We start from the raw sequence: 124258 nt of genomic DNA, 5'->3' as shown, positions 1-124258 counted from the left end.
CTGACCCAAATTGAGCCTTCATAATGGAATTTACAGACATGCAGAACAGTGGCAATAACTAGGAATTAATTTGTTGAAATCTTGGCTTCCCAGGTGCTGTGACAAATGTTGAGATGTTTTAAACAAAATAATCCCCCCTCAAGGCAAGAATCATAACCACTGAGTGGAAGGAGTTTTAAATCTAGAGTGCTGTCTTTACCAAACAATTGGTGTCTTTTGTAAATTGAATCTGTTGAGAAATGATCAGTGCTGGACACTGGGTCTCAGTGGGATCCTTATGCAGATGTAGTGCTTAGAGTACAGTGCTTGAAGAAATAATTCTTTGGAATTTTGGACAATGAGAGTTTTACACACATATAACTAGCAAAATTTATTATTCTGTCCCTGCCCAACCCCCCAAGGATAATTTTGATGCCGTTTCCATTTGTTTCTCATTTAGATCTTTACAGCTGCCAGTGTGCTCTACCCTCACACCACCTGCTATCACTCTCCAAATTACATCGAACTTCTTTTTTTTTTTTTTTTTTGGCAATACATCTACAAGGAATGAACCTTAACTTGTGAAAGTTCATAGGCATTATGGAACATTTTAAGGCATTCTGAGTGATAAGTGAGTAATGCCAAGTAAGATGATGGAAATTGCTCCTACTGGTTGCCAAAAGCTAGCAGGGTGTAGCCTCTAGTGCCTGTGAGGTGGTTTCTTTTTAAAATCTATTTTCTTCAATTTAGATATTAAAAGATGAAGTGTTGTTTTCCTCTCTTCCCAGGAAAGTTTGATTCCTAACATCTGTAGAGCAATTACTTGCACAACAGACTGTACCCAAGTTAGTCTTCTTTGTTAAAGTCAACATACCCTTTGGTTGTATTCTTCCCTACCCCTTTTTTCAGTGTTGCACTTGTCTGTTTCTTTCCTTTGCCCTGCAGCTCCTTTAACCTCACTGAAGCTACACTGTGTGGGTTAGACCCGGTGAAATCCAAGTGCTTTCCAGGATTTGCCCAGCGAGGATGTGCTCCTGGCAGTCAGCTTTGGCTCTGGAAAATGCTAAGGTTAAGGAGATGCAATAAAACAAGCCTACAGGGAAGTGCTTTGCTGAATCAGGGTTAAGAGGGAGATTTGCTGCCTCAGCCTTCTTCAGACTCATCATTTTTCACAGCTTCATTTACCTTGTTGAACTGGTTTTTGTGTGTGCTTGCCTGGATGGGTTTTTGAGCTTTGCTCACTTTCCAACTCAACTTTGGAGGCAGGAGTTTGAGGATGAGATTATCCAACTCCTCAAAATACATGGAATTCTCAAAACCGTGTGCATTATGGTTGTAGCCCTTGCTTTACAGCACCAACACACGCATTTGTAGTGTGGCTGGCTCCTTGCCTACCAGGGGGGAAAGACACAAGAGAATCAAGCCCTTGGCAGGTTTGTGTAGGGTTTGGGATTGCCAAAACACAAGCAATTCTGCAGGTGTGCAGCCTCTGGCTCTCTGTAGAGATAGCAGAGAGATGCAAGGCAGAAGGGAGCTGACAGCTAGAAGGGCTCAGGGGTCAGGGATTGTTCTACCGGGCTGGGGCAGCAAAGCCTTTATGGAGCACGGTTCTTGCCTCCTGACCCAGTGCAGAAGTGCCCTTTGCAAATAATAGGCCACCCACAGCTCCCTCAGGCCGGGAAACACAATATCCATTGGACCCTTTTCACCTCCAGATGTGAAGGACTCATCAGTGGCAATAAATGGCAGAAGTAAGATGGATTTCTTGTCAACAGGGCTGGGAGAGCATGTTAATTAAAGGACAGCAGTGACTCTTGAAGAGTGAAGGTAAGGGGGTGTGTCTGTTTAAAAACCTGACGCAGTGCAGTGCAATGAAATGTTTTGAACAGCGTGGTAAGGGCATGAATTTGACCTATTTCTGTGTATAAACAAATACATGTTTTACTTTACTGCAAATGTATTTCAGGAAAGCCTGACTATGTCTTTATTCTAATGATTTTACTATTGCTTGGTATGTGTTCCTTCTTCATCGGTATTCTATGCTTGATTAATTGTTTCGCAATGCCACAAGCTTCTGGCACTTGTCCCACAAACTTAATAAATTATTATACCTTTATTAGTGTAATGTCATATTCTATTTTTTTCTGGAGTTAAGGGATGCTGCATTCCCCTTCCTGGACCAACACTTGGGTGTGGCCAGCACTGTTAGTGGTGAGCAAAGAGATAACCATCTTTCTTCTACAGGCTCTGCTGTAGATGCTGTAAGTAATTTTTGTGGCAATGTATCATTATCTCTGCCTTATCTGGAAATGATGTTGCACTATGCTTGAAACTTCTCAGTCCTTTTTTGTTTGTTGGTTGGTTTGGGGTTTTTGTTGTTGCTGTTGTTGAAATATCCTTCTGGTCAACATGCCCAGATACAGGTAGGTCTACAGGCAGTGAGAGGGGACTGAAAAGAAACATAATGTACCCACAGCCTGTGCTTTATCACTGATGGTAAAGGTTGGTAGTCTGGCCTTTTCAGGAGTTCACAATTAAGTAGCAATGGCATCCAGGCTGCCTGCACAGCCTGTTTGATTGTTTTTTTGGTTAGACTTACATTTCTGTGAAGTGTTTAAATCACAAGCTTCCTCTCTGGAGAATTCCATTCTCATCCAATGCATAGATAGCTACGAATGAATAGATCTTGAAATATTATATGCAGCTTAAATACCATTTGGAATGATGATCATCTATAGGAAGCTTTTCCTGATAGGTTTTTAAGACAGACAGCTCAGTAGTACATTTCTGAGCTTATGATGAGCTGAAGAGTGCAAAGAGTTTATTTTATTGATTTGTTTTGTTTGCACTTTACTTAGGCGAGACATTTTCCTTCATTTTGCAAGACATCTTACAAAAAGGGAGAAAAGAAGAAAATTATATCCTTCATCAGTGAATAGAAACAGCTGAGAAAAGCTTCAGTCTGCTGATTTTGGAGGAGAAGAGAGAGGAGTCAACAGGTAACAGGACATATTCTGACAGAAAGCTTTCTTTGGAGAAACACTGATCTGTTGGATGCACTTAATTAAGTGCTTTTTAAGGGGGGCAGGTGGAAAACTGCTAGAAATTTTAGGTGAGAGCAAACAAATTTTCTTTCATGGAGAAAGCTCAGCTGTTGTGGAAAATCCAGAGAATGTTTTTTTTTTTTTTCCCATTATCTTTTGTTCTGCCTGAAAGAGCTGATATGAATTTTATTTAATCTTTGTGGAGATAGCTCAGACGCGAGATTCCCATAAAGGTTATCTGAAATAGGAAAACAATCAAGCATAAATTCTTCTCCTGGTATCTGCCAAGTACTTTGACACAAGCTGTGCTTTAAACCAGAAAAGTAGGAGGAACATAAGGTTGTTGCAGTGTTGGTAGAAATCTCAGCCATACACAGTTGCGGAGAAAAGTTGAAGGGATCTTGGATACATGTCTTTTTTTGCCTGCTGAATGCTTGGTTAATTCCTGGTTGAAAGCAGTTGCAAGAGTAGTTTGTTTCTACACTTGTGCCAAGAAACACCCAGAGCAAAGGACAGGTATTCCTGCTTTCCGAGTGTGTCTGCAAACCACGGCCAGGACCAGAGCCCAGCAGAAATTGCATAACCAGCTCCACGTGTGCACAACAAACCTTTTCCCAAAGGTTTCTTAGCCTGCAATTCCAGCTCTGGCTTTAGCAGCGCTCTCAGGACTTCCTTTGCCACATCTGTGCGGACACCAGGGACGCCTGTCTGCAGCTGGGCAGCGTGCTCCTTTCGAAGGATTTCAAACTTCCGAAATTTGGAAAAAATTTTGAAAGAGTTGTTCAGTCTGTTCTTCTAAAAACAAAAAAAAACTCCCATAGAAATAATAATAGTATAAAACAAACAAACAAAAAAACCCCCACCCACACACAAGAAACCCCCCCCAAACAAAACAGCAACTAACTCAAGCAGACGCCGCAGGAGCACCCTCGGGGCCGTGGTGGAGGGCAGGGGCCGGCTGGCGGTGCAGCCCCGCTCGGCTCGGCCCGTGCCGTGCCCTTTGGCCCCGCTGGCTGCAGGCAGCGCCTCAGGCGAGCTCCGGGGCAGGGCACGGCCCTCCCGCCGCCCGCCCGGGCAGAGGCCGGGCCGTACCACGAGCGCTCGGCCGGGCAGGGGGGGGCGGGCGCGGGGCTGGCGCGGGGCCCGCGCTGCCTCAGCTCCCGCCGCCCCGGGCACCGCGCCGACAGCCAGCGAGGCCGCGGCCCCGGCGGACAGCGGCACCCGGCCCCGCCGGCTGCGCGCCGGAGCGGGGCCGTCCCCCAGGGCCGGGGCCGGGCTGGCCCCCCTCCCTGCCGGCGGCCGGGGGAGGGCCGGGCGCCCGGATGTCGATCAAAATGAGCGAGCCCCAGCCCTACGCCGGCCGCCCGGGCGGGGGGAGCCGCGGCGCGGCGGTACCGGGCAGCGGCGGGGAGGCGGCCGGCGCATGGGACGGCGGGCTTTAGCAGCGGGGTAGAGAGAGCCTGGGCGGCTGCGGACGGAGCTCATGGATAGAGGACGCTTGGCAGGATAACCCCGCGATGGCTGCCCAGTCGAGGTACGGCACTAAATAACTTTGGTCGCGCCCGATGCATCGCGCCGAGGGCTGGGTTTGTGATGCCCTGGCTCCTGCTCAGGCTCAGTTGGCTGTGGGGTTTTACCCTGAGCCCCGGGTCGGTTTTGTCCGCGTGTTTTGCTCACCGATGTGCCCACTCTCTCTTCTCGGCGTAAACTTTCTTCCAGCAGGAAAAACAAAGTGTTAATTGCTCCCCGTCAAACCTCTCCCAGTCCGACAAGTTAAAAGCTCCCTGAAACTGGTTTCCTTCTCCCCCCGTGGACTTGTCTGTGTAAAAGCTCTTGGAAATTGATTCTCTTTTCTCCTCCAGACTTGTCTCGCGTGTGTTTCTGTTCGCCTGTAAGCAGCCCGGCGTGAGCAGGTTTCTGTCATTGCTTACAGCAGTGTTTCCAAAGGTGGGGAATGGTTTCTGCTCGGCCGGGCTGCGGAGCTCGCTGTGCGCAGGTTGTGTCTGCTGGAGAGCTGCGGGGATAGAAAATGGTTACAGCAGAGAAGAGTACGGAAATGTGTTACTTAGTTGCTGTCGGGGAGCAAAATTCAAGCGAAAACACTGATCTTGGTTAAATACTTTTCAGCCGTGGTTTTAAAGAAGCAGCATTTTGCCTGGTCTCGGAGGAGTGGGGGAGTGTCCTGCCTAAAGTAAATTTCACACTCAGCATGGGGGAGGCAGCTTTTCTTAAGCAGTAGTACTTGATGGAGCAGTGCTATTTAAGGTACCTGTTAAATGCCTTTCAGCGTTTACGATGCCTTAATGGGCATTTCAGAAATGCCAAAGAGGGAAATTCCTTTTTGCTCTTTAGTCCCACACCATACAGCCACCCTGTTCCCCTTTCCTGCAGGCAGGAAAAAAAAGATAAAATTAAAATGGTGGTATATCCTACACGTAAGTTTGGCACGGTGCATTTTCACATGGTGCTTTTCTGCAGGTTTGAAGCCAAGGGTTGGCTTTAAATTACAAACTGGAGAAGGACAGAGCCCTGAGGTTTGTGGAAGAAGCAGGGGAAGATTGATTGCTTGGTTAACAGCTGAGCTCTTCTCCAGCTTCCACGGCCTACTCTCCCAATACTGGGAGTATTTTGCATAAAGAGTACTTAACAAAAAGGTAAAGATTGAGTTTCTAGCATCTTTTTTTTTCCTTTGCATGATTTACTGGCCTGCATTATCAGCGTTGCTGTAATAGGACCGCATGCTGGATGCAGCATAAATCCTAGGGATGCTGGCTGGCCCTGGAGCTTGGCTTGGCTCCAAGGCCAGGGACATGCCTGATGTCTCAGAGGTCGCATAGCCATTCTGCTGGGTGGCAGGAGGCTACGCGGGAGCCGGGCCCCAGCAGGAGCCCCCAGCTTCAGCCAGCTGGCCGAGAAAGGGCAGAGCTGGCACTGGGGCCAGTGAGCCACATCCCTGACCCCTAAGGTGAATGGCGCGGAGAATCAAGTGTTACACACCGAGTGGCTCAGACTGAAGGGAGGAAAATGGTCCAAGGGCTGGGACCGTGAGGCTGAATTCTGCAGGGCAAGTGGAAGGATCATGCCCCACACCTGCCATTTGAGACAGATGTGGGGACAAGACATGCACCTGCCATTCTGTACCCTCCTTCCTTCTCCGTGCTGTGCCTTGGCGTTTGCTTTTGTCAGGCTGCTGTGAGGTGCTCAAGCTGTAAAACTGCGTCAGAGCATTTCAGCACAGTGAGTGCAGAGGTTACTCTGTATGCCTGAAGATCAGTGTTAAGATCTCTCATTATTGCTCGATTTAAGACATTTAAAGAGAGTAGGAGCACATACGAGCAGCAGAAATGAGTCTGTAGGAGAGAAGTTGCATCTGCCAGAGAGCCTGTGGTATTCCTGTTTAAGTGGCATAGATCTGCAGGGGTATCTATCCCATTTAAAAAAAAAATAAAAATAAAAAATTGTGCATTGTGGGTGTGTAGAAGCTTTTATTCAACAGTGAAGGATGAATTAATATTCACAATAAGTAATTAGAACTCTACTGCATGGGACTGAGAAGCCACATGTCTCCAGAATTCATTTTGCCAAAACATGTCAGGGAGTTTACTCTGCAAGGTAGCTGACAAAAGAAATGGGTGAGCTTTCTGTGTTTATTTGTGCTTTGCAAAAAATACAGGCAATTTTTGCAAGCTCAGTAAATTACCGATGAGGTGGTGTGATACCAAGTGCGGTAGTGGTTTCTGTATCACTCTGTACAAGGCCTTCAGGCACTCCTCCATCTGCTCACGTTTTCTATTTCTCACATGCTGTTTGCTTTAGTTAGTGAAAGTGATGTGACATAGGGGAGGATGCTTGTTTGGAAATAAGGAAATCCAGCATCCTTTCTTCAGTTTCAGTGCTGTGATCCTCAGCAGTTCACCTAGCATTTGGGCTTAACAGTCTTGAAGGATGGAAGGGTAAGGAAAAGGTGATGAAACCTGCCTGTTGCTGCTCCTTAGCCTTTTAAAAACTGCAGTAGTGGTAACTGAGGAGCTGGTGTCTTAATGGATGCCACGGCATTCTTTAAAATCATGATCCTAAGAAATGGTTACAGGGCGAGTTGGGCATGGTTTGGTTTCAGCTTTTGAGAATGACCAGCTTTTCCCATTTGCTGCTGCAAATAGCTTACATCTGGAGCTATTAGGTGGAGGAACCATCCTCCAGTTATCGTTGTTTTGTGTATAATGTGGGCTTGTGGGGGTTTTTTAAGTTGCTCGCTGAGCCGTAGGTTTGCAGCTGTAGCTTTTTATGCGCTCGCTTCTGGAGTGCACGGATGATCTGATGCCTGTGGTGTCCCCAGGCAACAGGGCTTGTGTCAGGTTTATATGGCATATTCAGGAACTTGTGAGCAGAAGCAGAACTGATCTGAATAAGGACAAATTTAGTTTCTTGTCGAGTGTGGTGTGATGTTCATCATGTGCTGCTCAGCTGCTCTGGGAATACAGCAGGACCCTTGGGAGGAGTGTGGGACAGACTGACAGAGCCCATCTCATTTCTGCTTCTTTCTTCATTAAAATATCTGCTCTACTGCAGCAATTGCAAGCTGAGGATCTTTAGATGAACATCTGCCTCTTTTTTTTTTTAAGATGCAGGCCACTTTTCTCAGGCTGCTTGAGTCCATTTTAAATTGTCTGCAGACACTGTTGGTTGCACTTATTTACAGTAGGAGGATAAACAAAATACTTTGTTGTTTTGGATGCGAAGAATTTCGTGTTGTTTTATATGTAACTTGCTTTTCAGTGTGGTCATGGTTAGGATTATTTCTGGTGTTCAGAATGAATGCAATTTCCTAATCTTTATACATAGGTGAATACAGTCCACAGTCAGAGAGCAACATGAAACCTGAGTGTTGTGCTGTCATCCCTGCTGGGCTCATCTTGCTCTTTCTCCTGAGTCAGCCCTGCAGGGAAGGGTAATAATGGACAGCAGTCTGGGAAACCCTCTGTTTCTACCCCCTAAAGCCAAGTTGTACCAGCTAAACCCAGAAGTCTTGAGAGGAGGCTGTACTGCCCATTTTGGTAGAAAAAGGTGATGTTGTGCAGGAATAAAATGTGGCCTTATTTATACTTAAAACAGTAGATTCTGAAGGGAGTAACACTGAGGTTTTTCTCAGGACTCTCCTGAGGCTTTTCCCTGAGGAGAAGCTGCATTGAAAGATGCAGCTTTAGTTCATTCCATGTCATTTCACAGCTTTCCAGGCCAGATGTAAGGACACTTACCATAACTTGTTTGTTTCATGGGTCCTGTTGATAGAGGCAAATGCCAGTATTGGTGATGCTGGGTTCCAGTCAGCTGATGGAGGTCAAGAAGGGCTGAAATAGCATCTTGTTGGAGTTTTCTTGTCTATTGAAAGCTAAAGCTTCCCATGAAGCCCTGTTGGTTTTGCTTGCTACTAGCTCTGCCTAGAAATACAAATCTGTTTTCTCTAGAACCAGATGTCTGGATGATCTATGACATGTTTTGTGGGCTGCTGGGGATTTTCAGTTTGCAGTTCCTTATTGCCTGGACTTTCTGAGCATGGAGTTGCTCTGAGGCAGACCTGCAGTTGAAATGCTCCCACACAGAAAAAGGAGATGCTCACAGGGAAGTGGATTTTTCTGGTTGGTTTGGTTTTTTTTAGCAGTGGGTATTCCAATTCTCAATAGGCCATTGAAAACTTTGAAGAACAACTCTCATGGCATACTTGAGCTGATGTACAAGGGAATGTTTCCTCAGGTCATGTAATTTTCCTGTGTCTGAATCTGTGTTATAAAGAGAGGCCTCTTCTCACAGCTTTTTACGAGAAAATCATTTGCTAGTACAACTGCAAGATGCAGCATGAAGAGCAGGAAACAAGATTTTAATGAGGTGCGTAAATTCTCTTCAGCACTTTTCTTCTGAGAGGAGCCATACTGAATGATGCATGAAGCTTTTAAATGCCTTTAAAATATAATAGAAAAGGTGTCTCCTTTTCTATTATAGAAAGGTTATGTGGTAATGCTACAATGACATTGTTTTCCATGAGGTAGAGGGCAGTGAAGTGAGGAAAAGTTTTCCACAGAGGGCAGGCTATCATCCCAGGGCCTGGGTTTGGTGCTGGGTGTTTGGGAGTGCAGAGGCTGGTTTGCTTACCTGGCATGACAAAAGAGTAACTGTAGAGATGCATGAGCCTCAAAGGAAAGAGAAAGTCCTTTTCCTGTTTGGTCTTGAACACAGCCTGGAATTTTTTTTTTTTCCCTGTGGTATGTTAATAGTGGAAAATGTACTGGCTATTTTATGTTTTGCAATTTTGGCTGCTGCAGTTCATCTGTGTCCATGATAAAAAAGAGAAGAGTGTGGGGCTGGCTGGGGCTATTATCACCCCCAAAACAAGGTGTTACCATACATAGATTAAGACAGAGCTGCCTCTTCAGCAGAATGCTTTTGTGGGGAACAGACAAGAGCTACTGCAGGTACTAGGAGATTTTCCCCTGTTGCCTAATCATAGCCAGTTCAGGGAAGAGAAGGTGAATTCTAGATCAGTACAGAATCAAGCAGCTGTGGAAAATGGTGAGAGGTAGGATTCTTGCAGCCCATCTTCCCTCTCAGCTGTGGCAGCTGCTGTGGGTAGAGCCAGCCCCCAGCTCTTTTGCTGCTGAGGTGCAGAAGTTGTTGCTCACCTAATTGAACAGCACGTCTTTTTAAAAAGTGCATTTATTTTGCTGCCTTATTCTTGTATTGGAAGGGGGAGGTGGCAAATGGGGGAGAAAGAGCAGGTGTGTGGGCACAAAACTACATTTGGGAAGTTATTCTGCCCCTGTTAATGCTTCAGAATTGTCAAGCTGAGGTATCTGGGTACACTTGGTTAGGCAACCTTTGTCAATAATGCTTCATGAAGATGTTTGTCTTCCGGATTAGTTTAGGCTTAGGTATTGTTTGTAGAATTGTCATTTTCAGCTGTTCTGAGTGTTTATTGTACTAGCAACCTGAAGTTTTCCTTTACTGTTGTTTTTGCAATGTTGCCATCAGGTTAAGAGAAAATAATATCCCTGCTGTAATTTTTAGAGAAAGTTCAACAAGCAGTTGTTAATGTTTAACCTCAGAGACAACAGTAAAACTCATTTTCAGAACTGCAAGAACCAGGATTTCATTTTTGTGTTTGTAAATAAAAAAAAGAGCGACAAAAATCAACCACAAAAACTCATCAAAGCATAACAAACAAAAACACCTCTATCATCAACCAAAACATAAGAACTAGCCCTTTTTAAAAAGAAACAAAAAGAGGAAATTCTTGAAGTATATGGTAGCATTTTTATTCCATACATCTTTGCTTCTTAGAATCTTTGCAAGGGATGTATTCAGTGGTGTATCATCAGGTCCTTCATGGCACAGTGGTATTGAGCAGGTGGTGTGTGCATGTGAGGTGTGTGACAGAGCTCCAATGCACGTGCCTTCTCCCTGAGCTGAGCTGTGCGCACTGCATTTTGAAATACAGGTGTCTGCTGGCATCTGAAATGGAAAGGGATTATTAAAATGTGGAGCAGTAAAGGCATATTTGCTGAATCTCTGGAGAATTGGAGACGTGATAAGAAATTGCTTTTGGGTTTTTTGTTCTTCTGTAGTTTGTAAGGTTTTGCTTAAAAAGATATTACTGGGATAATTCATCTTTTCAAGCACAGCTCAGAAACTCTCCCTCGTAATGGGTATGCAGCTATTTCTCAATAATCCTCTCCCCCCCGTAGGCTATTTTGGAAAAATCATCCTAATCTGAAGGCAGGGATACTGGCAGTTTAGAAGTGCTTTGGTGACATGCTTCTCTTTTCCCTGTCCCCACAGCTCTTGCCAGAACAAGCTGTTCTAGGAAAATTTGTTTTCCTGATGTCAGTAAACCTGTGGCTCTGTTGAGAACAGGCTGTCTGTCTAGAGACCTATTTCTTCATAGCTTTACTAAAATAACATGGGCTAACAGAAAGAGAGCCTGGCCTATCCCTCTGTGCTGCAGTGGATTTTTAGAAGACTCCCTTAGAATTGCCACTGCTTGGAAGCTGCCATGTCTGTCTGTCTGTCACTGCAGGCCTTTTTTACTGTGAAAAGTGCTGGCATAGCTAAAAGGCAACAAATACACTGCAGAGGTGAGATAACTGTGTTGGCCCAAGTGTGAACTCCAAGATACTGGTGAAGAAGTCTGCTCTTTCTGGCATAAGGTTTCTGGGAGGATGGCTGTGGAGTGGTGGGTGTAAGCTGTGTTGGCCAAAGAGCTCTTTTGGACTGCTGTGTCTCCCTTCTTTGCTGAGACCCTGCAGCTCCCTTGTAGCAGAGTGGTCAGCTTTACCCAGCAGTTGACTTTTAATTGGTCATTGGTTTGATTTTGGGTTTCTGATTTAATGCATGATATTCTGTAACTTTCATTCTGGAAGCAAGATGAACAAGTGCCTGAATATTTAAAGGGAATGTGATCACTTTGCCGAGGTTTTGGAACACTGTAGGTGATCTTTATCTGTTTGCAAACCCCTATCCATTTTACATGGACTGGCTTCAGCAAAGTAATAATAGGCTCTCTTTGCTTAGCTGGGTTTGTGGCCCTCTGTAGGGGGAATGCCTGGTTCTGTGTAATGCCCTACAGGGGTAAAAAAACTACTGGTCTAGAGCATAAGAAAATTCTCTGTAACCACCCATACTGGGGAGAGAGAAAAATAGGTAAAATCATGTGCTGCTCTTTGAGGAGCAGCTTCTTTAAAAAAAGCATCTGCTTTTAGAAACACTGTAATAATGAGATCTATTATTCGGAGACATGGGGTACTTTTGCCATTGCGTCCTGCAGGAAAAGAAGTTGACTTGTACGATGAGGAATTGAGAACAATAGACCAAAATAGCTTCCTAAATTGGCTGACTTGGAAAAATTCAGTAACATAGTGTTTTACATATGAAAAAAGGCTTGGTCATTTAGTCAATGAAGTAGCACAAAGCTTTCCCTCACAGTTGTGTATTTATTTGTAATAAAAATGAAGAGTTTGGCCTGGGATGGGAGAAAAAAACAACACATTAACAGCTTCAGTCTAGAATTTCCCTCTGAAGATGCCTTTAACTTTTTGCTGTTGTTCCTTCCTCCTTCCAAACCAGTTCCAAACTCTTAGTGGGCAGATGGGATGACTTCAGCCTTGGTTTTGGTTCCAAGTGAGCCAGCCCCAAAGTGGAGTTTCTGTACCTACCTGAGCATGTCACTGATGAGTGGTGCTGTTGTTCGGTGCCATGGTGCACTGACAGTGTGGCTCTACACAAGTAGGACCACAGTGGAGTAAAACAGATGGACAAAATTGTCAGTCTGCAGAAATTGATAACATTAAAACTTGGCTCCCAAGCTGATTCTTCCATTACTTAAGCATGTGAATCAGTCTGGTTCCTAATGATTTGGAAAGGGTGTTTTCTTTCCAAGTCAGTTAAACTGGATGAACAGTAAATAGGTTTCTCTCATTACACATCCCTTTTTCCTGCATGTTGGGAAGGACAGACTGAATTTATGTGCAGGGAACTTACTGCTGTTTGTTCTTCTTGCAATATAGAGGAACATTGACAGCTGATGTAGTGTGGCACTGTGTTACACAGCCAGAACCTCCTTTCTGTAATTTTTGAATAAATGAAAGCAGTTTGAAATTATTGCATAATCTGGTAGTTGCAACCAAAACCTTCTTGGGATCTGGTTTGGCAACTGTTTTGGTGTGTGCTGATGTTGTTTTGCTATTTGAACAACTTGTGAGAGAATTTATTGTGAAAACTGAGAAACTGCATGCTAAACAAACCCCACCAAAGCACCCCAAATCAAAGAAAAACATACACACACAATTACATCCTGTAATGCTTATAAAGCAAGATGTTGTCTGGGTTAATTTTTAAATCTAATGGACATTTAGTTGACATTCTGTCCTTTAGGCTGAACATTGGCCAAATGCAGTGGTTTCAGTTCCCTTCGTAGAACTGACTTCAGTATCTGCACTGTACCTTTTTATAAAGAGATATATGGAGCTCATGGTGTCTCAGCCAAGGGTCCTGTGTTCAGTACTGTTTCCACTCAGCTCTCTTAGCTGTGCTTATTCCTGTAACTTTCTGATTTGGCAGTTGTTTGTGCTAGTCAAAACAGTATAAAATAAGAGAAAAGGTCCTATTTTCAACTGTAGCGGGACAAAACATTGAAATAATATTTGAAAATATTCCCCCTTGAAAAAGTCTGATAGAAATGCCATATAAAAGATGGTATTGTGAAGAAAACTCTCTTCTTGCTGTGTCCCAATCCCATCTTCTGAGCAATTTCTTCTTCACTTCCCTGTTCCTTTGTGCATTGATTAAATATCAAGTTAATGGTTTCCTTTTGTAAAAATTGCTTCCTTGAAAATGAGCCATCCTTCTCCCTCGCAGCCTAATGACGGAAAAGTACAGATGATATTGATATAAGCTGTGTTTACTTGAATGTAACAACTTGAAAGGCTGTTTGTGTACAGTAATCTGCCAAGTGAATAATGATTTGGTTTTACTTGTTCAATATTTCTTTCTTTCCCCTAGAGAGGGGGAGGTCTGAACAACCTAGTAGCAGTTCCTGAGGTTAATAAGATACATTTAAAAGGTCTTTAATTAAGCCATGCAGTTTTCTTAGAAGGCCCTTGAACTATTCTTTCACCCCTTCCTCTTCTGTTTCGCGTGGGTGAGTGCAAATAAGATGGGAGTGTAAAGGAGGTGCAGGCACTGACTAGATACAGATCTAGGAGCCTGCTTATACACAGCGAAGCCTCAATGGAAAGTAGGAAACCAGAGGAGGATTGAAATGGTTTGTGTGAGTTCAGCTGGCCAAGGGTGTGCTGAAAGCTGAGGCAGTGGTGAGAACTGACGTGCCGGGGCTCAGCAGGATGAACACGCAAGGTGTTGTTACAGCTGCTGCTCCAAATTTTATTGGTTCCTCTGGGTTTTTCTATGCTGTCCTCACTTGGGGCCAAACTGTAGCCTTCAGCTTGTACACTGAGTTCCAGCTGGTCTACCCCTTCCATATCTTTTGAGAGACTTAAACTGTGTATTATAAGGCAATGCTGTACTTCAGTGAAAAGGGGAGTTTATGCCAGTATATAACTTTCTAGTTTCCTTTGGCTTTTAGGTTTTTAGGTCCACTTCAAAAGGGTGTTCCTGGTAAAGAGTTCTGCTTGAGCTTGTGCCCAAAAAAAGAATTCTTGACCTGGAGCTTTTACACAGAGAATAGGTTTTGCATGTGTATAAGCAAGTGCTCAAAATGGATTCCTGATTCACAGCTTGAAACTGAGGAATGACAGAAAAAGAGATGTAGAAAAGGGAGGGATATTAACCTTAAAATTTCTTGTGTTCTTTCTCTGTTGTATGCATTACTAGAAGCATCACATTTCTAAGCAGGGCTATTAAGTGAAAAAATGGGGAGTTAAGGCACAATTTGCTAGTTGGAAAGGATTCTAAGAGCTGTTCTGAGGATTAATGAAAGTTTCAAGAGGAATAGAAAAATGCATAAATAAAGAGACTCTTTCTTTACTCCCTTTTTTCAAGTGGCTTCCAGAAAGACTTATGGCAAGTTTTGCTTTGCAGAATTTTACTCTTTTGCAGCCTCTGTTTAGTCACTGCAGTAGCCAAGCAATTGAGCAAGATGGAAAAGTTACAGAATGTGTTAAAAAGTGTATGCAGAGAATGTTATCCTGTGGTTCCAAATTACTATGATCAATTTGCGTTTCCTTGAAAATACCTAGGTTTCTACATGTGACTTGGCTGGATGTTACCTGTGTTATGTGAGGTGTTAGCTGCTGTTGAGGTTGTTATTCATTCTGTTTGTGGATGTTTCATTAATGAATTTTGGGGCCAGCGAGAGAGTACAGAGAGATGAAGCAATCCTGAGTCAGCGCATCCCTGTGATGATGCAGGAAGTTTTCTGTTTGGATGCAGGTTGTTCAAGGGGCTTTCTGTGCTTGGCACTGGATGTAGCTCTGGGCAGACAGGGGGTGAGGAAAAGTCCAGCAGCCTGCATGTAAGAATACAAAACCTTCCGCAGGAGCTCGGTGCAGTGGTTACTGTAGGGCATCTGCTCTGTCCCTTGGCGAGTAAAGCGCAGACCTCCTGCCTCATCCTGAGGGCAGGGAGTGAGTATTGTTGGGAACATGCGTGGGAGGGCAGGGATGAGGAACCCCGAGGAGAGGCAGCACTGATTCATTCTCCTTCCAAGTCTGTTGCCACCATGGCGTTGAGGACAGAAACTCATTGGCCGTTGCCGTGAAAATACTCGTAAGGGCAGAGGCTGGGAAAGGCATTATCAGGGAAGGTGATGTATTCCCTGGAAGTGCCCTGAGTCACCACAGAGTGGACAGAATGCTGGTTACGCTGGTGAAACTCCTTGCGTGTAGTTCTGCGGCACCTTGGTGTGATTTTCCAGCCTTGGTCACAAGTTCAGTGTGAAATCACCACAGTCATTGCCTGGGCAGATGTGATTTCCTTTGGCTGTCAGGTTTTGTTCCTTGAAGAGGTCGTCAGTTTTTGATGGACGTAGAACTTCCTTGACATTTTTTGCTCTGCTCTTAGAGGCACAAGATGCGATGCTGTGTTTACAGAGGAATGCACCACTCACACGTGTCAGGCCAGTGAGTCTTGCCCAGTTTCACCCAGTCTCTTGGCAGCAGTCACTCACTGATTGCTTACACCACACTGGCCCATCTGCAGTCTGTCCTCTCCCTGGTTTGGGATCCTGCCTGAAAGGAGGGTCTCTCTGTGGACCCATGAGCACCTCCTGCCCATCGTGGGCCGCTTCACCGGGGCTCTGCCTGACAGGCATCAGTTCATGAGGCTCCTGCTGTTGCATTAAGTTGTTTGCTCAATTGTTTAACAAAGTGCTTTTAATGGAAACATAAAACCGGATAGAAATACAAAGCCTAATGGAATAATCTCTTAATTGCAGTGCTGTAAATGACTATTCAGCACATGATTACTGTACTTCCAGGGGGAACATCGAGGAGGAAAGAATATTGAATGAAAGACACTAAACACTTCAGCTGCTAAGAATGATGATTTATTGTCAATCTGAGCATCGGGCTAAGCAGGGCAAATGAACTGACAATAGTAAGTGCTTTTGGAGGTAGAAATTGCCTCATTCAGGGTATTCACTGTGTGCAACATGTAAATTCTACCAGGATAAAAGCACAAAGAGTGATTAATTAATAGTGGCAAGATACTCATGCATGCAGTGTCCTTAGGCAACCCAGAAAAAGTATTAATCAGCACATTGCCCAATTATTGGCAGAAAACTCCTGGTACGTAGTAGTTTGCTATTTCAGCTAGAAAATGCATTGTCCCTTTGCCTCCCTGTAAAAATCATGGGGTTTGCTGTGTTAGTGGTTCACAAAAAACGCCTCGTGTTTTTAAGCAGCCAAGGAAATGTGCTCAGAGGCGCATGGACATTATCATTTTTTGGTATTGCTGTAGCCTTAAAAGATACATTAGTCCTTAGAGAAACTGTGTCCATCCTTCAGATATCTCACCTAGGTTAGGCAGCAGCAGGTGAAACAACAATTAGCTGGGTATTGAGCTGGCTGTTGGTTTGGGGTGCAGCTGTGTGCTCTCCAGAACATGGCATGGTTAGCAGGGGAGATATTCTCCAGGAGCACATGCCGTTCCAGGGAGGTGAGCTAAGTGTTTCAGAGTTGGCCTTGCTGCTTCCCACCAGCACTCCCCTTCCCCAAGATTTAGTGCCTGGATTCCTGGTGCTGCCTTAGGCAAGGACGTCTGACTTCACCTGCCTGCAGAATCCCCTGCACTGCTCAAGCCTTTCTTGGCAGGGCTGGGACGTGCCCGGTGCCTGCTGGGCGCTGCCCGGTGCACACGAATGCAGACCCAGCACCAGGCTTGTACCGGGCAGCTCAGAGATTTCCAGTGTTTGCCGTGGCCTCGGCACTGCCAAAGCCGTGCTGCTGTCCCGTGGGAACGGGGGCTGGCTGTTGCTTTTGGTCCGAGCCAGAGGGTGATGTTCCCACTGCCTGCACGCACGTGTGGCTAATGTAATGGTGGTGGAGCTGAGCTCTTGCAGATGATGTGGTGAAAATGTATTTTGTGTTTGTTTTGGTTTGTGAGGTGTTTTTTGTTTGTTTGGTTTGGTGGTTTTTTAGTTTTTAATTGGAATATCAGAAAGATGTTGAATAATTGTGTACAGAATTGAAGGGGGAAAGTATTCATATGCATTTTATTATTATTCTTTAAAGGGATAGTTTTTTCTAGTTGCTAAAGGTAACAGCTTATGTAAATATTCTTAAAAAGCAGGAAAAAGGAAAGATAAGATACTTCACAGTGTGTTTTGGAGGAGTATATGCTTTGCAGTGTGCATTAGGCATGCATCACTACCTGCCTAATGCACCCTGTCATGGATTATTGCTCTTGCTTAGATTGAACACTTGCCAAGTTCTTTCAAATGACAATGAGATGCTTTGTTCAGGCTGATGATTCGATTGCAGTTTGAAACTCCAGCACAGAGAGGTAGTCGGCTACAGAGCATGTGCACCTCTTAATAAAATTGAAAAACAGATGCAAACCATAGGAAAGTTAGCAGGCCCTTCTGTGTATGATGAAAAAAAAATAGAATATACTTCTGGAATAATTAGAGTCTGGCAGGGAATGCAGGAAAGGTTTTTAAATAGGCTTTTCAGCATATAAACAGATCCTTTCAACAAACATTGCTAATCTTGTTATGCTTCTACGTAGTCCTTGCTATGCAGATAAGACTTGTCCAACCTGTTACTTGGTACATGCTGTTATGTAAGTGAAAAACTCACAAGGATAGTAAGCCTTTTTTTCATGCATGATCTCTTTGCTGCTAATTCCTATGAAAGTATGAAAGAATTAATCTCTTTCGTATTTTTAAATTTTTCTTAATCACAATTTTGTTACAGTACTATCCTGTTCATGTTAGATTTGATTTACTCAGTTGTCTGGGAAGGATTTACAGTGAGAATGTTTCACAAGAAATGTTAAAAGTTGCTCTTGTGTTTAATAGGTTGCAGGGAATTAAAGATTCAGGAGGCAGAGTTGCACATATCCATCTTTCTGAGACAGTTTCAAATGCTCATATTTGCAGGTTTTGCTTTTGACATGCCTCACAGATAGCAATTGATGTGGAGTTAATTCTTTAAATCGCTTCAGGTTTGCAGTCAGGAAAGGAGCAAATTCTCAGGCTGATGTTACATTTTACACACTGGGCTTTGAGCTGCATTGAGCTGTCAGCTCCAGAAGCCTGTGTTGGCCCTCAGCTGGGATGATCACAGAGGGAAGAAAGGAGGACCCTCCAGACTGTGCAGGAGATCTGAGGTGAAAGGCTCTTGGGCTCTGCAGAGGTCTCCCTTCCAGCCCTTTCAAGCTGTCTGACAGCATTTACGACAAGCTGGGTGAAGTCAGATCTTTAAAAAACAGGATTTTGGGGATGGCTGAAGGGAACCAAGCTAAGCTGAGCTGCGTGTGAAGTGAGATTGTGGCAATAGGTGTATGTTGTGGCACCTGTGGACTGCGTGGCAGAGTGACTGATGGAACAGGAGCTGCTTGGCAGAGCATGGACAAGGTCAGCTGATAGCAGGCTCCTGGGGAAAAACCAGTGGCATGTTCACTTGGCCAGATGTGCAGGGATGGTAGCTGTATGAGGAGAAGTGTTACGTGAGAAGGGATTTAAAATGCACACCCATGAAGCAGCTGCTCACTAAACATTTTGGGTTTTCTTCTACTAACTGTGTATCTTGTTGAAATTCCTTTTTTACTGTAGTGGAGAACAATGATGTTGGGGTTTGTTTAGTGGCATTTAGGGGATTCTATAAAATCAATGAACACAAGGCACTGAATACTTCTGTGCTACATCAGGAATAAAATGTTTGGATATTGGGTGGGAAGAAACAGTAGGTCTAAGCAAGCGTGGTTTAATCTTCTATACCCACTAAGGTGAAAATGTGTTTGAATCAAAAGTTGCAGTTGTCTGAAAAAAAATAATTAAAATAGGCCTGGGAAATTAATATTAAAGGTAAAAATGCCTTTTCTTAATCCCTTAATTATTTGGCTCCCTTTCAAATAGTACAAGTTTGCAACAGTCTTTTTACCTAATCTCTCCATGTTTTGCCAGTAAAGGACATTGTTTTAGAACATACTTTAAATAAATAGAAACCTGATTTCATTTTTACATTACATTTTTACATTCTGCCTTTTATGCTACTGCAAGCGCACAGTTCTCTTTCTGCCTTTAAACCTATCGTTTTTACTGAACAAGAACAGCAAAAAAGGTATTTCAAGGCAAAAGCAAATGAACAGGTGGGATATATTTTATAGAAGGTGGAATGTAGGTTGTACCCTATGTGTTTTCCCAGGCAAGCCTACAACAGTTCATCCCAGGTGCTGGATTTCTGCCACTGAGATGAGGAATTCAGAGGCAGATGGGTACAGTGGGAGATTTCATGCACCACTTCACTGAAGAAAGCCTTCAGACTGCTTGGGCAGCAGCTGATAACCACTTCTGACTATTCAAGTATGCCTTGTCAGTGTTAGGGACACTGATATTTCGCTAGTGGTGGGGGAGTTAATAAAATATCACCGTCCTGCCTCTGTGTTTCCACTGGGGAACACCTTCTGCCCATGCTGGGCAGTTGTGCACACATGTGCGTGCTCTGAGAGGGTTGCTGCTCACCACATGTTGATTACTCTGCTCTTGTGCTCATGCAGCTGATTTAAAGAGCCTTGCCAGAAAGATTTGGCTTAGGGATAACATCTGAAGCCAGGCACTGAGGTGCAGAGTGCTGAAGGATCTGGCCAGGCTTAACAAAATTTGAGATTTGGCACTCTTCCACTGATTTTACTTCAGTTGCATAATTTTCCTGAGCTGGGGTTTGTAAGACAATGAGTTAAATTTGTTTACGTATCTCAGGCTGACTTAAACAATCGGGAGAAATGCATGATGTTTTTTATTGTAAATGACATGTAGATAATCAAGAGGAAGAACACTGTGGGAGAGAGTAATGCTGCAGGGCGCAGTCCATTCCCAAGTAGTGAGAGGTGTTCCAGGTGCTGTCAATGCTGGTGGCTGGTGGAAAGCAGAACGTGTCAAGCTGAGTCTCTAATGGGTCTACTCACCTTAATTTTTCTTGCTGCCTGCATACTGCCTGAACACTGACTTAGTCCAAATTGCTGCTGTGCTGCTCTGACATGGCCACATGTGAGTTCAAGTCTACATGCTCAGTTTGTGGCAGTTGCCAAGTGCTTTCCCTCTGTTTTCATCAAGGGGAAAAATCCAGCTTGCAGCTAGCTCCAGGTGCTGCAGGGGCAGGGAAGGTGCTGCTGGAACAGTTGCTGTGGCGGGGTCTGGGGCACAGGGCTGGTGAGCCTGCTGTGCCAGCATCCCTGCGCTTGCCCTCTGGCAAGTCGGGAATAATGCCAGCTTCTGTTTTGTGGATGAGAGACTTCGTGACTGCAGCTGACTTTTAAATCCATAAAAAAGGGAAAAGGTCACTGCTGAGACAATCGTGGGTGAGTCAAAGTCCCCTCTCTGTTGGAGCAGGATCTGCTCAGCAGGGAATGCCGCTTCTCCATAGAAGCGGATTCTCAGACAAAGCCAGGATGTAGCACGCTGTCAGAGGGATCTGGGTGTACCAGCTGAGCCTGACCAGATTGGCCCTGGGTCTGAGAGCTCTCTGTGGGAGGAGGCACTTGGGGCTGTGTGAAAATGTTTGCTCAGCTGTGCACGGAGCAATGTAGATGGGTTAGAGGCAAACTGAAGCCTCCCATTTTGCTACGGAGGGTGAGGTTTAGAGTAACTTATTTTTCACTGTCACCTCTGCAAAGTAAACCCATTTGGGCTACTGTCTATCTGTATCCTGACAAAGGTAAGTTTTCTGATCCTTGCTGAGAAGAGACATGGATGGGCTTCTCTTGCCCGGAAAAGCTGCTCACATGGAAGCTCAGTCTTGTCACGGTTTGGGTCACCGCAATCAAGGCTGCCTGGTGTGCAGCTATGAGAGGGTCCTTAAAATCTGGGGGAGCTCATCCTGGGCTCAGGTCCCATCCATTCTAGAGCTGCTCCATCAGCTGCAGCCAAGGCGCCAGCAGCTTTGACTCTTTCTTGCATACCCGGTCACTGAAATAGCTCTCGAGTTGCAGATCTTTACTCACCTACCCACAAAGACACGCATGCCTTCGGGGCTGAATGGCAGTCAGACCACTCACGTGGCTTGGGGAAATCCTGGGAAGTGTGCCTGGGACTGCTGTCTACAGAACGCCTTGCAGAGGAGAAGTGGTCAGGATTTTTCATTGCACATACCCGGTGATTTAAATTTTTCACATTTCCTGCTTTGCCTGCCACATCCAGAACAAACAAAGCCTTAAATTCATCAACTCCTTGTCTGCTTTCCTTGTAATTACACTTCACACAATCACACCTTCTTAAAAGCCCTTCTAGTATATTTGCATTTAGATGGAGAATGACAGCTTTCGTGTTCCGTCTAACTTATAATTAACGCCTTTTCTGACGGTTCTATTAACGTCACCTACATGGGGAGAGGCTGAAAGCCTGGGTTACTTTAGGGACTTCATTTCTGCAGCATCAAAAGTGCAGATGCTGCCTCTTGGTTTGTTCAGTTCTTTAGCTATAGCACCATAGTTACATGCTCTATAATTGTCACGTTTTTCCAGATGTCCTAAGTTGCTGTTGTACGTGGCAGTTTCTGACTAAATAATAGTTGGATTTCAAACATTCCAGGGTGTGAGGGAAAGTCCAAGTCATAAACTTTTCACTTGTTTGCCTTTCTTGAGTAGGCACAAAAGAGGTTGTTGCTGTCAGTTATTTGCATCTTTTGACAAATCTGCTTTTTCCTCTTTTGAGACTTCAGTGGTTTGTGGACCACAGGCTGAGAAATCTTGGGGTGTGTTTTTAAGTGCATAGCCATTTGCACTGGGGTTTAAGCTCAGTCTATGAAGGATCTGTCATGTTTGAAGAACATCTGAGAGTTCCCAGTTCCTGCTAAAGTTGCTGGGCGCTGCAGGGGCTCAGTTCTTCTCAGGAAAAGATCAGACTTACTCCTGGGAACTGCTTGATGATCAAAGGCCTATTGATGCTGAAAGGAAGCAAAAGCCTTTTAATGGCTGAGTAATGAATATAATTTTAAACTTGGCAACAGTGGGAAGAAACAAATAACTAAGAATTTGAACCCAAAGATTATCATAGGAGAGGCTGAGTGAGAAGATGATTAATGTTACAAAAGTAGAGCTGCTTTTTTTTTTTTTTCTAGCAAAAACCAACTTAGCTTCTACTTAAGCGAAGTGGCAGTTCCCTTCTGCCTGTTAAAACATCCCAGCCTTCTCTCCTTCATTTTACTTTTTTTTGTGTAACCTAGAGGGGTCTATATTTAAAACATAAAAAGAGGTGTATTCAGGATCATTTTTCCATATTCTTTGAAGGAAAGGTTGCAGCACTGCTGCATTTTCCTGGAACTTTTTTTTTTTTTTGTTCAAAAATATTTGACAGGAGATTTCTTGTAGTCATTGTAGATAAGCAGGTGGGCTGTGAGGCCTCAGTCTCTTGCTCAGTGGGTCTGATGGCTTGATCATGCAGTCAGAGGGCTGTATGGATGTGATTAGTTGAAGGAGATAGAGGAAATAAAACCTTGAAAAGCTAATTCCAATTCATATCACTGAGAAGATTAGTATTTTTGGGAAGCATGTACCAAAGCTGATTGATGATGATGCAGAAAATTATTGAGTAACTGTACCATCTGTTGTACTTCTGCCCTATGTTTTTCTCTTAACATTTGTGTATGTTCAAACTGTATATTTTCTGAGAAATAGTGTTTGATGTGAAGCAGACCTTAAAAGATTCAGCAAGTCACAACTTGTTGATGTTTCCATAAAGGAGAGGAAGCAAAGGTTGGGACGAGGAGTTTTTGATACTTTTTGGTATTAACAAATTTTTTTTGTCAATTTTGTTAGCAGTATTGTAGTGTTGTCCCTTCGTCCGCTTGTGTTGCAGTCACTGTCAGGCTGCGTAGGTGATACCAGTGTGAGAGCTGAGCCCAGCTGTGATACTCAGGAACTTTCTGTGCCATGCCTTTATCCACGTTTCTTTTCAAGCTAATGGGCTGATGAATTAAAATGCATATTTAATCTCTGCAGATTTGATCTTGGCTCTATAAATTGGTGGCAATTCTTTTGTGGAGATTTTAATAGGAACAGAGCTGGGGTGCTGCAGCAAGGCTGTTGTGATGCATCCTTGTTATCTCTGTTTAATTGGTTTTGGGGATGATGTGTCTTGCCTTAAGCAAAAATACGGCTCTCAATCATGATCAGCAGTTTCTCACATTAAAAAAAGAATCGATTTTAATGACAAAACAGCTTCAATAAATTTGTATTTTCCTGCAGTTATACTAAAATGAAATATTGTATCTTGGTGTTTCAGAGGAAGAGGTTCTGTGGGTTGAGAAGGAAACAAGTGTTTTTTGTGTTTGCTTTTTAGCCTTTCTCCACACCCCTTCCCTGCTCCTGGATAATTCCTTTTGGGCACTAGATCAGCACTAGATCTTATTACTATTAAAGCAGATTTTTATTTTCATTTCATTTTCGTTTGGAGAACACATGGGACAGAAGAGGCAGAATCTCTTCCTGCACTAGTCTATTTTTTGAAAATGTTGTCATGGTCTGGATTGTCACATATCAACATTTGAAACTCTGTAGTAAGGGTTGGCATGTCACTGAGAGCAGCTTCAGAGCACGTCGGTATTTTATGGCTTCTGTTACAGACCCTAGTTTGGATGATGTTGCAGGTCAGGGTGTGTGCTTTGCTGAACTTCCTGAACCAAATCCCTTATTATGGGAGCCAGTGCAGTGCCTTCACCTTGGGCTGCTTTGAAGCCAGCAGAATCCTCCTGTTTCAGTCTTATCAAAGCACAATTTGGGGTTTTTTTGGGGGATGGGGGTGATTTGTGCATGTATCCCCCAACTCCCAGGCTCCTGTGTGTTTGGTGTGTTGGTGCCAAGCCTCGAGGTCCAGTTTCCCAAAGCATTTCCACAAACCAGTAAGGAAGAGCTTGGCAGTAGTTTTGAGGTTTTTCTCAAGTTCTCATTCTAGGAAAATCTGAATATCAAAGCTATGAGTCTGAAGAGGTTCCTGAAGAGCAGGAATTGAGGTTCTCCCTGCATCTTTGTCAGTAGCAGGGTTGGGGCTGTGTGTGTACGAGGGACGCTGGAGCCTGGCAGACGGCTTCTCCGCTTGGGTTTCCTTGCTGGCGCCTGGCAGGACATGGAGACCTCCTCTCCTCTTGGCACGGGGCCACACAGGGCCTGAGCTGACCGTAGTTCTCAGAGACTTTCTGCCTGGCTTCCTGACACTTGACCTTAGGGTAGCTGCCATGTGAGTTACAGCATAGCCCGGATTTCAAAAGGTTTTCATGACACCTATATGATAAAATAGGATTGGAAGGGCTTTAGCTCTTCGGGTAGTTTAAGGTATTGTCTGCAACTTAGAGAAGGGAAGGCTGTTACTATCAACTGCATCATTAAATACTATTATTATTATTAAATGAGTAGCTACTTAGTGTTTTTTCCCTTACCCTTCTGCTTTTGAAACTGTAGCTCTTTCTGTTCAACGAAGTTGGAGGAAATCTCGGAATGAAAATTACATTGACCCGATTCAGAGATGGAGGTGGGGGGTGACTGGCCATCCTGGGCAGCAAAGGGGAGGGGAATGACCCCTAGCCTGGCCTGGCTGCAGAGGCTGTCGGCTGTGCATGGCCAGGAGCCCCCCCAGGGCACTGTACCCCGTGAGGGTATGAAGATGGACCTCACTGAGCACTGTCCGATAATCCCGTACGTGTGCCTGCACCCGTGTCCACTGGGATGTTCCCGAGCAAGCACCTTTGTCTCCTCTTAAACCTCCAGGAACTGGCACTATGGCAAATAGGCGGTGTCCCTGCCCTTCCCCTCTGCCCCCCTCCACACTCTTTAGAAAGAATTTATTGCTGGGAAGAGAGCTTGGGGTCAAGGAAGGTTCAGGGAAAGAAGAGGCCTTTAGAGGTATTACAGCTTCTGTCTTTGCAGCAAGCTGCACGTAAGTTGTTTTACATTCACTGTCAGAGCACATGTAGGAAACATAGCTACTTCTCATCATAAATATTATTGTTGTGAGAGACTCAAGTGGTTTAGGTTTTTCCTTTTGTTTGAACATGATCAGAACCTCTGAGCAAAACAACTTGATTACTCTGAGTTTGGGTGCTTGCCAGCCTAGAAATAGAAGGACATCCGTAATCCACAAGGATGTAAGCACAGTGTTTTAGTAAAAAGCAATTTTCAGGGTCATAATATGTGGCCTGCCTTTTTGTGAAACACAATCATTTAAAAAAATCATTTGCAAGCATACAATTTCAGATAGTAGATATAGCCAACATTGCTTCTAGTTTGCCTTATAGTTTTTCCGAAGTTTTTGTGTTTTGCAGTTGGTGTTTCCCACACCTGACTGCACAAAGCTTTTCCGGAACACACAGTGCAACTGCCCAGCTGACTGCTTATAGATAGGAAATTGCTGACATGCAAAATGACATCAGATGCACAGGGGAAATGGTCCTATTATACAGTTTATTACAGAAGGATTGTATGTATTTACTGAAGCAGTAGTCTGTGATTCCTGCTTTCTTCTTTTTTTTTATGAACGTTTAAAATTGTTTGGAGAAGTAGGGTACATAGATACTGTTCACTTCAGTATTGCTATATTTGGAAACAGATCAGCACTGGCAAAGTTGGAAACTATGCTACATGTGCACAGTCTAACCCCTGAATATGTTTTTCTGCCTTAGTGGTACAAGTACATCCTTACTGCAGTTCCATATATAGAAATTTGCCATCTGTCAGTATCATTTTCCAGAGCTCCCATTGAACCAGGAAACCCCCTCTGCAGCAGTCAGACCTCTTAGTTAACTGCTACAACAAAGCCAGTCCTCTGCCTCTCCTCTAGGGATGATTAAACTTTCAGTAGGTGGCTATTGGTGTAGGAAGATGTCACTGGTGGGGAGGACAAGGCTCTTCCCTTGCAAAGCAGACACTTGAGAATTTGCAAGTATGAAGAAGAAGAATATAGGAATTGTATGTATACAGTAGACTGTGCAGTAGGGTAGAAATAGGAGAGGAGAGAGATGCCTGCATGATTTTTCTTCTCCAATGTCTATTAAGATTAGAGCAAGAGATTCCCTTGTTTTGCAGTAGTATTTCACAGGCAAGGTGTAGTTTAAAGGATCTGGTTTCCCGTGAAGTCTTTCTGCTGGGCATGTTTACTGGTTTACTGGTGCTTTGGTGTGGGGCTGGTGGAGTTGAGTGCATGCAGATGAGTGGTTGAGGAGGAACAGGGGGATTTGACCTGGTGTTTTCTGAGTTTCTGAGACCTTTCTGAAAACATTTGGGTGATTGCTTTAAATGCAACATGGGTTTCCTGGTAAGCAGATTTCAAGCCTGTTTATTGCCAAGTGGCGTTGCTTTGTTTTTTGCCAAGTAGGCAAAATTCATTCTTTTCAAGTGGCAACACCTTCAAAATAATGCATTCTCATTTACTCCTGAAGAATGATGAAGAGTTGGGGTGGAAGTCTGAAGAGCAAGAATGGTAGTTTTTCACACTTATTGTTGCAAATGTATTTGCCAGCTGGTGTGCTTGTCACCCCACTGACTGCTCTTGAATTTGTTTCACAATGAAATGGATGGATAGCTTTTTCCTTCCCACTGTTCTTGAAGGATGTTATCTGGAGTAGGAATCGCTGAAAAGGATGCATGTACCTTGTGTGCCACATTACTGTGTTGTGCAGCATATCCTTGCTGTGACTGATTTGTCAGCTGTAACCATCTCATGGATTTCAAATTACTTTCATTCTGGATCTATGCCGTTGTCTGAAACCAGGGTTTCTGTGCAAAGTAGATACTTTTGATAACACTGGTGTACAGTGTTAATCTTCCTTCCTTTCTCTCCTTCCTAAAGCTTGTGCAATGAGGACAGAAACTTGCTGCGTATTCGAGAGAAAGAGAGACGGAGTCAGGAGGCTCTGGAAGACAAAAAACAGTTCTCTGAGAAGACTCCCCTCTTTGCAGAGCCCTACAAGGTAATGGCACAGGGTGTGGGAGAGGGAGGAAAGAGGGCTGGGGTGGAAGAAGAGAGCTGTGGCTCTGCATAGGGTGTAGCAGACTTGAGCACGATAAATACAAATTTATTTATATGCTTAATTTCAATTCCTCAGAGTACGTGTTTGAGTCTCTGTTGGTTGTGCAAGAGCAGTATGGACCTTGGGGTGGCCTCCTGTAGTTTGAGGGAGAGTGCTCAGGAGCAGCTTGGCTACCTGTCTGCCTGCATCTGTGGGTGTAACAAATGAATCTGATGTTAGCACTCCTGGAGGCTGCAGGTGCACCAGGCTTGGCTTGGAATAGCTGATAGTGGCTCGAGTGGTCCCGTCTGCTTTGGAGAGATTCGCAGGATCAAGATGAGCTTGCCTAACTTCACTCATAGTAGTATGTGGTGATTAAGTTAAGATCCTGAAGAATGTCTCTTCCTGAGCTGGATCTCTGGGGGGGCTTTTGAAGTGTTCACCTCTTTGTTCTTCTGTTGCAGACTAATAAAGAAGATGAGTTGTCAAGCCGAATTCAGAACATGCTGGGCAATTATGAGGAGGTCAAGGAGTTCATGAGCAACAAATCTTGTCAAAACCTTATAGGGATTCCAAAGAGTGTTGCCCCTCTGTTTCCCCCCAGACAGCCTGATCGCCCATACTTCCCTGAGAAGGCCATCCGTACATTGCCGTCTTCATTCCAGCATCCGACCCGCCGTCCACCCGTGGGACCCATGGTTGTACCCCCTCGTCCTCCAAGCCACTCCAGTCACTGCCAAAAGGCACAGTCAGGAACAGAACCAGCTTCAGGTTTGCACTGCAAGAGCCGCAGCTTAGCCAGCGCTCGGAGCCACGGTCAGGAACACGGCCGTGATAGCCAGGACACTCAGGCAGGTTTTCCCCATAGCCAAAATGACAAGCCTGGGAGTGGGGAAGGTCACGCTCGTGGCCTGCAGGCCTCCCCTCTGGCGCTTTCCCCGTTCCTGCCGTGTTTGTTGTCTTCTCCCGTGGCACCCCTGTCACCTCTACATTCCAGCCAGCACATCAATTCCAGGTCACAGAACAGCAGCAAAAGTCATGGGTCAACCTATAGTCAAACCAAATCATTGCAGGACTTAGTGACAGGATCGCAGGAGAAGGAAAGTCGGGACAGCCCAGCCGTTACCTTGACCAGCACCACTCAGCCTTCCTCTCAGACTTTTCCCCCTTCTTTGACATCAAAAGCCAGTGCAATGCAGCAGAAACCAACTGCCTATGTCAGACCCATGGATGGCCAAGATCAGGCACCATTTGAATCCCTGGAGCTCAAACCTCTCCTGGAGGAATACCATGAAGGACCCAATGAAGATGTCTCAGATTTGAAGGCAAAAGTTAAAGCTGAGCTATCCAAGTTGGAAACCTCTTCTGAGCCCAAGGAAGAGACGGATGAAGATCTCTCAGATTTGAAGGCGAAAGCCAAGGCAGAACTATCCAAATTTGAAACCTCTTCTGAGCCCATAGAGGTGAGTGCAACATTTTGGGATGTCTGTTGGAGCAGGGTAAGTTTGGCTGCGGGAGAACTGGTCATCAAACAGCAGTGACTGCCAGAAGCAGTGATGACTCTGTGTGTGTTACCCTGTTCAGAAGGTGCATTTTGAGGTTGACGTGGGTGTGAGAGAGCTGTTTGAATGGTGAGGTTGTGACACATTTGTGATTTTTCTGTTGTTTTCTCAGTGAGGCTGGAGTAGGTTCTGTGGTTCAAGCCTGCCTCTGTGCCCATAATTTTTGTTTTCTTCTAAGGCTTGTTGAAAATAAGGGGGAAATGATATAATGAGATCAAGTGTTGTTGCAGTGTCAGGACACAAAGTGGTAGTGGGTGGAGGCCCCAAATCCTCACTGAATACTGCTGGACAGCCAGCAGTGCAATGGATTCTGTGGTCACCTGGGCTTTGTGATAAGGGACTGTGAACACAACAGGATTCTCCTCTCTACGTTTGTTAAATCTCACTGTAGATCCACAGGAAAGCATGACTTGATACTGCAAGTTTCCTTGTTGTACTCCATCTGTTTTTGCTGACCCATCTACCTCTCTGATTTGTCATGTGGGATGGAGGCAGAAGCCCTGACTGGTAAAGCAGTGGTAGAGGAGGAGCAGCATTGTACATGTGTTGTTCAGCAAATGCAGCTCTTTTTCCTGTGCTCTTTGAAGCCCAGGTTCAGCTGTGCCAAAGGACCAGCATGCTGACTCTGCTTGCCTCCTGGCTTGGCCTCCTGTGAGCTCAAAGGCACTTGATCCCCTGGTACATTTCGGAGATTTACTGTGCTCATCCTTCAGCCCTGAGGTTATTGCTATGCCCTATGGGATGTAGAATCCCATGGTCCTAAGGCAGCTGGGCAAGGGGAGCTATGAAGATTGTTCCAAATTGTATTTTGCCACCTTTGTAATGAAAAGGAAGAGTGTGGGTGCAGTCTGTTTTCCATGGAAAAGGGTGTGGATCAGCTGCAAATGGCTGTAGGCAGTATCTTGTGGGAAATGAGAGGAAACTGTCAAAATGACATTGTTGAGAAGTTGTGAAATTACTTTCATGCTGAGAGACTTTATTTGCTACCAAGTAGGTTTAGCATTGCACATCACACCTGAAAACAGGAAGTTCACTGAGGTCCACATTACCTTATTTGCTTAACCAGATTTTACTCCTGGGAGAGAAATAAAACATTGCAGGGCATCACCTTCTGCATTATCTTATTGTCTCATCTGCATTATTGTCTTATCTCTTTTCCCATCCCCGTACTTTTTCTGTCATCTCATGTAACTTGGTTTAGTATGACTTTTGATAGGGCAGCATTAGCTATGATGCTGTGTGCTGAATGAAACATTTTTCTCACTTTCTGTTGAGCACGTGAGTCTGAGTGCAAATGCCCATGAAAATCCTACAGTTGCCAGTGCAGGAGTAGCATTGCTCATGCTCCTTCTGTTTCATCTGTAGCAAAGAACACAATAAAAAGGGAATTGAAGATAATAATAGTAAATTTCTGTACAAGTCATGCTTACTCCATTTTGAAGCTGATAGAGGAAACTTTTTGGTGAATAGACTGAATGATACTGCTTTGCAGTAGGGGTCTTTATGCTGTGGCCCCTGATTGTTTTCTATGTATAGGCAGGGAGGAATACAGGCATTTTGGATAATGGCTCTGTAAGTTCTAGTGAAAAATACATTACTTTGATTTCTGCTTTTTTTATTCTTGTCATGGTCACATTTGCTTACTTCTATTTGGTCTCAGTGATGAGCATCTGTTTGATAGTAGAGCTCTCCAGGGCTGGAGCCTGGAGGGAGAAGAAGAAGAAACAGTGAGGTGACACCCTTGGATATATGTGCTGGATGTACTGTACAGAGAGGCTGACTGGGGGTCTATTGGCTGAAATGTTGTCCCTCTCTTTAGTTCTTGGTGGAACAGTAGCTACAGGGGGGGCTCCTGCCTTGTAATGACCCTGCCAGTGAGTAGGTCTAGACTAGCAGAAACTGCTGTTTTTCCCTCTTCTTCCCTGAACTCTTTGGCCCCAGTTTACTGAACAGCCACATGCAAAATACAGTTTTTCCTGTGATCTCCCTTGACATAACTTAGGAAAGCCATTTCCTCAACATGTGTTTTGGTTAATTGAATTTCTAAGGCGTGTTTCACCTGCAGCTGTGAATTCATTATTGACAGCTTCTGCTTATGGCAACACTGAAAAGTTCAGCCTTTCAGGCCAGATAGGCACACAGTTTCACTGCAGAGTAAATGAATCCACAGTGGATAACAGTGCAATGACTCACTTTGCATTCACAGAGACACTGAACAGCTCTTTCCCCTCTTCCCCAAATCAAAGCCTGCACTTTCAAATGTCATCACTGTCCCTTTAAGGCATCTTTCCAAATTTGTTGTGAGAAGGCTTAAAAATATAGCACACATGAAGAAGCTTGGATGTATCCCTTCTCTTTATATGCCAGGTTTTACCTCTTCCCCAGCACCTAAACAAAGATGCTTTTAATGCCATTCTCTCTCCATGTCCTTAGGAGAGCTGCAGCACCAACAAAGACCCTTGTATTGCCTCCATTGACACAGACAGTGATGTGTGAAAGGGAATCAGTTTGACAGCAGGGGAAGAAGCAGTCAGGCTGTTTTGAAGGGAGAGTGTTTATAAATCCTCAAGCATTATTAAGGGCATAGTGTATGGAGGAATGTACGGCCCTTGATGCCCACTGATGATTTGGCTTTGTTTTCCAAAAAAATTTTGGGTGTGTTAGGGCATAGCTCCTTTGACCTTGTGTAATGCAGCTTCATCGGACTCTCCTGCCTGTGAACTGGGAAGCAAATAGGGAAGCAGCCAGTTTAGAGCCCCTGAACAACAAGCAACAATGGAGCAGCCCAGATGTGTTAAGTGTGTTTTCCTCAGTAAACATTTATCAGTGGTCACCAATTAAAACACGGTTGTTATATAGTAAATAGTAATTAATAAGATGTTTGGATGGCAAATATAAAAAGTCAGTTCTAGATAGATAACTTTTCACTGGGCTTCTCTTCATGGCACCTGAGTTTTTTGTACTGGTAGGAATTGTCAGGCAGGTGAACCCTGTAAAGTAGAAATAAATCTATTGTTTTAATTCTGCATCCTTTCAAAAATGAAAATCTTTACAGACATATGTAACACTATTGGCCTTAAGTAATGAGTACACAGTAGTTAGCATTAAGCTATTGTCATCTTTCTACCAATCTTTTATGTATTTCTCATTTATTGAATAGAAGGGAGATTGTGTTTTGTTTGGGATTTTTTTCCCTCGCCCCTTGTATTCCTTTTTTTTTGACCATTTTATTTTCTTTGCACCAAGACTGGTAACAAGGTGTTACTTCTCTGCTGCCCTTTTTATAATCAGAAGTACCTTAGGTGATTGGAGAAGGGTTTACATGCTTCCCCACAGGCATTGTGTCTATTTGTCTTGTTGCTGGTGACTGCTAAAGAAGCAGATCAAACATGAATGAGAATTGTTACTTTTTCTGACTGTTTTGAGTAAGGAAATTTTTAAAGGCAAAAAAAGTAAACTCCAACCTAACCATAAGAGCTGAAACTGAGCTATCTCATTTTTGAGATACACCTTGCATGTGAGAACTAACAACTTTGCATGTAGATATCCAAAGCTGTGCCATCCAAGGCCTTTCTCACAACTCTTGGGCACTGTGGTGTGAGCAGAAATTAATTGCAGCCAGAGGAAGTTTTACTGTGGGATTCTCTGCTGCTTATTGTAATACCAAGTGCCCAAAGACAAAGCCTTTCACTTGGGTCTTCTCCATATTCCCTTTTGGCTCTAAGAAGTGAAAACAATTGGTACTTTTTATGCTCTTACATTATTTTAATTTCTTCTTCCCCTCATTCACTGGATTGCAGGTACATCCAGAGGCAATGACCTTGATCACTTCTCCTTGGGATGGTTGCATGTATCACAGGCAGGTTGGGGGTTTGGCTACTGGTTATGAGGTCAGGATTGCACACCACTTTTGCATTTTTAAATGCATAAACACATCTTGGCTTCTCTTATTTTCTCTCACTTGATGAGCATGCAGTATCTTAGGAGAAGTCACAGTTGCAGTTCCCACAATCCCAGTTGACAGGAAAGAATTATATGTCAGTGCTGTATTTTGTTTGGGTTTTTTCAGCTAAACCAAGCCAGAGCATGCGGGTGTAGTTATGTAAACAAAAAAAGCTACTTGTATTTGATTTAGTAGGAGAGTCCCACCGGATGCAAAAGAGGATTTTCCCTTGTGTGCATCTCCTTTGGAAAAAGCCACATTTTCTATCCAGGCTGGAAATAAACCAGCAATAAAATGCCAAAGCAGCTCTGATGGCTCACATGAATCATTCTCCACCAACCTCTCTGTAGATTTCTGAAACTCTCCGCACCGTTTCTTGCACAAGTGGAAAGTGCCAAAGGGACAGATGTTGCCAATTTGAACCGTACAGGGGGAAGGCAAATATTGCTAAGCAACCGAGTGCTTGAGAGAATTTTTCGGAGAGGAGCCAAGGGAGTTATGCCTGGGAGTGCCTGCAGCTTCTCATGGCTCGGTGTGAGGGAAGAGATTAAAAGTTCTTTCCTGTCAGGGTTGACGCCGCCAGCACAAAAGACACCATAACCTATTGACACTGATTAGGGCTGACAAGGCAATGTATGAAAACAGGAAATCTGCCCTGCCATGTGGGAAGGCAGTAAGACATGTTCACAGAGGTAAGTGCAGCACACAGCCGGTGCCAGGGTGGGGTCAGCAGTTGGCTGCAGTGGGACGAGGTGGAACCCAGGCAGACACCCAGCCCCGTGAAGTCCGGCGGAGGCTGTGTCTGGGTCTGCCTTTCCTATCTGACTGGGAGCAGGTTGCTGAAGGATGGGCTGGCAGGGAGAGGGGGGTGTTTTCAGTGAGTCTTGTAATAATTGCGGGCTGCCTCATGTGGATGGAGTTAACTTCTCTAGTTACTGAAAGATAAAAAAGCTTATAAATGAGGCAAGTCTTGAAACACTGTGTGTGGTTGTGCTCCTCCCTGGCCAAGCAGTACTTCATAGGTAAGTGCCAGCCTGGAGGTCTTTGCTTTGGTGGTCTCAAATGCCACTGGAGGTATTTCCTCAGAGAGTGAATCTGCCTGTTTCAAGCCTCTGAATTATTTTGGCTGTAGACTCCTCGTGCCTTGTTCAAGAGATGTGTTTTCAGGAATGAAACACAAGATTTATCTTCCTACGTCGGTCATCACATTAACACTCTCCTAAAGCTACTTTGAGCACCTCCTGGACTTTGATCCAGGAAAAAAAAAGTTTCTTTGCTTTGTTTGAGTGCAGGGAAATGTTTAGCATGTGCTTTGTGTAGTGTTTCTTACTTCATGGGATATTTTTTTTTAATGACTACCAGTGAGCCTCGTTGGAAATGGCATTTTGCAGCTTAAGAGTGCTCCATAGGAACATGGATCAGCACAGTGATGTGGGTTAGGACAAGTCTGGTGGTACTGCTTTTGCTTCCTGGGCACTGATTGCAGTGCTCTTGCCCCATGTGGGTGCTGCAGCAGGAAGGTGCCTCACTGAGGCATTGCTCAGCTCTCTGGCTTTCAGTGAGCAGCAGCATCAAGGGGAGAAGAGTTTGCCTGCTGTTTGTATGAGCTGGAACAGTCCTGCATGGAGAAGGGCTTCCCGATGGTCCTGGGTAGGGCATGAGATTGCCAGAGCTCACCAAAGTCTGACTACAGCAATTGATAATTTCTGAAATGAGTGATGTTCCTGCCCCAGCATGCTGGGGGCACAGACAGTGTAGTCCGTTTTTACAGCAGTTATGCCTCTCTTGTTTCCTTGTGTCATTATTCTGTGCTTTGAAGTTTGAGGTGTCATTTTTCATTTGCTCTGATGTCTAACAATGTTGCTGTCTGAATTATCTTTAACATCCTTCTCCCTCCCAAGCTTTAGATGCCAGTTTTTATCTTCATAATGATGAGCATTTATTACTTAGGCAATAAAATAGTGCTTTATTGTTTTAAGCCAGCAGAATATTTTAATTCCCCGTTGCAAAAGGTGATACTCCTAACTTTTTGATCTCCTCCAATTTCTCCTCCAAACTGCTTTAGCAGTGTTACATTTTCCTGCCAATTTGTTCCATTGACCAAATGGTTCATAAATGTCATTAGATATTGAGATGCTTTTTTTGCATTCAGCCAAGGGTAGCAAATAGTAGGAGATGTGATCTTGGCAGTCCATTGTGCTCCAAGCAAAAAGTCCGGGCGCATTCCCGGAGAGGCTCTGCCGTCAGTCCAGCTTCCTTTGCATGTACCCAACCACGGAGATACGAACTGCAGCTGACATCACTCTGTGCTTGTTTCAGACCCAGCAAGGGCTGGATGCTGGGAAGTGTCCTCTGTCCCCTCCCTTCCCCACAGCCGCCTTCATCTAATAAAAGACTCTACAGCCTTCTATGAGTCCCCCCTTTCCAGGATACTGAATTCAACTGCTTTGGCCTTTATGCCTATTCTTCACATGGAGCTTTTCTGGAGTCAAAGGAGGAAGGAACAAGGGTGATGTTTGCTTTGGCTGCTAAGGAAATACAGCTCAATAGTACTTGGCTTGCAGACTAATTTTTAACCAATTATGAAACTTGACCTAAACTCATATTACTTACAGAAACTCCAGTTTGGGTGACTGTTCAAGTGTGCGCTTTCCTTTGAAGACAAATAATAACTTTTGCTATTCAAGAGACTACCGTGTAGCTTAGGTTATGCCACAGTCAGAAATGTTATCTTGGCTGGCTTAAGTCAAAAGGAAAAACTGACCATTGGAAAAACTCCAGAAAACCTACTTAAAGTTTTCAGATCTTTTCCACTGCTTGAAGTTAAAAAGAATAGCAACAGCATAGCAATATTTTTTTTTTCCTTTTCTTGTAAGATGAAAGAATTCAGTCTCTGTATTAGCATAATTTGAAGAGAATTTGTCTTGAATTAGAGCCTAAATTCAAGTATTTGTTTTAATACACTATTGAATTGAAAGCACCCCCAAGGGGAGAAGTGAGTTAGCGCTTCTCCATGATTTTTAAGGTTAACTGCTGTATGTGTTTACAAGTATGTTTCTGTGTCTGTGGAACGAGCACACTGGCAGAGTGACTGGGCGTTTTACAAGTTTGTTGTAAAATAAACAATGTGTGGAATGATCCCTTATTAACACTGTGGTATCTATTTCTTCTAAAGCTTATATTTTTTTAACTTGATTTAAGAACATTAGTTTGTTTAAACATGACTTATGCATGTTGTGTTTTGAATAGCAGTGGCTTATGACAAATGGTAAAGGTTTGGGAAGATGTAGGGTGAATTCATGTAACAGGAGATGAAGTTATGTTAGATTCAGAACCTACCAACTTACTCCTCATACAAGGAGTACTTTGGTTTCTTTCATCAGCCTGTCAGCTCACTGCTGTTCAGACCAAGTTGTAATTCAGACTTGGCTGGACACCATCTGTTCTCTAAAGGTGAAAGGTGTGGTATATTCAGCCTGAATATTTTCACTTGAAGCGGGCATTTTACTGAAGGTGCTCTTGTGCTGTCACGTTGCTTGTCTCTTTGCAGCTTTACTTTGCTAATCCTTGTCTGGGTGTGCTGAAGGAATGCTGTCTGTGCTTTACCAGTGCAGGAGACATCCCTTGCCTCCTTGGTGCAGGTCAGCTCCACTCCTGCCCCTCTTTGCCGATACAGTATTGATGTTACCGCAATAATATTGCACATTTTTCCACAATGAAAACGAGGAGAAGCAGTGTGGTACTTATTTTTCTCTTTGCTGTGGTAGCAGTAACCCCTTGGGTATGTCGTACCCTTCCCTTAGACATTTCCTCGGAGCCTTCTGTGGTGCACATGTAGGGAAATGCTTGTCCAGCTTTCAGGAGTCTAAGGATTGCATGTGAAACTATTACAATGTAGATACATTGTCTGAGAGGATGTAAAGTCACAGTATGTAAAGGTGTTGAGCCTATCCATCATGGCTACAAATTAGGAACTTGCCTGCTCACATCCCTGATGATGATTTGAGTATTTTGCCATTGGTTCTTGGGAACTTTTTACACAAACATTGGCATCATTTGATCAGTTATGTATGAAGGAAATTATGGGCAGTGAAATGGTGATAGAGAAAATCTGTAAATGTCTGTAGTCTTCTCCAGTTTGCTGTCCCTAGGATGCATCAGATGGAGAAAGCTTTTCCTTAGGCAGAGGTTCGTTGGAGTCTTGATATTTCTTGTAGTCATCTCTCCTTGTTTGGGTTTTAATTACAAGCCATTCAGACAGAATGTTAAATAATCAAAAAAGCCATTTCTTCCCTCTAGATTATACAGAAAAGGAAAGAAACAATGAAGTGACCCTCTCCCATCCTCTGAGCATTGCTTTGTTTTCTGATAGCTGTTTTGAGCCTGGGAGGCTCATGGCCTGTAGCCTTCCTATTACACCTGACTGACAAGGATCACTTCTCAAATGCCAGCCAGGTACGTTAGCTCAGCACCTTCTGCTTAGCTTGGCTGCAGATAAAAATTGCGTGTGACAGCTCTGCAGTGTGTAAGCCTGGCCATAAAGAATTTCTGGGACTTTGGGAACACCGTCTGCAGACTTTAAGGCAGAGTTTAGGGAATGATAGAAATGTCTTTAAGGAACCTTATCTTTTGAGTCATGACAAAGGCAAGTGTCTTCTATACACAGATTTTAAATATTGTGGACTGTTTATTCTAGGCACAGCATAAGCAAAGAAGGTTCTAGAAGGCTTTGTCCAGGCCTGGCCTCTGTTCTCACCTGGCAAACAAACTCAGGGTGCTGTAAGCTTTTTGCTGAGTGCACAGAGCTGTTTGCTGAGGAGAGGATGAAAGTGTCTGCATATGCTCAGATGAGTAATAATAAACATCTCCTGGGAGCAGACCATGTCAACCTCCGAGACTGCTTTTTCAGCTGAAAGTATAAGTTAAGCTGCTTTCAAGTTAGGCTGCTTTCAGTTACCTAGTCACTTTGTTTAGCATACAAGAGTGGCCAGGTAACTGGTGGACAGGACTTGCTTTGGTTTCCCATTGTCTCTAGCAAGATAGGGAGCTTCCAAAAGTCTTGTCCAATATTTGTCTTGAAGAGGATAACTTTTATCTGTGTAGACATGATACTGGTGATAATAATAAGGCACCTTGCTGTTCCAACCACAAAACATAAAATCTAGAAATAGGTATTTTTGCATTTAGTTCAGTTATAAAACAATAGTGATAGTTGCCTTTGCAAGCAAAAGGATATCCTGCTATTTTTGTCCCTGCAGGTTAAGTTCCTTGGTTTGGAAGAATTTAGAGATATTTCTTGCATTTCCATTAAGGTTTAAAAATAGCATGTAGGTTCTTTCTGAGTTAAGAACTTCATTTTCTCAGTGAGAGAGATACAGTTCCTATCCTTTCAACACATGTGTTCTTTTTTTCCTTTGGGAATACTATCCTTAGATAAAGCATCCCTTTGTGTCCCTCCCACTTGCCTTCTCCTTTGATGCCCTGGAGACTGATGCCTTTTAGCTCCCCTCCAGGTTGTGTGGTCTGTCCGAAGCAGCAGCACAGAGCTGTGCTGGGAGCTGGTGTGGGACTGGTGATGTTGCTCCAGGCTTCAGCCTGCCTCTTCAATTTGCTTTGTTTCCCAAACTTTTATTGGCAGTGTGGGTAATGTATGGAGGGTGCCAAGGGTGATTTCAAACAGCTGGGAGAGCCTGCATCTCTAAGTCTCACTTACTGAGTCATTAAGAGGAGGTGCACCAAGTGCCACCACTGCCATCATATATCTAACTTGACTTGCTTTCCAAAGGGAAAGTGGTCTTTGGAAAAGGAAACCATTTCTGAGAGATAGGAGCAGTTGATTATCTGAGGTGATCTCTAGAACCACAGGATGCCTCTCACCACCAAAGCCCCCGTTGCCTTGATGGTCTTAACAAACATAGTTACTGTTTTCTTTTGTTGTTTCAGCTGCAGTGACCAGCTTTTTTCTGGAGCAGGCTAGAGTCAGGCTACTCAAAATACTGTAAAAATATGTCTATGAGCATAAATTGCAATGAGTTGGTACTGAAAATGAGAAAATACCTGAAACAGTGGCTTGCTGCTCCCACTCAAAGGCTTACGTTGAAAGACAATCATGTTTTCATTTTGCAGGGAACAAGGGGACACAGCCTCAGCCTTTTATGAGCAAAAATACTTACAGATTCACCTTAAGCAGCATTAAAAAATATTTACTGGAGAGACTTTAAGGGGACAGTAGGTAAGAAAGTTTTGTGGAATCAAGGGATCAGAACTAGATTTTTGAGAGCTGCTGTACAGATGGTCATTGCAGTGGAGAGCTGCTCTTGTGTGGAGGTTCTTTATGCAGAGCAATTTACTAGAGAGGTAATCATCTGTGGCTGGAGTCCTGGTCTGCATGGCAGTGCTACACTTAAGTTCCATGCTTACTCTGTTTGGATTTCAGTTATATTATTATTAGATGGAGGCTAACAAGGGAGGCACAAATTTTTTTTCAGCAGCTCAGGATTTGTAAGGAATCCTTCATTAAAACATATCAACAGTCTGTTCCCCCAGGACACAAACCCCTTGGCTACTTTAGTCAAAGAAAGACAAAACAGCAATTTGTTTTTCTTACACGTTTGAACACAAGGAGGCCCGTGTATTTATTTTTAGATTGAGCAAAATAATCCATCTCAGGGTTAGAAAAGCGTGTAAAATCTTTAAAGAATGTTTTATTTCCTGCAGGCACCCACGCAGGAACAGGACAGTACAACCATTGTTTGCTGAGTATTTTGATGTAAAATGCTTAAATTGCCAGGATCATCCAGTGTCAGCTGAAGAAAGCTCATGAGAATGGTTTGGTTTGTTTTCAAACCTATGATGAGGGCGGTGACAGGCTGAAGCTGCTGTCTTCACTTGGAGCTGGGCTGCTTAGTTGAGGTGTGGGCAGAAACAGAAGAGAAGGTGGTGTGGCATTTTTTTTAGTGGAATGACTTTGGTGTTGCCTTGGAAAAGAGAGGAGTGGAGTCAAATGAGTTAAGTGTGCGTGTGGAACTGTCCACGGGGAGCTTGGCTATAGGCGCTGGTTTTGGCTGGAACTGGGCTGTTGGCTATAGGTGCTGGTGAAACCCTGGTACCCACAGAGGACCTGAAATAGCACCCAGAGTAATTATTTTAGAAGGTTCCTGTGGACTCTGAGACTGTAGATGTAGCTACAATGAAGTCTTGTGACTTCAAGCAAGCAGCATAAACAGAAATGAGAAAACAAATGCATTTATGGTGTAATTTTGAAGACTTTGTCTGGCTGGATAAGTCAGATTCCTTCTGTACATTTCTGTGATGTCTTAGTATTATTTTAGTGTGCATATAGCAAAAATCATAAATAGGTTTATTTTTAATGAACTAGAGGAGTGAAACTTAACACTGGAAGCAGTGTCAAGCAGATCTACTTTAGCTGTGCTTTGGAATTATTCCAGTCTCACTTGATTAGGTTGAAGAACTAGGTTGGTGAGAGGGGAGATCCAGGATGTTTTGCTTGTTTCTGCTCATTCTCCATAGCTTAACTCACCCATCTGGCTACCTGAAGCTGGCACAAAACTCAGACAAGTGCATCCCCAAACATGTATTTCTGCTGCAGTGTGTGCTACCTTGTTACTGCTTTCCACAAAGAGAATCTGATATAAGGCTTTTATAAAATTTCAGCTATTTCAGTTTTCTTTGTGTTTAATTTTCTTTTTTTTCCCTTTTGTATTATACCTTATGTTTGAGTGGGGGGGAGTTGTTGTGGTTGTCATGTTTTTGTTGAAATGGAGCGAGCTTTCTTCTTCTGTGCCAAAAGTGATGTGTCCTATGGTAATTTCTCCTGTGAAAATTAGTCCTAGTCTTGGGCAATCTGCTGAGAAAATTGCCTTCCCTTCTCATGGATTTGTAGTTTTGTGACAGCAGCTTCCTGAATTTCCTGGAACAGCTCAAGCTGCTGTTAGATGGACTCTGCTGCCAAATAGTACCTCTATGTTATTTTACAGTAGTAATGAAACCTCAAACAATATTCCCTGTAATAAAATTTCCTTTAAAGTCTGTAGCCATAGTTTATGAAGTCAGTCATTAAGGGACATACTGAGCTCCATATGATTTGAAATTTTTAAACAAATGTCTATAAAGGTTTCATGACACTAATGAAAGTCCCGTGTTGCTGTGTATTTCTGAAATGTTTTTGAGCTTAATAGAAAAATAGCACCAAGGAAAATCTAAATATATGCAAGTATTCCCACACTTCCATATGAGGGAAGTGTGAAGTCAAGGAAGGGATGGTCTCGTCCTTAAAGTACAGTTTGATTTGTAGCGTTTGCACACACTTTAGCACACTTTAGCCTGATTTGTTATTGACTTAATCCAAAGCTCACAGGCAGCAGCGCAGGGTTGCACTTGTAGGCTTTAGCTCAAACTCCACCTTTTTCCTTTTAAAAACACTAATACTTTTTGCCTGAACTTTAAAAAGGAAACAAACGAATACCCAAATCCCTACAATTTCTTAACATGAAAGAAATCAGAAGAAAATCTTGTGTTTACTATCTGCCTGCATCTCTCTTACTTGACACAACTTTGATGGTTTTGTTTGCTTTTCATTCCCGTTTCCCCTGTGTAGTCACTTCTCAAGTGGTTTGCAGGGTGTTTTTTATTGCAGCAGCTGCAACAGCGATGTTTTCCCAGGTTCACCCAAGTGGCTCAGCCAGAGCTGAGAAAGTTGTGTTTTGTTGTAAGAGTTGGGTGCTGATAGAGCCTTTGGGCTGGAAATGGAAGTGTGGTTTTGTGCCCCAGGGAGCTGTTGTAGTTACTAAGTTTCACCAGGATGTGCTTCAAAACCAAGTTGTTTTCTATTGTTTCCAATTCATTTAGCTACAAGCAATTAAAATAACCCTGATCAATAGTTCAGGGAATACAAGGCTATGGACTAGGTTAGTGCACATGGGAAAATACAGTGTTGTACATGGACTTTGTGTGCTTTCTAGGGAAAAGAAAATTTCCTGGTAGCAAAGCATACATTGATTGCATGTCAGATTTTGTGTTTTTTTCATAATATAAAAACCCACTTCATAAAAGTTTTTAAATTATTATTTTCACATTATGCAAATATTTGGTATGATATAAAAGGTGCTACAGATTTGTAAAATGAAAATAATTGCAGGGCTTACGTTCTGTGATATGGAATGTTTAAACAGCCTTGGCAGAGAATCTGCTTGGTGTCTGGTGTTCCTCAAGATGGTGTGTGAAAGCCTTTATGAATTTTCATGTTTATGTATTTGTGTCGATCCACAATACAGTTTGAGCTTCAAGTTTTGGCAGCCTCCTTCAATACATGGCAGAACATTATTGCATCCATCATCAGGATTAGTAGAGGCTTGGTTAAAATACGCCTCATCTCTTTTTGGCTGGGTCATATTGGAAACATGCCCTGTGTGTGTCCATCTCACATATGTCTATAGCACAGAGAGGATGGATTTTTAACTGCATAAAAACACAGGTGGGAAATTGCTTTGGAGAGTAAGTTGGCTTGCTATCGCTAGCGTGACTTGTGTGCAAGGAGGAGAGGGTATCTAATATGCAAGATCTCCTTTGCTCTGGCTGACTGAGCACAGATGGGTGAAGTAAGGACAGGATGGTAGGTTTCAGTCTGATTTTTGTCTTGCCTGTTTTCAAACTAAGCCTTCACGCAGTGATGTGTGCAGTTTTGTGATCTTCATGGTATTCAAGTGGCAATGACTGTGTAGCTGACATGAAAAAATAAATTTAAAAACAGATATTGCTATTCAAGTATTATAAAGCATAGTGTTAAATGAGAAGCAGCTGAAAATGTGATTGTTTTGTTTGTTTGGGTTTTTTTAGCATGAGAGCTGGAGACCTTCTCTGCTGATAGTTGCAGGGGCAAAGCTCTCATTAGGAAACAAAGAAAACCTGACAGCAGAATGAAGGGCATGGAACTCATAATTGGCTTTTCTCATTGTTGCTGTAGCTCTCGCTTGGGTTTTGTTGGTGCTAATAACTCAGCCTGAGATCAGGCAAAGAGCAATAGCTGGCATACTGGAGCTGTACACACACACATTTCAGTTTTAATTAGGAGGAGATACCAGGTGACCCACTTGTGCTGTAGCTGTTCCTCTCCTACACTGCCTGGGTACCTGCAGCACCAGTTTCACTTACAATGGAGATGGAGAAACAAGGGGCTTGTTTGTGCACAGGATGTCAGGGGGCAGCTCCAAATGGGCTGTGACAGCAGAGGCTTGCAAGTTGCAGGGATAAGCAGTTGGGTGGAAATTATTGAGATGAGAAGGAACAGAAAGGTCTGCGATGCCTTAATGCTTGCCTGAGAGGCAGCCTGTATCCATTCCAGTTAATGTCTGCTTCCAGACCTTCCATCCTCATCTTTGCACACTCTGTGTACTCTGACTGCCGCTGGCCTTGTTTGAGCCTACACATCTCAGTGGTGTCACACAGTGGCTTCTGAAATAATGCATGGCCAACTCTCTCGGGGAGGCGATTTTTTTGACATCTTGCTTGAAACTACTCCGCCACAGCCTCCTGATGAGGCAAGCTATTTAAAGACCAGGGAGAAAGCTTCAGCCCCCTACTTCCACACATGAGAGCCATACGGTCCTTCAGCTCCACTTGGCTCATGTGACAGGGTGGGATGAAAATATGTGCTGTAATTTTTAATGGAATATCTTTTAAAAAATAAATAACCTTAGAATCTCTCTAACCCAATCTTCATTATCATAGCCAGTGGGGCATCTCTTCTGTGCCTGGTGGTTCCTTAGGCAATTTGGTTTGGTTTTTAGTTTATTGTCCTGATTTCCTCATTAATTCCCTAATAGAGCAGTGCAAGGCTCGGGGCATGAGCAGAGCTATGTGTTCATGAATGTGTGTGGATTTTGGAACTGCTCGTGAGGAGAGGACGTGGAAATATTTCTGAGAGTTTCCTCACACTCTTGCTATGCAGTGGGAATTGAGTGCCTGCACAGATTTTAAATTGTTTTCTAAATTAAGAGCTGCCTCTCTTCTTTTGTGGGTATGTGCACCTGTGCATTTCTGCATGCCTGTTGTAGTAAAGTCAGACTAATTCCTGAAGTAACTTCTAGGGCTTCTTACATTTGTGTAGATGTTTGAAATTATTTTGGCCTGAAGTCCTGTGCAGTTCATGATCAAAGTAGTAATGAATCCTTCAGTGACTGTTTTCCTTTTTTTACTTTCAAATCAGTATTCTTATTAATATTATTAGTAATTAAATTAGTATTATTGCTGCAGGAACTAGCTGCTATTGAAGCACAACATCAGTTTGTATGGGAACACTGGGTCTGAAAAACCAACTAAATCTAGCAAGCCAACAATTCTGGATGTCTCACAATTGTACTTGACCTTGATCATCAAAACATTTTGCAAGTGATGTTTGGAGGTGCCTGTGCCATTCCCAAACTGAAAGAGTGTGGATGTAGTATAAGGAAATCCAAGCTGGGGATTGTACAGTCAGACAACCGTGTCAGACAGCAAATATGCACCAGGCTTAACTGGAGTTGTCTGTGGGGAGCACGTTACAGCGTTCCCAGGAAAGGCTGTAAAGTGCTAGCAGGGACAGACAGCAATGTGGAATATTTGGTCTCCCACACCCACAGTCTTCAGTGGAGCTGAGTTCCTTTCGGGGATTTCTTTGGCTTTATGGCTTTGTAACTCTTCCTGCAGCAGCACTGTATTTCTTCTTTCCCCTAAACTCTTCTCTTGAAGCTGGCAAGGACATCCCTTCATGCTGGGTGGTAATTGTGGTTTAATGGTGGTTTAGTGGTTTAACAAGCTGAAACACAGCCAAGATGTGACTTGAAGGAAAAACAAACAACAAACAAAAGGGGAAAAAATACTCATGATGCAGAAAAGCCCAGCTCCTTCAGGCACTGGATTCATAGCTTTGTAAAAGATGAAGTGTCCTCGGTCACTGGAACTGGGATGGAGGGAAAGGGGGTGTGCCCCACAGGTTTGGGGCACAGTCACAGTCCTACCTGAGAGCAGAACCCCTGTGCAGTCAGCTGACTCTGACTAGTGTGGTTTTGACCCTGTGCATGTCCCAGACAATCTGTGATTGTAATCTCTAGAGCAATAATTTCACCATTCATTTGATAATGGTGTTCTAAAAAACCCAACAAAAACAGAGGTCCTTATGCTGCTGATGCAGACCTGTGTGGTGCTTGTTCAGTGCCATGTGTTTGTTTGCCTTTAAATTTTGTGCCATGAGAAATAAAGTGGTTTCTGCTGAGCCCCTGGACCTGTGAAGAACCAGTCACTGAACCCTTGGGGGTTATGATAAATCCTCCTGACAACTGAACTATAAATACTCTGTGTATGTAAACCTGTATCAATGTCAAAGTCTTTTCGGGCTAATCAAAAAGAACTCTGGGAAGGGGGATGTGGGTTGTTTGGCAAGGATAAGAGAGGTCCAGACTGGCTGTTACAGATATTCTCTTATTCTGAGGCTAATTGCATTCCACTTTTGTCATCACTTATCACCTCATAAAACTCAAGTTTTTGAAATGGGTGAAGTAAACTGATTTTAATTTGTTGCAATGAATCCATTATAGAGAGAGGTTTGAAATACTTTGTCCAGGCAGGACCATAATTTCTTACCATTTTTGTGGGAAGTTTTTTTCCTGTGGTGCTATCATGGGATATCTCAGGAGTTTCTGAAGCATTTTGCACAGGGTGATGCAAGTGAATATGTCTGCTGTTCACCACTTACTGAATTAAGAAGTGAATTAGGGTGAGCTATCAGGTTAAGCCTGCTGAGAAGGAAAAGAGGGAAAGGGGTGCCTTTTTTGGCATGGTGAGTTACGAAGCATTCCGGTCTCTTGCCATGTGGTAGTTCCTTGCTGTTTGCTCTCCCTGTCCCCTCCTCCTGTCTGATGTAGGACACATCTGCAGGCCTTGCTTTCATTCATGTGAGTAATCTGGCTGTGCCTCTGCTTTCGTTTGTTTGGGTGAGTAAGGTCAGAAGCAGCTCTCCATATGTGTTTTTCTGAAGAAATTCAAGGCTTTGTCAAATGAGCACTGCTTCAATGAGAGCTTTATGTAGACTCAGACAAATGAGGTTGCAAGGAAAAGGCATTCCTCATCTCCTGTTCTCCTTCCAATGTAAATAGTGCAGCATGTGGGAAACAGATGAGGGGACTTCCTGTGAAAGGGCCGAGGATGACAATTTTGGACTTTACCAAAATGCTTGCTTGAATTGCTCTTTACGTTTTTTCTGGGGAAGATCCTTCTGGTTGGGCACTGTAGCTCACTGTCTGCGTCACTGAATGTGAATAAAGTCCTCCTGGCCTTTCCCTTTCAGCAATTACAAGGATGACTGGACACTCCCATAGAATTTCTTGTTTATAGACAAGAAAACTGGTCTGGCATGCATTTTGCTTGTTACAGCTACTCAGCTCTTTGGTTATTTTCTGTTTCCACCTCCTTTAATGACATCAGTTAGGAAAGGATGTGTAAATGACAGATACTTTCAAAACACATGCCTTGTTAGTAGGTAAGAAGCTGATCTGTGGAAGTGGTGTTCCCCAGGGCTGGGGCCCAGCAGTGTTTGAAAGCACACATACACTCCGAGAAGGGATATGTTAGAAGACCCTGCCATTAAAATTTGGGACTTGGGTTTTATAGTGTCAGGTGATTGACTGTCAGATCTCTTTGTGCCAGCTGTGTCAGCTCAGCAGCTTTAGATAAATTACTGGTAGTATCAGTAGAATGTTTGTTCCTTTATCAGGTACTTTACCAGGTCTACCACATCTTTATCTCACTATCAGGAGGATAGTTTAACTTCAGGATTAATGAGTCAGACTGGTTTCAGCTTTATTCAACACCAAAAGTGCTGTGATGCTCCCTTTTCCATTTACCACCAGTAGCTTTGCAAGTACCATTTTCCACTGGTGGAATTGTTCAAGTCTTTGTACCCCATTCCAGGCAGAGTGTCCTGGCGGCATCTCGAGTCACCTCTGCCAAGGACTTGAAAACAAGAGGCATTTTAGAAGTGCTTTATTAACTGCCCTTCTGATGGGGATTTTAATCCTTACTAGCATTTTATTACTAATGGACTTCCATGAAATTTACTGAGTTGTTGGTAAGCAAATGTTCACTGAGTGCATGCCTTTCTCATGTCAGTTGGTAAAAAACCCAAACAAACTCATGCTGCTTCCATCTTTCTTGTTACAGCAAACCAACCCCATTGATGTGCAGTCCATTGAAGAAATTTTGAGGGTAGGTACTCTTAAGTAATATATCTCTGTTTGCTTAGATTTAGCATGCCTTAAGGTAATTAATGTAATTGGGGGGAAAAAATACCTCTCTGCTTCTGTTCACTCAGCAGATGTAGCTGTCACTAGTTTTGGGGTGTGCTGAGGAGAAGTAAGGATAAGAGTCAGCCTCAAATACAGCTGGAGTTGTAAGATCAGTCTTTCTATCAGTACCTAAGTGTAACGCAGTCTGGTGCAGTTCAAGGCTGACAAGTCATCTGAGACAGCCAGAGCTACTCCTGCGTCAAGTCAGGGGGTTGCCATTCCCAAGTGCCCTTCCTCCAAAGGCTCTGGACATACTGCCTTGTGTCCGTGTTGCCAGCCCCAGCAGTGTGGCTCTGAGCAGGAACACACCTGTGTCCTTCCCACCTGCCTGTGCATGGCACTACAGCAGCTCCCTCACTGTAATTCCAATCCATTCATGCAGAGCAAAGCCATGTCTGATGCTGTAGCCTTGTGTCAGAACTGACTCTGCAAGCAGTGCACAGGCTTCAAGTGGCTGTGTCTGAGTCTGTGTTATCCCTTCCCTGTGCACAGTGTGAAAATGCCTTGGGATTCCCAAGCTAGTGGTGCTGATCTTGAAGAGACGGTTCTTTGATGTGAAGTGCTATTCTGAGATGCTGAAGTCCTGGTGGAACAGTTTGGTTTCTGCAATTCACTTCCCTTGCTTGTTCCTTGGGGCTGCAAAATCCTGATGCCTTGACTGCTCTCCAGAAGCTGCTGTTGGAGCAGTGTTTTAGCTGGATGGGAGCTGTGCACAGGTGCCCTTTGCTGGTTGGGGTTGCAGGATGAGGACTCCTCCTGGAAGTCTGGCATCCTTTTGTTTTTCACCAGGCATATCCTGTGTTCTTGCATATCACTAATTTTGTAGCAGCCATGGGGAAACATGCCCAAGTGCATGAAGAGGTATACCCAAATGAACCTCTGTGTCTATCAGCAAAAATCCTGATAGCTGCTTCTCTCAATGTCTTTCCAGGAAATGACCCGCTCTTGGCCACCTCCCCTGACAGCTCTTAATACGCCTACTAAAGCAGAGCCTTCTAAATTTCCCTTCACAGCAAAGGTAAGACACCCTCTTTCTGCCAGGACTTTTGATAAACTAGAAGAGAGCTTTCTGGCTCTTGCATGTGTTTCCATCTGATTTTGTCCCCCTTCTATAAATAAGGGCTGTTAGGAGGTATTACCTTCAGAAGTAGTCAGATAAATTAAAGCACAGTGGGGATGAATAAAAAGTGCTTCGGCAACTTAGACATTTGTTGTAATCGTGGACTTTAAATGCAACTACTTTTCTGAGACATTTTAGGTGTCTCTGCTGAAGCACAAAATACATTTTATCTTCTTGTCAACAGAAATATTTGCTGACTGTGTTAAAAAGAAGTGTTTGGCCGCTCTTATAAAATTCTAAAAATATTCCTTCAAGAATGCACATACCCCTAATGTGGTAACAACCCGGTTTTGTGACAGCACATTATCGTTTCTGTCCATGCTAAACTATGTCAGGCCAGCTTAGACTATTGGCCACTTTGGCAAGCTAGTTGAAATGTTTATTACAATATCGCAGTAAAGTGACACAGGAAAACAAATCATCAGTACTCTGCTCTTACAAGAGAGCTCATTTATTTTACTCTCAATTTGCACTTTGTCCTTTTTTTCTAGGAATTGCAACCTGAAGGATCTATAGCAAAGGATCGGAGTAAGTAGATACCCAAAGGAAACACATAATGTGTGTATTGACAGATAGTGTTGTGTGTTACACATGACATGTCAAATGTTTAAGAGGTGTGATTTCCTCTGCTTTGTTGAACAGTGATGAATTTAGAAATGGCATAAGATTAAGTTCATTACCTAGACATTAAGGCAGCTGTTCATCAGAAGAGTAAGAGTATTTCATTAGGAAACCCCATTTGGAATGATGAATAATCTGAATGACAATTATGTCCTAGAAGAAAGAGACCATAGGGTAAAATAGGCTACAAAGGAGGCAAATAAGTCCAACCTATTTATTTTTTATTTCCAGAGCAATATGGAGCACCTTCAGAAACATTGGCAGGTTCTCAGCCAAGAACATCGTAAGTAACCAGGCCCTGTTCACATCTCTACTGTACAGTTAATTAAAAGAACCTGGAAAGAACTATATTTTGGGTTACTCAGTGTTTCTGAAGATTAGGGTTCTATCAGTCTGATTTTTCTTAGAAAACTTCCAATGCAAGGAATTTTCACCAAAAGAAACATTATTGTTTCCATTATTGATGGAATCATAGAATAGTTTAGGTTGGAAAAGACCTTTGAGATCATCCAGTCCAATTCTTAACCTACCAATACCAAGTCCACTAAACCTTTTCATGATTACAATGACTGTGTTAAATCCAAAACAAAACTGAAGAAAAAACCCAATTATTAATGCAGCAGATTAGTTATTTTGTTCTTTTAATCTGTGGCTATTTAACATCACAATTTTATGTTCTTCAACCTACAATAATGCATCCAACTGACATAAATTACAAAGGATCCAAACTGAATCTGATTGATCCTGGATATTGTTTTGAAGCCTGGGAGGGCTAGTAAACCTACACCTACAAGAACTGTAAAAAACAGGGCTGAAATTTTTAAACAAAATAAAATAAAAAATCGGTAGATAAAGTAACTTGCTGTTGTCCTTGTAGGTGAAAGTGGTTATCAGTTAATTAGGTTAATTACAGAAGTTTTTTGAAAGCAGTTTTGTGTAGGCTGACAACAATCTTTCAGGATTAACTTGGCCAAATGCAGCATTACTAGGTTCTGAGCCCTGAGTAACAAACAGAAATCTTTCCATATCTGGAAGGCTCAGTGGTCCATGTGCAAGGCACTTGCTGAACCATCAAATTTAAATGTCTGTCAGTTCATATGATACGTAAAGATCTTGTTAGTCCATGATATATTATTACATGGAAGGCTGCAAGCTACAGACTACAAAGCTTACTCCACTTGTTTGCCTTTTCCTTATCACAAATCATTTAATTAAAAACCAAGCAAAACTGGGCTAGTCACAAATAAGAGCAAAAGCATGTCTCTGTCTTGGTTGAGATTGAAGAATTTTTCGCTCAAGCTCTGTAGGGTCTGTTAAGCATCCTTTTTCCCACTGTTCCAGCACAATGCAGGGGAGCCCTCACTTACTGGGAGTGTGGGATAGCGTCTTGCTGAGCAGTCAGCTACTCCCTTAATCTCTTCCTTATTTTGCTTCACTTTCATCCACTCCAGTTTGCTCCTCCTCAATAACATCTGGAAATTTTCATTGCACTACTAAAACTAGTAGTTCTAACTGCTCCAGGCTGTGCCTTCCTCCCCAGCTACCCTATGACCATCATCATTATTTCAGTTCTCAGCTGCTTGTAAAAATCCCTTCAGTCAGTTTCCTGGGCAGCAGAGAGAGAAGAGACTTTTCCTGCAGCCAAGAATTGGTAAAGACTCCTTCCTTAGCCCACAGGGCCAGAATTGTAAATTTGGCATGGTATGGAGTTCTGTCCTTAGCCATGATCCCCTCTCTACTCAGCATCCTTGCAGGCATTTCAGAGCCACTGCTCATCTGCAAGGGATGTGTGAGCCCATGGTCAGCAAAGGCAGTGAAAGCAGGAGGAACAGGGTGGCCTGGATTTGTGTCCAAGTGAAGTTTGCCCGAGGACTTCCTCTACATCTTTCCCTTGAAGTGATGCATCCCTTCTTTTTTTGTGTTTGTTTTCTCTGGCACAACAGGCCTGGCTTTCTGTGCTGTTCAAAGCACACGTGACTGTCTGAAAATTCAGCTGCCTGGAGTAGCTTGTGTTGCAAAGTGTAGCTGGCTGAAAACAAACAGTGATTGTGCTGGTTAATTAGAAGTTGAAATCCCAGGGCATCTGTGTGCCCAAATTAAGCATTCAGCTTTTCAGAGCATGCAGGGATTTCCCAGATGGATTTCATTCTTGAATGCGGTCCTGAAGTTTGCACCTGGCAGTGCTGGAATGGAAGCAGCCCTGCTTTTAAAAGGGGAGGTGCCAGTTCATTCTTGGTGATGCATCTTTAACCTGGCTAGCAGAGAGGAACCAGCCTGTGATTTCAGTGAGGTTGTTTGGCAAGTGATGTTTAGCAAATAATTTTAGTGCTGCTTCTCTCACTAAAAGAACTCCTTTTAAATAGCTGTAGGAAGATTAATGGTGTGTATATAAGCTGCAAATGAACAGGTCCTGCAAATGAAACCTTGGCATCTAGTAATTCCTGAGCTAACTGGAGCATTAAAATTATTAAGGAAGATTTATTTTCTTTAACTAAGCTATTTAACAATTTTTCAAAACCTTATTTTGGGAAAGCTGGCTTTTTCTACCCTTGCAGAAGTATGACTTGAAGTTTTAGTCTTCTTCCTTGATCCCAAATGGACCATAAGTAGTTGTAGTGTTCTTTTATGCTGATGAATTTTATTTACCAGCAGCTCAGGTGGAAAAGGTAGTCCTTTTTATTACAAACAGTTAAATCAGTTTTAATGACATCTATCTAGGTAGTGTCTTTGCATGTCCCTGTCCACAGCAGGGGTTTGAAACTAAATGATCTCTAAGGTCTCTTCCAACCCAAACCATTCTATGACTCTTACCTCTAAAGGAAATATCTCTTTAGTCCACAATTCTTAAAGCAAAACAAAACAAAACCCAACAAAAAACCCAAACTCACCCCAAAACGGAACTTAAAACCTTTCAGCATCCTGCTTTAGCATCCCTGAAAGTTTCTTCACTACCACCTTTAAAAGACTCCTTCCCCATAGGAGTTGTAAAAGAAAATAAAAAAGGATTCAATGGGATACCAGTAGAAGCTTAGCCAAACTGCCCAGAGGTGTGTAGAGTACCTGTACTGTCACTGTTCTTTTTTCATTTCTGTGCCTCATCTGTCTGGCAGTGAGCTCGGGCTCTGGCCCACAGGCAGAGCTGGCTCGTGCAGGGTTGCTGCAGGCTGCGAGCTGTTTGCCTTCTGTAAGAAATTTGAGGCTCTCCTTTTCCAAGGTGGCGTCTCATAGTGTTTCCCTTCGGTGTTTACTCTAGATGAAGAGGCAAGAGGTGATTTCCAGTGAGAAGGTGTGTGAGGAAATGAGGCAGTGGAGGGTAGATCACAGAGGAATGGCAGTCAAAATGCCTGAACAAAGAAAGCAGTGACTTTTTCCAATTTTCTCCCTTTTTTTCCAGGGTGATGTGGTTCACTGGGGAGCGTTTATAGTTGTTTACTTTCTATAAAACATGTTGTCGTGAGGGATCAGAGTCCTATTTTTCTTTTTTGGCCATAAGAAAAGTTTCTCACAGAAAGGCCTTGGTTCGAAATGAGGTTGAAATGAGCAGAGTTCTGACATGATGGATTAAAATCCCTGTTTCAGCTCCCAAGCTTTTGATCCCATTTTTGGAAGGACACTTGAATAATACTCTGGGTTGAGGAGTCAATTTCCAGCTAGTTTCAAGATTTGAATAACTCTACTTTTGAATAGCCAAGTTTTACCTGCCTATTTTTCAATTCCTTTGGGATGCCTGCAAGATTGCCAGAGATGGGGATAACAATCTGGGAGAGCTTTGGGTCTCTCTCCTTCCCTTCCAGCCTTTTAAGAATCTTGGCAAAATACTGAAATTGCAAACAGTAGTTACCACCTACTGCAGGCACAGGTCTAAATTATGCTTTTGGAAATGTTTGTGGGCAGCCTGCTCTCTTCTCTAGCAGTAGTGAAACAGAGCTCAAGCCTCTTCACTTGTAAACTGTGAACTGAACTGCTCAACAGTACTGCTGAGATGTGCAGGAACATGGAGTTCATTGAGCAGAGAAGAGATGGGTTAGGCTTTACCTTGGCATTGATTTACACATGTGAGGTAGGAGACTTGAGCAGCAAAATGAGAACCCCTGGGACAGAAGAAGTACTCACAGCCCCTGAGAGTGTGTGAACATGCACAGCTCCTGATACTCTCCGTCCCTTGGGGAGCCAGTGCAGGCTGATAGCATGAGAGTCTCGTACTGTACCACTTAAAAAAAAAAAAAAAAGAAAGCAAACCATTTTAACCATTAATTTCAGGTAATGACAGGGTTTAGTAGATTGAACATGCCAAATGTTCAGAAAGGATGGGTGCAGTTGATTTGTTTTGACAAGTACAAACCAAATCTTTTTCAGTGCCTGCTGCTTCAAAATGTGTCTGCTTTGGCTGATATTTATCTTCTGGTTGTCTTTCAGAATGCTCCAGGACGACCTGCAGCTCAGTGATAGTGAAGAGAGTGGTGATGACCAAGTCGGTTTTAGCTGTTTTATACACTAGGCACACAGACTTCCCTTTAAACACCACCACTTGTTGCATTGTTCTGAGTTCTGAGCTAACCTTTCCTCCCCCTCTCCTCTTTGTCTTTGTGAACAAAACAGGTTGTTGAAAAGTCACCTTCTTCACTTGCTCCTCCAAGGTACAGGTTTGTTCCCAAACTACTAGCTAGACCACATAAGGAGAAAAAAAAACCTGCTTTTTGTATTTGGGGTAGGAGGGTAAGGGTTCCTGGTTTCTCTTGTAGCTACAGACTTTGGTTTCTGGCTGCTCTTGAAAGTCAGCTTTAGTTGTATGGGGTTTTCCAGAAAGCTCCAATTAGAAATTAATAATCCAGGCATGCTGGATTTTGCCTGTGAGCCAGAATTGTATTTCCTCAACTGCTCCGTTCTCTTCTCCTCCTCCCCTCCACCAGTGTGTCTATAGATCACACTGCAGCTAATGGGATTTTCAGCTGTAGTGGTGATGGGTGAGATCTGAGTCCAGTTTTAGCTCAGAAGCCAAGTGGGTAAAGAACAGGAAGGGGTTAGGAAGACTCACTGAGGCTGTTTCAGCTCCTCCTGAAAAGGAAGCTGATTGTAAGCAGTTCCTGCCATGTATTGTTAATCAGAAGCAATATTCAAGGTAGACTGAGCAGCCACATGCCAGCATTTGAGGAAGAAAGATGGAAAAGCTCAAAAGTTTTCTTATAGGAGATCACTGACAGATTTCTTTTGCTTGATAAGTATATTCTTCAAGCACAAGAGTGGTCTACAAAGTCAGACTTGTAGAGGAACACGCCAATACTTGGCATGATCTGTGTCTCTGCAAACTCTTAAAGTTGGAGTGTTCAGCAAGGGGCTTGCCTCCAACTCATATAAATATGTTGATATTGATGCGGGAAACCAAAGTAGAAATAATAAATTCAAATGTCTACATTTTAATTTTGTAAGCCCATTTCTAAAGAAAAACACTGTGCATAAAAGGGACGTACCTCAGTTCCATCCACTCCATTGTCAGTGTGGAGAAAAACACTTTTTTGTTGTTACAGCAGGGTGTTGCAAGAAATGCTGCTGCCTGATGTGGCTATTAATGAAGTGGGTACAGCAGCATGACCAAGTAACACAGATGAAGTGAAAACTTAAGGGGGAGAACAGAAAAAACAGAAACCATCCAGAAATATATGTTCCTGCCTTGTTCACTTTTATTGGAAGTTTTTAATTTTGAGAGTTGGGTCTTTCAGGAAAGCAATGGGCAGTTTCGGTGCTTTTTAAACTTTGGTTGGCAAAATGCAGCTCCACATTGTAGCAGTGGCATCCTGCCTACATATTTGACTGGGTAGGAATTGAAGGTTTTATTATTTTCATCAATTTTGTGTTCTGGTGCTTTATTTTTTAAGTATGCCAATGTATTTCTCTGGCCTTTTCCCTTCTCATCTCAGTGCCAAAACATGGGGTTTCAGTTTTTTTTTTTCTTGAATACTGCCCTGTCAATATAATAAGTAAGTAACCTTCGGACATGCTGCTTTCTAATTTTATCTCATGGTGGCCTTGCAGTTCCTTACAGTCCCAGCCCAAGAGTGTGGCATCAGCACATTCCAGCAGCTCGGAGTCAGGGAGCACCAGTGACTCAGACAGTTCCTCAGACTCGGAGACAGAGAGCCACTCGAGTGACAGTGAAGCAAACGACCCTCCAAGAGCACCAGCACCTGAGGTGAATGCAAATGAAAGGCAGAGGCTGCTTACGCAGCCCCTTGTCTCACACTCTGCTGTCTCAATGCAGTCAGGGCAGGGGACCTCAAACACTCTCATTGTTCAGGTGTCTCCTTGACATCTTTGCTGCATCACTCAACTTTTCTTGCCCTTTGCTTCCCTTCTGGTTCATTAACCTTAGTTACCCTTAGTACCAACATAATGAGGCTTTCAGATGCCCAACCTGGAAGTGCTCCCCCATGTCCTTTGGCATAGTTGTCTCGCTCTCCTGTAGTGAGCTTCACTGGGGGGACAAGGGAAAGCACAGCTGGAAAGCACAGTTGAGCTGTGTGGGGCTCACTCTGCCTGTGCAGGATTTCTGGGTGCCTTTATGGCAGTGTCAGGGTGAGACCAGTTTCCTGTTAATTTAAGAGGAGCTGCTGCCTCCTGACAGCTCCTGTGCCAGAGTGACAGATTTAGCTTCTCCCAGGTTGCAGCTGAAGGGATCAGACCTGCTGGAAGGGCTGGAATAAGCTTAGTCTTGCTGCTCTTGAATTTGGCTTGCACTGACATTTCTGAGGCTTTTACTGAGGAAGGCAGACAAACAGAACTTGGTGCTTTCAGCTCTCATAATTGTGAGACCATGCATTTTTTAAAAAGCTGCTGCACAGCAGCTCATGTCCCATGCTTTCAAACAGTTCTTTCAGCTTGCAAAACATTCTCAGGCCACTGGGAAGTACATGGCTGTGTCTGCAGACCACAGCTGATGCAGAACAATCCACTGGCAGTTTTGAGGTACTCTTACAAAGCCCTTTGTAATTTATTTTTCCTCTCCTGCCTCCACTCTAGCTCTCTTTTTGCCTTAGAGGTGCATGAACAGGGAGAAACCAAAAACAAGCTTTGAGACAGCCTATCTTTCCATCTCACTCTGATACCCTGCCCTCTAGCAGTTCAGTTACAGACTGCCCATGGCAATATGGTGTCTTTGAAGGAAGATGTTATACTTCTCTTTTACTAAATTCTGCTTTGTTTGTCCTGAAAATACTAGTGAAGTCCTACCTGCTTGCCACTGATCTTTCTGTCCTTTTTTTAGTCAGCCAACTGTTCATCCTTGCTCTGGAGCAAGTTAGTGCACATGGCCTGTTTGTTTCTAGTCAGTTCTTCACAGGCAAAAGCAAACATTTTGAGACCTCTAGGCAATAGTCCCTGGGCTCTGGAAAGCTGTGTTAAGATGGAAACAGACCATAAAGACATCAGTTTTGAATCCTCCATTTCTCTTTTTGTCTGCAGCCTGAGCCACCGACTTCTAATAAGTGGCAGCTCGACAACTGGCTGACCAAGGTGAACCCACCGGCAGTGCCAGCAGAGAGCCTCAGTGACGTTGCCCGTGGGGATGGACGTGAGGAGGGCAAGAAGCAGGAGCAGGGCAGCGGCTGCAGCAATTCCTGCCAGCAGCACACTGAGCTGAGGGAGCCTCCTCACAAGAGCCAGGTGGCCAGGGCTCCTCAGGAGGCTCCTCTTCCCACTAAACGCAGCTGCCAGAAGCCTTCTGCACATGCCAAGGAGCCCTCGCCCAGGCAGACTGTGGGGATCAAAAGGCCCAGCAAGCCCCTGGTGCATGAGGGGCCCAAGAGAGGCCTGAAGGTGGAGAGTGAGCCTGGTCCTTTGGAGGTCACAGACCAGTCTTTCAGGGACAAGCCAAAAGTAAAAAAAACAGTGAAGACAAAATCCAATGACAGAAAAGACCTGAAACCAGGTCTTCAAGAGCCCTCTGAGAAAAAAAAGGACAAGGGCTCCCACCAAGCCAATGCCAAACCCTTCTTGGACCCCAGGCTCATGGGAGATGCCCAGGCACATGATGCTCTCAGTTCCCTTCCTCAGGGCCAGGGTACAACCCCCATCAGGACCAGTAGCCACAGGCCTCAGGATTTGCACAAGGAGAAACTGCCCTTGCCTCTCGGGGAGAAGTTGCTCTCACCAGTGAGGGATCCCCCAGCCCGTGAGTGCCTCGTGGTGAAAATAGATCTCTGTCACCTGGACAGAGTCCCTCAGCCCCCCAACAAAAACGGGCACCAGAGGAAAGCAGAGACCAAGGACCTTCCTGGTGCGAGGAAGCAGGACTTGAAGAGGAAAGCCACGGACACTCCTGAGGAGTCCCTTGGAAAGAAGAGGGTGAGAGGTGGAGTGGGAGTTGGGTTTGTACAAGGGCCAATGTGGTGTTTGAAATGCCTGTGTGGACTTCCCACTTCATAGGTTGGGAGTAGAGCCATTATCTTTCTGTAAAGCTGTTATTAAGGGGAATGTGAATCAAAATTGTCTGCATATGTTTTTTATTGGTCGCAAATCCCTCCTGAGCAAACAAAATGCCCTGTAAGCTGTCTAACATGCTTTGGTATTTTAGAATATATTTTTGCTCTGTTTTTTTGAAATCTTGGTTTTCTCAGACGATAAAACCAGTTGTAACAGTCGCTTTCCCTTGAATTACAAGACATCCCCTTATTTAACTGAGGTGATTGTTGCTCACATGTGTTTTTTGAAAAGCTGACTCCCAAAGGGGACTATGAATATACCTCCAGCCAGCTGGGTCAGCTGCACAAAGAGTTGGCTGCAGGCCTTGTGGGGATTGGGTATTCCCTCTGGATATTTCAGCCTCTGACTCCCTATTTGGTCCTCCTCACAGAGCAGGTGGTTCAGCATGGGTGGGTGAGTAACCTTGGTTTGTGTTTCATTTAGTTTTGCCATTTTATGAATTTACTGTAGTTGTGAGGGAGAATTGAGAAGAGCAGGGAAATTGTGAAGAAACTTGAGAGACCCCAGAAGTTCCTGCTCTTGCAGAGCAGTGGGAGAAAGGGAAACAGGCAGCCAATCTGTCACATTTTTTCCTGTTCTCTAAGAGACAGAAGGGGAGCTATTTGATGTTAGACATGTCTTCCCTTGGAATCTCAGTGCCTGACTGCAGGGATGCCCCCCTCTGCTTCCTCAGAGCCTCACTGTCAGTTCTGTCAGTGCACCATGACCTTTGGGGCCTCATGGCAGCCGGCTGGGTCAGGTACCACCGTCAGACATCTTCTGTGGCAGTGTGGAACCTGAAAAGCAGTGTAAGGATGTGATCTCAGTGCTGGAGCTTTGTCCTGAGCACCCTGCCAGAGGCAGACTATGTGTCACAGCACACCCTTGTGAGTGACACAAAGCTGGCTGTGTCCCAGACGTGAGTACAGACTGGGAGAAGAGCTCACTGAGGGCATGCCGATGGAGAAGGACCTGGAGGTTCCACTAGATGAGAGGCTGGACACGACCCAGCAGTGTGTGCTTGCAGCCCAGAAAGCCAAACATGTCCTGGGCTGCATCCAAAGGTGTGTGGTCAGGAGCCTGAGGGAGGGGATTCTGTCCCTCTACTCTGCTCTAGTGAGACCCCACCTGCAGTGCTGCGTCAGCTCTGAGGTCGCTGGATTACTGGTGCTTTAAAACTTCACCTGTATCAGCATTTTGGTGATTAAAACCAAACCCCCTGCACATCTGGAGTGTGATCTAACTCTCATGCAAATGCCTTGCTTTTCATTACTGTTAGCAGCAACAGGTTTAGGGGTTCCATCCCTGCCACTACGAATCAATTAATCTATCCAAGCAAAGTTAGATAAAATGTCATTTTGGGTTACTTGTCAGTGAGCTTGCAAACCGTATCTTCTGTGCTGTGGGTTTGCAATTTGTTGGTTCCAATAAGGTATTTTTTTCTTTTTTAAGCCAGAATCAATCAAGCTTAGCCGTGTTGGTCTGTGTTGGTTATGTGAACTTTGAAAACATAAGTAATTTTATTTTTCCTTTTTTTTCCCCTTTCTATTAGAGAGGAAAGAAGGAGGAGACTGATAGGAAGAAAATGAAATCAGAAAAAGAAACAAAATCATTGCAGTCTTCAGCTAACCAGGACTCCAGTAAATTGAAGTGAGTATCCAGTGGTGGAATGGCAGAAGGATGTATAAATACAAGTCTTTCCTAAACAGCTTAGATCAAGGAACTGTATCTCCTGTCCTTATACACATGAGTTTGCTTCTAACATAATGTTCCTTCTAAAACCTAATCTACAGCAGATTTACATACTGGAAGCAGCCAGTCCAGAAAGCAGCTCTGTAGGTGTGGGTGGGTAAGGGCAGGGAGCATTTCCCTTCTCCAAAGTCATCCTGTTGTCTTTGTCTGGTTTTTCTAAGTGACCCAATGGGCACAAAACCAATGTGCCTTTTGAGTCCTGACTGTCTGGAATTTCAGGTGGCCTTTGTGACCAGGAATTTCTCCTTTTTCCCAGAGTGGCATTTGCAGTGCTTCTGGTAGCTCTGCTGGAGCTTCCCCTGTAATTTGCATACCAGAGCACTGCCAGCATTCTGGCTAGGCCTTTGCTCAAGTGAGTGCTTCCAAGAGCCTGTTTCCAACTGGGCAGCGTTCCAGAGAGGGGAGACTCATGCCTCAGTCATGGGCTACTGCATTTGATTCCTGCTTGCTTGTGGCTTGAATTTGAGGTGTTGGCTTGGATTGGTATGTAGTGTTGAGGTTTGTGTTCTGACAATAGGAGTAAACTGCTTTTCTGAAGAGAAAACACTGATGCAGTCGGGAAGCACTGAGGAATCGGGACTAACACTTAATTGTGTGAAGGGATATTTGAACTGTGGTAGTAATGCAAGAGCTTTAATTCTGGGGCTTATTCCTCCCTTTTTCTCAGTGAAAATCAGCACCTGTTTTAGTCATGTTCTGGCTTTTGGAGTGGGAAGGATAGGATACATTTTCTGGGGAGAGGTTGCACTTGGGCAGGTCAGGTGATGGTTCAGTGGTTCTGTGGAGCATCAGCAGAGCCAAGGTGGAGAAGCTTGGGAGCATGTGTGTGATGTGAGTAGGGACCAAACCATGGGAGAAGTGCATGGTGAAAGAGGATTGTCCCATGCTCAACAGAATGAGGCAGAATGTGCACCATCACACCTCAATCTCCTCCCTGAGCGATTCATTTCCTCCTGTTCTGATGTTGCAGTCCATGAGCTGGGATTCCCTGCTCTGTGTTCTCTTGGAAACTTTGAGAAACTAAGTAAAAATATGTAAATGACCAGTGGTGAAACAAAGTAGAATGTTTTGGTGCTACTTAGAGCTGTCAGAGCTCCCTGCTTATCCTAACTTCAGATGATCAGAAATCCACTGTTATTAAATGTGATAATCTCTGCCATTTAAAAGCATAGCATTTTAACTCACTCTCAACTTTGTGAATGTTGTCTTGTTGATCTGGCAAATCTTAAAGGAGAAACTCAGTTTAATTCTGTCAAAGCACATATAGGATCAAGTGTCAGGGTGAGTATCTCTGACCACAGAAAATACCATCTATTGAAAAGAGAAGAGGCAGACAGTGCTGCAGTTCATTTGCCTTGTTGGGTGATATTTCCCAGGGATTTTAGTCACTGTAATCAGCTCCCTCACTGAGTGAAAAGGGGCTGTATTGGAGGCATGCTTTTTTTGCAATGTCTTGATGTTCTGGTTACATATGTTTGCTCCAAGGACAAGTTTTGAGACTTAGTTCCTACTTGAAAAGCAGCTTGCTTGTATGTTGATGGTAGGTGAAGGTTTGCTGTCCAAAGTGCAATGAAGCCCCAGAAGTTTTACTTGACTTTTGTTGAATTCTTTGTATTAACAAGTCATCTCATACTTCCAGAGGAGTTTTAACAGAATTGGCACATGATGTAACTAAGTTTGTAAAAAATCCCTACATTGTAAATACACCATATTAATGAATTTGCTGCCCATCTCCAGAGCATCAAAAGCTTCATCTGAAACCCAGAAGAAAGAGGTACTCCCACCACTGCCAGCTGTGTCTGCTGCACATCCTGCACCAAAGTCAGCCAAGATGACCCAAAAGAGACACAGAAATGAGACTGATGAGCTGCCTGCCATGGATAGCCCTCCCAGGAAGAAGAGCAACCACAAGGATCCTTTGTTTGCCAAGCACAGGAAAGTGGAGGGAAATCACACAGAACTGTCAAAGGGCATCAAAGTAGGTATCCAGGATAACGGGTGGGATGTTTCCTCCAACATGGGTGCTATGTGATTCTGTTCAGAAACATACTCTGTAAACACCAAAGGCATGAGAATCCTGTTTATGCCAATCACCGTTTCAGATTGCAGGCAACTGCAAATACAATAGTGGTGTATTGGTGTAAAAATAAGTGTGCTTATAAAAAGAGGGGATTGCTTAAAAATAAGAAAACAAGCAATCTGTGGCATTGACTACAACCCAGGTATAAGCATTTATAACTTGTTTATAAAGGTTCATGATCCTTGCAGCTGGTTCTTTGCATTTCTGGGTTACAAAATTCAATTACATGGCTGTTTATTGGAGGCTTTTGGGGTGTGTGGTCTGGGATGTTGCTCTATGTGTGTTAAGCCAGACTGTAGACTCTGTATTAGCTGGCTCTAACTGCTTGCTTTTTCCTTTTCTCTGTAGTTAGTAATGGGGAATCAGCAGTTGTTGTGTGGTTAAGGTAGAAATAAGTGTCAATAGATTTTTACCATTCTGCCTTGGCTAGAGGACATGAAAACTGCTGCTTCCAGCCTTACTGCTCTCTTTGTCATTGTGCAAGGAAACCTGCTGCTGAATTCCTCTGAGCCTGGGAGAAGTTTGAATGGTGTTGGACATGACAAGCAGTCACTGAGAAGCAAGCAGGGGTTGCTGGGGAAGAGACCCTGGAGAACAGACTATGCTTGGGACAGATAAACATTTTCACTTGAAATTTAGGAAAGCCGAGCTTTGGAATTGGTTTAGGCGTTTCTCTCTAACCAGCTTTAGCTCTGTTCTTTTCCAGGGATCTGGTGATGTCACAAAGCCTTTCCCAGTGCCTTCTTTGCCAAATGTTACCTCTAAGCCAAGAAGACCTCTGCTCAAGTTTGAAATGTAAGTTTGTGTTTGACACCTCTCATCTTTACTTTCTGAAGACACAAGGCAGGGCTGGTTATGAGGCCACCCCCGCTTCTGCTTTTTCATGAGCAGTTCTTTGGGAGGAAAGAGAGGGGGAGAGATGTGTGAGATCTGCCCTGTACTGCCTTCTCATGCCTACCCACCACAAAGTAAAGGTTTACAAGAAAGCAAAGTTTCACAACAGTTTTGGTTTGAGGGAAGCTACTCTGGAAATTAGGGACCACCTCTCTTGTAAGCAGGTAACTTGAATGCAAGTTTTGGTCTCAGATAAGTGTGTGGCTGCTGCCAAATTTTCTTTCAATTAAAATTTATTTAATTAAATAAAATTTCAATTTCATTTTCAATAAAATCAAAAGTTTCAGTTAAAATGTATTTATGGGTCTGTACTTGAGGAATGATAGATATTGTAACTACAATCTTTCCATGGGAATGAGAAAATTAACTTGCTTCCATAGAAGCCAAATTTCTGGGTTTTTTTTACTTCTAAGTGTAACTTTCAATATTATTCCAACATATATTTTTAAAGAAATCAATCAACCCATAGCATCTTCTAGATAAGAAGGTAAAACTAATAATTATCCTACCCTTTTTCATCTGTTTTTCCCCTCTGTCCCCAATTCAGGCAGCATTCAAAGGAATACTACATTGAACAGGCCCAGAGGCTGAAGCACAAAGCTGATGCAATGGTAAGTCTTGACCTTGTGCTGATGAGCGTGTTGGCCAGCTCCTGCGCTCAGCCCTGGTAGCTGTGTGTGTGGGGATGAGGTTCACTGGCTACCATGACCTGCATACATGGAGTGTGTTCAGTCATGTTGGGAGGCTGCCTTTATTTGCCAGAGGTTCAGATGTTTCCCTTTGATACAAACAAACATCTAGATAATGGGATTCAGAACTGGCATTGTTGGGGGCTAGCTTCTCAGAGCTATAAAAGCACCCCTGGAGAACAGATGGAACAGTTAGTTTTAAGACAGTTTAAACAAGTCAGAAAAGTCAGGATCCTGGCAGTTACTGAGTTGCTGGTGACTGAGATTTGAAAGTGGTCTTGGCAGATCTGATTTTCTCTGCTCTGTGCAGTTTAACAGCGTGCACAAGTGAACATGTTGCTTTGCTAATTATGGCAGATAATTATCTCGGTCAGATAATGTCCATTTGCTACTTTCTGTTTACCTGTGAAAATGAAGTGAGGGAATACTGCACTGGGAAATGCCCCTGTGCCTCGCAGAAGGCAAGCCTCTAAGACCAGACAAAAGTATCTAAAAACATGAAGATAATAAATTACTCAAGGAAGCCATTGAGCAAAGAGAGACAAATGGAGCATACAAAGCTGATGAGTGGGATCACATTAAGGGTTCAGTTGAGAACCCTTTAATTTTCACCCAGAGGCCAGACTGAAATCTTTTTCTTTCTTCAAATCCTGCTTAACTAGGAAGAAAAGAGAATTCAAGTATGCTTGAGAGAAGTGTGTTTGGTCTTAGTTAAAAAATGAGAATTTTCTTCCCAATAGACTGACAAGACTGGAAAGGCCTTTCAGTACCTGGAAGCTGCCCTTTTATTCATTGAATATGGGATTGCCTTGGAATCAGATGTGCTGGAACCAAAATCAGCTTACAGCATATTCAGTGACACCATAGTTCTCATCAAGTAAGTGGCTTTCAGCGGGTGGCAGTGCAGTGTGTTTGGGGGGGAGGGCCTTTTGATACACAGTCTTCTGCTCAAGATCTTACAAAGTTCTTTGTGCCAGGACTAAGAACTCAGGGCAGGTTTCCTGACTTTCCAACTGGTTTTAGGATGGCATGCACTGTTTTTTCATAAAATATGGGGCTTCAGAGTGCTCTGGTGGCTGACAAGGTCCTGTTTGTTTTGTTTTCCTAGATTCATTATGACTTTGAAACCATTTGCAGACTCCTCAGTCTCTTCACACGGAAAAATCTTTGCTGTGTTACAGTGAGTAACTGTTTCTGTTCCTTTGTGCGCTGCTTTGAAACTTGATAAAGGGAAAGATCCATTGCTTCTACAGCCGAAGGAATGAGTTAAATGGGAGCTAGAGTTATGCAAGGAAGGAAAAACAATATAAAGGAACAGAAAAAAAAACCAGTATAAAGACTAGAATGAATTGAAACATCTCTAAAGTAAGCTGGGAGATCACAAGGGACCACATGCAGAAGGCATAGACTTTAAATTTTTATCTGCTGGTAACTTGAGTGCACATAAGGGCTTTCACCTGAGGTGAAAGAATGTGATTTGGCTGCCTGTGTTTGAGCTATGTAACTGAAGCTGTAGCTGAACGTGGCACTTCTGGATGGGGCTTACTCAGCCCTTTGGCACCTCTCAGAGCCTGGACACCTGTTGGTGCGAAAGACCAGAGAAGGCCCTTCCTTGTTCCTTTCTTTCCCCTGTGATTTTTGTTTTTCACAAAGTCTTTCTTTACCATGATCAGGAGGAGAAATTTTGAGCTCTCTTGACCTTCCAGTGTAGCTGAGGTTTTCCTGCCTCCATCCCACAAGGCTGATGAGGGCTGGGCACAAGCACTGACACTCCGGTATGTTTCTGTCCACAGCATGCGCTGCCAGTCCATTCTGCACATGGCAATGTTTGGTTACAAAAAAGACACTGCAATGAGGTATTCCAGACTCCTGAATGACCACTTCAAGGTAGGGCACAGGTATCACTAAGCTGCCAGCTGATGGCTGTGGTAGTTACTGATGTCAGCTGAACAATCCACAACTAACTAGACTTTTATTCCTTGCTGCAGAGTAATTTCAGAGTAATACAAGCACCTTCTCCAGGTGTTGCAAGGTAAGATTTAAAATTTTCTTAGTATGTATCTGTGTTTCAATGACAATGAGTAAGAGCTTTTCTGAGTTTTTTGGTCATTTAATGTGGCAGACAGCTATCAGGTTGTCTTTCAAAATCTATGGCTGAGAGAAGGTTGTTTGGACTTTGACAGTGGTGCTGATTCCAGTTACATTTTTTGGCCACCTTGCACAGGATAGTTCATTGAGGAGTGAATGGTCTCTTGAGAGCAGTGGTGGAAACCCTGTCATACCAGTGACTAAAATTAGGTTGGTTGAAGTGGTGGGGTTGTGATGAGCCAGGCTGTGTCTGGAAGGCAGCCGGCTGACCACATTTAGCTGCCCTGGGTCTATAAATAAGTGTGTGTAGGCTGACCTGGCTGCTCTGCGGAGCTGCCAGAAGCTCCAGCCTCCACAGGAGGGGAGCTTCAGTGTGCCTGATTTGGAAGGCATTAGGGAAAACACTTGGGCAATCTGGTGAAAGACTTTCACAAGTAGGTGTAGATTTTGGAAGTTGGATGGATGACCCTTTTCAGTGTCTGGTCCCACATTTTCTCTGGTTGAGTAGAGTCCTTCGAAATTGCTTCCAAAAACTTGGCCTTGCCCTCAAAGTACAATTGCTTGTGCTGTAGCTGAACATCTCGCTTTTCAGCAGTCCACTCCATGCTGCAGGCCTGGGTGACGCTGGATAGCAGCTGGCATGAGGCAGCCTTGTGGAAAGATGTTTAGGTCTGAAGTAGAATGTTCATGATGGTGTTTCTTTTCTGCTGCAGAAGCACAGGCTTGCCATCTCCTCTTTCTCCAATACCCTCTCCTGCTGGATCTGTGAGTTCTCAGCAGGGATCAAATGATAGCAACGGCATTGGCCACAACAACATTGGCAACAGCACTGGCTCTACTGTCACTGTCTCCTGTCATATCTCCAGTGTCACCTCTTCCTATGTCAACATCACCTCCTATATCCTCCATGCATATGAAATTTGGGAAAAGGCTGATGCACTGGCCAGAAAGAATAAAGGTAAGTTTTTGCCCTTTGTCTTTTCTGTCTCATGGTTATGTGTGTATTTTCTTCAATCCTGATACTCAGTGCAACAAGTGCCATACCTAGAGATCAAAGCATGAAATATGTTGAATATCTCTGCCAGGGCATATTGGCAGAGATACTTGATGGTGATATATTGATGAGTGTTCCCATTAAAAGGTTTTCTTGGCATCCTCAAATGTCCAAGAGCTAAGGGATGACGGTGTCAAGTGCAGGAAATCAGCCAACTTGCTTCGTGGTAACACAAGGAGCGTAAGGGGTTTGGGTTTTTTCTGTCTTTCCTTTTGGGACATGGAGCTTTTCTGAGTTGGTTCACTTTGTTTAAAAGTGTCATTTTGGCCTGTAGCCTTGTGTTTTAGTTTTTGTCAAATTTCCAGGTCATTTTGTCTTGAAAATGGTGAAGCTGGCTTCTCTGCCTAACAGAGAGGCTGAGCAGCACTTGAATTTGAGTCCTTGCTGGGCACATGTCCAGTGTTTGCTAGCAGCAATTCCTAGAATTGCTGCAACTTTTTTTTTGTTTTACTGTTTTGTTGTTAAAAATGTTGTATTGTCCTTTGGTGCAAGCAGTGGTGAATACACAAAAGCCACAGGGTGGGTGCAGTCCAGCCTGTGACCTGCCATCTCACGTGGCCTCAGCAGCGTCGTTTTCCATACAACACCAAGTTTTGTGAGCCAGTGTGGGTGAAGAGATGCCTTGGCGTGACCTGTTGGCAAACTTGCGAAGGAAAATAAGCATAATGTGCCTGGCTGGATTGTTGGAAGGCTGTAGAAATCCACACACTAATGAGGCAGTTGCTGAAAATCAAAAGGCTTTCCAAGTCACCTATGAATAAAAAACTGGTTGTTGGCTGTTCTTTGGGCAAATCTGTGCTTGCAGCAGCAGTTCATGTGTGGCATTTTTGATTCTGTCCTCAAAAGGCTGATAAAAGACTGTCACATAGAAGCAGTGGATGCTGCTAATAAGCCAGAGGAGTGAGTCATGGAGGAAAATGTGTGGGAGGGCAGCCTGAGCACAGTCTTGCATCAGTCAAGACTAAATTCAAAACATGCTCTGTGTGGCTGGTCCTGAAGTAGGGGGATGATGACTGGGGTACTAAATACTCTATAGGGAGTGGATCTGTGCAGGAGACCGGTAAATACTCATGTAGGCTTGGTGGTGGTGTCACTGTTCAGGACACTTGGAGGCCTTTCAGAACTGGAATGTACTGATAATCAGTGTAATATACAAAATGAATAAAAAAGGCCACATCTTTGATTCTTTTGTGCGATTCATGGGGCATAAGAAGAGGAAGAAAGAGCAGCAGCCTTTAGTTATCAAGATCATATAAGCAGGGAAGTCCTAAGCTATTGGAAAGCAGTGAGCTGTAACTGCTGTCCAAGTCACTGGTGCAGAGCTGAAGTGCCTTCTGGAGTGTCCACTGACAGCCCCTCACTGTAACTCAGAGCAGCACTGTGGATCACGAGGCTGTAACAAGTTGTCTTCAGCCTCTGATCTCCTCCTGCAAGGACAAGCTGAGGCTGCAGGCATGGATGTGAAGTCCTCCTTTCACATGATGCTGTGCTGACAGATCAGGTTATCTGTTTGCTCAGACAGGGGCTTTGAATTCCTTCTATTCCCCATGGAGGGCATGGATTCTGTAAACAAAAGGAAGATCAGAGGGAGCGTGCTCTCTGCTTCTGCAGCAGCAAGTATTAGAAAGGAAGTGTTGTGCATTCTGAAGAGCTCCTTGCACAGCCAAGCAGAGTTCTTCCACCTCTAGCTTCAGTCTTTGGGTATCAAAAAAGAGAGCTGTCTCTAGAGAATGACCAGTTTCTGAAAAGGTATTTAGCAACATGGTTGAGCTGGAGAGTGAGGGACTGGGCTCGTGTCAGTGGGAGGTAGGAATGTCTTGGAAGGGTGACTGCAAAGGAATAGGTGTGAGAATTTCTCACAGCTCATGGTCACCTGCACAGATGATTGCCAGCACAGAGCAGGGCTTGCAGCCTGCCAGCCCCTCACAGAAGGGTCAGGTGTGCTGCAGGAGCCTCCTCCTGTGTGGGAGGAGGAGCGGGATGCCTGGAGTTGGTGGTGGGATGGGAGGAATGTGAGATCTGCCTGACATGCTCAGCTATAAGCAATCCAAACCAGAGCTGTATAGTCTGGCAAGCTGCACAAGTAGAAAAATTCTGGTGTCTCCAAGGTTTGAGGATGGATGAAGGAAAGGGACCACAGCTGTGTGTGCTTCTGGGTGCTGCTCAGGAAGACACTCAAATTTGTCCTCTTTAGAACTTGGGAGAAGCTTGAAGCAGGGACTGTGGTGCGAACGCCCAAACTTTTGCCTCCCTACCGCAGAGTCTCTGTGTTCTTTAAAGTCAGGACATGAGGAGGTGGCTCAGTGTGTGTTAATGTGTTTTCCTGTTGCCTGCATTGCCTGCTGTGCTTGTCACCCTTCCCAGCCCCGTGACACTGCTGAGCTGTCTGCATTAGCACAGTTTAACAGGACTGGCCAGCTGACTGTGTGCTGCTGCTGTCACTCCTCGCCTGTCAGGTGTGCCTGGTGTATGAAATCAACCAAATGTTTTCTCTCTCTCTCCCTTTTTTCCTAGAGTTTTTTTCTGAACTCAGCAGAGCGACGAGTGCTCTGGCACTGACCAGTAGCCTGACAGACCTGGTACACTACATCAGACAGGGATTACAGTGGCTGAGACTGGAAGCAAATATGCCTTAACTGGTGGTTGAATACCTTGAAGTTTTTTTGCACTTTTGAAGCCTCAGAAACAGTTTAATTTTTTTTTTTTTAATTGTTCAATACAAAGCACCTGCAAGGGAAAATATTTTAAATAAAGTTGGAAGTTATCTGGTTACACTGGAAAACCCTTGAACTGTGTTTTTCTAGGGTAGCACTTTGCTACCTTGAAAAAGAAGAGACGGAGGATGGCACCTTCCTTTAAAACAATGAAGTGCAATGAATTGTCTGAATGGCCCGATGTATTGATGGTCTATAAACATTTCTGTCACAAATAACCAGCTGGACAATAATTGCACATGATGCTGACAAGAAGGAAATCTGCCCCCAGAGGTGGTTATGCAACACCCCGCAGTCTGCAGCAGTTGTGTGCCCAGTCAACATGCCAGAGTTGTTTCTGCAAGCACAGATGCAATCTTTGGTGTCTTTGTTCCTCGGAGAGCAAGTAGCAACCTCCTCAAGCACCAAACAGCATTATGTTACAGGAAAAACAGCAAAAGTATCTGCTCTGCCTGCTTTCCAACCTCACCCTCCTGCTTTTGTCAGCCAGCTGACATAACTGAGGAAGCCACTGCCTTCAGTGCTGCAAGTTTTCTTTTCAAGTCGTCACTGCTTTGGTCCTCCACGCTGTGCTCTCATGCACATCCATGCCATGGGCACTCCAGCTGTGTTACTGAGGGGCTGGCTCAGCTTTAGCCTTGCAAGTCAAACACAGTTGGGGTGGCAAAACGACGTGGTGTGTCTGCCTCTCTGCTGAGAGATGTCACCATGAGGATTCTTTGTTGGGCTGATTTTTGTCATTTTGGTGGGTGGGGTTGGAAAGCTGCACTGGTTCACTGTGATTGCTTGAAGATGGTTCTAAGAGCTTCCATGGGAAGGAATTGCTTCTGGTTAAAGAGGGGTTAAGTGGCTGAATGCGGAACATAAGATACATTTTGCATTTAGATATTTGCCTACAACCATTGAGGGCCTTGGTGAGTATCTAAGAGCAGGATTTGTACCAAAGTAGGGTCGTCTTCATGTGGGAGACAACTCACATATTCTCTCAGCCATGCTATAGGATGAGCCCAGTGATTTAGAAACCTATCAAGGGAACAAGAAAGGGAATAATGAGCTGTTTCCAAACATTATTTTCCTTGTCACAGTATCAGTGAAGGCAGCACCCATGGCATTTGTGTATTCAGTGAGATGACACCCTTCTCTACTCAAAGATTCCTTGTGGTGTGACAGCAGCATCCTGCCGTTCTCATACATATTAGTGTGCCTTAGCTCACTGGTCCCCTCTCACATCCCTCACCCTCTCTCTGACAGACCTGTGGGATTGGTGAAGAGAAGGATGGTATCCCAAAATAATTGTGTTTACGAGAAGGAATTTTCCTTTCCACATAATTTCACGATTAGGGAGGAACAGGTCTGCAGATGTGCAGAAGTACCCCCCTTGTAAAATACCTGCTTGTGGGTTTGAGGCTTTGAAAATGGACCGTAAATAAATATCAGTGAAAAGGTTTGCACTTCCAAAAGTAGTTTCTGCAGAAATGGCCCCTGCCATGGGGAAGCCTGGGCTCTTCTGGGTTCTGGGAGGAGGTGATGGGAGCATGCTTGTCCCAAGCACAGTGGAGCTCTCCTGTCACCTTCCCTGGCAGTGCAGGACCACCGGGATCATGGCTGGGCCTTTCTGCTCCTTGAAGGGATTGGCCTTTTATGTTCACTTTGTTAAAAGCCTCAGAGCATTTCAGGGATCAGCTGTCCTAACAAGTGGAAGGAAGATCCATGTCTCCCCTTCCCATTTTACCTATCAAGCTTATCAAGTGCTTGCACTCCTCCCCACTGGAGCAGAGACTGCTCAGAGTAAGCAGGGACAGAGAAGGGCTCAGCATTAAATGTTTTGTTCTCAGGAAGTGTGGGGATGGGCAGCCAGCCTGGAGGCTGGAGTGCACTTTGGAACTTGATCCCAGACCGGTGGATCGATGCCACCTTTGGACTTTGTCTTCAGACAAAGCTATTTCTAGGATCACCAGCTAAGGAGGAGGAGGAGGAAAGACAAAAGCTTTATTGAACCCAGAAACCACCGTGGGAGCCTGCAGGAACTATAGCAGAGTGTAAGGGGAAGCATAAAGGGCAGCAGGGACAGGGGTGTCCTGGTACTTTCCTTCTGTGTGCATCCACGTCCCTCCCTGCTGCCGGGAGAGGTGCTGCTGTGCAGAAGTGGTTGTGTGAGGGCTGCTCCCATTCCCAGGACAAACTCCCCTGGGCTTCGCAGGAAAGAACACCACTTTGTGTCACAGGTGTGCGGGGGCTCTTTGGGGGCTCTCAGTTGGAAAGCAATCTGTGGAAGCATCACTCCCAAGCTCCACAGCAGGAAGGTAGGTTTTGTTTCAGGACACAGAGAAAGACTGTTCAAATAATAGGAAATTTTAAGAAAAGCCATCATATTTCAACCCTGAGCCAGGTCAGAGGCCTGCAGAACGTTAGGAAGAAAGCTCATCATTTTCACCTGGGCCTATTCAGGCCTTTAAAAAAAGCAAACAAAAAATAAATAAAAACAGAAATCAAAGTGTAGCAGTGGAGGAAATAGCATTTGCCATTAAGAAGCAAACCATTAACCCAAGGAAAATCAGGGGTGATTGTTTAATCCCAGAAAGAAAGGAGGCAGCTATGGTGGCAAAGCAGCATCATTTCCATGCAATATTTATTTAAAAGAAATAATAATACATGTGTTGAAATTGTCAAATGTTCTATTTTTAAGATGCCATTTATTTAATAGTTGAAAACCCCACTTACATGGTGATAGAGATCTATTCTGTAACTGAAAGTCAAAGTCTGACTGCAATGCCCTTGTTTTTGGTTTTGTCCTCTCCCCTCCCTCTTGGTTTCCACGATAAATCTGTACATCTTATTTTGGGGATGTATGTCCCTCTTGTATATAACCTTTTCTGCCCTGCGTGTGATGGAATTTCTGAGATGGTTGATTCATATGGGGGAAATAAACAATAAATGAATGTTTGTTATGAGGTGTTTCAAGAGTCCTTGTGTTCTCAGCTTCTTGCAGAGAAATTCTAGTGTAGCTTTTCTCTGAATGGCCTTAGTGTTTTCCTTCTGAATGAGGTTTAGGTATGAATTTCTGTACAAGAAGTCTCTTGTTGCCTTTGCTGCCCTGCTTGCTGCCCCTTGCCCTTTCCTTAATGACCAAAAGTGGTGCAAATGTAGATGCTCAGAGTGGCAGGAGCGTCATCACTTGGGACACATTCCTCCCACCCTCCCAAATCCCATGTGCTGGGCCAGCTGCTGAATCCAGCTCAGAGCCTGGCTCTGAGCACTCCCTGACAGAAACATCCCACAGGTTGGTTTCAGACAATCCAAGGTAAATTAGAAACCAGGAGACAAGGCAGAGAAGTGGTGGCTGAAGGGTCCTGCTGTGTGTTTGCCACAAAGGTCTTGCAGGGCTCCGTTTGTGGGTTGCTTTCTGAAGGGCTGTGAGGAGGATTTCCCTCAGGGAATCCCACAGGATTTTGTGCTCTGTGGCAGCAATGGTTGTGCAAGGGGATCTCTGCCACTTGCACTTCTTGGTAGAAGCTTTTTCCCACCTTTTGTTTTCTATCAGGCAACGTAGCTGTCCTTGGAAGAGTGGTTTTGGCATTTCTGTGCACTGTTGGGATATAATTTGTGTGTGAGATTCAGGTCTATTCTGCAGCAAGCATTGCCCCCATGATGCTTGCTAATAGTGGATGTGGTTTTCTCATGCACTGTGTAAATTGTAGAGGATACTGACGCCGACTTTAATACCCACTGGAAATGCTGCTGGTACAGGTGCTGTGCATAGACATGCTGTCTTGCATCGTGGCCAGTGCAGGGCTGGGGCAAAGCAGGCAGGGTTAATTTTGGGGGTGGGATGGAAATGGGGTTGAACATGCCAGCAGGGAGGGCATCCAAAAGCCAGGCAGGATGTGGGGCTATAGCAAGTGTTGGCTGCCCTGCTTGGCTTTCTGCCCAGGGCAGTGGCCCCTCTGGGCTAACACAGCCAAAAATATTTTTTCAATAATACTTTGTTGTAGTTTCTTTAATTATTGAGTCTTTATTGCCCAAACCTAATTTTGCAGCCCTGTTTAATTTATTTTGAGATTTGTTATTGATTATAGATGAGCTTGCATTCTGTCTTTGGCTCAGCTTATCCTTTTCAAAGACAAATGTCATTTTTGGCAGAACAGCTGAGTTAAAGTCGATTGCACTTTTTCAGTCCTGTGCTGCTCTCCAAACACTAAAATAGCCCCTGTGCTTTCCTTACATTAATTGCAGTTTCAGCAACCCCTGTCACAAAAAACCAGCACCGTTCCTGGGCTATCATCAACCTTTCTGAATGTGTTTCCATAACCTTTGTGTTCCTGAAAGTTGTGCACTTTACAAGAGCAGTGTGCACTCACTGCTGCTTTGTCGTGTATTTTGTCAAGGTGTGGGGATCCCAGATTTACTGCTGGGTTTTCCTCCTCTCCTGCTCAGTATTGCCTGAGGCTATGGGGTTTTTTGGGTCTAGCCCTTCATGTAGCAGCATTAAGGCTGTGTTTTATACTGTCAGAGACATTTACAAAACTTGTAGATTGTTTATTGAAATCTTGATTTTACTGCTGGCCAGTTGCATATGAAGAAATACGTGTCAATGGGAAAAATAGTTTAGATTTTTTTTTTTTTTTTTCAGTCTCCAAGTAATAAAATGCATCTGTTTTTCACTTGTTCCATGTGGGGCTTTTCCCAGTTGCCTGCTGTACCTTTTCACTTGGAACCTATAGCTGTGGTAAAGTCAAGTCTTTGTTTAATTTTTCATTTGAAAGAATCAGAAAATCCTGTCAGTTTAACAACTGCGAAGGAGTGATCACTTAGACAATGTAGTGCCTTGGGAGTCATTGTAATCTTTTGGACCAGGGAGGCTGTGGGCAAAAGGTAGCTGGGCTCCAGCCCAGGCCGTGAAATACTGTGCAGGCAGATCAGAACCTGGAGGGCATTAGGGGTGTGAATCTTGCAGTCAATGCTCAAAATCTTTTCTAAGATTTTTGTCCCACACAGGTGGGAGAAGTGAGCCTTTGATTTAGATTATATTCAGTGCTAATTGAAATAGTAAACTGAGTGCAGGTAGTAGATTAGACTAAACAGTCTGGCTAAGGCAAGAGAAATCTGCAGATCACGGGCACAGCATTTATTTTAGCACACAAAACCTGCCTCTTGACAGCTAGTGGATTTTCTGTGATGATAATTAAACAAGAGGCAAACAGTTCATTGTATTTCTGTAGCCAGTGGAAGATAAGAATCACTCCAGACAGAGGCATTACTTCCCCCTGCTATTATTTTGTGAAAGGGCAAGATTTGCTCTGGAAAACAGAAAATCCCACACTGCAATTTGGTAGCTGACACAGCACAGTTCAGACATGGTCCTGGTGCATCCCTGTTCCTCTGCTGTGATTCCTTGGCACTGTGTGAGAGGGACAGAACATGCACCACAACTGTGCAATGACTGGTGGCAACTGGAAAATGGCAAACTTGTTTGCAAGAACATTGGTAAAGAAATAAATGTAGATTTATTTTTTTTTAATATCATTTTTTAAGTGCTCCAAGGGCAAATTAATTCTCCTAATAAATGCAGCAGTATGGGAAAATGGGATACAAGAGCTTAAATCCTTTAAAACACAAATGTATGTTTAAAGCTGAGGATATAGAAAATTCTATAATAAAACTAAAAAAAAGTGAAGAGAAATTAAACCTCTGATTTTATGTCCAATGACTGTAGAAGTTCAGGCTTGGGAAACTGGGTTAGGTAGAAGGAGGCTGGGTAGTATAGCTCTTGTGTCTTGGCTGAGGGCAGGCAGTAAAACGTGCTGTTACTGTTGTGATTGAAAACTCTCCTAAATAGGAATTTAATAAGTGATTCCCTCTTTTCACAGAAAATTTTATGACATAGAGTTTCAGTGTAGCAGTCGAATATGAAAGAAGATTGTGCAGATGACAGGTAGCCAGAGCAACAGAGCTGCAGCAATCTGCTCTCATGAAAAAAAAATCGTCTGGTAATTATTTTTCATCATTGAGGTGAACAAATCATCTCCTTGATTTGTTCATCAAATTAGGAGTTCTTGGAATTGATGATTTGTATCTTATCAATGATGTGCTGATTTAAATTTATTTTTTTTTAGATTAATTGTGTCTCTTTGAGATGATTTATTACCACATTCATTCACCATCTGATGGGCAGCTTTTTCTTACATGAAATTTTCCGGAATCAGCTGTACTTTGAAGGAAATATAAAGAATCTGTCATTTGTAGAGATGGGCTGTGGTGTTTTGCTGGCTACAGCACTCCAATGTCAATTTGTTTTTCTCATCCCATTAACTAATAATTTACATGTGAAATTCTTGTTGCAGAGGCGGCGCTCCAGGAGCTCTCCTGTCTGGACTGGTAAAGAGTCTCCCTGAATTTCCATCACTGCTTAAAATGCTCAAGTCACAGGATTTAATTTCTTGTCACCTTTTTTCATTGAATGTATGAGCCTGCAGCCTTTGGACAGAGCAGCTGCACAGTCTGGCCCTGGTACCTGAGGGCTCCCTGAATGGCTCCTTCTCAGCTGCTGGGCAGGGAATGGGGGTTTGGTGATATTCCGTGTCAGAAAGCCTGTCTGTGCAAGGTAATTACCTGCTTGTCTGAAAGGGAGGGAAAGGGCAGGCACTGATGTCTCCTCTCCCTTCCATCCCCATAGATCAACAGGAACAGCTTCAAATCCCAATTCTTACTACTGCCTCGGCAAGCTGAGAGTAAGAAATCATCTCTCTAGGGAAATTGCAGGTAAGACTGGAGCTGCTGGGAGAGGCTGAGCCAAGGAGAGTCTTGTCAGCACAGGGGTTTGAGGTGAGAGTTGCTGGGGCAGGAAGCTTACCCTGAGTGAGGTGACTCCTGACTCTAGACTCAGCTGGTCCTACAGCTGAGCTGTCATGGCCAGTGACTCCAGGGGACGATGGTAAAGCCTGCATGGAAAAACCCCAATTGCAGAAGTGAAGCCAAAGCTATTGATTTAATACTATTATTTTCAGGTTGAATAATCCAGTGTCTTCTGTGACTGTACATTGAGGTGTCTCTTCAAATAATTTAAAGTATGCAAAGACATCAAGTTCTGCCCATAATAATTTGATGTTGTATTAGTGATAACAACATTGAAAGGAAGGGAAGCTCTTGAGAGGGTACATAAGGTTTAACTTTTCCAAGCAGCTTCCATGTTCCATTAGAACAGTTGTTTGCCTGGGGCTTGGTGAAGAAAGACAGAAAGAAGAGGAATCAAGTAAGTCCAGTGAAGTGATACAGAAATCAGTTCAGCTAAATACCGAACTGTAAAAAAACAGGGGAGAGTCTTTGGAAGAGAAGCTGCTAGAGTTTCCCATGTCTGTTTTCCTGAGGTCTGCACCTTAGGGGGTTGGCATTTGAGTAAATACCACCCCCAGCCCCATGGATTAGGAGGCATTGTTGTCTCACCTGGGGTTAGGAGCAGATGTGGACAGATTCTTGTACTGCCAGGTGTCCACTTCCTCAGCTTTAGGGAATCTCTTGATTAATCTGTGCCCAAGTGTGTGAAACAGAGCTTGGCTCACCAGGGTACAGTGCAGGTGGATTCTCAGCAGCAGCTCTTGGTCAGGAGGGAATTCACTGTCTCTCCCAGGAACTTTGTTTCATCCTCCAGGTGCAATCAGGGGTTTATTTATGATATTTCTGCAAATGCTCTGCAGTGCAGTGCTAATCTTTGCTCTTTCTGTTTTTGAGATGCAGTCTTGAGCATTTCAACAGGACTTGATGTTGTGATCATTATTTGCTCTAAGAGCTTAGCTACTACAGAAATTGTTATCTGCCACCTCTTTAAGCAGCCAGACCATTTCAGTCCAGGTCTAACAAATGCCAGTTCTTACAGATAAGAAGCAGTGTGGTAGGGCAAAGGCTCAGCTGCTCTTCTGATTAGATTCTGCATGGTTTAACAGGGTTTAATCCAAATCTTAAGGTTTTAATCCAAATCATCCTCACTAATGGTCTCAGGCTACAGTATAGAGGTTACTCAGTTCTGCATTGTACTTTGCCAAAACGTCACAAATTTCTAGAGGAATGACATGTTCTCCCTGCAGATGCCAGGATGCTTTTTCCAGGTTCTCGGCCATGTTGCACTGGGAGAGACAAGCCCCAAGGCAGTGATACCAAGCTGTTTCCTTCTCACATCAGCTCACCTCTCCCTGCAAATGTCATGATCTTCCTAAAAATCTAGAGGGCTTTTAAAAAGAAATGTTTTCTATTGGCTTTGAGCTCAGGTTGGTTTGCAGAAGAAATTACTTCAAGGCCCTGACTGAACCTAAGGGGTTCCTGTTCTTCAAAGGGGAGTTTCATAAATCAAGATTCTGTCTACTCCCATGCTGGTTTTCTTCCTCCTCTTCTTGCCTCTGCAAAACATTTGTACTCCTGTTTACCTAAAGGAGAAAAATTGCATTTTCTTTCAGTTGTACAAACTGATGAGGCAGCTCTCTGCATCTTCCCTGACCACCAGGCAAGAAGAAGGATTTCTGGCACCCCATTAGGAACACCCAGAGTTGTGATGTTCCCAGTGGTTCATACAGCAGTGTACAGGGCAGGGTTTCATTTGTTGCTTTTCTGGCACACACTTGTTCTCTGTTGGCTGGCTCAGCAGTGTTTAGCAATTGTTCCTTGCTTACGTGGAAATAGTTCTTGGATTAGAATTCAGTCTCTCTGTGCAGTTAATTTGTTGAACCATGTGGTAAAAGAAATGTTATTTTGCCCTTAATCATTGTTAACAGAAACATAACCATGACTAAACTCTCTTGGATATACATATAATTTTCAATATAACGTACAACAAAAGGCATTGTATTAAAAATTTCTATTGAGTGTCAATGGTTTTAGTTACAACCTATAAAATTACACTTAATGAATCCCATAATGTTTCACTTACCAGTGTCTCTGTCTATTACAAATGCTGAACTGGGAGCTGCCAAAGGAGTCTTGCACTGACTCTCATAATAATAATAATAAAAAGGTTCATTGCAGTTGTTCCACATAATCCTCCATAACGTGCTGTTTCCAAGTTTGTGATCCTTTGATGCTTATTTGGCTACAAAATGAAAGCCTTGTCTCCAGATAATGAGGGAATGGAAGGTTGTCCTGGACCATTTGAAGTCTGAGAATATTTGATTCTTTCATTGTTTACAGCTAGACTTGAAAAGGATCAAAAAGATTTTTGCAGGACTAGCTTAGCGTAAAGACTTCTTTCTGACTTGTAGCACAGGCAGTGACCATAAAGAAGGTATTCTCTTTAGCAATCAATTACACAGTAATTAAAGCAAACTACAGATGGTTTCATACAACAGGGACAGGGAGTCGAGAGCTTTTTCAGTATGGAAACCACTTACGTATGTACAAGCCAGAAAGCTTGGTTTCATCTGAAAACAAAGTTCTCTCTTTACTGAAAACTTCAGGTTATTCTTAGTCTTTTACACCTGTTCTGGAAATCAGCAGACACCCAGACTGCCATTAATGTCAGACATGATGTCCTTCAGGAAGCTGTACCTGATTATCCAAATGGAACACTAAGACACAATGGAGTAAAACAGATTAAAAATGTTTTCAGCTTAGCTCTCCATTTGAATTAATTCCATTGGAGTGAAATTTCCCTGCTCTTAGGATCTGAAGTGAGTCTCTTAGTGTATAGAAATGGAGGAGAATTCCTCTTAAGAGTCATTTAACAATCCTTACTATATTTTGTTATTTTCAAAGGCACATCTGCACAAAGCAGCAGGATAAACAGGCAGCTAAGCCTAGAATGTCCACTGTTGAGAAAAGGGCATTTGGATCCCACATGGAAGAGCACAAGAGACAGTGACAGACTAGGAATGGTGAGTCCTGTTTCTGGTGGATGAGTATCTGCTCAGATGAACTAAAGCCAGGACTGAAACAAGGACATTGTTAAAGGCACTTGATAGATAATTAACCTGTTTTAAATAAATTCAGACCTATTTTAGGACTAATTTAGTAAGACAAGCTTATATTTCCTGATCAGACCTCAGAATCAGCAGTGTGTTATACCTCAGTCAGTGGCCTTGGGAAGGAGATAAGCAAGATGTCAGTGGAGTTGAGATTACACCAAGAGCAAGAGAACCTGTCCCTTCTGCCCCAGGGAAGTGGGCAGAGCTCGTGTTGAGCTAGGGGTGAGCTTGGTATGGAGAATCACATGTGGGGTCCTCTTGTGAGCACGAGTTTCTTTTTGGTAAGGAAAGTCATCTTCATACACAATTGAAAGTGGGCTGTCCAATGGCAAATGCATTTGAAGAATTAAGATCAGACAAGAGAGAAATCAGAGATCCAGTCCAAGGCTAGGACCAGGGTCTGTGTGAAGGTGATAGAAAGGATTTCCAAATGAGCATTAGCAGCCACCTGAAATGCAGTTTTATGCATGGAGGACAGAGAATACCTCCTCTGAATTTGAGGAAGAGAAAATCTCCATCTAAACCAATGAATAATCTGCCAGTGTACTCTGTCCATTCCCTATGGATGCAGATCTTTAAGGTCTCACTATAATGCCCACCAAAAGCAGCAGGAGAATGGAAACATGAGAGGTTATTTCTTGAGCTCTCTTATAAAAAAAAGTTACTAAAAAAGCCTCTTATTGTGATAACTACTACCAAAAATCCTGTGTATTAATAGAATATGAAGTGCTACCTAGAAAGCCTTCACTGTGTTTTTCCACTGCTCATTTGGTAGGTCTCAAAATAGTCTGACTAGGAAAAGGGTAGGAAAGTCATGATCTTACAAATTGTTTCTAAAAAAACTCAACCCTCCCTGACTTATGACAGATTCTGCTTGATTCTATTTGCAGAGAATCCTGCTGCTGAGTGAAATTTATATTGGCACTGACACCTTCACAGAATGCTCCTGAGGGTGAAAATGAACTATCAACATCACAGCTATGGGAAGGTGTAAGTAGTACTGGCTGCCAGCTTGATATGTAAATGTGTGTATTCCTGTATCACAACCACTCACAGCAATGCAAAATGTTTGAAGAAAAATTGTTATTGCTAGTGAGAATATCCTTCTCAACCTCTTTACACAAAGAATAAAAATGCTGCAGAAGCTGTGCTGGCCCATTTCCTGGAAATGCCACTTTCTATTTGTTGGTAGAGGTAGGCAAGAGAGCTTCTGACAAATATCTAAGTACAACATGTTCAGAAGAGACTTTCACCTGCCTCTGACTTGCTGGCTGAGAAGTACAAATCATGTGTGATATGTCCAGGGAGGAGGAAATCAGCCATCAGTCAGCAGCTGATAAAGCCACAGAACAAGATGTTTACTCCCATTCTGGTTTCTGGTTTATTTTTTTAAAATGAGAGTTACTACTTTTGTAACAAGAATGTTTGCTAAATAAACCATTTTGCTTTTTAGCTGCACATTTTTCCTTAATAAAGACATTTATGTTCTTGAATTTTTGTTTCCTCTTCTAAACACTGACATTCTCCTTTAAACATGAGCTTATATACCGCTATATTTACCTTAATAAATTATTGATATTATATATTGGTTTGTACCCTTCTAGCTTACATGGAAGACTGGAATTTTTAAAACTTTGTTACTAAGCTGAAAATTCTTTGCCTTGGGAACAAGAAGACAAGACATTAAGGCAGTTAAATGTGATCATGCTACATGTTGCAATTTGGTCTCAGAAGGAAACATGAGAAGTGGGAACGCTGAGCTGATAAAGTGCTCTCATTATTAATCTTTCATAAATACTTTTTTTTTTTCAGATGTTTTGCAGACATTTGATGTTGAGCAGGACAATTTGTTTTAGCTGGAACGAATAAGGGTTTTCCCTTTTACCTGGGATTGTGTTACTACAATCTGTCTGGTTCCTCACATGTATCAAAATGCTCTTCCAACTAATTTGCATCTGGAAACTATCTATTCCAGTTGTGTTAAGCATATGTTGAAGTCCATAACTGAAGGTACAGGATAGGGGTTTATGCTACATTTCACAAAAATCTTTCAGATGCTGCCATGGATAAAGACAATACTCACACCAAAGTTCCTCCTGAAAGGGGAAAAAAATTAATTTTTATATATGATGTCTAGGCATGTGAGGCAGACACCTGTAGATTTAAGTTTCTAAAACACAGAAGCCCCTAATGGAATACCCAGCCTTTCCAAAACCCGAGCTGTACAAACTCTTCTCTGTTAACAGGAATTGACAACACTTCTGGCAGCCGACACTGCCCTCCAGTGTGGGTTGTGATAACTTCCTTCTGCAAGGGCTTCCTTCTTCAGGGTTAAGAAATTAATTCAGTGTGCATTGCTGAGTGTGTCATCCCATAACTTCATTTAATTTTATCTTAAGATAAATATTTATTTTAAGAAAATAATTTTAAAAGCTATTGTTTATCTGTTGTTATTCTCCTTTCTAGTTTCTATGAACTACTGCAAAAATATAAAGGAATGTGTAAATACATTATTACTGGATTTATTATTTATTTTTGCTTTATGCTGTATTTAGTATTTTTCATCACCTTCATTGATGATGTATAACATGTAGTGGATTTGCCTTCTGCAGTTATAGACATAAAGGCAGTCAATATCATTTCACTACTCTCCCTGCAGATTTCTGACAGTATATATCAGAATATATAGTTTCTCTGATGGTATATACACATTTCAGGATCTACATTTCAAATCAAAAATTCCCTCCAACACTTCTACAGCATAAGGAACTGTTAATCGCTACAGTCCATCTCATAGTCAACACGCTGCTTATATACACAAACACCTCAGTCTCATTTAGAAACAAATGGTGTTACAGATGTAGCTGATTTTAATTTATCACTGAATTATCTTTTTTGTATCATTCATCTGAATTTCAATCCCAAATCGCATTAAAAGAGAGCATTAATGCTAACACAGAGTTAGAATGCTCAGTACTTCCAATCACCAAGTTGCAGGAAGGTTTATTTAACCTCATGTTGTCTGCATGTTTATTCACATATTGAACAGCCACTGGAGTTTGCATTTCATAGGAAAAAGAAGGGGTGGAGGGCTGGGGGATGTGTCTGTGTGTCTGTATGCGTTTTGCACTGTAGAGAATAATTTCCAGTCCAAAATGTGTGTGTACAATTCCTGCTCAAAACTGTCCACCTCAGGGACTGCTTTTTGAATTTGTGCAAACACTTCACTATGCTGCTGTGTGAACACTGTGTCACATGGGATGTACTTTAAATATAAAAAAGCATATATTATCCTAAATTAAGACGCTTCCTGGAATTATTCAAAGAAATGGTTAGGTCAGGGTGCTGTAATACTGTATCAAAACATACTAGAGAAGGTGTCTGGACCTTCATTCACCAACATTCCAATCAAGAGGAAAAGCACCTGGGCGGAGATTGCACCTTCAATGGTCCTGGGAACAATGAATGATGCCCTTGCTTCCAAGTGCTATAGCAAGCTGGTCTGTGATGCTGTACTTGCTCCCACAAGCAGCCTCCTCGCTGCATGAAGTGGTGCAAACCCCTCAGTTGTAGTTCCCACTGCCACACTGAGCTCCCTGGTTTGTATCTCATCTGATCTGTGAGTAAATAAATTCCGATGGAAATGCAGCTCCGCTTGGCTTCTCCCCAGACCCCTGCTGGCACCAGTAGTTGTTCTCAGTCTTCCTCTTGCAGCAATAGGGGAGGTTTTGTGCCAGGCAACTGTGACTGTCAGTGTCAAGGGTCAGCTCCACAGCCTCTTGTCTTTGTCACCAGCTCCCACAGCTGGCTGGCATCCATTTATTCTATTCTCCCACTTTAAAATCAGCTTGAGACTTTCTGCCACATAAATGTTGCTTCCCCCTGTGCCCCCAGCAACCTTTACTTGAAATGATCTGTACTGTTAAATCCTGAGGTAGTTTGGCTGTGCCCTGGGCTTGGATTCAGTTTCTGTCCGCTTGCACCACCCTTGTGTGGGGACACAGCGGTGTTGGATATCATCAAGGGGCAGGACACCTTTCACATTTTCAATTCTACACCAGCACAGCCCCAGAACTGACCCATGGGGTACCTCCTTGGCTTCCAGCTGGACCTAGAGCTGCTGCTCTCAACCTCCCAAGGCTGATGCCTCAGCTGGTTCTCAACCCCCTTTCTCAGTCTGCTCATCCATGAGGATGGTTTGGGAGACAGTCGAGAGCCTTGCTACGGTTGAGGTAAACAACATCCACTGACTGCTCTGCTCTCCTTCACCAAGCCAGACATTACACTGGAAAAGGCTGATGGGTTGGTGAAGGTTGGCTTCTCATAAATCCTTGCTGGCTACCGGTCCTCAGGAATCTACCCCATCACCCTGACCACTCGAAGATCACTGATCTCTGTCCCCTACCCACCCTTCACACAATATTAGGAGCATTCCTCTTCTGGATTTGTTAGCTGTGGGCTCATTCCTCATTTTTAAGGAGGCTATAAGAACAGTGCAGAACGCAATCCCCATTTTTAATTTTTCACCAATAAACCTTTTCACTGGAGCACCAACAGAATTTACACATTACTAGTCCCAAGGTGGTAATGACAAGCCACGAAGGAGCATAAGGCAATTGCATTTATATCACTCCATCTGGGAGAGGCAAAAGCTGAGTGTCAGCTTCAACAAAGACCATGACACACAAACATGTTACCATTGTTTACCATTCACCCTAAGAAAAAGACCTGAAGGAAAAAAATGCTGGTTTTCTTCTTGACCATTCTCCAGAGACATTTTCTGACTTGAATTCTGAGACCACTTCTCTGATCAGTATCTTCCAACATCATCTCACTGCTCCAAGTCATTCCAGTGGACAGCTAAAAACTTCTGGAAAAATGAACACTTGGGGACATTCAGGAATGAGAATAAAAGTGCCACAGGACAATGTTGTAAGAATTTTAGTGAAATGGGAGTTCTACTATTATATAGTTTCGTAGCTCTTGCTCAAATCAGTAAAAAAACAAAAATTTAATTCATAAGCCTTCTGCCCCTCTGTTTTTCCTCAGGAAATTCTAAATCTCCAAGCTGATAAATCACTTCTCCCCTCAGTTCTTTTTAAATAAAAATGCTGAAGTCCTATTACACTTTTCTAGGCCTCAGGGTACATTAAAAAAAAAAAAGCCTGTGAGAGCAACAAGCCTGCAGTGAGCCTCTGGGGAAGCAGCTTATGACAAAAGTAGAAGAAACATTGTACTACAGATCCAGTTGGAGAGCCCTGAAGTGGGCTGTTCTTCTCTTTGAAATATTTTTTTCTTTCCTCCCACTCCCACTTTAGTCCATCTTTGCATAATCTCTTTTATTTTGCTCAAAATCTCTTTTATTTTGTTCAAGTGAAGCAGCAGCAAGAAATTCCCCCTGCTTTCTATTTTTTTTTTTTTTTTTTTTTTTTTTAATTGAGAAGAACTGCTGGTACTCAGCCTCTGGTGGGAAAAAGCACAGGCCAAGGCAGAGTCCTGGCTCCCTTCTCCCACATTATTCACTCTGGTGCAGTTAGAAGCCAATGCACACTAATTGCTGTGATCCCTTAATTTGGCTTTTAACTTAAATAGCCATCTGTAGGAAGGAGAATCTCAGCTGCTTTCAGCAGCCAGAAGCACTTGAAAACAGCAGCCGCTAACATTGTTTAATTTTTACTTTGAGGTCGTGAAAAAAAGACCACTAACTCTTTCAATGAAACTCCATAGGATGGGCTTTGGTTGGATGATTTGTTTCTGCTTTAGGATTTAATTTGAACAATATGGACTTTTCTCCATTAGCATAAAATAAATCAGCACTAGTTTTCCACGCATCACTTTCCACAGGCTGCCAGCATTAGGGATCATGTGAACAGATGACAAGCACTCAAACTCCTTACATCTATTACAGTCCACTGGTCACATCAGCTCCTTGTTTTGATACTTCTTTACCTTGTATATCACTGTTAGTTGCTTCCCACAGTCGCAGGTTTAACATACACATGCCTTGTAATTCAGCCACACAGCATATTTAGACAGTCATAAATTCCAATCAGGTAGCAAGGGTTTGAGTAATAGAAGACATTTTTTTCTCAGCAAGGCAGTTATTTGAAATACACCACAGCTATACTTGTAGGATTTAAAGGAGATCAAGTATCAGAACTCATATTTTCCTTCCCCAGCTTTCCATATCCATGTTAGCACATAAAATGCTGCTTTACATAGAAAAGATTTTGTTCCGCAAGTGTGAGATAAGTTTGACATTTACTGAGCTGGAGTCCAGGTATGGCACTTCATCTTCAAAATCACATGGGATGAAACAAATTATCCAAGTTAATGAAGGGAAGCCATTGATCTAGCTGGAAAGAACAGGGTATTTTTCCATGAAAGAATTGTAGACTTCTCCTTCCCCACTGCACCACTCCTGCCTTGCTGCTCTGTGCCACTGGGGACATCACCACACTGCTCCGAAGCTGCCCCATCCCTTTTCCCAGCAGCCCTCCAGGCTCTGTGGTGCCCTCACCCCTTCCCCACAACCAAGCCCTGATGTGAGCTTTCTGTGTTTGCCCCCAGAGCACCCCTGCACAGGACCAGCAGCCTCCAGTTCTACACCAAAAGAGACAACAGAGAAAAGGGGTTCCCGCTGAAGCAGCGGCGATGGACCCAATAACATCCCTGCACTCCGCTTGGTACATTTCCCCCGGTGCTGAGCAAAGCTAAGCAGGCACACTTGGGTGTTAGCTGTGCAACCACGAGTTCTGAGTACCAAGAAACTACTTAAAAATAACCCCATTTGCTGGATTTTTTTGGTGAGGTGGGTATGTCCTAAACTATCCATGAGTTAAGACAGGATACGAAGATTTGGGGAGAATGACAAGTAAAATAAAAAGGAAGTTAAAACTAATCAGAAACTAGGGCACAGGCAGGAAAAGCATAGGATTCCTGGCTCTAGGTCCAGCAGACAGGGTTGGTGATCTGGGTGTGTCTGTTGTGGAGAGTTTCTACAAACAGTTTTGCAAAATATAGCAGAAGTCCCAAATATTTATAAGACATTTAGAAACATTCAGCTTTTTGCACCAAATGGAAATATGCATCCTACCCATGGTCGGGGGTTTTACCTACAATTTCTATGATCATCTCTTCAGATCCAGCTATCTCCAGTCCAGTTTAATCTGTAAGTGCTTCTTGTCCAGACCAGTTTTTTATTGTAAACTCAGATGCCAGTTTTAATTGTGAAAGAAGAATTGGACTTGCTGAGGAAAGAAGTTGAATATGTATCTAAATACCACATATATATCTACAAATATGTATCTAATACAACACAATAAACTGCAGATGCTTCTCTGAAAACCATGTCAAACTAGAGATGCACATTTTTTTTTGCTAAGCACCTCACGTTTCAATTGGCAGCTCAGAGTTAACTGCTCTGCCTAACCCCAAAATAACACTTAGGCAGAAGCATTAAAATTTCATGCAGAAACATTTTTTGAAAATGAGGGGATTTTTTTCTTAAGACTCTACACAAATAGACTAAACATTTCTAGATTTTTAAAAATATACGAAAGTCAGATGTTGTCCACCTGTTAATCACTGAGGTCAGATAGAAAAATACCCAAATTGCTCCATGTTCACATCTGAATTTTTGGTGCATGTATAAAAACTTCATTTTGTACAACTGTTAGAGCAGTTCAGATTGAACCAAACATTGAACTAAAGAAGTGGCTTCATATTTTATATTAACAAAAGATCATTTTCCCTGTTTTGCTGGACCATTCCAGCACAGCTGCAAGCAGCCTCCTTGGATAAGAAGTCTTCCCATCTTGCATTCACCTCGGATTCCAGTGCTGCAACCGCTCAAAGATGGGTTTTTAACTTTGGTAGGACTTCAATAAGCATGTGCATTTGTTTGTATTTGCAGAGTAGATTACAGCTGGGAGGAAAAAAAAAAAAGGGGGGGGGGGGTAATTTTTCTGTTTTATGGGAGGAAATGAAAAAGACCAGTGCCATAGACAAGGATTTCATTAAGATGAAGAAATTCCAGTTCTCCAAAATGAAAAAATTAAGTTTTGTTTGAAGATCTTCCATGAAACAATTTGTGTGGTCTTTATCATTTCCAGCTCTTAAAGTGTGATAGCTGCAGAATTGCATGATTTTCTGAACTTGTCTTGGAATTAAAGTTTGAGCTTTTCTTTAGTCTGTTTAGGCTCTGAATTCCATTCCAACCAAGCAAAGACAGTTTTTGATCAAAAAGTCTGTAATCTTCCAATGAAATCTATCAAAACTCTAACAATAGGCCTAAAAGGAGACACTAAAACTTGACAACCAAAAAAATGAGCTGCAATTATGTATCATTGTCCCATCCTGACTGCATCTTCTAAAGCAGACATCCTCCAGAGCACATATAGAGCATGGTTTGCATGTCAGCAAGTATTTCCATTACCCTGATCTATGACCAGAATGTCTCTCAGTGATGTTAAAGTGCTGGGGAAGTAGCAGAAAAAAGCAAGACATTTTCACATCAGAATGTGGAATAACCCGAATTAATAAAATGTAATTAAGAATCGATTAAGATGGAGCAAGCCCAACTTATTCAGGTATTATTTTCCATGATTTTAAAACTTCTTTTTATGTAGTTAGTTTACTATCCACAATCTTTTTCCAGACCAGAGGTGGAGATGGTCAGTTAATAATGAAATCTTGTCTAACATTGTCAAAGGTTAAGGAGTGGTATAGAAGAACAGGACATGCTGTTGCAGAGCACATAAAGTGGGTTATTTTTGAGGGAAAGATTCTTCTAAACAAAACCTGTATTATCTAGTTGTTCTTAGTGTTTTTCACTTGTATGTCAAAGCATCCCTAAAGGGAGTCAGGGACCCTAGCAGGAGGCCTACAGTTCTTTTGGAAATAAGAGAAACTTATCTGCAGGTGGAGCATTAGCGGGCAAACACTGAAATGGAGGGCAATTGCGAATAAACTGCTTTACTCCTCACACCTCCTAAAACCAAGAGGGGAACAACTAGAAACAATTCCAACAGCTGACTGGAACAATGGTGGAAACACTGAGAGAACTTCTTTCATTTTACTGAAGCAGAAACTGGCATCTGACTACACGTCTAGGAAGAAGATCCCCCACAACAGAGTCCCATTTTTCATTCTCACACCATTAATTAGATATCAGAGATGAGGCAGAGTAGACACTAGAGTTATATTCTAGAGTTACAGGAGGGTAGGGGCAAGAGGAAGACTATTTCCCCTGAATAAACAAGAAATAATTCTGATATTTATTTCTATTTTAAGGGGTAGTTTCTGTATCCCATTGCAAGAAAAAAATACATTATTCTTAACCACTGAAAGCCTCTGAAAATTTTCAGAGAAGTCCACACCAGGCTGATTGGAAGAATTACTAAAAACAAAGAAACAGTGTTTTGCCCAAACATCTAGTCAGGTTTTTCTGAATTCTTCCTCAGCAGCCTGTCACCTTGATGCCTTTCTCACCACTGTCATCACACACCCTATAAATAACTGTTTCATACACTGGAGTACAAAATAAGATTTTCCTGAAATTTCCAGCTGTCCATTGGTTTCACTGTGGTTTTCTGAAGAGAGATGCTCTTTTTCCTGACTGACATCTGAAGGGACCATGGTGCTTTAATTGCTGATGAAAATGCACTGCCATAGTATTCAAGCCCATTTTGATTTGGCTGCTTCTGTTAAGGAATTCTCCACAGGTGAAAGGAAAATCTCTATTAAAAGATCATTTTCCAAGTTTGAGAGAATTTGTGAATCATTTCAAACACTATGAATACTGAAATTATTTAGGACAAAAATTTGAGACTGTTCTAGAGTTCAGCTTTTCTCATTGGGAGGGATTTTTGTTACATTACCATAGAAATGAGTGAAGAAGTAGAAGCTGACTCCTAATGAATAAAACCCACAAAAACCCAGTAGCAACCAAAATCTCCCCCCTCAACTCCCCAAATTCAAAGTTTTAGTGAGAATTCTCCTGAAGAGGAGAAACAGAAGATAATTACTAACCTTTCCATTAAGGATATGGTGTGCATCATTAACTTGCATTGCATTTGGTTATTGAAAACCATTTATGTATTCACACAGCCAGACAGCAGGGCTGTTGTGTAGGAATTAACATAGGACGGGCTTTTAGCACTAGGAAAAAAATAACTCATATTTAGAGGCAGTCCTCCAGATATAACTCCTCTTTCCTTATTTATTATGTAACATTCAGAGACTGCAAGATGTTCTATCTCGTGAAGAAACATCTGAAAGGACACAGTTTTACTGAGCTGGTTTCGGTCTGAGCTGGGAATACCAGTTAATATGGACTTTCTTGTTAACTAAAAGGCCTTCAAGTAAGAAAGCAAAACAATTGGTAGGTATCTTCTAACCATCAAGCTGGTACCAATACACTCACTTAAATGTAATTTAAGCCTGTGCCCAGTAGCTGTGTTTGCAAAGCTTCTGAAGCTACAATTTTATTTTTTTAAAAAAAGAAGAATATTTGCATCATCAATGTTTGGGCCAAAACACTCTGAGCTCAGGATTACTTCAAGCTACAGTTTTGTTTTTCCCATTAAAAGGACAGTGTTACAGTACTCAGGTCACACATAAGCTCTTACTCTGAAGCATGCTGGTCCTTTATAACATTTTGACACCTCAAATCAATACTTGTGACTTTGGATTTTATTCACCTTTAGTTTCACAAGTCTTGATTTGACTCTCTAAATCTCAGCATTTCCTTTCCACTTCCTTTTATTTGATGCCTTCAGCCTTCCAAGCCACCACCTCCAATTGTCTTCCCTCACTTCAGAGACTTCATCATTGTTGGTTGCTTATTATCTTGACTGCATTCAGCCCTCAAATCTCAGTTCTCCATCTCCTCTTCCAGTCATTGCTCTTTCAATACTCTTTTTGCTATTTTAGCTTTTATAATCTTCTGGACTTCTTAGACCTTCAATTTATGTAAACTCTTTCTATTCCTGATCTCTGTCCTTGCTTAATTTTTGTCCCCAGGCATCTGACATTGTCACTAAAGATTTATACTCTTGCTTAATCTCTCCATTTCATTTATTCTTCACATGCTCCCAGCTCTCATTCCAAATTGAAAACACAGCTTTTTGCTGTAGCATTTCAGAACTACACTTCTTTATTTCTTACATCTTCACAAAGGGGGCATCTGTATGTGTATTATTTATATGCAGAAGACATTTTGGTCATGCACGTTGTGTGACTACATAAAAATCACATTGTTCTGTGCCTCTGCACCACCTCTGAGGGTTCCAGGATTCTGTGTGGCAAAAAAGCACAAGGGAATTTTTTTAGAAGATCGTATTTTCCACTGACAGCTCATTCTGAGCTCTAGTGAGTGCACACAACAGTAACATTTTTAGCTGTGAATCCAAACAGATTTTTTTTTTTTTTTTGGTAGTAAAAGCCAACCAAACCCTAGTATTCAAAGGGCTGCTGCTGTATCCAGTTTCTTTGGTTAATACTCAGTCCAGCCACATCTCCCTCTAACCTGCCATTCAGCTCCTGACTTGCAGTTTCTTTGAATTTGGCATAACCTACATGGCTGCAAAATGCTGAGCACCAACCTCCACTAGTCTGGAGTTGTCATTAAAACATACCTAATATGTCCTACAGACAGGAAGCTGAGGATTCTGTGAAAAGCAGAAACTTTCCCAGAGAGACAGATCCAAGACGGTGCCTTAAGTGGAGCCTGGACTGCTTCCTAATGTTCTCCTCCCATTTGCACCAGTGTGCAGAGGATGAAGTGCCTTATAGGGGAAGATAGAAAGTGCATTCCTCGATGAATAAGGATGAACTCCCTCATGTGGGTTTTATTTTTTATTAATTGACTGGTTTTGCCCAGAACAGAGCAATAAAATGAAGTCATTAATTGTAACATTAATGAAGTCCATGAAGGTTGGGATCAGACATTATCTTTTCAATCACCAGAATCCCTGAATCCCGTGTAAATGTTTTGCAGAAGAACAGAAACGGGGATTACAATGTTGTCACTGAGCTCATGACTTCCAAGACCTTCCTGCTAGGCTCCATTCATGCTTACATCTCACCTCCTGTGCTCTCAGTGAATGCCCTTTCTTTGCCCCTGAAATGAGAGCTGCACCACAAGACAGGACTTTTGTGCATTTCACCACCCTGCTCACAAGAGAAGAGCAGGCAGCTCAGCATGGCTCACAAGCTGCAGGTTTGCCATTAATTCATCATCAGAGAGAAACTGGTGGCCTTAGGTGGTGTGGAAATGAGGAGCTGAAGCATTGGGCCATAACAAGGTGCCAAACCATCTATCAGTTCTGGATAACTTTCACCTGGAGTTAAATTTTCAGCGATTTTTCCCCACTAACACAACCCAATTTTGGTGCCAATTGTATTTGTAATGAGCACGTGCACACCTGCTTCATTTTCTCAGTTGGCTTCCTAGAAAATACCTGCACAGTGGGAAAAAACCCATGGTCTTTATTGGCACTAACTGAAATGCTTGTTAGTAAAATGTGTGAAAAAACATCCAGTTTTCCAAAGATACTGCGATTCCTGTCAACATTTCTAGAACCAGTTTAATTTTCCTGATAAATAAGTAGCCTGTGACCAAGGAGTCACATTTCTTTTTTGCTTGGTTAGCAGAAAATGTGCATAACAAAGTCTCCTCATCTCAGTTCCACCAGCACAAGCTGATCAGGAGCTTACTGCAAAGAAAGAATCCATTTAGGATTTCTAGGGGAAACCAGCCTTCTCTGATGGCTCATACCAAATACAGCAGATACAAATACTCTACAGAGTCCTGTTTTACTGCAGCTGGTGGCCACCTCTTTTATGTCATGGCAACACATCCCTTTCTTTTTTTCCTAATTTGTTACTTTTCACCCATACTGAGTGTTCCTGAAAACATGTCTGAAAGCAAGCCCTTAAAAATTTCAGTCACTACAAATCATGGAAACCAATTCAGCTTCTTAAACAAAAGTACTACAAATATTTTTGAAATATAAATCTGAGGGGTTTAATAAAATCTAAAAGTAGCAGGTATTTTACCTTGTGAAAGGTAGCTTCCCCTGCCCTCCCTCCAGCTCTAGACTTTTTCTGATTGTATAACAAATGCAAATCCTGAATGGAATATAACTTTAATCTTCTTCAAAAACTTTAAACATGCTATGCCCTAATTTTAGTTGTGTATGTTCCCTGTTTCCCTTTCAGTCTTCTTCTTCCTAAATTAAAGTTGGGCATTGGGATATCAGATCTGATAGACAACAGGAAAATGTTTTCTACCCAGAGGGTGGTGGGACACTGGAACAGGCTCCCCAGGGAAGCACCAAGCCTGACAGAGCTCAAGAAACACCTGGACAATGCTCTCAGGCACAGGGTGTGACTCTTGGGGATGGTGCTGTGCAGGGCCAGGAGTTGGACTCAATAATCCTGATGAGTCCCTTCCAACTCAGCACATTCCATGATTCTGTAACCTCCTCCCTTTAATACCAAATCTATGCACTTCCAAGAAGTTGATACTTCCTTTTTTTTTGCTTTTAAGGATTTTTTTGCAATGTCATTATTTTAATGAGAATCTTTCTGATGATTACAGAGTATTTTTCTATCATCAGGGTCTGTCACTGGTCTTGGAATTCAACATATACTTAAGAAAGAAATTCCAGCTTCCTGAGTCACTAGAATGTCTCAAGGTACAAAGATTCAAAATGCAGAGGTGATAAATAAATTCTTCTAATTGCAGTAAAATTCTGGTTTGCTAATCAGAACTTGTTAATCATCCTCACCATAATCTTATTTAAAAATGCACTTATTTAATGCTAGGGTTATACATCTTGATGAAGACTTGTTCTGGGGTGACAATGGGGTGCCTGTGAGAGGGCACAGACAGACTGCCTAGGTGTAATGAGGCTGAGGGAGGAATAACAATGTCCCTATTCATATACCCAGACCCTGCAGCATCTGAGCCATCTGCTGCTGAAACTGCAAATCTGGACTGAAGAATGACAGATTATTTCCCTCTTCTGTTATTCAGACAGCACTTCTCTTCTGACATAACGTGCAGGCACTAGGTCTATGCTCATTTGTTCTGTTAGAATCCCGGAGCAACTTCTTACTGTTAGAAGGCACTTTGCAAGCTCAGAATAACATGCACTGGTGGAATTATAGCCCTTAAAATAATATGCCAAGCTGGATGAAACTGGAGAAGGAATTCCTTTGTTAACACAAAAGGATCTAAATCTAGAGTTTCAGTTATAAACAAATCGCATGGTAGAAGACAAAAGCAGCACAATATCTGCAGCACAGAGCAAGTGAAATGAAGCTCAAGAAATTGCTCCTGTGAGCGGTTTTGATGACTGCAGTCAATTACTGGTGTGAGAAAATTTTGCAGTTTGGCTCACAGTTCCAATGAAAATTAGTTTGGTTTAGAAGTGATCAGCAACACTCCTGAAACCTCCTGAATGGTCTGGGCTTGAGCCCCAAGAAGCACAAAGCGTCATGGCCAACTTCTCAAAATGTCAAAAAGTTGCTTAACAACACTCTCTGTGGACATTAATATTGAAGAACATTACAAAACCTGTGCTAGATAAAGAAGGACTCCTTGTATAAAGATCAGAATTTTCCAGCTATTAAAGCTGGTGTAACAAACAATGTAAAAATATTTTTTCCCCCTTAGAAAACAACAGTCTCCTTAGTAGTAACTGAAAGCCTGTTAGCACTCACTGACTAAACAGGTTTGATTCCTCTGAGTATTTTTACTCTGCTAACAGCAGCAGTTCGTCTGCATTCTGTGGAGAAGAAAGGGAGCTGGATTTTGCTTTGTTTCACAGAGTTGATTTTGCTGTCTTTAATAATGAAAAAGTGTTTGTACAAGGTGGGACTGAACTGTGAACAGCCTGGCCTAGTGGAAGTTGTCCCTACCCATGACAAGGCATTTGAAATAGATGATCTTCAAGGTTCCTCCCATCTAAACCAGTCTATGATTCTACATATTCAAGAACTATGTTAACCAGAGTATATGAAACAATTTTTTCCACATTACTTATACACATCTTTATGGTTACCTTATGGTTCAATCTGTACTATTTTCAGAATTTTTTCTGGAGGTTGCTACAAAATATAGGAGTTACTGATAAAAATTTTAAGTAAATAGTCCTCTAGAAATTTTCTTTTCATTTTTGTTTAAATGGAGGTATACCTGAAATATGCACAAAGTAGTTCCACCAAAATCAGCCCAGGCATTCCACTTATTAAGGCTACACAGCTACACAAAATGTTCTCTCACTAACTGCAGGAGAAAGTTCTCCTTGTCTGGTATCCTTTTGATGGCACAAACATGGCAGAAGAAATTCTGCTGCTTATTGTTCAAAACATCCTTTTTATGCAAAAAAAAAAAGACAAACCCCAAAGAAATGAAGTTATGTCCAGCATGAAGTGAAAAAGAGGGTGTTGCCAGGGAGGGGCACACGAGAACCTATCTCTGCAGAGGCATTTCACACAAACCTTATCACTGGCACACATTGGAATACACCCCATTCCCGCTCTTTTATGTGGACTGGGGTCCCAAATCAGACAGCACAGATGTCCTGCTCTGTCACATGTCCATACTGTGCTTGGGCACACACAGGAGGGAACAGAAAGCCATGGTCAATTATTTCAATACTGTTAATACCTATTCTAAAGTGGTGTCTGACAGCAAAATTTAGTGCTTTGAAATCAACTGGTTGGAGACTCCCCACCAATGGACTGATGTCTTTCTATCAAAAGTGCTACCAACAAAAAGCATCCAGGTTGTCTCCAGCACTACTGCTTCCAGCCATGCAGCCTGGCTCAAAGCTCGCCAGCAGGAAGGCTTGTGAGACAGAAAGGTATTGCATGTGTTTGTCTGTGTGCCCATTGGATGCTTTGCTTCTTGGCAAGGACTGCGGAAGGACAGAGCAGTCCTACAGAGTTTGGACAGCTCACTGCAAACAAGGTGCTTGCACATTCTTGTTTGAGGTGGTGTGAAGTGGCCTGGCAGGAGTGGCTGCACCTACTTTCTGTCTAAACAAAGACACATATTGTTAATAACACCCTGGGCCCTGCAGTCCTTTCCCACCGCGTATCACATTTACCCTTGACAATATTCTATCTGGTTTCATTTATAAGTTAAACCTCTGTAGAGAGGAAAACATGCTGGTTGCTGCTGAGTTTGTTTCTAGCATATACAAAGGAGGAATGGAAAACAACTGAATATAACTAAAATTTTAAAGGCCTGAAGGATGACTTTGTGTGAGAAAAGTTTTAAGGGTTAAATACATATAAGTTTACAGTTTTACAGTTTGGCTTTCAATATTAATAATGTTGAAAACTTTTTCTCCTGTTTCTTCTTCTTCTGTTTGTGAGACAGAGGTTAACACAACTTGTGGTGAACCTTTCAATTTTTGTTCATCCTTATGGTAAGCTAGAGTAAATATTTTGCCCTGACCAAGATGGCTAATGTGTATCAATCCAGGGAGGTACACAACTAATACAAGTGACTATCTAAAATACTGTCCATGTTCTTTAGCCAAGCAAACCCTTTTTGTTTCAAACATGTTTCACACCGCAAGTGCAGACACCAACTTCTAAAAATTTTGTAGAAACTGTAAAAATTGTCATTATTACCCCAGAAAGTACAGTAACTTTTCATTTTTAGCCTCCAGTTATTAAAAGAAGATGTACTTTCGCAGTTTTAAAGTGCTAAACTTTAAATTTATGCAAGATAAGTCACACTGTTAGTCTGGAAGACAAAGCAGTTGTGCTAGAGATTCTGTAATACGAATGACAGGGGAAAGGGAAAGAGAACTGTCCACTAGTTTTGCTCATAGTAAAAAGATGAAGAAGACAATGAACAACTCAATTCGATTTTTACATGGGAGAGAAAAGAGATCTTGAGCTGTGGAACTCATGTCTTCAGCATGTTGCACTGGTCTACACTTCTGGAAAGGCAGTAAATTTGAAAATATTTAAATGCAAAGCAAGGAAAATCACCCACATCAGCCCTATGCTTATTTTTTTGCTAAGGCACTTGTTCCTAGTGCTGCTGGCTGCAGCATAGAGGGCTTTTCAACTTTTTGCAAGTTATCCACAAATGAAACAGCCTGCTGTACAAACACAACTATCTAGCTGTGGTAATCATTGTAGACTGGAAATTCAGAGCTTGAAGGGGCCTGCAAAAGACTTCTTCAACCTTCTTCACACTGCACTGGTAATAAGGGTTATTTGGGTAATCTGTTTTTAAAAGTAATCGCCAGTTAGCAAGGTTCCAACACCACTTAGGATAGTTCGCTTTTCTCTTCTTGAACTCATAAAAACTCATCTCTAAATGATATAAGACTCATTTCCTTCAAATCGATGCAATTCCTACTCATCTTTACTAGAGTGGGAAAAAAGTGTGAATAAACTAAAAATGTGCTTACCTTTCAATTGAATGTAAGGACAATCAAATCACAGGTAGGATGTGCTGATGCTCTGACTTCCACATCTACAGTTTCTGCTCATCAGGGCTTTCCTGATTTCCCCAGAGTTCTCCCTTTCCATTTATTCCCTGTCTCATTTCCAAACCAGAGCCACAGAACATATGTCTCTCAAGTTTTGTAATACCATTTCCCCTGTTTCCCAGAAAGCTGGGACTGCTCTCTCCCCCACGCTTCCATCATTCCCATGAGGTTCTCCCCTGCTTGGCAGGCAGGGAACTGCAGGGCTGTGGGCCAAAAAGCCCAATTTGTGAGCACCTGTGTCAGCCCAGCTGCTGCTCAGGCTTCATTGACACAAGTAATTTCAAGCCCACAGGTAGTTTATCTGCTAAGTACTCAGCATCTACTCCTCTGGGACTGGCCACCCAAGGTACAGGAAAACTTTTTCAGCAATCAAAAATGTCTTCAACAGTGTAATAACCAACATGAACACCAAATAGCAAATATTAAATATTATTTCTAACACACAGATTCTGTAAAAGCTCAGAAAAAAAATACAAACACTCTGAAAGCAAAAGCAAAGTTATTCACAAACAGGCTTGCAAACATCAATTAAAAAGCACTGTAAACATAGTTCATATGATTTATTCCTCACAAATATTTTTTATTCTTATTTCCTCTGCGTTCAACTAACATTGTTTGTTGCCTAGGGCACTCTTGATCTTATACCTAAAAAAGCATTTAAGCACTTCCAAAATTTCTATTAAATGAAAGAGAAATAATGAAGATTCACATTAAAAAAACCACCATATAGGAAGCAGATTTAGCCAAACTCTCCCACCCTAAATAATATTGCTACACATAAAATTCATACAATTACCTCATTCTTAAACTCAGAGTAAATGAACAGAAATGAAAAAGATATTGTTATCTATGGAACTGATGAGCTTTCAAATATTCCTTCACATTTTATTTCACAGAAGTCATCTGAAAATATTTTTGAGTTTCATGAAGAAATTGCCTTTATTTGTAGAAAATGTCACCTGAATTTGAAAGCTGACATAGAGTTCTTTACTATTACATGGAAAAGTAATACTGGTTTGAGAAGATTTACACAAAAACAGAACCTGTGCCTTCCTGCCAATTTACAGCTCTCAGGGTAGATTCACTGCTGTGGGGATACACACTGCATGCTTTTAAATGTATTTATCTTCACAGATAAATATAAGCTAAAGACATTCTACTGCTCTTGCCCTCCAGAGCAGGAGCTCAGTCTCAGGAATGAGGGTCACTCGCCAAAGCTCACAGGAATATTCTGAGGGAACCATCTCAGACAATCCCCTTACCTCTCTGCTCCTCTTGCCTGTACCAATGCAGGGCAGCCCTTTGGGTGTGTCTTTGGGGCTCAGATTACCCAGCTCCTGCTCAGCCAGAGCCCCACAGCACTCACTGGCTGCTGAGGGGACCTGGCAGCAGCTGGTGCTACTCAGTCAGGGGAAGAAACAGTGGGAGAGTGACTCTTGATTATTACTAAATTAATTTTAAATTTAAGAATCAGTTAAGCCCAGAAACCGGAATTTTACTGGATGATACTGTCACTCTTCCACTATTTCTTCTGCTGAGTAGCACAAGGAGCAAGCAGGTTTGCAGTGGTCATCTTTGAATAATCCCTGGCCAAGAGTGGATGGGTGTATCAACTGTGAAATTTAAAGTAAACTGTAAATAGATATCTAGATTAGCAAATGAAACAATGCCTAGGAAACCCCCAGGCACTGGAATAGCACTGTTTATGCTGGTAAACTAGTTGTGGCCCAAGACAGGTTTTTGGAAGCTAAAACCTTCCAGGAGCCATTTCCAATAGGAAATGCACAGGTATACAAGCACAAACAGTGGCTATTCCATCTAATCTCAACAGTGGTGGTATTCCTGTGCAGGTTTAATTTATTAAAAAATAGACTAAGTGTGACATTTTCCCTAACAAGGACATTTATAACTTCAAGAATGTAACTTTTTTTGCAGATACAGCTCTTTTGAGCGTGCTGTTCAACTATCTACAATTGAGAGGGCTTTTCTTTTTTCCCAGGAGGTTATGCAGCAGCTCTCCTGCTGTCACTGCACTGCTCTCTCAAAAGGCCACTCCTTTTGGTTCTCAGGCACCGAAAGGCTTCGTAAGGACACTTGAGCCTCACCGTAGGGGATAGGATTGAGTTCAATTGAACCTTCCTGTGAAAGAAATACAAATGTATTATCATCACTGCAGTGTGCACCTGAGCTAGACAAATGGAAAACCAATAATGTCAATATAATATTAGTTCTCCTCATATTTTTCTGTATTATTAAATTGTTTCAGTAATAGACTATTTTTGCATCTCTGTTTCTATAGTGTTACTGCATTTATTATAAATTACCTAGTATGTTCATTTTTATCAATATTAACTCATCACAGATAAGACTGTCTGTGATAACTTATTATAGCATAAATGATGTTAAGTAATTATAGGATCTAAAAGAATTCAGACAGATAAGACTAACTCAAACGCTACAATTATCATTGCAGATGCAGGACCTTCTATAAAAAAGATCTACAAACAAGAAACCATTCCTACAAAAATGTGTGCAAGTCCTACCCAAAAAAGGGAGGTCAGCTGAGATAAATTAAATTTTGATTATAAGCTGCCTAATTTTAAGAATGCCATCCAGTGGTAACAAAAACCCCCTTCCCAGTGGAAAAACAACTACAGTGCAAATGAACATCAGAAACCTGAGTGACAAGTGGAAAGCTGAAATTTCATGTTCTATAATATATACATATTATACACACAGTAACAAATATCCAAAGGAAAAAACAGGACTTACCTGTGATTTTTTCCATGCATACCAAAAAACAGAAACAATAAGAACACAGAGCAACACAAGGGCAATGCTGACTCCTGCCACTAGAAGAACAAAAAGAAATGTAACCATGACTCTAAGCCATTAAGACTAGGAAAAAATTAATACCTTCATTTGTGGTGGGTAATTATGCAGCATAAAATAGTTATATGTGACACTAAAATATAGGTCTTGATTTTTCCTACAAACAAAAATCTCATTCAGGTCTGGGTTTGTACACAAATAAGCCAAACATGTCACAGATCATTAAAGTACTTTTTCTTGGCAGTGCACATATGTGCTACGATTAATCACCAATTTTTTTTTTTTTTTTTGTGAGCAACAGTTACTTCTGATCACATGATTAATATTTGTGGTACAGATTTTATTAAAAGAAAAAGCCCCAAAGTAATAGTAATAAGAAAGCAAATTACTCTGGTTTAGTCTAGTTGAGTGATACTCTCATTACTCAAATCACCAGAGAAATACAATGACTTGCAATTAAGGAGTGTCTTAAATACTATTATATGAAAAAAGAGTTTTTCAGGCTAATGACAAGTCCATACATAGCTTTTGTATTCTATAACCAATTGCAGTAAAAGAAGCAAAAAAGTCAAAACTTAGGTAAAGAAAAAAATATTTAAGCAAAAATACTATATGTTGAAGTTGTCAACTTACCTACTAGAGTTGGCAGACTTCTTCCTGCCAAAAGAGAAATAATAAAAATTAGAAGCTTGAGAAAACTTCACAGCCACTTGTAATGAAGCTAAAATTGTCTTTCCTACCTCAGTATAAGAAGCAGAGAGAATACAAGAGGAGGAAATAGGGATGGCAGGTGAAATCCCTGACACTTCAGCTACTAACACTACCCCAGCAGCTGCTGTGGAGACCACCACCAGCACCCAAAGCAGCACAAAAGGAGGATTTGAGAAAGCAGTAGTGTTCTGAGCCTGCACTTAGGAAGTTTCATGCAGCCCACGGCTGTGGTGTTAAGAGCAGAGGTCACTCCAGAAAGCCCAGCGGGAGCAGAGTGGCATTTGAGACACACCCAGAGGCAGGTGCTACACAGAGAGGTGTCACAGAAACAATCGAGACACTTCACAGGTCTGGGGGCCCTTTTCTGCTGTTACCTTCTTCATTAGTGTTCTGTTCTTGGCACAGAATATGAAGCTAGCCACTGATCATGGAAAATGCCTGACAGCTCATATTAAAGGATATATTTCCTGTCCCTTGACAGAGAATTATTTAGGCTGTGTTATTTGAGATGTCGGAAATATTCTTTGTGCTTCAGCTTCCACCTCTGTAGAAACAGGTGGAAACCTGTTTAAATCAATCATAGGGTTCTATTGCTGCTAAATAGTTTTGTACTTGCAATTCTTTTAAGGACAGACATTGGGTGGAAAGCAACAGCGGAAAAGTGGAACAATGTATTCACAAGACTCAGATGTGCACACCTGAGGGAAGAACTGATTCAGGATTTGAAGGAAGCAACAACTTAAAAAACAGACCTGCAACACGGTCACGGTCCTGTGTTCCAGTTGCAAGACCTAGTGAAGAATTTTGGGTATGTTCATCATTTCCCTTAGCAGGTGTAATATCCTGTGCTGGGTCTTCTTCCTCATCATTACAAAGATATCCTAAAATTAAAAACATTTCAAAAAATTATTGCTGGAGTATGCCATACCATGTATTATTAAGGTTGTTTGAGGATTTCAGTTATAAGATTCAAGTGCTCATAACTTGGACAATCTGGCCTGCTGATTTACATTTGGAATGTTTCTCTTCATCCCTTTTTTTGTGTGTGAACATTTCAGATGAAATTGTTAAGATATTTACCAGTAAAAGTTTGGGAAAACTCCCCTCACTGCCATTTACTCAGCTTTAAAAAAAAAAAAATCACATATATTCTTCTCAGCTATTTTTTCCTTGCTCCAGAGTAAGAAAATGAAATACAAAAGGGAACAGTATCAGAGCCTTTACTAGATTTGGGCACTCTGTGAAAATTAGCAAAACCATTTTCATTTGCTTTGATGGGGGTTGATAGGATGTGGCAGCTCAGCTCACCTGGGACATTTATTGATATGTTCATCCTCATCCTCACTTTTCCACTTTCCCTATATGCTTCTCAAATGGAAGGCAACATTGATGGAGATGATGACACTCATTTGCTTGCTTTAATTAACAAATATATTTAACACCTCTTCTCTCACATTACTTCTCCCCTTCAACTGAAAATTAATAAAAAAGAATTGAGGAGGAATGAAAGACACTTTTCCTGAACTTTTTGTTAATGACAGGAGGAGAGGAAAACTATACCCTTTCTTACGTTATTGGAGCATTAAGGAGATGCTTTTTACAGCCACAGTTGTGACACAGAAAGCAAAACAAAACAAAACCTCTTCTATTTAAGCAGAAGTTCCAGGAGATTCCACATGGACTCTGAAACATCACAGGGAGGCAAAGCTCTGCCCTATGAGATTCTTGGACACACAAGTTTAAAAAAAATCAGCATCATCAAACATCTTACTTACTTCTGGTCTCCCCTGAGATTTGCTATCTACAAATTTCTTCCTAGAAGTATAGCATCCCCTCCAAACATAACATCCATCCATGGTTTCTCTGGAAGAGACCAAACACGTGCACCCAACAGTACTTCTGGGCAGATGCTACCTCTCTCTGAGAACGTGCAGCACTTGTTAGCAATGCATTAAAGTTACTCCAGGGTTAAGAGAGAAATTTGCTTTGTCACTTTGAAGCTTTCCTAGGACTCTGCCAAGCTGGGCACAGCTCAGCAGAGAGAGGTGATATACGTATTTCCATGGACTCCTTAGAAGAGGGATGGCATAAATTCTCAGCCAGGCTTGTTCCAGAACACATGTGCCTTCATGATAAGAAGGTCCATTAGCCAGCCCCCTCCACTTCTTTGCACCTTCTTAAATTCTCCTTCTATTGCTGCCTTTAGAGGTATAAAGAAGAAAGTGCTTTATGTCTTCATACCAGACTAAGCCTATTTTTTTGTTTTTCACAAGGAAACAGTGTTCTGGTGGAAATTTATGAAACTATAACAATTAATCACTAAATTCTAATGGACAAACATAAACATCTTCACTACCGTCTAATATTATATTCAGATTATTTAAGGTCTCTCTAATACAACATTCAGTCACAAATTCTGAGTATCAAACATAAATGTTTTCATTAGACAGGACTGACACAAGGGATCCTGACAGTCCTAATTGTGCAAATGGTGCAGTTGGGAAGTTCATGAAAATTGCAGAGGGAGATCCCAGCCATTTTCACTTCTACTCAGTAAATTTGCAAAGTCTTTGTGGGACAGGTGGGAAAGCTTGGTGCTTATTGTTAAAAGGCCTGAAATAATTAAAAGTTTTGGTTTCCTTGCAGCATTACTGAGATACTGCCACTGTACCTGTAACCAGCAGTGCAGACAAATATAAAGGGATGAGCTGTAGATGTTGTAATTTCTCTAGTTTTATTGTTGATTGTTAGAATATTGATCATGATTGATATTAGCATTTATTTTTTCATTCATTAATAAGTCTAAGATGACTAATGTTGCAACAAGTCTTAGCTTTTATACTGGTACACGTGACTTTCTGCACCTGCAGAGGATTTCTTTAAAATACAACCTAAGTTGAATCTAAACCTAAATAAATCTTCAATCCAACCTAAATAAATCTTGAAGTTTTATTATTAGGAGTGGCACAGATATTTGCATGGCAAAATAACTGTGTGCTCTTTAAGCATTAGGTTAACCTTAATTTACTGATAGGGATATAACTAAATATATAATATTTAATTCATATATATATAATTCATGTGGTTCAATATAATAATGCACATACAAAACACTTTCAGTGATTGTACTTACAGATCAATCCATGTGAATTAAATTTAGAATGTACTTAGGAATATTTTCAAAAAGCAATTGCAAGTATTGAAGAGGAAATATTAGCTGAGGAAAAAATATAAAGAAATGTTCACTCACCTGTAAACAACAGAATGAACACAAGTATTGTCTTAAACATCTCAATCTTTTCTTTTTGTGTCTGGAACAGGGTAAAAGCACCAGGGAAAAATCCCCGGGTCACTGTCCCCACAGCAAAGAAGTGCCACCAAAAGCCACAGACGTCAAAAGCCTGCCCCTGCTGCACTTATCATTCTGCTGTGCTGCTCATTGGCTGAATCAGACTGGCTCCTGAAACAGCTGTTGCAAGACCTGGGATGCCAAATGGGCTCTGTGACTCCAGAAGTTTTGGATCTGCTGTAAAGAATTTTCACACTTCACCAAGTGTGCAGTGAGCACAGAAATTACGAGACCAACAGGTGAATGGCAAGTCCTATTCATATGTAAGACAAGTTCTGAACTGCTCATTTCCTAAGAGCACTCCAGTTTTGACGAGGATACTCTTGTATTATGATTCTTGTATGTCACACCCACAAAGAGACTGTGTAGATCTCAAAGCTCTTGGTAAGTATGGAAAATGCATCCAGATGGAAAAGCCTGGACACATGGAAGTGAAATGCCCATTGATTGCAAAAGCCAGGCATTTTCTCAGGCACTGGTCACAGATCATGATATATTCACAAATATTTAGTGTGCCATAAAATTAAATATTCAGAGCAAAAACAGTGCCAGCCTGTAAAGTGTAATGACTATTCACATACCTAGCTGTTTAAGATAGTTTAAAGAAACAGTATTATGACTTCCATAGCTGCTTCCCAAGTCCATCTCAAAATTGATGGTCAGTGCTCCAGATGGGTTGACAGAAACATGAACTTCATCAGAGGGTACACCATAGAATATACTGAGTTGTCTACTTAATTTGAAAGAAATAAATTTGTCCAGAAAAAGGAATTTGCTTAGCAAACTGTCATCCTGCTGTCAAAATTTCACCCTCTTTCTCTACTGAGACACTTTTTTTTGAGGTATACAGCAGTACAACAGGGAATACTTGTGTCCCTCTGAACCCATGAAAAAGATACCAGCTGGACTTTCAGAAGTGACAAGCAAGCAGGAATAACAAACATTTGGACAAATATCTCCATTCCACAGGACAGCATAATGCAATGTGTCATTAACAGCTTTTTTTCAGTGCACACCCTTATCTTTTATTCTGAATATTTATCAGGCTACAGCAGACTTTTGCAGTGAAAAACACTGTTACAATGTTTTCTGCCTTCCAAGTCCATTGCTAACCAGCATAAGAAACCACTTTAATTATGCATCCTTTTTCTTTCAAAGGCTTTCTCTCAGACTTCTTCTTGTGTACCAGACATTTTCATCCCAGACTTTATTGGAAGACTATCTCCAGTAACAATTATGTTTCCTCTGCCTTCTTACAAACATTTTCACTGGAGTAAGAAATTATTATCTTTACGCATCTCCTATTTTTGTATTTTTGTATAAATACTTCATATAAATGAAGTATTTATACAAAAGACAAGTCTGAAGAGCACATATTCTCAATGGAATACTCTGGAATTCCCTGCCCTGATTGCCATATTCTGCATTTCTGAAATCTGCTGTCACTGTCATTGCTAGCAAGAATGTCAGAGTGAATCCAGTTTTCTAATTTTACAAAGTGCCACAGCAGCAATAGGTGCACTGTACAACAAACAACAGTGATTTATAGAAAAAAGAGGAAGTAGGAGAGAAAATTTAGAAAGACATCTACAAGAAGGTTTGCTGAAACTGTAAAATTCAAAAGGATTTTGTCAGCTTGGTTCTCCCCAGGAAATTGTCCAAATATCTGGAACCCTTTAACAATCTCTCTAAAGTCCGTATTCTCATTTGCAGTCCTATTCTTGTCCTCACACATCCAAATAGAGGCACCTCAGGGCCCCTGAAGTGACAGAAAATACACAGAAAATTTACTAATAACACTTGATAAGTGAAAATTGTTTTTCCTTTTCCACCACTGGCATCTAGGAATGTTGGATGTTCCCTTCCTTGTAGAAGTGGGATGTGACAGTCACACACACTAATTTTCATGTCTACATTATTGCATGTGCTCAGGAGCTGTGGTATGAACAGAGAACTATGACTACGAAAAATAAAAATTATTACATTAAAACTCTATTATGTTTCATTATCTCCTTGTAAGACAGATTCTATTTACTTATGAAATAGTAAGTGGCATATCTCTTAAACCAAAAGGTCTTTGTAATAATATGTTTAAGATGACACAAAATCATTGCTCCTGCAGATTCATACTCACTGTAGCTTACCATTTGTTTCTTGGTCCTCATACATATATATAAATGTACACCACACTTACAGTTCTTTTTCTAGGCAAGGATTTGCTCCAGGAATACTCCTGCTGAATTTTCCTTGGAAAAACAGGCTTATCCCCCTGAGGAATGAGCTGCCAGATCCCTCTCTGGCAGGTTTTCCCAGCCCTAGCTGCCTTTTGTGCACTGCTCTTGTTACACAAAGCCATCACCCACAACTGAGATAACTGAACGGGGCAGATTTCTCAAATCTCTGCGGTTAATGAGCAATGTGGTTGTAACATGTGGAAGAAATTTTGTCTAGTCTGATCTGCAGCCACTCATTGGTAGGTTCTCTCTCAGAAATTTATGCAGCGCCTAGCAGATATAGGAAGTGGAGGTAAGTAGTTCATTCCTCTTCCTGCTTACCTTGGCAGAACTACTGACACCACACAAGAAGTTTCAGTATTGTGGATAGCAAGCAATCATTTCTGTCTTCCATCTCATATTTGGAAAATTTCAAAATTAATCTTATTATCTTTGCCTTTTGAATTACAAGTAACACATTAACTCTTTGTCACAGCAGTCTGTATGTGATGTAATTTTATTTGAAGAAACTGTCCTCTTTGTACTGGGAGCTGCAGACATGTAGAACACAAAACTGTCTCAAAGCAGCTTTGGTTTCATTTAGGTCTCTCTTGCTTTTCTTACTTGCCAAAACTGTGGATTAACCCTAATGCCTACAGGAACAAAGGAGATCGAGCTGCACATTGAATTGAACTATCTCAAAGTTACTGCACAAAATGATCCCATTTATTGAGGAAGGACCTTTCACAGGCCTGGTGAAAATCTTACCCACAACCCAGGTGAAAGTTTGATCCCTGTAGCAACAGCTCTCATTTTTGTGTTTCCATGCTTGTGTTACAGTGGCAAAGTCCTTCCTTCACAGACTGCAGGTAGTAGTTTGCCTTCAGCACCACATACAAGTTGCTGAAGTGAGAGACTCTCAGCTATTTATTTTTTCACATATGACCATTTCACTCAAGAACTATAAAATGCTTCATCTTCTCTACATTTTGTAGTGGAAAATAACACTGTGCCCCCTGTATTTTAGTTCCCTTGATCTACTGACCATACATTTTAAGGACAGGCTGACAGCTAGCATGTCAGTTATGTCAGTTATTTTCAGATATCTGTCTCTGTCAAATTCAGAAATCTCAAGAAAATAAACGAAGTGCAGGATTATAAATACATGTGAAATCAGAGCTGTCATCACTCTCAAGGATTTTCCATTGTGCCTGCTGCACTGTTTTTAAGCTAAGATTTCCCAGATGTTTAGTAGGAATGTTTAGAGAGTAAAGCATTTCATTTTTCTGATGGGTTCAACATTCTTAAATTTAACCTATTCACAATTGGAAGGTTGTGCCTTTTTTTTTTTTTCCAATTGTATCAGTGGAATAGAATAATAAAATAGAATAATAAAACAAATAAAACCAAAGTAGCAAGACTACATAGATCCTGATGGCCTGAAAGTTGTTGTTTCAAATTAATGGGTACCCTTATTATTCAGATGAATAAAAAATGACAGAGACCCCCTGAAAGGATGCTGCTCAGATGTGCTCTCCCCAGTGCTCAGAGGCCAGCCCTGGGTTTGTATTGCTCTGAGCCATAGAGGAGGACAGCAGGCACTATACCCTGATTTAAACTACAAATTTTAATTATGATTAAAAATTTAAAGAAGGAAATTTTATCTGAAATGTTTATCTTACCTTGATAATTTATTTAACTGAGTATCTCCAACCTTCTGGTAAAACAGAAAGATAGTTATTTTAAGGTAAGTAAATGTAAGTAATGTAAGTAAATATAGTTTGAACATACTTAGAAACAGTTTTTATGCTAATTGAAAATGTTGACTGACACATTTTCTGTGCCACCTACAGTTATTCCTTTTTACTTGCTTTTTTCTTTTGTCAAACTGCACTTGAAAGAAGATTTGATTCCAGCTGAAAACATATAAAAGTTTTAGAACTAGTAGATCTTATATTCTTACACTCATAATGAGTCATCTTATGATTTTTACTCCCTTTCTGGCTCAGACTATGGATGATTCAGTCATTAAAGCAATCTTAAAAGCAGGAAATACTCTGAATGCTCTGAATCCTCTGAAGAAGCTGCTGTTGTCAGAAAAGTACTCAGAGCCTCCAGGTGCTTGGGCAGTGATGTCTCCAGCAGAGCAGTGCTTTGGCTTTATTTTAAACACCAGTAGCACATTTCTACTACCTGAGTACTGCTTGTATTCCTCAGGCAGTGTGTGCAGCACTTTGGATCACCACCACCTCACACCTCAGATCCTGGCCAGAGGACTTCTGCCAGACAGCCAGAATGTGATAATAGGGTAATAATGTTTACTTTAAGAGTATTCTGTTCATGTTTGAGTTAAGATGTCAGCTGTTTCCCCTGCCTTTATGAAAATACAAAAAGTCTCCCCATACAGCTTTGCTGTACTTTGTATGCAATTAGCTACTGCAATTTACTGTCCTGTTCTTATATAAGCTGCAGAAAGCTTAGGTGGCTTGTGTTCACTGCCACAGCCATCAAATGACATCAGGAATGAAGTAATGTAATCAGCTTTGCCACCCAACACACAGATTTTGAGATTGCACTTACATCTCTCTATGTGTAAGTGGATTTGTCAAGGTTTATATTACAGGGAAGACCAGCTTCTGTACACACCTCCTCTCCTTCCCATTCTCACACTCTCTTCTGTCTCTTACACATCCATACACATGCTTTTACTCAAGAGATGTTCAGTAACTACAAGGCTGAATTCTTCGACCCCAGGCCATTAGCCCTCTCGGGACAGACCCAATAAACAACTGAAACAGCAAAGGGCTTTAGGCATTTGATCTCTGGAGGAAATATCAGAACTCTGCAGAAGAAGTCCGTGCAGTGATGAGTGAGATGAGGGCAGGTCAGAGTGGCAACTGCAAGCTGAGGCGTGTGCTACCACACCACAGCAAAGGTTTGTTCTGCAACAGCAAAGGTACCACAAAGCATTCCCTGTGACACAGACTCCTGGCACAGAGCTGCAGGATAATACCTTCATTCGTCCAGGACTTTCAATTTAGAATCCATTGCAGCATCCTTCTGTTTTACAACATAATCAGAGAAGACAGCACCTGCCCATCTCTCCTGTAAGAGATGATATTTCAGAGCACTCGGAGATACAATTCCTTCATCAATATCGTATTGAGGAATATAAAAGCCCAGGGATTCCTTTGTTTGGGGTCCCTCCTCAGAGGTGCAGCTTGAGCTGTTATTTTGTTGTTAAAACTCAATTACAGTGTAGCAAAATACTTACAAGTGGTGGACAGGATGCAAGAGCAAAACTCCTCAGGGGAAATTTAAGTTGGACATTAGAAAAAGGTTCTTCCCCCAGAGGGTGTTTGGGCACTGGAACAGGCTCCCCAGGGCAGTGGTCACAGCACCAAGCCCAACAGAGTTCAAGAAGCATTTGGACAATGCTCTCAGGCACATGGTGTGACTCTAGCGGTGTTCTGAGCCCTTCCAACTCACCATATTCTGTGGTTCTGTGATTCCTGCTATTGATTAGGGTACAGTCTTGGAAAGAGATGTCTGAGATTCCAGCCTTGCTGTACTTTATCTTGTTTCTATTAAAATATATATCTGCAAAGTATTAATGCATGCATTCAATTATTAGCTCCTTCACACACAATTCTCTAGCACTTCTCTCTAGCATGCTTCTCTCAGAGCACAGTTTCATCTACTCCTGTTAACACTTTTACACATGAGCTATCTGTTACGTGCACATCACTAAGTAAACATTAGCCAAGGAAAATTTCTTATTACCTGAAGTCTGAGTCACAGGCAGAGATGGACTTCATGGGAGTCAGATCTATCAAAGCACTTTGCCCAAGAAACATGGAATGCCTGGACCTATGTAACTGCCTGTTGCTTCCATAGCTGACAGGATAGCAGTGAAGTTCAGAACTGCTTTTCTGTTCAATCTCCATTCAACAATATTGTTGTGAAGGAAATACCTAAGATTTATTTTCCTAAATTTATTCCTTCACATAGAAAACAACCTGCTCTCATGTCAGAACATACTACATTGAAAGAAATATATTAACTAAAACTAAAGCTCTGAACCATTGTGGTCTTTGAGTGGGTACTTAGGCATCCTATTTCTCAGATTCCAGTTAGTTGACAACAATGTTACCCATTTAGGCCTCATGCTTGAAGGTCATCTGCTCGACGGTATGTGCTGGCTGAAGCACAATATTTGCAATGTAGGCTTGGCTCCTTTTCACAGACTGAGGAAAAGACAGTGCCTGAAACTGATGGTCCAAATGTGAATAATCTTGCACAGTATTCATTTTTACAAATAAGAAGCTTTCTAGTCTTACAATTAGCATAAATATTTTTCTTCCCTTAATACACTAAGTTTCTGTATTATTATTTTGCACTTGAAATACTGTGAATTGAAAGCCCAGGTCAGAATTTTTAACACTGAAAAAAAGGTCACTGCTTTATTGCCCGTTCTCTCAAAGCAATGCTCATGAGAAACTTTGAATACCTGTTCTTGTCCTTGGGCACTAGAGGTCACCAGTGGAACAGACACGAGGAAAGGGATTGGTTTTTATAGTTCCCAGTAGTACTGAGGCCTCAATCCCTCTCCTGTGACTTTCATTTAAGTTATTACTGGAAGTCCTTTGGCAACTCGAATTTTGGAAGAGTGAGATTAAACTATTTCTTTCAAGCAAATTACGTCTCAGATGTATAGCTGTGTATCTATTTGAAAGGGATGGGTGTTTCTTGAAAATATGATTTATTCATCCCTCTGATACTTGAGAGTTCCTTGGCTGATACCTGCTGTATTTGAGCTCTGAGTAATGTTGTTGAGACAGAACCACAGAACACCCAGCAGAAACACATGTTGTTTCAACGAAATAGCATGGCCCATTTCAAGGAAGAAACAGTGCTCCTTTACTGGTTCCATGTGTGGTGTGTGAGGGCTTCACTGAAGCAGAACGTTCAAGAACATCAGTTGCATTTTTTGACCAAGAGACCACACCATCTTTTAATACATTCAGGGCTTTCCATTTCTATGAGAGACACTTACAACAAAAAACCCCTAAACTCCTCTTGCATGTGAAGAGGGTTGGACATACTTAGAAATCTATGCCTGAGCACAGCCATTCCTTTAGAGAATGTACATGCAGATTTTAACCTCTAAAAGACAAAAGGGTGCTTAAAATTTTTCTGTCAGATCAGTAGTTAAATTTAACAACCAAGTTTATGTACTCTATCAGTTATTTATATAATGAATGATACTAATATAATCCTAAATAAGAAGCAGGTTTTTTTAGCAGTGATTTGTTTTATAAAAGTGTTGGATTGGTACAGTGCAGTAAATACGTAATGTGTAATAAGCATACTGCTACAGCTATGAAAACTGATTATGATCAAAGAGTTTTACCAACAGACAGACTTCTTGGTTGATTGAAAGTTATTAGCGTGTCAAGTATCAAATCAAGGATTGTTTTGTCAAAAGATTTTGTACTATTTTGGATATTAAACCTATCACAGATTGAAATTTTGGTGAAAAGTCTATTGGAACTCTATAAATCATAAAATCTACAGTAAGTAGCAATAACACACAGGCTTTTTGCACGCTTGCTTTCTTCACCCAAGTTTCATTTGACTTTGAATTCCATTTACTTTGAGGTGAAGCACATAAAGAAGTCTTGAATCATGCAAAGTTTAAAATCGTGCAGGCAGGAGGAATCTTAGCCTTGAAAGAAATAAAAACAACTAGACACTATATGCTACATATTTTCACTACTTTGTTTAAAACAGCATATTGATGTACTTAAAACACTTCAGATCTGTGTGTTATTTATGATGCTGTAAACATACAGAAAAGCATGAAAGTCACATTTTCCACTGCATCCAAGGAGAGAAATTTAAAATTACAGCTATTAGAAATCTGGTTTATGAGCTGTGTGGAAGGTGCAGTTAAATGCAGTTATAAACTTTGGCCTACAATATGCTATGTGTAGCAATTCCTAGATAGTGTTAGAGAAAAGACAAATCAAACTAGATGGAGACTTCTGGCTACATTCTGATTTTTCTGCATTCTTCTGGAAGGAATGTGAGAGCACATGTGAATCTAGCCCACATCTTATAGATTCTTGTATGAGCAAGACACAAACCCAGAAAACTGCAATATATAAGTTAACGCACTACTTATGATCAAAGGTAAGCAGGGAAGACAGCTCAGCTCAGCAGGGAGGAGTATCAAGGGGTTTTGTGAAGCTTTGTGAGTCAGGCATCAGATCTGGGACACAGAACTTTGTGGAGGGTCTTTTCTTGTGAGCTCCTGCAGCTTCTGCTCATGGGCTTTTTTTCCTTTCTCTCCTCCTCCCCCTTCTCTCAGGAGCCCACAGCAGATACGAGCTGAGTGTCAGCAGAGCAAAGCGTGGCACACCTACAGTACTGCCATGCCTGTGCCAGCCCAAGGTATCCCTTACACCAGGACCAACACACACGGCAAGAATGAAGCACCAGCAGCAGCTGAGAACTGGGCTTGCATGGGGAATTCACTGTGGGAAATTGCTCTCGGCTTCTTTTGGGCAGCCCATCCCTGCAGCACAGTATCAATATATGTCAGATATGGTCTTTACTGCCCACGGGATTTATCCAGGAACTGCACTTACCTAAACAAAAGTTGTTTGTTTTTTTACTTAGTGCACTCATGAAAAGGCTGGTACCAGTGAAGAGATTTAGATACTGGATTAAGAGATACAGCTCTGCAGAGATGTAGCTTTCACCTGGCTCAGTTCTCTGTTACCTGTACCCTGTATTAGGAGCAGTGTGCGTTCTACAGACACAAATGCTGGCGCTGGCACAAGACAGCAAACACAAGAAGCGGCAGATGGGACCAACCCTTCTGGCAAAAGTCTGAACTAGCTTGACTGAAAAGTCAATCACTGAACTGTAGCATATATTTTATGGATATGCACATAAAAGATACAAGTTGGCATGAGACTGGACCTTCAATTTCCCCTTTAATGTAAAACATCCAGAGGTGTTGATATTCAGGGTATGCTGCTAAGCTCATCTCATGCCTTTGTGGATGTGGGTAAGGGCAGTAGCACACGACACTGGCTGTGTAGCTGAGTTTGAAGAACCAAGAAGTTTTTCTTGCTGATCTCAGGGAAGCTTCTGACATTTTTACTGTAATAATTTATTACACTTTTCATATTTGGTGGATATATGTAGATCCTGGAAAAGCTCTTCTGTATTTACATAAATCTACTATAAACAAGTCTCATTTACCTTCATCCACCCATCACAGAGCCCTGTAACTAGAGGAAATAAATATTGCAACTGGCAAATATAATATTTTATCCCTCTGGTCCCTTCCCATTTTCTTAACTTTCATCATCTTCCAAAATTATGTTTCTGTTTCAATTATTCAGTTGTTTTGTTGTTTTGCACTTTGTTTTTTCTCCCTAAAAATGTCTTCTTGGTGAGAAAGCTCAGCTGGAAAACAGCATTATGATCAGTAGAATATACATGCAGCTTGGTGAACTCAACAAATGGGCCAAGTGCACCCGTTTTCTGATCCTTTTCTCTAAGCAGCTGAAACCCTCACTGATTTAGACAGGATCAATGTGTTTCTCAAGTCCTTACAGCCTCATTTTTGGGGTGTCCTTACACCTGCTTTGGGGTGACCGTGCAGGACAAGGTAGTTCACCAGCATCATTTAGGGATCTCTCTGTAGCTGCAAGCGGTTCCCCTCACCCATGTCCAGGTCTGCACTCAAAAAGAAGAGGCTGCACCCATTGCCATGCTGGCTCAGAGGAACCCGGCTGCTCATGTTTCTCAAGAGCTCTGGCTTGCTGCATAACTCAGACTAAATCCTGGCACAAATGAATTGCTTAATCTTGAGATCTGAGCACACAGCGGTGTCAGTGAGGTGGCAGAGGCTGTTTAGAACTCCCTGTGTGCTTTGTTCCTGAACCTCAGTGTGCAATTCCAAAGCTCTCAGGGTTTTCCACCAGGCCTGTGCCATACCAGAAGTGAAGTTAACCATCACGGTTAGCTTTGCTGTCAGAGCCCCTGCAGTCCAGGCAGGAATGCAAGCACAGGCTGGTAGCCAGCTACCCTGAGACTGTGGAGCTGCTGGACTTCAACAGAAATCAACTTGTAACACACAGACTATGTTGGTGGGGGAAGGGACAGCACTCTATCCATGGCCACCCACTGCCTAGGAAAAGTCTGGCAACAGGGGTGTTATTCTTGTTCCATTGGCAATCGTGGGACTTTTGCTAGACTTGATCCTAAATGAATGCATTTTTCTGACCCAGAGTCCTTTTATGTGGTTCGGTATGGAAAAGTGCCATGGTATTTGTCACAAAAAGTCCTCGCTGGCTAATCTGTTTTTAGGATTGTTGATGGTTTATAAATTAGAATTATTAGTCAAACATTGCTCTGTGTGTGCAAACTCCTACAGACTGGGCTATAGGGCCAGCATGGAACCACCTTTCTAACTGTGGCAAGTTGTTCTGACAGAAGGGAGAGCTAGTCAGAGCAAAACCAGAAGGCTATGTAAGCAATTTATCCCTGGCACATATTCTAACATGTCTTAGTCATTGTGTTGTCCACAGAACATTTACAAATCTCCAATAAAAGTGAACTTCTTATATCAAGGCTTTGTCAAGTTCCATCTAAATGTGTCATATCTCTGTGGCAAATGCCTTGTGTTTTCTCTCCGTGTTAAACAAAACAGGGACACATTAACAATTTAAAGGTTAAAAGGTAAAATCAGGTGAGCATGCTGGTTCTCTTTAATCAAAGCACAAGTCTTTCAGTAGTGTTTCAGTCAGCCCTTCCTAGGCATTCAGGATGCTGTTGAGGGTTAGGTGGGAATTTTTACCCATTATGTGCTGGGACAACCTAACTACCGATACTTAGGGATGCTCACAAAAGACAAAGAGTGGCCGGGCCCAGGGTGTGGGGGGGAAGGGGGCAGAAAAAGGAGGGTGGGGACAGTTTTTAGCTGGCTTTTTCCTCGGCTTCGGGGAAGAAGGACGTTCGTGCGCTGGGTCGCGGAGCTGCTGCTTCTCCTTCTCCCCTCTTTGTTGTTGGCCTCGCACCCGCTGTCCTGCCAGGCATCGCCGTGGAGCTGCTGATACACCTCATCCACCAGCCCAGGATCTCAGCTCGTCCCTGCTGTCCCAGCCGACTGTTTCCTCGGAGCCCTGCAGGAGCACCGGGACTGACTGCCCGAGAGGTTTGTGAAAACAAAGCCTCTCCTCCATCCCGTCTCAGCCGAGAAAGCTGTCCCGGGGTCCCTGGTTCTGTTTTCTTGTTATTGCTGTAGTTATTGCTTATTTGTTTACCTGGCTATACTAGTAAAGAACTGTTATTCCTATCCCCAGATCTCTGCCTGAAAGCCCCCTTGATTTCAAAATTATAATAATCCGGAGGGAGGGGGTCTACATTCTTTCATCCCAAGGGAGGCTCCTGCTCTCCCTAGCAGACACCTGTCTTCTAGAACCAAGACAGATGCCCACCCTAGAGATGAGCTGAAAGCATCTTTTAGAGGTGAAGAACCCTTCACAGGTGCATGGCCATAAATCCCAAGTCAGGAAAGTTCTTTTACTGACAATAGACTGAAATAATCAGAAAATTAAAGCTGGCAGGCACTTATGTACATCCATGTGTTCCTGTGCTAACCTGACTCAGATGTCACACTGCCAGATTCCCTCACTCCCTGTGTATTCCAAATTCCTTCATCCAATTAGCATGAGTAAAATGACATAAAAATATATATAGTGCTAATTTCTATGACAGATGAAGATCTGAGTCTTGAACTGCAGAACATTCAAAACAGCAAAAATGGCTCAAATAATATCAACCCTGTATTTTTTTGTCATTCCACACTGGCTGAGTTTCAGAGTCCCTTTGCCCACTCTCTGAATGCACCTTTTTACATAAGAATGTTTCTGGGGAAAAGCAGAATGGATAAATAATGTAAACCTAGTATAGATTATCTTTAAAAAAAAAAAATTGGGAAATTTTAACCAGTGTTCCTCTCTAGATCTAAAATTAAAAGTTTGAAACTCAGAATGGGCAATGTCATCAAACGTCAAAGAAAAAGACCACGTTAGATCCTCCTGATGTTCTGAAACTCTGAAATTAGGCCACTTTCAGTTGAATGATGTTTCAACTGGAACATCTATCTTTTGTACTGGTGCCATGTGAAAATCTGTCCCTGCAGTTTTGGTAACCATATTTTGCATCAGACTGGTTCTGATAAACTTAGTGGGTTTTTTTTTTTTTTTTTTTTGTCTTATCCACATAAACAGAAATTTACGGCTTTGGGAGAATGACTTCCTTGACCCATAGTTTTTGTAGTGATTGAGTCCAAATTCTGTACATTCTACTCTTTTCCTAGGAACGCTAATTGCAAAATCAATACAATGTGCAAAACAACAGACAAATCTAAAGATCAAATGAGGGGGAGAAACCAAAACCAAACTCCTGTTTACACTAACACTGAGTGTAACACCACAGAGAACTACACTTGCCATCCCCCAAACTAAATTTCATTTAAGAACCAACTAAATATATTTGCTTTGATATGTCTTTCAGCCAAAGAACTTCACTCTCTTTTCTTTTACATGGCAACCTGAAATATGTTGTTTGTTTTATGTTTGGCAGAAGATATTAGAAAGATTAGAAACGTTTATGTTATTCACAGTCACATTAGAATGAGAGTGTGTGACAGCTGCTAACTGCCTGGAATTTATGCAAAAGTTCTCAATTTAGCTTTCTACATACATATGTGTGTGTGTGTGTGTGTGTGTGTGTGTGTGTGTGTGTGTGTGTGTGTAGATTATATATATACACTTATATATATAAGCACACATACAGCATATATAAGTGTACAAGGCCAGCTTCCAGACAGCTCTTCTGGAGTATTTGCTACAGCAGCTGATAGAAACAAGGCTAAAATGCAACTTTAACAAGTGGCAAATCCATAGTGGCAACTTTGCCTTGCCAAAAATTTGTTGGGCAACTTCTCACATAGAGGAGGGTGCTAAAGCAATGACTTCAACAGCCTGAACCTTCTCCTTGCTATGCAGCCAGAACCCCATACCACTTTCAATTCTTTTCACCACTCAGGGGAGAAAGGATGGTCAGAACTGTGTTACCTCTCTAAAAGGTGCACATATGTCTGAGGGGAGATCTGCCTTCCTTGGATTTCTGGGCAATGGCAGGGTGAAAAGATGGAAATGCAGTCTTTCCCTACTCATACTTGATGTTTTTTCATCTAGCACTATCAAAAGGCAAGTTACAACACACAACTAAGAGAATTAATTTTGTGTGACAGCAGACAGTGGAGATGTGCTCAGCTTCTCAAACATAAACCACCCCTCCAGAAGTATGATCTGCAACAGAGCCACTTAATATCTTCTAATTAACATTCTTGTTTCCTTGCTATCAAACATTCTAAAGGATACATCTGTGCAGACTAGAATAAAACCTATCAACTGGGGACAAAAATGTGAAGTTGAGCCTGTGATCTACATGTGCAGAGTAAGACAATTTGCACAGAATACCAATCTATCACACATTCTACCATGTAAGTGAATGTGTTTTAGCCTTGTCTGCAGCTAAAACTTAACTGAGGCTAAGCAGCCACTCATTTGCATCTTTCAGAGGTACACATTTTCAACAACGTGTGATTTTCAAAGTGTTAACAATGTGCAAAATAAAGACATTTGCAGTCACAAATTTGAGTTTTTCTAAAAAAAGTGATCATAAAAAAAGAAAAACCTAAACTGCTGAAAAATGCAGAGTTCAGACCATAAGACACACTGCCAAAAACTTAGAGCCTATAAAGTGATCAGGGCTGAACTTGAGATGTTCATTTCATTTAAATATTTCCCTGCTTTGTTTGGTCTTTGTTGGTTGTTTTTTTGTTATGTTCATAGTTCTGTTCAGTTCAGTCAGTCAGCCCAAGACTGTGTTTTTCCGCAGTATGTACACAGCTCACAGGTAGTGGTGATTAATACATCCACATTTTTCCAAGTCTGGCAAAGCCTATATGATCCTTATTTTCCTTTTTTTTGTCAACTTCTCTCATCTCTTCACTTAGAACATGCTCTAACCCACAAGTTAGATCCTGAAAAAGGGAATTCCATGACTGGACAGAGGCACATAGGTCTAAAATACAAAAAATTCCAAAATTTGACAGTAGCTGCAGTTGCTTACAAGCCACTGCCTCACTCCTGGTTTAATACTGTTTACAAGACAAAGAAAGGAATGGTCAGCATATGTTATAGAAAGGAGTGACCCTGGTGGAATGGGTACCAGAGATCTTATATATTGCTCACTGGCAAGACATCTGTTTTCAGCTGTAGGGCTTTTATTCAAGAACTAATAAATAAAGGCTCCTGATATCTAAGTTCCATTGCTAACTCTGGTGACAGAATTTCTCTGCATGCCACCCCTACCGCCCTGCACTAGTGATGTCGCTCAAGCCAGCCAGCTCACAAACTACACTGTGCATCCAGGACATGTAAGATGTTCAATTGCAATGTTAGTTGACTTCTAACTTGGAGTTGCCACTATCACATTTCAGTCATGAAGCCAGACCAGGCCATTGTTTAAACACTGAAGCTGGAGTGTGACATACAATTAGGATTACATCTCTGAAAGAAATTAGCCTGTAGAAATTCCTTCTCCATTTTACTAAAAACTTTCAGAAATACTTAGAAGTCTGAAATTAAGCTGATACTGCCACTGAACTGGAAACATCATCATCACAACACAGAAAAATCAGCTAAATACTCATGTAAAGGACAATCAGATGGATGAAATGTACACAAAGGGCAAAAAAGCTCCAAGAGACAGTTTTTTAAAACAATAATTCACTGTTATGGGGAAGAAGGAGATGTTTATGGTTGTCTTATCCCAAAGGCCACCACACACAATATTCCCACTGACTTTAATAGTTATAGGAGGTGCAGATTTACGGTTGGGTATAAGGATGTTTCAGTCTTCACCTCTTCACCTCTTATTAGCACTTGTCTTCTGCTTCCTTGCCACAGTTTAAGCAGTCCCAGATGCTGTGCAGTTCCAAAGCTCCTCTCTAGCTCCCATAAAACCAGAAAAATAGGATCTTGTGGAGTACATTGTGAGTGGTAGAGATGGGGCAAGAGGGCAAAGGGGAAGTATTCTCTGTAGAATATTGACCTGATGAGCAAAGGATGGTCTCAACTCACTGCTAATTAAACCCAATGTTGCCCTGAATATTACACACATTTTCAAGCTTAATGCTTTTACTAGTATAAGTACCTTCAGCAAATCTCAATGCATTTAATTTAATTTCTTAGTAAAAAAACTTAGCAGTGGGAAGTTAATGCATATTAATCAGAAATGTGAAAAAAAAACCCAAAAAACGATATAAATTTAAAGCAAGTATATATTTTTCGCTGCCTTCATGAATTAATCTGCTTAGGCATTTCAAAATCACACTAATTTTGCCAATTATAATTTCAGTTATTAGAATATATTAAACTAGGAAATCTTTATTTAGAGTAAAGGATTTGAGGCTAATGCTGTTTTATTTGAATAAGCATGTATTGAACTGACTATATTCTAACACAGCTATTTAAAAATATCACTTACATTGCTCCAAAACTGGAAGAGGTTCCTACAAAATGTCTTGGGCTGTACGGTAATGTGGTGAAATGGATATAATTATCTCTGGAGGGGAATATATTCTTCTCAGAGTGTTACAAGTCCTGCAGTTTATGAATATTTTCTACAGTGCTGTGGCAAACAGGAATTTTCACTTACCCTATTCTAGCTGTAATTAAGAAAGATGCTTTAGTCACTTGGTCTCTTCCTACCTCTGCCAGAAGGTCCAGATTCATATAAAGACACACAACTGCCTCTCCAGGATTCTTTTTCTTAGCAGCCAAATGCCTCTCCCTTTTCTGGCAGCCACACTCAGACCTCATTATTGTGTAGTCAGAGATTGTGCCTGTAATATTGCCTTTAAAGTGGCATGCAGGGGGCAATTCAGCAATGATACACACATGCACCAAATGCCACCAGCATTCAGTTTTGAAACACTCTCAGTTTTTTCCTAAGCCGTTCTCTACATCACTAAATAAAACCCACAACAACAAAAAGAAATACCTCCTCCTTATTAGATTGCCAGAGATCCCAAAATCTAGTTGATATCTGGTTCCAATTTGTCTTTGTGGAAGGGAAGCCAAAGCCTTGCTTTTCCTCCTCCCTGCAGAATGCAGCCAAAATGTATCCTAACCTGGGTGCACCCACCCACGCTCACCCGTGTGCGCATTCTGGTCATGGCTTGAGTTAATAAATTTGATTAGCTCGTACAGGACTCCGAGCCAGCAGCCCACAAGGCAGGTTCAACCAATACCTTTGCTCCACTCACTGCTCTCAGCAGACCACCAAGGCTCTAGTTTGTATTTTTAAACCTGGGTTAAATTGTGGCACAACCACAAACCATTGTATGCGATTAACAGTGGGGTTCCAATGACTTACTGACAAACAAAATCTTAGCACACTGAGCCTGCTTCTCCCAGTAGTAAACACATGTTATTAATGCAATGATTCTAACAGGCTACACAATTGGAAGCTTTTTTCTTGATTGACAGACTATGCTTTTCTCAACAGGCAAAAAAAAGAGGGCATGAAGAGTACACTTGTATTTTTTATTTGGTGAAGTAAAGACATAAAACTATTGCAACAGTCTCTCCATTCAGTCATAGCCCAATGGGACGTTTCTCTGGCCAGCCACTGAGTGATGCATTACCTTGACACACAAGCTCTGTTTCTGTGAACAGAAGGGACTCAAATTTTAAAAAGTGCTGCCCTCCAACTCTTACTGCTCGCTTTCCTTCATGGACCCACACCTCTGTCATCACTGACACAGCTTAACAGAAGAACAGATGATGGGGGGGAAAGGAACATGCCAACATGCATGTGGCATAAGATCATGACACCATCCCTCAAAACCATCACAGACTGGTAGAGTTTAGTCACCAGCTGCTGGAAACAAGGCTTGCTAGGCTAGACTGAGTATTGAGCAGCAGGGTGGAACAGATGGGCTTGTTCATTCCTAGGCACTGGAAGTTCAGACTCTCCAGAAGAAACAATAATGGCCAAAAAACAGGATGGGAATTACACAATTTCACCGCGCCTTTTTTGTTTCCACAAGGAGCGGATGAAACACATATCCAACACATCTTTAATGAAACAATTCATACCAAGATTGTCATCACAACTGTCAGGGCCCCTAAATTGGACCTACAATATTCAGGCATGGGATTTAGTTACACATTCAGTAGCTGGGTTCTTCAGGCTATGAAGCAGCCCTCCCTACTTCAGTGTCTCCCTGGACAGTTCATATATGCTACTATGGTGTCATTTACTAGGCTGAAGGGCAGAAAGAGGAATCAGGGGATTCGGTCAGTGCTGCTGCCAAAATAGAAAAATGCAAAGATTTTAGCCTCACTCTGATGAAATGGCCCCAAGTTATGGGCAGTTCACTCACCTGGACTATCATTACACCTAACAATGCCATTTGACTGCCAGTTAATAGTAGCACACATATGATACTCTCATGGTAAACTTGCTCCTGCGCTCAAAAAGGTTTAGAATATTTGTCTTACATAGCCCATCATGGCAGTCTGCACAGCAAAACTGCTATCATTACACCACATGCTAGGTCTCGAGTGCTGCAAAGAGAGGATGAGATAAAATACTTGACTTTCAGGGAAGGTTCCTACTGGGGAGCAGAAAAGCAGTATTTTATACTGAGTGCATTCAGCACTCCACTATCATCACTTTCTCATGCCTTTTTTTCTTATTAAACACACTAAAAGGAAAGATCAATATTAATATTGCTTTTTTGAGGTTATTCCAAGAATTGTTGCATTACCTACATGTGAATAGCAATTTTGTTGGAGTAAACAGTCAGTGTCCATAGAATTCACTGTTTCATTTCAAAGAAACAAGCTGTGAATGCTGAAAGGGGATTTCTTCCATGCAAAAGGTCAGAGTTCATGTTAGAGCAATCTGTCACAGTTGAGTCAGGTCCATGCTGCCCTGTTCTCCCTGTATGTGGTATACAGCATGCTGAACTAGCTTTGCTTGGTCACTTTTTATAATTTATTATTGACCTCCCTCTGGGAGACAGATCTCACATCTCAGAACTTTCCAGCTTTCTTGGGAAGAAGAGTAAATTTATGGGTGGGAGGGAACAGAAAGATAGAAAAGGAAGGACTGGAGGGAATGAAACAGCACTGGTGAAGTCAGGCAGTGATGTGTCAGGCTGTGATGCTGCCTTCTAAAGGCCCATGAGGGATGGTGTGGCTTTCCTCCAAACAACTAATGCAGATTTTCCTGCATGTTTCCTGCAGTCTGATATCTACTGCATGCCTGTGGCCCCACTCTTGATCTTACCCTTTTCTGTTCATGGGGAATAAAATGTTACTTCCTCTGCAGAAGTGACCCAAACTAGAAAGCCAGTTGTTGCTGTTCCCTTTTGTGGCTAGGTAATAGCCACAGGCTTAAATTAGATACTCACTTTAGATTCTGCTCCTGAGGATCATTCTTTCCAAGAAGAGAAAATTTTTTCTTTAAATAGAACTTGAAGGAAAGAGCTAAGCTGCTTTTGCCTGCTTAGTTAGTGTTGCATTATCTTCTGGTTTCCTCACTAATAACAGAGTCGCAAACAAGACTCCCTCACCTTCCAAAGAGTAGAGGAGAAATGACAAAAATTATAATAGAAAATAATCCAGCTATAAACTGCTGTAAACACTAGATTTAAGCAAGGATTTCATTCAAGGCACTTTTGAATCACTCACAGCATGGAATACTTTGAAACAAGGTGACACCCTCTCATTAAAACTTAGAAATGAATACGTAACCTTAAACTTGTTGAATATCATTTCAATGGGATCAGTGACTGAAAGAAACACATATAAATGCTGATACTAATTTTCATTATTATGCAATCAATATTTACAGATATAAAGGTAATCTGACATATTGCTAACCAGGGATTTCTGCCTCTCAAGAACCAAGGAGGGAAAGAATATGAAGCCTGGGTTTTATTGCTCCAGCTTGGCTGGCTATAATGGGGGCTTGGTTCTCCTACCATAAAGCACAGGCACATCCTGTTGTCAATTAGACTCACCGCTATTCCAGGGCAGCAGCATTGGGCCCCTGGGACGTTGTATAGTTTGCTTTGCTATGTAAACACCATGAAGAAATCCAAGCAGTGAAGGACACAGATGAGCAGGCAATTTGCAGCATACTATGCAAAAGAATAAAAGGTCTGTGAGCAAGAGTTAGAGAATAAATAGTAACAACATCCCTAGGATATAATATCCACTAGTCTAGAGTCATTGAAAATATATACAAAAGAAAGTTAAGGGACTAATTAAAATAAAATACATCTGTGTTTTGCTTCTGTGGATAAACTGAGAGAAGGACATACTGTAGGGGAAAAATTTTGTTTTAGTTATTCACTTTGATTTTAGTACATATCAAATATAGCTTCAAGGTGGAATTTTTTTCACACAGTACCTATGCTGGGACCTTTTAAGTGGGCTTTGAATCAAGTTGTAAAAACCAAAAATTCATTCTGTACCTGTTTATTTAAATCTTTTGGGAAAGTAAAATGTAAAAAAGTGTCCTTAGACACATTTTAATTGGATCAGCTTAGGTCTCCTTTGTTTGAAAAGGCAGTTCCACATAGTCCTTGAAAATCTGTCTATTTGATACCAGAGTAAACTTGTACAAAAATGGGACTGCAACAGATTTAAGCATGTGCTTCAGAGTCTTTCTTCCTCTGCTTTTGGACACACAGAAATGAGTTATTCAGGATGTTTGAAACATATCAGACTTCATTGATCAAAGAAAATACATAAATCCGTGTTTATTAACAATGTTTGTGTTTAAATAAAGCTAACCACAGCACACCAACTCAAAAATATTCGCCCTAGTCCCTTGGTACTCTTTGTTTATGGCATTCAGCACAGAGAGCTCCTTCCCACCCTCTCATTTATAAATAGTGCTTCGCTGATGGTAGTCTTCTATTATCAGTTTTACAACAGCATGTCATTCTGTCTTTGAAATTTCTAGATAACACTGTGGAAAACTTGCATGGTTTACTGTTTTGAACACGGGCTTGAGAAACAGCATTTCTGGTTTCTATTCCTCTCTCTGTCAGCACTTTGTGACTGCAGCCAAGTTACTCATCTTTTCTCCTCTTTGTTCTACTACATCTGCCATCTTCCAGATCCTTCATCCATCCTAATTTTGAATAGGTGTGAGCAGTTTTCTGGAGTTTTGTCTCGCAACTTACAACAGAATAGAAACTACTGAAGGGCAAGGGAATAGAAAGGGAAAGAAAAGACAACCTCTGTCCCAAAGGACTTTGTTTGTAGTGAAAATGCCAGAAATTTCACAGGAAATAAAACCTAGGCAGCAATGTGACCAGCCCTATGCACTGTTCAGTACACCCAGGAAGGAGCAGCTGAGTGCTCAGGGAAAAAAAACCAAACCTGTGGGAAGAAACAATGTGAAGATGCATGACAAAGAAATAAATTCAGAAAAAAAAAAAGAAAAAAAAAGGGAGGAAAACGTTAAAACCAATAAATGAACAGTAGAAGCTTCTGTTCATCAGTTTACGCACATCTTGCATGCCAGACCGTGTCAACTGACCAGCCACAACTGGATAATCCTGGGCAGATGGTTATTGACTTCCCTGGCTGTGGCAGGAAGCATCACAGCAGGAGCCAGCAGGGCCAGCCTGGACATTGCTCTCACAGACAGCATTAAAATTGCTTATTCCAAATTACCATCAGTGTTTAAGTTTTCTCTCTTCCTCCCTCGTTCCCTCCTACTGGAATGAAAATGTCAGCTCCTCATTTGAGAGAGCCAAGGTAAAATTAGTTGGCACAGAGCAGGCACCTTTCAAGGACATTCTGCAGTCTTTTAGTAGGGAAACTTCTGAAGCCTCAATAAGCAATAACACTGGAAAATAATGAAAGAGTCCTCTTTTGCTAGAAACATCCCACATTTTTTTTATATAGAAATAAGAGTATAGCCTGCTAGAAAAGACTGAAAGGCAGGTCACTATTCTAGAGATAGTGAGTTAATGGGGAGGTACAGCACACACAGAT

At 42.2% G+C, this 124258-nt stretch overlaps 1 protein-coding gene and 1 long non-coding RNA gene across 3 annotated transcripts; one reads left to right on the top strand and one right to left on the bottom strand.

Moving 5' to 3' along the window:
- Positions 1–3191: 3191 nt before the first annotated feature.
- LOC131578490 (uncharacterized) lies at positions 3192–4207 on the bottom strand. Its single transcript, XR_009277511.1, has 2 exons — positions 3928–4207; positions 3192–3818 (listed from the first exon to the last, which is right to left on the bottom strand). It is a non-coding gene; the product is annotated as an uncharacterized LOC131578490 (long non-coding RNA).
- Positions 4208–4394: 187 nt separating this feature from the next.
- AFF1 (ALF transcription elongation factor 1) lies at positions 4395–71439 on the top strand. Of its 2 annotated transcripts, none has more exons than XM_058837203.1 (21): positions 4395–4557; positions 27025–27145; positions 27649–28647; positions 46901–46945; positions 47957–48043; positions 48637–48673; positions 48998–49049; positions 53183–53237; positions 53366–53403; positions 54797–54953; positions 56222–57103; positions 58773–58870; positions 60710–60950; positions 61759–61847; positions 62494–62557; positions 63376–63512; positions 63744–63815; positions 64429–64522; positions 64624–64667; positions 65437–65681; positions 68292–71439. In XM_058837203.1, exons 1-21 carry the CDS (start codon positions 4541–4543, stop codon positions 68411–68413), a joined length of 3696 nt encoding a protein of 1231 aa, XP_058693186.1. In that variant the 5' UTR covers positions 4395–4540; the 3' UTR covers positions 68414–71439. The 2 variants fall into 2 exon arrangements, with proteins under 2 accessions (XP_058693186.1, XP_058693185.1); XM_058837202.1 differs by having other exon boundaries at positions 53366–53409.
- Positions 71440–124258: the final 52819 nt, after the last annotated feature.

This window comes from Poecile atricapillus, chromosome 4, assembly GCF_030490865.1.
Source record: "Poecile atricapillus isolate bPoeAtr1 chromosome 4, bPoeAtr1.hap1, whole genome shotgun sequence".
In the NCBI taxonomy this organism is placed as follows: domain Eukaryota; kingdom Metazoa; phylum Chordata; class Aves; order Passeriformes; family Paridae; genus Poecile; species Poecile atricapillus.
Note: the sequence above shows the minus strand (reverse complement) of the source record. Positions and strands in the feature narration are given on the sequence as shown.

Coding starts and splice junctions, on each gene's coding strand:
- AFF1 (XM_058837202.1), top strand. Junction 49,050..53,182: donor GGTTCTCAGCCAAGAACATC/GTAAGTAACCAG, acceptor GTTGTCTTTCAG/AATGCTCCAGGACGACCTGC. Junction 64,523..64,623: donor TCCTGAATGACCACTTCAAG/GTAGGGCACAGG, acceptor TCCTTGCTGCAG/AGTAATTTCAGAGTAATACA.